Genomic DNA, 115262 nt, shown 5'->3' on the forward strand with positions numbered 1-115262 from the left:
ATATTCAATCAAGATCCCATGAAAATGCAATTTGGCGTGCGTATGCCTTGATGTAGTCGAAGAGCAAGTTGCACACTCCCTGTCGCGGCTCACATCGATGAGAACGTTATCGGCCGCCATTATCAAATAATGACTATGGTAAAAGGCATTATCGTTGAACTTGTCACTTCTGCAAGCTGAAGGTTATGAACATTATCGGATCTATCATAGTGAAGGAACAACCCTGTTGGAACGCTCTCCCCGAACAACTTCATCCATGGCACGAGCCACCCAGCCCAAGTTGCTCGGGTTTAGCCCAGAAACATTGATACGCCCATTCTTCGGTAAATGGATGTGATATTGTTCCACCAGCAACTCACATTGTGATTCAGGAAGTTTCAAATAACTGTGCTGGCGTTAGTCATGTTCAGACATACCAAGAGTGCGACCCTTACGAGAATAATCCTTTTTCCCGCACGATATGCGACCAATCACCGGGCGTCTGCGTTCTTCTGTGAGTATTTGTAGTATTCGCAAGCTCAAGTCGACTTACATGGAGAATCTTCGTGAGCTGTTCGAACAGCTGCAGCCTGAGACTTGCAAGTCTCTCCCTCATCGCCGAGAGCTCAGCTTTCCTAAACGCTGTCAGATGGTTCTATTGCCAATGAACGTGTGCGTGGCTTACCAGTCAGCTTTCAAGTGGTCATCCTGCAAGACAAATTTGATGAGGCGCGATCCGTATGCTGGGGTGGACGAGATCTCCCAGCGGATGAGGCAGCGCATTTGGTCGTGCACGTTTGCTGCCGCCCTGCTGTCGTTACAGACAACATGAAGAGTGCCGCACCGCTCGCCATAGAGGGCAAAGTTCTTGGAAAAGGACTGGCATACAAGTGACTCAAGTCCTCGTCTGGCGCAAAGACGGGCTGCGTAGGCATCTTCGTCTAGCCCTTGGCCGAGGCCCTGGTACGCGAGGTCGAACAAGGGGAGATGACTCCCGACCTTGAGGGCTTCTACAATCTCGGACCACTGTTCAGGGGTCGGATCGGCACCAGTTGGATTGTGGCAGCACCCTTGGAAGATGAAGACACTGCCTGCAGGCGCTTCTTCAATGGCTATCATGGTCGAATTGTGATCGTATGAACGAGTCGAGGGATTGTAATGACGATACTCTATAGTCTGGAGACCGACGAGGTCAAGGGCAGGCTTGTAGTTGCCCCATGTTGGAACACCAACGAACACCTTGATATGGGGAGATATGCACCGAGAAATGAATAGGGCGGCGAGATGAACCGCTCCAGTTCCGGAGATTGTCTGAACAGAGGCTATCTGGGAAGGCCACTTGGTTAGATTGGATGCTCTCAAGGACGTGCGACGATGGCAATTCACCTTGGCTGACGAGATGCCGCCCTGGCCAAAAATTACACCGGACGCTTCTTCGAGATACCCAGGATTCCCTGTTGTCAGCTCGTACTGTAACTCTTGGTTAGCCAGATTGCGGCCTATCACAAAAATGATACGCTTGTTTTACATCGTGACCGATATCCATCTTCGCTAGAACTTGCTTTGCCTAAATCGAAGCAATATATAATTAGCTAGAATTCCTGACTGTTGCCTTCTACCCTTTCCTTATGACTGACTTCTTTGACGCATTGGAGCTCTTGGTAAGCACCCTGCTCATTGCGGTAGATGCCGATACCAAGGTCAGCTTTTGACGGAGATAAGTCATTGTCAGCTTTCTTTTTTAAGTCGTACATGTGGTCTGGAACCCCAGGCTGGATTGACTCGAAAAACATCTTGAACGAACGTCTGGTGTCGAGAATGACTAGTGGCGATTTGGGGCATTCAGAAACTCACTGAAGCATCCTCACATTTTTAACGGCAAGTCACATATTTCTCCCTCCTTCGCACCCCGAGACCGAATGTCAACAACAATCCCTGGGTCTTGCACCGAGCCTCCTCAGCATTACCACACGTCGCTGCTGATGTGGAGCTCGGCGACAAAGGCCGAGCTTAAAACTTCCTAAACCGATCATATTGCTCGGCCATAACTACCGAAGGCCCACGCAGCATAGTGGCCGTCGGGCTGTGGTGCCGGTATCTCGACGATGAATTGATCCGGCAGCGAAATGGTTTCGCAATTACGATAACAAGCCTGCGAAGATTAGATTTTGGAACGGATCGGGGTGGCAAACTGTTGTCACACAATTGCTTTCTGCCCAACCAGCTTCGTACTTGGCCATGAGGGCTGCCGACCTGCTAAGTAAGTCTACTGCCACTGTACATCGGATCATGAATTGGTGTGAATATCAAGAATTTCCTTAGTCCTTGCTGTGACTACAAAACGAAGACTGTGGAGCCGTGATATATAAAGGCCCTGAGTGGTATTCAGAACTTCTGCGAACCCTTGGCAAGATCGGAAATTTGCGAGTTTTTGACACTGATAATTTGTACCTACTTTCCTGAATACGAGATCACACAGATTCAATTCAAAAATTACAACTGGGTGAATGTAAGATAGCGGGACGATTTTGACCGTGCGGTTTCTTGCAATCTTGTATGAGCCGAGTGTCATAAATGAGAGATGTATTCGCCGCCCTAGGTTTCAATCGCATTCGAGGATTAGGCTATCGGTCGTCACGCACAATGCTTCTGTTTTCAAGGGAAAGCCTCGACACTGATTTCTTCATTGCATATATCCAGGGCCTGGACTTTGCTTCCTACAATATCTTAATGACCTACTTCTTCAACCTGTGAAGCATCTTATGCCAGAAACCTTCCGTCCATTCTTTCTCCGAGGCAGTCTCCCTGTCCTGGTACTTCCTACTGCCCGTGACGAGATCCATGGTGCTTGCTGTCACCCTTTTTGTCCCCTTCCACCATTTCCAGATGACGGTGTTGGCGACGAAGATTACCACGCCCAGATATTTCAAGATGAACTTGCCAACATGGAAGGTCGGAGTAAAGGCGTCATACCCGCTGAACACAATGACGAGCAATGATATGGTCAGAGCGTAGTATGAACCCCAAGGTTGGCCAAAAGCTGTGTATGATAGGTCCTTGGCTGCGATGCCTTGCGCCTTCAACGCCCGGCGGAAAGAGATGTGGGATACCAGGATCGCCATCCAGTTGAGAACGGCGAAGATGGTGACGAGGCTAATGAGGTACTGGAAGACAGTGGCGGCAGACTTGGCGACGTTTAGGAAGCCTAGGCCTACAAAGAGGCACGTTATGCCCACAGCATAAACCGGGTTCCCGTTCTCCCGGGTCTTCCCAAAGATTCGTGGGGCCTGTCCGTCCCTTGCAAGACCATACAAAGACCTAGAGGCGCAGTAGATATCTAGAAGGATCTCAGGTCAGAAAGGTCTCTGTATCATGGCCACGAATATAGTGTCAGGACTCACCTGTGGATGCTGCGCTGAGGGTGAAGACCAGCAGCGAGGCGTTTACGAAGTCCGGGAAGACTGAAATGCCAGCTATACGAACAGCCACAACAAAGGGCGAAGCGTCTATTCAAGCAGTCAGCTGGTGGCGCTGCGGCTGCCGCGGTTGGAACGACTCACCAGCGCTGGTAGACTTTTTGGTAGCACCGATCAGCAACTCGTTGTCGCTTGGCACGGCCATGCCTAGGACAATGACGCCCAGGATGTAGAAGACAGCAATCCGCCAGAAAGTCTGCTTCACAGCTCTGGGGATGTTCTTCCTCGGGTTCGGCGTCTCGCCAAATGTCATTCCTACGACCTCCGTCCCAGTAAATGCGAAGCAGGCCTGGCAGAAGCAGGCCCAGACACCCAAGAAGCGCCCGAGACTTCCTTCAACGAGGTATTCTTTGAAGGCACCTGGGTCCCTCCAATATCGGAAGCCGCTTCTCGTGTGGTTGGGACCACCGCCGAGGGCCACCACCAGACAAGAGATTATCAATATGGTCATGATCAGAACCTTACATAGACCAAGCCAGAACTCCGTCTCACCGAGCTTTGAAACGTGCAGAAACTGTGAAGCCACGTGTCAGTCAGCGGACATACGGACCATGATCCAAAGATGATGTTTTACATTTATAAAAATGATGACGGCTCCGAAGATTGCAATCCAGATCCCGACGTTTAGATCAGGCCTCCAGTAGCGAACAACGAGACCTGCTGCTGTCAGATTTGACGGCATCGCGATGATGTACTTGAAGAAATACTTCCAGCCGGTTGCGAACCTGAACAGAGAACCATATCAGCATTCATGTCTCTTTGGAGCGGATGGATACACACCCAAACGCCGGATCAACCATACGGCTAGCATATCCTCCGAAGCCCTTGTTCATGGGGAGAAATGCAGCCATTTCTCCGAGCCCAGTCATGACGAAGAAGACAGCGCCGCCTACCATGAGGTATGCGATGAGAAGACTCCCTGGGCCCCCCTCCGATAGGGCCGCCCCTGAGCTGATAACGAGCCCTGTACCTATCGCGCAAGCAATGGAGAACATCAAGACTTGGCGCGGGTGAACTCGCGCTTCAGTTGGTTCAGCTCCGCGCCTTCTCCGGCTCGGGTCGATATGGTCTCTACGAGGCCATCTTGGTTCAGCTTTTCGACGTCTACGAGCGCTGCCATCTTTGCTATAGATCACATCAAGTGTGGAAATGCAAAATATGGACGGTAAAGGGGGGAAAGCAGTCGAAGCGAACTCCAGACACACTCAAGTTATAATACAAGTAGGAGAACGGCAATCTCATCTTGATTTTCTGGAGTGTGACTTATTGGTCGTCTTATATGGGTGCAACAAAACCGTTCTCTAATTGATAAGAAGATAAGACGATGTTTACATCAACCTGGAGTTTTCGGGAATGCAGGCCGAACTTGGTGCGCCACCCAAGAGCGCCACCCAAGAGCGCCATCTGTGCCTCAATCAATATTTGGTCTCGGGTTTACTTGCCGGGCTAGAGGACGCAATGGATAAGACGATCAAGAAAGCTGGACGCCTTGAGTATGGCTCTGATCTTGGCTTCCTCCAGCGCGCAGATGGTGCTGGTGTGATCTTGCGTCCAGGCCGGCTTCCAATCAAGCAATCAATATGATGAACATGATGGAGATTAGGAAAAAGGTTGGGTAGAAGGAAGGTGTTCAACGTCTCGTTCGGCATATTGGTGACTGCTCGTGATAATGGAACATTGATGTCTCATGGTCACTTGGATCAGCTCACGTCTTTTGGCTGCCAGATCCAAGCCTTTCTTCAACTTAAGTTGCTATTTCAAACCAATTGAGGCACGATAACCCCACACGACGCACCTGAGTTAGGGTATGGGCGTTAGTGGAACATGGAGAGCGTGGAGAACAAGTGGCTGTGTGAAAGGCCTGTTCCTAATAAATGAGATAATATGCCGGTAGTGCTCATCGGCCAAGTATCTTGGTAGAATCGATATATTCTCGAGGTCGTCGACTATTTAACAGATACTAAGCTTCAATCAGTCGGCCTACTAAACTGTTATCGCGCCACCAATCCAATATTTAATATAGGTTATTTCCATATTTCTATAGCACACGAGGTCTTTTGGGCAAAGAAAGATGCTTCTGAGCATCTTGTAAGACTGTTACTAATCGATTTCGTTTGTTCTCCAAGATACCTCAACTTACATCAGAGAAAACAAAAGAAAAGCTAAGTGATATAGATTAAGGATGCCTGCCATTCTTACACTATCGGCACCCACTTGCTAGCGTGGGGTTTCCTTGTGCTAGAAATGCTTCGGCTAAAGTCTCCGAGCTGAGCTCGGGTCAGCAAGCCGAGAGAGATGTAGAAGCATGCCCACGGCAATTTTCGTCAGACCGACGTTCTGGAGCAAGGCTAAGTCACTGTAAATGGGCATTCGCTGGTCCAGTAAGTTATGGGACAAAGGGGCTTCGGGCTTCTGAGCCGCGATCGATCCAAAGATATAATTGTCTAGAACTTGCCCACAAGCCTCTCAGTTTACTTACTTTATGAGGTTTGACCAAAGCGAATTGGAAGGAGTTTTCACACGCAACATGGGCACGATCGCGGCAAACAGCTTGCAGCTTTGTGCTGCTTCGAAGAGGTTATGCACAGTAGGTTTTTCTGATCGAAATGACTGGAGATCCATTCACTGATTCTCTATACATCATAAAACAGGCACTCGGTATTCGATTAGTGACTAATCCCCAAATCGTAAGACTTGCGAAAAATGCAGGCTTCGACTCCCTCTTCATCGAATTGGAACATTCCACTCTATCTCTAGACCAGGCCAGTGCGCTTTGTTCTGCAGGACTTCATATTGGAATTACACCGTTTGTTCGGGTTCCATATCAATGCGGAGATGGGTTTGTGCAGCGCGTCTTGGACGGAGGAGCCCTAGGGGTCATATTCCCCCATATACATAGCAAAAGTGAGCGTCTAGAAAATCCAGTATTTCCAGTCATCAGCTAATACCATGCTTCAGTCGATGCCCAGGCGGCCGTGTCAATATCCAAATACCCGCCAATGGGCAGACGATCGATGACCGGCCAGCTCCCTGCGTTTGGTCTGAATACCACCCCAATCAGCAAAATCATCGAAGAGACGAACGCCACGGGATCCTCGGTCGTGTTGATGATTGAAACAAGAGAAAGCATCGATAACATTGATGAGATCGCGGCGGTTCCGGGAGTTGAGGTGCTGTTGGTTGGATCTAATGATCTCTCCATAGAGTTGGAAGTTCCTGGTGAATTCAAGAGCGCCGAGTTCCGCGGGGCACTCGAGGCCATTAGCAAAGCCTGTAAGAAACATGGCAGAGTGATGGGACTTGCTGGAATATACGAAAATCCGGAGCTACAAAACTGGGCAATCCAGGAGCTCGGCGTGGGCTATATGTTAGGCCAGCAGGACTCGGGACTCTTAGCCAGATCGACGAAGGAGGTAGTGCATGATCTGGACAAGATCGCAGCGGGCCTATAAAACAGAGCCGTAGTCCAAACATACGATTAATCCAACTAGGCCTCAGAGTGGCTATAAGCCCCTATTGAGTGACATGAAGATATGCTATCTCTTAAGATATTCTGGATGCACCCAACTTCGATTTTAGACCCAAGCAAACTGAGGTGTACATATACCTGGTTCACGCCACGCGTAGTGGGCTGTATACATATAGGAGGCTCCAAGGCATTGTCGGGACATGTTTTAGGCGGCTTACTGTAGGTAGTCAAACCCCCACCAAATCTCGCATTACCCCATGGTTTGGGAACCCACTGATTTTGCGATTCCATGGGCCGAGATATACTTGAACACCGCTGACAACCTCACACCCGGCCATCAAAGTCTCGGCATTTGGAATGAGTTCCCCCGGAGAGGAACCCGAAACAGACGCAAGCTCCGCGCAGAGCAAGCGTAGGAACAATGCGTGAGCCATTTCTGCTTCTCTTGACAGTGGCCTTGCTGATCCCCGAGACAGCTGCAGCGCGTGTCGAGAGCGTAAAGTGAAGTGTGACGGGCGTCAGCCCTGCGCGACATGCGTCCGGCGCAAGACTCAGTGCATCTTGCCTAATGACCGGAAAGTCTTGGTTTCTGAAAGGCATGTGTCTATTTCTCTTTCCTTCTTGATGTAGGCGTGATGTTAACCGCACCCGTTTTCCAGATACTTGACTGAGCTGAAGAGGAGATCTATCGTCTCACGGGATGGAGACAGCCCGAAAGCTGCCAAGCGGCGCCGACGACAGCCATCGGACAACACCAACTCACTACGGCTCTCAGGAAACTCACCACAGCGAGCGGGAACTCCAGATGAAACTTGGCCGCCGTTCGCCAACAGAATTCCAGCAGCGGTGCCCGCGGCCAATGCTGAAGCAGTCAATGGTGAAGCGGCCTTGAGCGGTGGGCCGAGAAGAGAGAGCCTGATGACAATGCATAATGCCCTTGCAAGTGGCCAGTCGGAGGTCCTCCGTGATGTCAATGGGAGGAGGCGTTAGTGGCTTCTATCCCGTCATGACACTGCTATTGCTGACGCAATGATAGGGTTTCTTGGCCCGTCCTCAACGTGGGCCTACAGTCGCCAGGTCATGCGCTTGATCAAGGACCATCTGAAGCATTCGGAGTCTCCAGAAGTGCCTCTCAACCCGGATGGCCGATCTGTCGAATGGCCATCAGTGAGAGCGAGAGGCCCGCTGAACATGGACCAAATCCCCTCCCTCGATTATGCCATGTATTTGACCAACACGGTCAGGTTTCACTTGGGCCAGTTGTACCACTTGTTCCACGAGAAAACATTTATGGATGGGCTATATGAATTTTACGATCGAGGACCGCAGGCCGAGCCGCTCCCGGGCGGTCACTTGTGGTTCGTCCACTTTCTCTTGATCATGGGCTTTGGCCAAGCGCTGCTGTCCGGGAGCATGGGCAACAGACCTGGAGGGTTCGAGCTGATATCACGCGCTATCGAGCTTCTTCCAAATTCCTTTGGCCTTTACCAAGACCCTATTCTTTCTATTGAAATACTGTGCTGCCTCGCCTTATACTTGCAGTCAATTGATCATCGAAACAGCGCTTTCCTCTATGTAAGTGATTCTTTGAGCCTCCCCACAGCTCCGGATACTGATTTTACGCAATGGTATAGATTGGCCAGGCAATGCGCATGGCTCTGAGCCAGGGACTGCATCGGGAGCTTGTTGGAGACGATCTCACCGAGGAAGATGCCAAACGCCACCGGGCCGTTTGGTGGACGATATACATCCTGGACCGGAGATTTTCGTCCCTCATGGGAGCACCCAATATGATCCATGATGAAGATATAATGGTTTCATTACCCGACTTTGGGCACAACTCGATTTTTTCCAAATCCTTGACGCTGCACGTCGCGTTATCGCGCTTATTGGCCAATGTCTTAGAGAGTGAGTAACCCTCTCGGTATATACAGACAAACAGAATGGCTTATGGTCTCCACAGATGTATATGGCAAAAATGGAGAGCTTGGGCTTTCCTTTTTAGAAAACACCCAAGAAGTATTGAGAAATCTCGCAGGCCTCGCGAGTGACCTCGAGGAGTCATTTGAGTTCCGATTTGATCGCTCGGGGCCGACTTCTAGAGTTGCAGCCACGTTAAACTTATACTATCACCAGGTATGTATATTGTTATGTTATAGGCCGAACGCCAAACTATTCCCTTTGTGCTAACAATCGTCGCTCTTCCTTCACTGCAGTGTATAGTCCTCGCTACTCGCCCATTACTCATGTGCTTGATACGAGAGATGCTTGAGAATATCAGTGCAAAACGTGAGCACCGTCAACTAGCAGCACCAATCAAAGCTCTACTCAAGACCTCACAAGAATCTGCGACCAAATCACTGCGTATCCTTTTATCTCTCCAAACACAGCATCTATTAGGTAACTTATCAAGTCCCCGTTTTCTTATCCGGCTTTCACCCCGAGGCACACTACTTATGCGTTTTGCTTATCTAGAGTCTTTTCTTCCCTTCGACCTCGACAGCACATTCTCATCTGCCTTTATCCTTGCTTTGATGGCAATCATCCCCCATTGCCCCTTCAAAGATGTGACGGAGATTGATACCAGTTTTTACCTGTTGAATCAGATGATTGCTAGGGGCAGTTTTATCGCCGAGTTCCGGAAAGATGAGCTTGAGAGGCTTTTGGAATTCTTAAGATTGCTCAATGTGGAATTATCAGCAACGACTCCAGTGGAATCTCAGTTGGGATATCTTACCGCGACTGCCACGACGAATGCCGCTGAGCATTTTGCACAGAATTTCGATCAAACCAAACAAGCCTCTCATCTGCCACCCCACCTAGAAGAGACAAGCGCAGTGAGCGGACTTTCGCCCAACCAGATGTTGGGTTTGGCAGAGCTTCTTGACCAGGATACCGCGATTTCTCAGGAAGATTTGCATTGGCTATGGACCAGCTCTGGCGTTGCTGACAGGCAGGGGGCCATGTATCACGTCGGGGAGGTGACTGATACATGGGCAACTGGATGACCGATGCACCCGGGTGTTTTTGGGGATAGATCAGCATCACGAGCTCTCCGCTTGATGTTAGCCTCAGGAGCCTCCTTCTTGTTTACTCTACTTCTGAACAAAGCTCGGCCTCATTGTGTCCACTATGGCTTGGATATGCTTAGTGCCCAGAGGAGCCCGCATTTTGCGGATCAAGGGAGCCTCTATAAGGCCAGCAATAGTAAGTCTCCAGCGCGCTTGTGTGCCTTTTCTTCGCGAGTTGACTGGAGAAGGGATTCGGCTTCCTCGCTGCCAGGCTTTTGGCATCATTGTCGTTCACGAAGCACTACAACAAACGGAACCGACATCGTTCATAGCACTCGTCAGCGGTCGTCCAAAAGCGATCTTGGTTGGTGGGTATGTTCAGTTACGTTCTTCCGTACGAAACATCTCATTGGCTATCAACTTTGGCTTCTCTCGGTTTGAAGTACTGTACATGCGCAAAAGAGAAGCTCCTGGAATGCTGTCTTACAACACGAGTACTACAAGTGCTTCTGACAATGCATACTATCACATACGACCATATCCATTGGAATATACGGGATCCCGTCAAGCACTTGTCTTGAGTGTGGTGTCTTCTATTTGAGGTATTCAGATGATTCCGTTTTTGGCGGTTAGGCAAACCCGCGCTAAGATGCTTGTTACCGTTTAGTTTAGCCAAATCTTGCCTCTTGAGCAGGGGGAGGAAACGAAGCGCGGCCAGACCCCGCAGTATCGTTGTTGATGTAACCCAGACGTTCCATAGTGCTCCTCCCGACCTAAATGCGCTCATGTCTTATGCATGGGCGAGCCAGGGCCCTTTTCGTATAGCCAACTCGATAGAGATGGCGGGATTTCAAATTGAAGTTATATGCTGCTGGTTTGGTGGTTTTTCATCTGGAAGCCACATCCCATTTGCTTCTCCCGTCCGTGGTTTTCCAATCTCAGACTTGCGTGCATCCAGTAAAGCAACACTTTGGCAAATACAATGGCGCTGACTATCTCCTCAGGAGGAGCTTGGGTCGTGGGGATCGTTTGCGTGGCTTTGTACATGGCCTATCGACGGATCCTGCCGAAGCCGATTCCTGATATCCCACACAACAAAGATGCGGCAGCAAAGATGTTTGGGGATGTGCCCGAGATGATGGGCTATGTGATGCGTACACAACGCATATTTGTAAGACGCAGCCACTACTCACTCACAACATGAGCTGCCTGTTCATCAGTCCAGGCGGATGCAGATTGCTAACATGTAATCTTGGATGAGAGCAGTGCTGGTTAACGTCCCTTACAACTCGCCTCCAAAGCCCTATTGTGCAGGCCTTTATCAAGCCCGGGGGACTACCATGGGTCGTGGTGACCGACCCTTTCGAAAGCCAAGATATCCTGCTTCGGAGAATAAAAGTATTCGACCGCAGTGAAATCTTTGGCGAGCTTATCAATGGTATTTTGCCAGAGCAGCATATTCAATTCATCTCGACCGACTCTCGGTTCAAGAACAATCGCAGCTTGATCAATCACTTGATGGCCCCAACGTTCATCCGGGAGGTCAGCGCTCCGGAGGTGTACATGGCCGCAAACGCCCTTATGAAGTTGTGGAAGATAAAATGCACCATAGCCAAGGGCCGTCCCTTTTCGGCCCACCACGATGTCACCTTTTCTGCGTTGGACTCCATCTTTGCCTCTTCCTTTGGCCTGCTCGAGGACGAGACCAACACCATCCAGCGTATCAAGGCGTTGGACAACTTTGAGCCTGTGTTCCCCGATGATGTCGACGAGCCCTTCGCTTTCCCCGAAGGCCACACTCCGGACATCTTCTCGGCTGTGCTCACCCTGGCCAACTCGGTCACGGACACTCAGCTCTCTCCTGCCCCAGTGCTGACTTCATGGGTCATCCGCAAGTTCCCCTACATGAGAAAGGCCAAGAGTATCAAGGACAAGTACATCCGGGACAAGGTAGAAGAGTCCGTCCGATTGATCGAGAAGGACCCTACCATCAAGCCCAAGAGCGCGCTCCACTCCGTCCTCCTTCGCGAACGCGACGTGGCGACCAAAGAAGGCCGCCAGCCCGACTACCGCAAGGGCGCCATTGCCGACGAGTTCTTTGGCTTCATGATGGCTGGCCACGACACATCTGCTACCACCATCGCCTGGGGCGTCAAGATGCTGACGGACAACCCAGCCGCGCAGAGCCGCCTCCGTGACGCTCTCCGCTCCGCCTTCCCAGCTGCCGTCCAGGAGAAGCGCGACCTGACCTACGCGGAGCTTAGCAACGCACAGATCCCCTACCTGGATGCCACAGTGGAGGAGATTCTTCGCCACTCGAACACCATCGCCTTTGTTGTCCGCCAGGCTCAGCAGGATGCCACCGTCCTGGGCCGCCATATCCCCAAGGGAACCAATGTCTTCCTCATGGCCAATGGCCCAGGCTACCTCGAACCCAACATGAGGCTTGCGGACGAGGCACGCAGCCCGGGGGCCCGCCAGACAGCCAGGTCAGCGCTGACACGCGCCTGGTCAGACGATGACATTGACAGGTTTCTGCCCGAGCGCTGGCTCGAGACGGATCCGGACACCGGAGCCGAGGTGTTCAACACGATGGCTGGGCCGTCGCTGGCGTTCGGGTTGGGGCTCAGGGGATGTTTCGGGAGAAAGCTGGCGCTGCAAGTGCTCAAAATTCACTTCGCGCTAATCGTGTGGAATTTTGACATGTTGCCGATCCCGGAGAAGCTGGGCGGCTATGAGGCGGTGCAGAGGTTTGCGAGGGAGCCGACACAGTGCTACATCCGGTTGAAGGAGATTGATCTGTAGGGGGCTTGGGGATTACTTGCCGTGTATTTGTATGTATTGAAGCTCGTGGAACTAAGATCAAAATTCTTCTTTGCGTCAATAAGACTCAAGTCTACCAGGCCATGGATCCGCAGCCGCGACACTACCAGAAGGAGACTGTGAGTTGCATGTGGTATTGACATTCTCTGCTAGTCCTGACATATCCTACATGGCTCCCAACTAATACAACAATAACCGAACGATCAACTCTCGACTCCTTCAAGGGTCGTTGCCTCGGAAGAGCTATCGCGGTTGGACACCCCACTTCCCCGGCTTGTGCAGGGTCTGTAGCCGATGCTAATACATAGGCGTCAAGCTGTATCATATACAAGAATGGAACACACCGTGAATGAAACACCGAGAGGCATGGTGGAACGTGAGCAGGACTTTATCCGGGACTGAAGCGAGTGATGGACCCAGCCTGCTTAACTGCAGCTGCTCTCATGGCGAAGCCTACGTCCTTATCAGTTACAACATAGACCTCTTGAGGACCGCCTACGAAGATCTTGAGTTTGCGTGCTTGAAGGGATCTGTTCGAATTCAGGGTGATGAAATCAGCTTTTCTGTCGTGGAAGGCTCTGTGATTATATACGGAACCATTGCACCGTGCCAAACGCGGCCTAATCGGAGAACAAATTTGCAGTGTCAGTCGAGGAGCCATGGCTGCCCCTTGTGTTAGCTTCATAGTGAAGGCCGATTATAAATAGGAGGAAGTTCGTTTTGGAGACTGGCAAATATCGCCAACCACGTTGTGGAAGAAGCTATGAGCCGCCAAGTCAAATATATAAACATGCTTGCTCCATTTCCAAGCACATACGACCATATCCATTGGAATATACGGGATCCCGTCCGCTCTCCCAGAGTCAAGCCAATGAGAGGCAGATTAGTAGTTGAGTGGGTGACCATCAGCGAACACCGGCTGTTGTATGTTTTTTTTCTATTCTTTTTGGCAATCTTTCATGCTTCCTTGTTCTTGATAATTTTTGTCCTTTTCCCTAGCTAAAACAGTCTCGTATATCTTCTGCTTGTGGACAACCAAGCGACAAAGTTTCCAGAACTTGTTCCATTTCAAGACTTTGATGGTGGAGTTTCCGGGCTTGAAATAGTCGTCAAGGTACGTCACGGGTGGGGTGGTAGCATTAAAAATCCTCCCAACGGCCTTGTTCATAACGCATGCCATAGAACAAGTTTCTGGAGCAGTGGACGGCTTTTTGGGCAGAGTAAGGACGTTGGTCGATGGTTCAGAAGATTGTGGATCCGCATTCTCCATGCTGGTATTAAAGGATACCTCATCTCTCAATGTACCCGCTCTAAATTAGTCCCCATTTATGGCCGCTATGTTCTTAAACTCCAAGGCAGCAAATGCCCTCGGAAGTGTTTGAAGCTGATTTTGCCTGAAATAGATCTTTTCGATGCGTCCAGTTGGTGCAGCAGAGTAAACATAGCCATGTGTGACTGTTGAATATACTTTTTGAAGTGCCTGACGCACTGGGTGGCATAGTTGTAGTACCGTGGGCCGTATAAATGAGAACAACGAGATGGAGGTGTGAGACTTCTTGTGGATGCGTACCAAGGCATCTGAAGGAGAGTATGACGTATTTGTCGGTTGGTCGATTATCCTTTTGCATTGATTTCGACTACAAGTGGGTGCCTCGTGTATGTATCGTGAGGGTCGGATAGGCTGTCGCGAGCCAGATTCTGTCAAGCGCAATAGAGCAGCATCTGTATGTATAAGATAGCATCGCTACGTATGGTCAGTGAGTATGGAAGAAGGAGCTGAATTTCGATGGGTCTAAAACCAGAATGAATATCGCCTGCATTCGACCGGACAAGAGCTGACGCCTTAGTGAGTGTTCTAGGCTGAGGTTGGTATGCATTTATGAGGGATGCTGCAGATTTAAAAGGGGCTTGGGATTTGCACTTTCACGCGGCTCTGCAGAAACAGAAGATTGCAAAATATTGGCAGAGATCCAGCAAAATGATTGCTCAGAACCTATTTGGTGAGGAAACAGGGCAAATGCTGCTGGGCTGTGGCTTGAAGAGGATAGAGAAGAAATGAGGGCTGGAACGGGTTCAAGAGGCGCAACTCGAAAGCTTTCAGTCTCTGCTGAGACTTTTCGTTGAAAACGTCAATTTGGTGCAGTTAATAGCGCATTAGTAGTTATACACGAATGAGTATGCAACGCGTTGCGCGTCTACCAAGGTCTGGACGTGTTTCGACGCTTTTCTGACAGCTGCCATGCGGCGTGTCGTTTTTCGAGAACACACGTTCAATTCTTTCTTACCTCTCTTTGTCCCTTGTTTTCCAGATAGCATCAATTCATTTGTTTATTCCTCGGTCCATTTATCTGAGCACGAATATAATAAACAATGTCACGAAGAAGGCCCAGGACTGAGGAAGAGGTCGAAGCAGAGGTCCAGTCGTACGGGCTGACAAACGAGAGTGCCGCGGCAATTGTTCGCTTGGGAAACACGCTCAAGGGAGTCAGAAAGCTGCCACGAGAGCCCACTGAGCTTCTGGCCCCCGGTGAAAGACTTCGCCCACCATCCCCTCTCTCCCAGCCGGTCTGGAAACAGGCTGAAATCGAGGATAGCTCTCAGCCTGAGCTCGAGGCTGGCATTCGTCGCATGAGTTTGGACGATGCCGACGAAGAGCAGACAGAATATCCGGTTGGTTCTGGGCAATCTAGAGCAATCTATCTTCTCTTTGTATCAGTTAGCTAACAATGCACCTTTCCTTCAACAGGATTCGAGCGTTGGAGTGAATGAGAGTCTTCGCTCGCAAGAACCTGCCACCTCGCCATGGTCCCGAAGCAGGGCTCTCTCTCCAATTCAGGAGGAGGAGGAAGTGGATGAGGAGAAAAAAGGGGAGGGAGAGGGAGAGGGAGGAGGAGAGGAGGAGGAAGAGAGTGAGACGGAGGAAGAGGGAGGTCAGAATGCCGATTCGCCCGAGAATAATGCAGGATGTTGAGAAAGTGCGCCACGCACAATATAGTTGAACATCTTTCCGGTTATATTTGGTGCTTACCCCAAATTTAACTTTGATGCCACTGTCATAATAGATGGCTCACCTATCTCAACAAATAAGAATTGGTAAGTCATCTTGCAGATGCCCCGGCTACAACAAAGTGGGCTTTATCCATTTATTCAGCTTTCCCCTGGTCAACTGGGACATCAAACGTTAACATCCTTTTGTTAGATCATCATACTAGTACCATGATGTCTATATCAGGACATGAGTCTTCTCAGTACAGAATTGCACCGTTCGCTCCTATGTAGTTGGACAAGATCAATATTCTTTTTCGTAACAATGACTCTGAATACAAGACGTACTCGACTGGACAGGCGGGACACTAAGAAATGGACTAAGGCTAGCTCGATTTATGAACATTGGCAGAGAATATTCTTTTCTCTTCAGTATATGCCACGGATAAAGACGCTTCTAAGGCTGGCTATTGGAATCATCACAACATGGGTATTTATTCCTAAACATTGCAAACATTGCTGACGTTCTATCGTCACTCATGCCCTCCCAATTCCAACGCTTTATTAATGCAGCTGCGGAAATACCTTCTTGAAGGACTCCGTGGCGGTAATATTGGCCCACCACTCCCGTGTCTTCATACCAAACTTGAAGTCAGGGGCGGACTTTTGGATAAACTTCTCTAGGGTGTCGAAATTCTGAATCTGGGTCAAATCCGAGCCGACTCCCCACATTGCGTGCGACAGCCATGTTGTGACGTGGATATCAGCCTCCGTGACAGAATTGCCTACTGCGTATGGCAGTACCAGGAGAGAGTCCAGCCGCTCCAGCTCTCTGGCCCAGATTTTCATGGCCTCGTCGGTCTCCTTGTAGAACTGCTTGTGCTCCTCTCCAATGGGCTCAGTGTAGAATTTGGCGAGGGAGCCATTGTCAAGGATCTTGGGTCCGTAGAATGGATGACCTGGATTGGCCTCCTTCTCCTTAATGAGCCTGTTTTGGCGGTTCACCAGGTAATCCTTGAAGCCAGTGCCTCTCTTAGCATTCATCTCTTCATCGTTGCGGGCATTGAAGAGGACAGTGTCGGTTCTGCCATCGAATGAGTGGACAAGATCAATAATAGCCTGCGCCTTGCTCTTGGCAGCGGCATCCGCGGGCACCAAAGTGCGCTCTCCCTTTAGCCCATCAATCCACCTGACGACATCCACGCTTTCGATGATGTTCTTGTCCAGCGAAGGCGAAGTGATGCTTGGCACGGTGCCGTTGGGGTTCACCTTCAAGTATTCAGGGTTGAAATTGTCGGCGGCAACTAATGATTCCAAATGTTACTGAATTGCGCCTAGTCGGAAGGGCCTAGGTCTTACATAGATCAACCTCCTTGACATCATACTCATTTTCCGCGATGCCTTTTTCCGCCAATGCAAGATGGGACACCTGGGCCCACTGCGAGCCGCCACAAGTGTATACGGTAAACTGGAAAATAGGAAAACGATAGTTTGTTAGCGTGTGGTCTTCGTCTAAGTGAAATTAATGGCGGTCTATTAATAAAATTATGCATACTTTGGACGCCATGGCTCCGCAGAGATGTCAGGATAATGTGGGATGAGGTAGTCTAATTTGCCGGTTGTCGGCTTTTATTACCACTGCCGAAAGACTCGTTGAATATACTGAAGCTATTCGATTGAGCATCACACATCTTGGGTCGTTTACAGAGCTTTATATACACGTATTTGCTAGATTCTCGCTGACAAAAGCGCATACTCTCAATGTCGCGCGTTGATTACAAGCTATCCAGAAAGAGCTCAATCTATCTCCCAAAGCTGCATAAACTTGAGCGCTGCTTAGCAACTCTGGAGACTTTAAGGAAAATCGAAGATAGACTCTAGCTGGATCAAGGAAATTTAGCGTTACCGTTGCAGCCAAAAGGAGCCTTTTCCCGCTGAATAAGCTTGACACATAGAAATTGGAATCGTGGGGCGCTTTGCAGATCCCAGCACTACAATTTTATGCCATACAGCTCGTGCTGAGTGGCTTGTACGTACAACCAGCAATAGCTGTCTGGGTAGCATGAAACAGCCTCAGGTGGCTGGAAAACAAAATATCTTGAGCCATTGAGTGCTGATGGAGGCGCGTACGCGGACCATTCTTTGTTTACAAGCTTACTTGTGGTAATTAACCCAGGAACATGGCCCCTCGTCCGAGTTGGTGCGGGCAAAAGCACAGCGACAGATCCTAACAAGGAAATTCTAAAAGGGGCGCTCTTCCCAAAGTGAACATGCAGGGCATACCGCCAGCTTGGATCATGGAATCAAGATGTGCAATTAGGTAACGGTAACTCCACGATTCGCAGGCCTGGGGTCTCAGCCTCAGCCTTACTTGCTCAGGTACCTAGACTCCACTGGTGCTGACGATGACTTGGACGTTGGTAAGATGTTGATCTCAACAAGATGGAATTCAGTTAGATAAATGGGTTTTCGTGAGGGATTGCAAGAAGTTGTAAAGTATATAATAGTGACGATGATTCTCCTACGCTGCTCTCTTTTGCTTCATCATCACACAATCAACTCTCTCTCTCACATCCGCCTCTTTCACCACCTTCTACCATCTTTAATAATAATCCTTCAGCCCTTTTCACAACTTCTTCCTTTATAATCCATTCAAGATGAAGTTCTCTACTCTTGCTTCCATTGGCCTTACTGGCATCTCCACCGTCCTCGCTGCTCCAAGCAACGTTGACTCTCGAACCACCAAGGGCGCAGTCTTCGCCCTGACCAACGCCGTCAACAACGCAGTCATTGCTTTCAACCGCAACGCCGATGGCACATTAACCAAGACTGGCGAATACCCAACCGGCGGCCATGGCCAGGGTGTCGACTTTGACTCTCAGGGTGGCCTTCAGCTGAGTGCTGATCACAAGTTCCTCTATGCCGTGAACCCGGCCAGTGATGAGGTTACCGTGTATTCAGTCAACGGCTCCAGCCTGAAGAAGATCCAGAGCATCTATGCTGGTGACCAGCCCCTGTCCATCACCCTGAGCAGCAACGGATTTGCCTATGCCTTGGACGGCTCTGTTGCCTCAACAGGCATCTTTGGCTTCAAGGTCAACCAGAGGACCGGCACTCTTTCGCCCATCACCAACTCCACCATTGCTACCAGCACTCCCATTGGCGTTCCAGGCACCGTCACCTTTTCCCCTGACGGCCGCACCCTCATCGTCACCAACAAGGTCGGCAGTACCATCGACCAGTACTCAGTGGCAGCCAACGGCGATGCTGTCCTGGAAACAACTTATGCATCCACCGGCCTCCGTCCCTTCGGAGCCATCTTTGGCAAGTCAAACACACTCTATGTTGTGGAGTCTGGTCTGCCTGCCTTGGGCAACGCTGGTCTGTCAACATACCACCTTAACAAGGCCGAGACGAACCCGCTCTTGAAGCCCGTCACCAAGTCCGAGAAGAACCAGCAGACTGACGGCTGCTGGGTCATTGTGACTCCCGATGAGAAGTTTGCCTTCACAGCCAGCTTCATCACCAACGCCATCTCTAGCTACAAGGTTGCTGCCAACGGCACTGCCACTCTCATCAAGGAGGTTGCTGCCAGCCCCGGTGAGGGCACCGAGCCCGTCGATCTTGCTCTCAGCGCCGATGGCCAGTACCTGTACAACCTCCAGCGTGGCGGCGGTGCTATTTCCGGCTGGAAGATCCAGGCCGATGGTTCTCTCAAGACTCTTAGCAACTCTTTCGGCGCGGGACAGGGCATCCCTGTTGGTGATGGTGCTTCTGGCCTCGCTGCATACTAAGCGCGGAACGCATATCCAGGGGAGACCATTTGCCTTGGATGGTAAGGGGTACTAATGCAGGGGTGTTGCTATAAATGGAGGAGGGGGGTTGGCCAGCAAGTGTATTGTCTTTTTGCTAGAGTGTAATAGCGCGCTCTCTGTGCATAATTCTTCTTTAGATTAATGTTTATATACTATTTGGTCTGAAAAAGATAGAGTAGGAGTTAATATCAATATGTTTATCGAATACTGTGCCAAAAAAAAAAAAAATTATAACACGGATCTGTGATGTGGTTAACTTGAATATCTGTGTCATCAAATCACTTGGTTTAGATTCTTACTAATATTAAAGTCGTACGTAATGAATACTTTTGCCTCAAGCTTCATGCTCTTTCAATCCAACATCCTCGTGAAGCTCAAGCTCTATCTGTGTTACATCCACGGTCTTCCTGCCTGTCCGGATATCCTCGATATCGGGCACAGATGAATGCTTCTCTCCCTCGAAAATAGCGTCGATTTCCTCCAATGTTTTTCCTTTTGTTTCTACCCAATAGATATACTAACCAGATTAGCATCATATCCACTTTTATTGTTTCAACACTGTAAACGAGACTTACAATCAGGAAAAACGTGACGATATCCCACGATCCGTTGATAATGTACGTCTTCCATGTGATGTTTGTCAGCGCAATGGGCATGACAAATGTGAGAAGCAAGCTGAAGCAAATATATTAGCTTAGTCAGTCACTTCTGAGATACACGAGTACTCACGCTAATCCATTCAAAGCGAATCCTGATAATGCCAGTCCGTTGGCTCGGATGGGGTAGTTCATGATCTCGGGCGGATAGAGATACAACAAAGGTGTCCAGGCGATGGAGTAGATTCCCTGAAAGAGGAACATCACAGCGACGTCACCATAGACCAAGCTCTTAGAGGCGCCATCCGGATTGTCTTGGTACATCTTGGTCAGGCCGCCAATGATGAAGAGGCAGACGATGAGGAGGCCTTGTGAAAGCAGTGCGGTGGGCTTTCGACCCCAGACTGCTGCTAGGTGAGTCCCTCCAAATGCGCAGAGGAGACACCAGACGTTGAGAACAACATTCTATACAGATAGTTAGTTGGGCGCCTCTTCCAAGACATGAAGCAGCGTGCTTACAGCTTTGAGTTGCTGATTTGGGTCCGTGATGCCCGCCGTATCAAGCTCGTTTCCGAGATAGTAGGACGCGATGACATTTCCAGCAATGCATGAGAAGGGTCCGACCGAAGCGCCAATCAACGTTCTCTTGCGTGCTGTCGGAGATTTGATAATCTCCCGAGGACTCATGGTCATGTCGTTCTTCTTCTCCCACTCGAGAGTATCGACAATCTCTTTGTAGACAGCCACCACAACGGGGTTGGTGATGTCGCCATCGGCATTCGTTTGGGCGACAGATAGACGGGCATCCTCATAGCGTTCCTTGCTGACCAGCCAACGCGGCGATTCAGGAATAAATGGCAGCACGAGAATGCACGCAAGCGAAAAGACTCCTTGGAGAAGGGATGGCAGCCGCCAAGCCCAGGTGGATTGCCATTGGCCTGTGCCGAGAGTGACTCCGGCGGCAATTAACGCGCCGACATAGTAAAAGTTGTTTAGGATCTAATAAAAAGGGAAAATAGTCAGTTTCCAAAGACGCCTCTTCTCTCTCTCTCTCTCTCTCTCTCTCTCTCTCTCTCTCTCTCTCTGTATAAACGCGTCACAAAAGAGAATAGCACTTACTCCCACGCCCCATGCACGATATCTACTCGCAAACGTCTCGCTGAGATAGACGCCTCCAGCGACCGAAGAAATCGCGGCGCCCCAGCCCAGGATGATTCTCGCAATAACAAACATTGCAATATTCTGCGCCGCAGTTTGCAGAAGAATTCCCAGCAGCGTGACCATCGAGCCCCAGAAGATGGCGGGCCGGCGACCGAGGCGATCGGTCATGACACCAGCCCCGATGGGTCCAAAGAAGCCGCCGATGAATACAGAGGCGGTGTTGAGGCCGGTAAATGCGGGGTTGTCGAGATGGAAATAGTTTGTATACGAAGGCAAGATATTGAGGCCGTTGAGCATAGAGCCATCATAGCCACCGGTGGCAGACTGGACCATGGAGCAGACCAGCAGAAGGACCGAGACCGTGGCGGTGGATTCTGGGACCCAGGCTGGGATCCAAGTCCCAGTCGGAGTTTTGCGAAGCATGATTTCTGCTTCTGTTTGCCCTGTTCACACTTACACAAAATGCCCCGAATTGACGAAATCTGAGCGAAAGCTCGACAAGCAACGACGGTGAGACTATGAATGTCTCCTACCCTCCCTCGCTGTTACTAAACGAATCAATCCGCCTCTCTCTTACCCAACAAACAGCGGGTCGTCGGGAGATATATACTAAATGCTACTCTAAAGCTAATCTGCTGGATGTAACATTGATGCGAGACACCAACTTGCTGGCACCGCATGATAGCTCAGAATCTTTCCGAGCAAAAGTTCGCCGACAACGGTTCATCGGGTGCCGGCAGCATAGCGGATAACACTGCCAGAAAGAGAGCATTCTACGGCCGATCCCCAGATATCGTGAGAGCGGTCGACACTAGGTCTTTGATAACGGCTTCATATTGGTTCGGCTCAACTAGCCAAGACAAGGGCCGTCGGGTAAAAGTGGCAGACCTGCAGTCAGTTACCTTTTCTGGAAATGTTTTACTTATCTTCAACTCCAAGGGTTCGCCTCCTCGCGCTGGCGATACCCCGCGTTTGTTCCCCCACTGATCACCAGACTTCATATCAGCTTAGTCAAGTTCCATTGAGAAGAAACTTGTGCGGATAAACGGCTCCTTAGCTCTCGAAACCATTGATGACACGGAGAATACGACGATAACCATTGAACGCGACGTGATAGCAGTTATAACTGGCCTCGCCGCTCCGCATTTCCACACATCTGGAGATAGACTAATATTACGCTGGCAAAGGGCCAACCTATAAGAAGGGCGGAGGAGGTAGAGGAGGATAACAGCAACACAGCGCTAGCAATATAATCATACGGACCAGGCGTAAGCGTTATCGGCCCACCAGAGACAAAATGCAAATGTCTAAACGGCCTGTTATCGCGGTGGCCGGCCTTGCCTGCGAGACGTCGACCTTCTCCCCTGCCGTCACCCTTGCCCCGGCCTTTCACCCCAAGCGCGGCGACGAGATTGTCGAACGATACGAGTTTCTCCATGGCGATACGCCGCTGGGAATAGAGGCAGAATGGAAGGGCGCCCTCATCGGACATGCGCTTCCTGGAGGGATTGTGACTCGCGATGCGTTTGAGGCGCTCTCCAAGGAGATTATCGAGAGGCTGCAGGTGATTGTTTCGGAGAACAAGGTCGATGGCTTGTGGTTTGATATCCACGGCGCCATGTGCGTGCAAGAAGTGGACGACGTCGAAGCTGAGCTCCTGAGACGCGTCCGCGCTGTCATCGGACCAGATGTCATTGTATCGGCGTCAATGGATCTCCACGGCAACGTCTCGCGAGAACTGGCGCACATGTGCGATCTCATCACCTGCTACCGCATGGCACCGCACGAAGACGCCATGGACACCAAAGAGCGCGCATGTCGCAACCTTGTCAACGTGCTCAAGGGCACAGAGCCTGGCAGACGACCTCTCAAGGCCTGGATCCCCGTCCCCATTCTGCTTCCCGGAGAGCAGACCTCGACGCGAGACGAGCCGGCAAAACACATCTACGCTGCTGTGCCCGAAGTCGAGGCGGTGGATGGCGTGCTGGATGCGGCAATCTGGGTAGGATATGCTTGGGCTGATGAGCCGAGGAATCGCGCTGCCATTGTGGTTACGGGATGGGACGAAGGCGCGGTTTCTCAGGGAGCTGAGAAGCTGGCCAAGTTATTCTGGGATGCGCGAGCCGACTTTAAATTCGTTGCGCCTACTGGTAGCTTTGCAGAGTGTCTTGATGCGGCCGTCAAGTCGCCCCCTAACGAGCGTCCGTATTTCATCTCTGATTCTGGCGATAATCCGACGGCTGGAGGCTCGGGCGACATGACTTGGGGGCTGACGAAGTTGCTTGAGCGGCCAGAGTTCAAATCGCCTGATTCTGGATATACAGTTATATATGCCAGCGTTCCAGGGCCCAAGGCTATCGAAACGGCCGTTGCTGCGGGCATTGACGCCATTGTTACAGTGACTGCTGGCGCAGAAGTTGATGACATTCACGCGCCTCCACTCACAATGACTGGTCGCGTTCATTCGATCAAGCATGGCGATCGAGATGCTGAAACCGAAGTCGTACTGCAGGTCGGCTCAGTGTACGCCATTCTGACAAAGCTCCGCAAGCCATACCATAAGGAAAAGGACTTTACCGATCTCAATCTCCTTCCGAGGTCAGCTGATGTTGTTATCGTGAAGATTGGATATCTTGAGCCGCAGCTGTATGACATGGCAAAGGGTTGGATGCTGGGATTGACCCCGGGCGGTGTTGATCAGGATTTGAAGAGATTGGGACATCATCGGATAAGAAGGCCCATGTGGCCTTTTGATGAGGATTTTGACAAGATGCCGGATCTGAAAACGACATTGATTGATAAGTCGAATGAGCCGCTAAGGGGTCCGGATATTTAGGCATAGATAGATGCATCAAAAGCAAGCGTCAAGGTTGATCCCCCTCTATCTGATCAATTGAATCGTGCAGAGAGCGAAATGCATCTCATCACAGAGCAAACACAGTGCAGTCATGCCACAAGTATTGATGCTAACTTCATCATGATTATTAGCTAACAGGCTGTATCTTTCTCATTACTCCTTTGTTTGAACAAGACTGCTGAAAGCTACTGCTCTTGTCATCCATCTCAAATTAGCAAACGGGTGATCAATGCGATGACTAATCGCCGTTTCGATCCAACTCTCCGGCGAAATCTTACCGTCGAGCTTAACTCCGCGCAAGACAAAATAACCAACGACTCGATCAGCGAATGATTTTCTCTTGAACCAATGTTGAGAAATTAATAGACCTCTATACGCAAATAGCATACCGTAACAATGCCACCAAAGCTTTACTCGTCCCAAGCCTGCCGAGCTTGTCGGTATATGATCCACACCTCACCTCCAACGGCTATCTAAATCGTCTGAGGGCTGACATGACTCGTCGCAGGCGCTTGAAGAGAAAGTGCACGCGGGAAGTTCCTAAGTGCTCTCTGGTATGTCTAATTTGCGAGGAATACTCATGATCAATTGTCCAAAGCTAACGATGAACAAAGTGCCATCGTCTAGGAAAGGCCTGCGAGTACGCCGAGCCTATAGCAGCAGAAGCGGCTAGTCGCATTGATCAGGCTCTTCATGTTGGCACAATTCCATCTAGGATGCACTCGAACGGCAATTCTACCATGTGCCTCCCTAGACCTGCCCAAGAGTTTCCTTTAGCCTTTTTCTTAGACTCTGATGATTTAGCGTCCCAGGGAGTCAATGCTTTCTCATGGAGCCGCCAATTGGATATTCATGGGATAGTGGCCGAACATCTTGAAGATGATAGAGCCGCTCTATGCGAAGAATATCTCTCAACGGTGCACGAATGGATACCGATGGTCAGCCGGAAACGTCTATTCAATGAGCTGAATAACGGCTCGGATGACGCGGATGGCTGTCTCCCCATCTTACTGCTTTGCATGAAAGCATTCACCACGAGAGATGGCAATGGGGCTAGAGACTCTCCTTCATATTTGCTAGCCAGATCACTGTGTTCAGAAGCAGAGTCTGCGGGGTTCTTGTCTTTGAGATTAGCCCAGTCTCTCATCCTCTTAGCAGCCTATGAGTTGTCTCATGCCATCTATCCTGTTGCGTACTCGACTCTTGGTCGAGCGTCAAGATTAGGCCTTCTGCTGGGTCTCCATGATAGAAAGAACAACAAACTTTTTAAAAGCGCCGAGACTTGGACACTTCGGGAGGAACAGCGCCGGACGTGGTGGGCAATATTTTTGCTAGACAGGTGATTACTCTTTTGCCCTTATGCCCGCTAATGTCCACTACTGACTGTTGATTAGGCTCATGAATATTGAAACGAATCTGCCAATCACGGTGCCCGAACCCGCCCGGGATGAGTTGCTGCCGATTAACGACGATGACTGGGACGAAGGAAAGATTGTCCCCAGCGAGCCATTGTTCACCACGTCATTCAGCAGCTTAACGTCTGTTGGATCATTTGCCAAGATGTGCCAAGCTGCACATATGCTTAGTAGAGTCATGCACCATAAAGCAAGCAAAAAGGCTTTACAGGAAGTTGAGAATCTCCTCCCAGAAGCTCAAGCGCTTCATTCAGCACTTTCATCACTGCATAGCTCTATCGAAGGACACATCTCTGAAGGAGTCTTGCGCAAATCCGCCATAATTGCACTCGCTTTTTGCAGCTCTGCTCGTCTTCTCCTCTACAACCTTTACGGGTGCAATGAGCCAGGAACCTTCGTGGAGCAGAGCCGAATGGCCATGGAGACGGAGATGCAAAAGGCCAGTCTGGACGGGATCATATTCATCTCCTCCAATATCGTGCCGGCCATTGCGCGCGCCAATATCGAGTGCCCTCTCATAGCGCAATGCTTGTACCACTCGGCCACAGAGTGTGCCTGGTTTGTCCGAGAAGACCACGAACCGCAAATGTACAACGCCTTGGAAGATATTGTGCGAGACTTGAAGCTGATTGGCGAGAATTGGAACCTTGCAACGGAATATCTCGCGTTACTCAACCAGGCGGGTATTCTCAGTCTGATTAGCTCTGAGACCGCATCAAATACGCTAACGCCATCATCCGGATGATTTGGCGTTGTTCCACATCTCTTTTTCACTTCTTACTTCATTACAGATATTTCGAACATCTAGGTTTAATGAAGAGACTTCAACTACCTGCTTCTATCTAACTGAAGATAAAATGCGCTTCCACATTACTCATCTACATTTGCGGAATAAGCCACCTCAGCCATATCGATATATCCTTGCTGCAAATCCTCAACCCTTTCCTTGAACAAGCTATAACAGTCTGTTCCTAGCAAGATTCTCAAAGCTTTAGTTTTATCGTGCTTTGCCCAGATACTCTCAAATAAACCTTGGCTTTCAACAGCATCAACAACTCTGTCGCCAAATTTGATGGGATCTCCCGTCAGCATTGTATCATCCCTTTGCGCTGCATCCAAAACGCCAATCCAAGCTTGAATCTTGGATTCGTAATCCGCCGAGATACCGCCATCTGATTTGGAGTTGTTGCCTGCAAAGGGGGTCCTGAAGCCGCCAGGCTCCACAAACATAGTCCTGATGCCAAACGGCTCGAGCAGAGTAGCGTACGATTCGGTCAGAGACTCGGTAGTCGCTTTGACAGCGCTATAGAGCATGTGCTCTGGCTTTGGGACGAAACCAAAGATGGATGAAATGCTGACAACAGTGCCTGTGCGGTTGCGGCGTAGAGTCGGCAACAAAGCTTTCCATACACGAATGAAGCCCAACACATTGGTCTGTAAATACTGCTGGATCTGATTCTCGCTCATGTCTTCCACTGCGCCGATCAGAGTAGCTCCAGCGTTATTCACAGCAACCCAGTGGGGCTGCTCATTCCTGGTGCTGAAACGCTGCTCTTCCAGTTTTACGATGTCTTGTATAGTTCGTTCAGCGCCTGGCTGAGATACATCGAGCTGGAGCCATTGGCCGCCTAGTTGAGCAAACTCTGGATGTTGCGCTGCAGCCTTCTCAATGTTGCGGCCGGTTCCAATGACACGGTGACCGGCGCGGAGGGCAGACAGGGCCATGTTGAGGCCAAGGCCTGAGGATGCGCCGGTGATGAACCATATTTTCTTGGGCACAAGGGTGGATGCCATGATGATACTTTTCTGTGCGTATGTCGATTGATGGAGTAGATGAAGATGATTTTCCAAACAGACGATAATCAGATCAATTCATCTTTTTATAGTTGATTTCACTTGGTGCAATCTATCATGGCTTCTCTCCACAGCCCGCCCTTTGCCTCTTCGTCCGCTCTAGTGCCCGCCTCATAACTTGAGCAGCATCAACAAAAATCCAAGGCTGCATTGACAAGATCAAGACAAGCAAGGGAATAAGTTTCAAGATGTTTTAATTCCGATGGATTTAGCATCGCTAAGACCGGTATATAGAGAGAATATTCTCTGCCCCTGGATCTTGGTCGCGCATTCGTCATAGTCTAGAGCGGAGGCAGAGCGGACGCCAAGGCGGGCGCGAGCGGAAGCCTCCTTCGCCAAAGCGATTAATCACTATCGGCGAGCATTATTAACGGAATACTGTTCCAAGATAGTCGACTTTGATGTTCATACTAGTGTATGATGATGAAATAGATGGCATTTCGTCAGCGAGGTTACTTACTATGTTGTGCGAAGCTCTCACACGAATGTGTATTCTCGAAGCTTCAAGATCAATAAACATAAATTAAACATCATCTTTATTTTCGTGATATCTTCTATTCAATTCAAGTTCTTGTAGTAGTAGGAATCTTGATAATTGTATACTGAAATTGTCATTTTCAGTGCGACTGATCCCGTAGAGTCAAATTCAGCCTTTTGACTGTGACTTATCTCTCTTGTTCTCTAGAGTACTGCGTCATTCGCCTAATACTTAACTATCTCAATTATCTCATTATACATATCCATGTTTAGGATCAAGAATCACGATTTGATACAGTCATCCTCCAAATTTTGGTTCTATGATTAGACAGAGATTTAGGGGCAGGTGAATCCGTAGATGCATCATCGCTCAACTTATATACGTAGTCCCCAGGTATAAAGACATCAGCTGGCACAAGACAATATGAACAAAAATGCATCTGTGTGTAAAGTCCCAATGTCCATAGCCAAAAAGAGAGAGAGAGAATGTGCGCAAGGGCAACTAATGGCAAAAAAGTAATTTTAGTGACACCTGAGGGATTCGAACCCTCGCCTATTTCTAGACCGCGAATAGATCATCTGGTAGACCAGACAGAACCTGAACACGGCGCCTTAGACCACTCGGCCAAAGTGCCTATTTTAGATGGGAATACCAGAACGGCAATCGGCTTTTGAATGTGCGCTGCAGCGGAGTGGCGCAAATTAAGATTCTGCGAATACCCTAGAAGCTGAAGAATCGGGTTAATGACGCTGCAAACAGGACAAAGACCTAGGACAAATTAAGTAATTAGGTATTATACAATTGAAAGATCTTTCTAGGACACTCTGATAATTCATTCATTTTATTTTCAAACGTAGATTAATGAGAAACATGCAGAAGATAGATTTTTATTAGAAATAATAATGTTCCCAAAACGGCAACTGCACGAATGCGGTAACACTCAAGTAAGAGAGACAATAAATTGGAATTGTCAGCTATAGAATTTATAAGCCATCAACTATGCCTACAGAGTGCCAAATGCATATGGGGATGCTTCTAAAATAGTGCTCTCAATGAATGAATAGAGATATATATCGCATACATTCAGTAACATTTTCTAGACAGCACGGCGATAGGAAGCCCGACAGTGGTCTTACAGCGTGCCCAGTTCTATAGGAGTTCTATAGCAGTCGTTTACATAGCTCTACATATGCGTACACATTTCTTCTTAATTATTACCTCTCTCTTATAGTAACCTTGAACCTTGATTCCAAAGCTTCCATGTGGAATAAGAGCCTACCTCATTTACTGAAGAAAAAAAAGAAACTAACGGTTGGCTAAAAAGCAAAAATAAAGCTTGATTCTCCTCCGGGAAGGCTCGAACTTCCAACCTCCTGATTAACAGTCAGACGCGCTAGCCAATTGCGCCACAGAGGAGAGAGGATTCATTTGTTGATGTTTGCCACTGCGTAAAATATCTTTATAAAGCCTGCGAAATTCTAATCGAGCGTTCCGCATGCGTTTGTTAGAGTTTTGAGATGCAAGATCCTCTTCTGGTGACACTTGATACTTGTGATTGGACAAAAATACAGATAGAGTTTCGTGGCCACAGGAGTTATTGATGCCGTGTGCGCCTATACATGTGAAAGCGGCAAAGCATATCTATTTTACTGAGAAGGCTTCACTGCTAAAGTTGGCTTGAAGTAGAGTAAGAATGGAAATAACTACATGGAATTGTTACATTTTATGCTAAGCTAGAGATAACAAAATACCCTGACCTTGCGCTCCCTTACCTTCTTTGTTCAATAAGATACAGCTTAGTCTCTCATGGGCGTTTGATCAAGTCTCTAAACCATGCATCAACCTTCGCCCATAAACGCCTCAATAAAGCCATAATCCAATTCCTCCCGTTCCCTTTCAGAGGCGAATTACCTCCTGTACAGCGCAATATCCAGTCCCAATGGTTTTCTCAAAAAGCCCTCCTTTGTCTCCATGGGGCCCTGCAGAATCTTGGCACCATATCTTCTCGCCCAAGTAGATGCAATCAGCTTCATCTCCATCTCGGCCACATTTCGGCCGACACAAGCTCTGGGCCCGTAGCTGAAAGGGATAAAGGCATCCTTTTGGCGCTGCGTGGCGTTCTCCCATCGCTCTGGCTTAAAGTCGTCGGCGTCGGGGCCCCAGATCTCCTTGGAGTGGTGAATTGTGTAGGTAGGAACGCTGAGGACAGTGCCGGCAGTGAAAAATTCGCCGCAGATGGCAACACCTGGAGAGTCCGCGGGGATTTGACGAGGCAGACCAATGCCAGAAGGCGAGTGGTGGCGCAGAGTCTCGTTGATGACAGCGGCGAGGTAGGGCAGGTCGCGGACCATGTCGTAAGTTGGGACGTCGACACCGTGAGGAATGGCAGCATCTAGCTCGGCTTGCAGCTTCTCCATGACGCGCGGGTTGCGAGCTACAAAGTCCATCAAGGCGCATGACGAGTTGGAGGTGGTGTCGCTTCCAGCGATGAGCTGCGTCAGGGCCTCGGCGGTCAACTCCTGTCTTCCAAGTGGTTCGCCCTTGTCGTCACGGCCTTCCATCAATCGAGCGAGAAGATCCTTGCGTTCAACATCAGGGGGGTTGTCAAGGCGTCGCTTCACGCAGGCAACTGCAATCCCGGCCAGGTTTTCCACTGCGGCGAGACCTTGGCTAAAGAAAGGATCGGGCAGATACTTGGCATAAGGCTTGAGCGCTGGGAAGCAGCCAAGAGTCGCGCTCACTTCACCGCGACGGTTCAGGATCTCAATAGCAGGCGCATAAATGGGAGGGCTGTCCGGTGAGCCTCGAACTTCCGCAAGATCGACGCCCTTCTCGAGCATGCCGAATGGAGCACCGAAAGCAAGATCGCCAATGACATCGAAGGCAATGAAGTTGAACCACGGAAGACAATCGAAGCGGGCCTCCTTCTTCCCATCCTTGTCTTGGAACTGGCTCGTGTCTACCAGGCGATCCAGCTGCTTAACAAAGTTCTCCAAGTTTTGGTGGATATACGGTTCGAACTGAACGATGGACTTGGCAGAGAAAGTATGGGAAACCATCTTTCGCTTGCGCGTGTGCTGAATGCGGTCGCGCGTGTTGAACAGACCGCGCTGGATAGAGACAAAGGCATCGTAAAATTCACTGTGGCATGTAAGTGTCAAGTCCTACTCAGTTTGACTTATAAAGAGAGGTTCAACGGGGGTGCGCCATACGCTTTCAGAAAGCCGTTACCGTGGCCATAGACAGCATTGATCGCCTCGTCGTCGGCAATAGAGACATGGTTGGGCTGGATTCGCACGAATTTGCCCATCTTCTTGTGCATCTTGTCAACAGTCGCATAGCGATTACCCCGGCGACAGACACTCAAAAGCCATAGATTTGAAAATTGAGCTGGGAAGGGAGCTGGGAAGCGACGAAGTGGCGCATATGTGACAAGAAAGTCGTAGAGATATGACGCTACCAGCAATCCGCCGAGGGCTACAAGAGTCCACGGCGACAGGAGGTTTTCAATCAGCGCCATGGCTGCGTTGACGAGCTCTTGCTGGCTCGTTTCTCTTTTCTTAGAGCACAGGCCTCGCGACACTAAAATGTGAAGTTGCTTCGGTTGTCGGATGGTCGAAGCTCTCGGTTTTATGGAGCCCCGACTATTTAGCAGCTCCTGTGGATAAGTCGCCGTTTGATTCTTCCGTCAGCAACGCTGACCGGCAGCAAAAGTTTATGCTGGTATTTCGTGATGTGTATCAACACTTGGAAGTCTGATTTTTGGAGAAATGCATAAAGAAACAAAGAAGAGGAAAGATGAGGAGACAGATAAACTACACGTCAGACTCAGACAAATCTGCTGTGATTCCAAACGCAAATACCATCCCAGGCCAATTCGCTATATATACAAAACTCCCTGGACGGCTAACCCCGCAATCTGCCCCAGGCGTCAAGGGGTGCGAAATCGGTAGATGGTAGCGGCTTCTAGCCGCCCAGCCAAAGCACGACAAGCCTTCCGCATGTGGCGGTCTTTGACGCCGCAAAGATGGAGGAATACAGGCTAACAGCCTACAAGGCCTGCTGTTTCCAAGAGGGGCAAGGACTGGCCTGGGGCGAAGACCAATCCGAGACCCCGAGCTAGAACTTGTTACCGGCATAGGAGTCGGCAATCAGCATTTGCGGGCGATGGCTTGTGGCTTTATTTTCTCACCTTGTTTATTTTGGTAGCAGCCCGCCTCTCTGTGGGTTGAAATGACGGAGATACTGCAGTAATTCGATTTGCAAGGTGAGGCAAAAAAGTGGGCGAGTCGGGAAGAGGGAGCGGCAGTAGACGAATTGGATATGCGCTGAAACTGATTGGCTAGCAGTCTATTGCCAGAGTCGTGGAGCTGATTGATGATGCTTTTACCTTGGGTAAGATTAGAGGAAAGGGAATATTAAGTTCATGCATCATCACCCCATGATATATCCTATTACCAGTAGTATCAGGATAGAAATATGACTTTAACTTTGGTACTTTTTCTTCATAAAAATATTCTTATTTAGCAAACGTTTTATTCGATAAAAGGTAGCAAATAGAGAGAGTGGCATTTCCTAGAGCTGCATCTCGGATGTGACATGCTACGTGTAAGCTATTGTAGCTGGTGCTCCGATGCATTTTAGCGCAGCCTGGACAATAAGTACACGGACATGGATGCAATAGCTCATCATATTTATTTAACTAATATTACTCATAACTTGTCTTTACGGCCTTTACGGTCTGTACGGGCGACTAAAGTCGCCTTTACAATGCCCGACTCGTTCCGACTACGCCTCACGAGTCAAGTCAAAAGCTCATGTCCTGCAGCATCACCAAGCAAGTTACGCGAAAGATATTATAAATCACTTAATCAAAACAAAGTGAATTGATACATTCATCGGGTATGCCGCCAATTACTTCAAAAATCCAGCACAGAAGCGAATGTAGAAACAAAATAGAAACAGAAAAACACCGAATAGCCTGCCCTATCCCCAGATTTGCCTTGCCGAACTCAGCAGCCGCTTTATTGGAGAGGTGGAGTCTCCGCGGACTCGAGTCATCTAAAAATCTCCGCGCCTGGTTCACTCAAATTCTCCGTGAGCGAATACTCTTTTATGCAAGTCAACTGTTAGTTTTGATTCAGAATGGTTCCTGAATCTTATCGCTCGTCGATGACTGACCAGCTATCACCCCCATCTGTATCGGAATAGTCACTGATGCTTTCTAAATCCGAGTCGGAGTATTCTGGAGCCGAAATAGTTGGAACCTTGGAGCGGGCAGTGGTCATCATGGACTGAGCAGTGGGGGGCATACATCGACCCAGAGCCACGATGAGTCTGAGACAAGACTCTTCCAGATATTCCTCGCCACTTTCATATTCGTCATCCATGTTAATAACTTCAACGGCCTCGAAACTCTCACTTGCGTCACGGAACTCTCTCTCCTCTGATTCCCCTTCTTCGTCGCTTCCACTTCCCTCATCTTGCGGCAGGGGCATGTGCACATCACTAAGCGGCCTACATTCTTGACGAGATTCACCTTCCTCTTCTGTTTCGTCACTATTTACCGCAATAAGATTGAATAATGACCTGAAGACTGATGAGATGAGATCAAAGCCCGCCATTTTGGAGTTGTGCAATGAGAGTAGCTGTTCGGCGAAGAGTGAATCGAGGCTGTAGCTTTAGCTAGCTTTGAGGAGAAAGTCTGCTTAAGAAGAAAAGCATACCATCTCACGTGTTGAGACGAAGGATATTTGAGTTGCGAAAACGGCTGAAATGATGGGAGTTCTTAACTTGCCAATACCTGCTGTTACAGCTCTCAACTTGCGACACTATCTTGTTTAAACCTACTTAGTTATTGTGAGTTTTGATCTGACCTTCCATATTATATACAAAGACTTGCGCGTCTTTTACAACAAGGAACAATCATTAGCGGTATAAATCACTGTTTATGAGTGGCATTTCTAGACATCTTTTTGTTCTTTCGCCGCAATTCAGTGAGTGTTACGCCAAAGGCTCTGGAAACGTCAGATGTATATTTTACACTTGTTGCTGCACATCTTCATTTGAACACCATTGTTTGGCGCTTGGATTAAAGATCGTCGAAACGTTTCTACTTATGTGTGATAAAGATGCGATTCGTTTTCTAGAGCGAAGTCAATAGGGGGTGACAGAAATGAGTACATCAAGTGCTGACTTTGTAGTTCGAACAAAGAGAAGGAAAAGTAAAGGAGAGCTATTCAACACGATCAAAGGCTTCGCTCGGCATTTTTTGAAAATATATTTGTTCATGTATTGTTTCACAATAGTCCTTTTACTATAAGCCCATGTCTTTCATCACTATTATTGACTTGTTATATCTGCCTATCTAAATTTAGGCCTGTAGTCCCTTTCGCAGTTCTGAACTAATCTGTGCAATGCTCTCCTCTGTCGTTTTCTGCCCCGCCATCAGATACAGTACGTTTCCAAGCACTCTACAGTGCACATTCCATGACCCATTGGCGCCCTCCGAATCCCCCGCAATGAGGGTATCGCGAAGGTCCTGCGCGGCATTGCTAAAGTATCCCGTGCTTCCCGATGCGTCCTTGATGTGGATTGCAAGAACGCTGCCGAGAGCCCAGATGCCCGATACGCGATCTGTTTGGCGGGAAAGATCCTCTACCAGATCGCGAGGCCAGGTTGACCAGACGTTGGTAGAGGACTGGCCGCTTGTGAGAGACGCTTCGGAGGATTTCCAGCCTTGTGACTTTGCCCAATCCCATGACCCGTCTTGATCCATCTTCTGCAAATCATTCAGGGATTCCAAGGCGACCTGACAGCCCACAGGGTGTGCTGTGTAGCTATGGCCGTGGAGGAGTGCATCAGTCTTATCTTGAGAGCTAAATGACTGGAAGATATTCTCCGAAGCGAGCGTTGTACACAGCGGGACAAGGCCTCCTGTAAGAAGCTTCGCGTGGACGGAGATGTCGGCATATGTGTTGAGGAAGGAAGAAGAAGTAAAGCGACCGAGACGGTAGAGGCCAGTGAAGACCTCGTCAAAGATGATGGGAAGGCCAGTCCATGCGTTGGGGTCACTGGAGGTTTCCTCGACGGCGGCACCAGGTTTGCGGAAGAGATCTGGGGATTTTCGAACGACGTTGACGAGGGCGCGCTGGAAAAGAGGATCTCTGTGAATAGAGGGTTAGTAAGAGGTTTCTAAGAGCTGATGGGAAGGTAGATTCTTACACTAATGCCATGCCTCCAGCACCAAGAACAACAGGCTCGATGATGACCGAACCAAACCGACGGCCTTGTTTGACGAGTCGCTCCAAAGATTCTCTAATAAAGGCTTCATATCGAATATGGTGACCCTTCTGCTCTCGGCCTTGAACATTAAAAATTTCTGACAGCGAGCCGAAATCTGCGTCCTCGCCCAATGCCTGTCTCAGCTCTTCAGGAACATTGACGCGCCATTTGCCACCGATACACAGAACAGTCGGATAGTCAAACCAATGGCCCTTTCCATCGTACCACTCAACTTTCTCATTATATCCACTCGGCTCAGAGCAGTCCATAGCACCAATAGTATCACCATGGTACGAACCCTTGAGGCCTACAATCCCGAGTTTCTCCTCCTTGGCCCATCCGTATCGAAGTTTTGCTGCTCCAAGGCCCATCTTGAGAGCCACCTCGATACCTGTGCTGCCGTTGTCAGAGAAGAATACACGGTCGAGGCGAGGGCTGTTCATCCCCTTGAGAAGGGTCGAAGAGAGCTCTAGAGCTGGACGGTGGATGCCGCTGGCGAACATGACGTGACCGTAACGGCCGGCGGCGTAGGCGGCTGCTAGAGTGAGTCTGGGGTTGGCGTGGCCGAGGCCTTGAGTCCACCATGATGCTGAGCCATCGAATGAAGCGCGGAGGAGGCTGTCGTTTTGTGAAGATGACGATGAAGATGAGGGGGCGAGAGTCTGGAAGTAGTCGCCGTGGGCTGAGTCGATGACGTTGATGTCCTTGGGAGTGAGTAGACTATGCTGAGTGAAGGGATACCAGATTTTCTCGAGAGCCTGAGAAGCCATGGAATCCAAGGATGCGATGCGTTGCTCATGGCGCTTATCGAGATGTGAGATGACATCGCCCGTATTTTTAGCCTGGGATTGCTCCTCGTAGTACTTAGCCATTGCTCGGACATCGTCTTCAAGACTTGATTTTCTTTCAGGCGGCTCGATTACCCCAGCGACGGGCACATCGTGATGCTCTGCGAAGTACTCTGAAAGATAGTCAAAGTTCTGGTATTTGTCCTCTTTGAACAGCACCACCGACTCAACATCATAGCCCCGCATGCGAAGTGACTCAAAGGCTGATATCGTCTGAGAGATACCCCCTAGGCGAGAATCACCAACAAGAACAACAGGTAAACGGAGAGGCGCATACATATCCGCCTGAGTTGTCCCTGATGGACCAGGTGAGTGAACGCCTCCTGCAGTTTCAACAAAAAGCCATTTCCGGCCTATGTTGGCGCATTGAGCTGCGTAGTCTCTGCATTGGAAGAGGAGGGTATCGTTGGAAGGGATTGTCTAGGATGAGGAGGAGGCAATAGTGAGTTCGGATGCCTTGTTTCTGGAAAGGTTGGACACAGACTTACGGTGTTGGAGAGCTTGGCCGCGATGTGTGGGCTAACGGGGATTTTGTATTGGAAGAGAGTCTTGTTAGAGACATTTGGGGCGAATTTTGATATGTGACTACATAGATGATAGATGTGTTAATCAGCAATGCTATCACCATTAGCCTCAAGTGAGTTGTATCATTCTTCATCTGCATCTTCATCGTTAACCCCACTTCTGATAGCTACTTGCAATTTCTCTCTTTTCTTGTTTCTAGCTTCAAAAGGGCAATCACTTACACCGATCATCAGCCTCGCTATCCGGCCCCGTAGAAACAGGCTTCAAGAACGCTACGCCGCGACCTGTCGTCCTCGCAGCCGCAGCCTTGCAAAGCAGTGTTGAGAAGACCGTCTTCCCCACCTCGGTGTTGGCACCGAAGATTTGGTACGCGCGCAGGGAGCGCCAAAGCGGCGATGCGAGCGGCGGTGGCGGCTGTGGCATGACGACCAATTAAAAGAAGGTGATGAACAGAGCTTGATTGAGATTCTAGATCAGAGACATTAGGAGGAATTCCTTTGTTGTTCCCTCTTTGACTCTTTTTGTTGTCTTTGAGGCTGAGAGAGAGTTGAAAACCGATGAGTCCCTCTTGGGGCCGAATTAGGAATACAGAATTAGCCCAGAAGGGTAATGGCGGCCACTAAGCTGAAGCTTTCTTGGCAGTGCGAATTGCGAAATGCATTTGTTCTCTCCCTCTGTTTCGTTTTGTCATTTTTGTTGGGGGCCGTGCCGATCTCCGTTTGTCCAGGCCAAAGTGGGGGTTTCTGCAGCCCATGACAGCTCTTGGGTTGAATGGCCGGAGAACTCGATACCTACTAGTAACTGACACGGGCTGGGAACCTCGAAATCCCTCATTGCTATTAGAGCCGGACAACAAAGCTGTCTATTCGTTAGCATACCCGAGGCAATCTGTCAACGTTGCCCTAACATGTACAAGCGGGCTTTTTAATTGGTAGATGGGCTTTTTAAAGGCGTAGAGTTACAGTTGAGCTTGACAATTGGGTATAGCTAGGTGTAGTGGAGCAGATATTGCTACTATTTTTTTCTCTAAACCCATGTGATGAGCAACTACTGCGTGAGCGGGATTCCTTTGCGCAGACGCCGATACAGGCCGAATGTGACTGTATTCATGTGCATGGGTTGTTGTTTATGGCAAAGCGTGCATATGTCATATCAAACGGGATAGCAAAAGTTCGATTGACGAGACAAGCCTGATTGAGTCGACCAATTGAGCCAAACGAAGCCGGCAACGATGGCCTCCAATCTCGACAAGACTCTCGCCAATATCCTCTCATTACGCCTGTCTCAAGGCCGCCTTCGTCGCCTCACAATTCCTTCTTCCAACTCTGTCGACTTTTCTTCAAACAGCTATCTATCACTTTCGTCTAATCCGGCTGTCAAAGCTGCCTACCTGTCTTTCATCCAGCCCTACCTGCAGTCAGCAGATTCCGAAGCCGGCTTTGGTCTTGGATCTGGAGGCTCTCGGCTATTAGATGGCAACTCAGCATTTACAGAGGATCTAGAAGATCGAATCGCCAAGTTTCACGGCGCGGATGCAGGACTGTTGTTCAACTCTGGATTTGAAGCCAACACAGGATTATTTGCCTGCGTGCCGCAAAAGGGAGATGTCATTGCTTACGACGAGTTGATCCATGCCAGTGTTCATGATGGCATGAGACTCAGCAGAGCGCAAAGAATCCCTTTTGCACACAACCAGGTCTATGAATGTTCTGCAGCAGCATTGGAAACATCAATTGAGAAGAACAAGCTTCAATGCCTCGATTCTTTATTGAGAAGCCTATCAGAGGGCGCAGAAGGGGCTGATGTGCGGAATGGGAAGAAAAACATCTTCATAGCAGTTGAAGGAGTGTATAGTATGGATGGAGATGCAGCACCGCTAAAACACATTGTTGAGTGCGTGGAAAAAAGACTGCCTCTCGGAAACGGCTACATCATTGTCGATGAGGCGCACTCCACGGGAATATTTGGTTCTCAGGGAAGAGGACTCGTATGCCATCTTGGGCTTGAAAGCAGGATATGGGGCCGTGTGCACACCTTTGGCAAAGCCATGGGATGCTCTGGAGGTGAGTTTTGTCTTATTCCTTCATTTTCTTTCCAACATACTAATTGAATGAAAATAGCCATTGTGCTATGTTCTTCAGTAACGAGATCATATCTCATCAACTATGCCCGGAGCTTCATCTATACAACTGCCATGGCCTTCCCTTCTCTCGCCAGCATACGCACAACCTACGACTTCCTAGCACAGGGCCACGCCGATCCTCTTCTTGAGCATCTCCAGTCACTTATCTTCCATATGCACAATCTCCTCGCTGGTCTCATTGAGCAGCATCATCCTTCACCAGAATTATTTCGCATAAACTCAGAGACGCCACAGTCGCCAATCCTACCACTGTTTACAAGCAGAGCAAGAAATCTGGCGCAGTACTGCCAAGAGAGGGGCTTTACTGTGAGACCAATTGTAGCACCAACAGTTCCAGCTGGGCAGGACAGAGTAAGAGTATGCCTGCATGCTGGAAACACCGTGGAAGAGGTGGAAGGGCTATGCAAGGCGATAGAAGAATGGATAAAAGGAGCCATAAAGAGCAAGTTATAGAAATTGATATAAAACAATTGTGCTTATATATGTGTAATAATCTCACTAGTGCCATCCTGTGACACTCTTTGCGAGATGTCCTTTTCTTTATATCCTTTCTTGCATTTCCTATCTCTCATAACAAAACAAAATCGCTAAAAACTAGCTCGTGAACGCTCATCTATGCGCTTGAGGGGTCCACCGGCTTCTTGTCAAAGCTCTGCATGGGCTCCAACCCCCATCGGCCAAACATGGCGCTGTCCTCGTCCCAGCCATTGCACTCCGTCGTCAACATCTTCTCACCAGTGAAGATGGCGTTGGCACCAGCCATGAAGCAGAGCGCCTGCTTCTCCTCCGACATGGTCTTGCGGCCAGCAGCAATACGGATAATAGTCGCAGGCATCAGCAGACGTGCTGTGGCAATGGTGCGCAGCATGCTTGTGAAGGCAATGGGCTCGCGATCACCCAATGGAGTTCCCTTGATCGGCACAAGGGCGTTGACTGGGAAGCTCTCCGGGTGCTTGGGGAGCGTGGAAACAGTGTGCAGCAGACCAACTCGGTCCTCTGATGATTCACCGAGACCCAGGATACCGCCAGAGCAGACGTTGATGCCAGCATCGCGGACATGGCTCAGCGTAGTAAGACGCTCATCGTACGAGCGGGTTGAGATGATGGAAGGGTAGAACTCGCGGCTGGTGTCGACGTTGTGGTTGTAGGCAGTCAGTCCAGCGTCCTTCAGCTGGCGCGCCTGCTCGGCATCGATCATGCCCAGCGTCACACACGCCTCCATGCCCATGGCCTTGACGCCCTTGACCATCTCGACGACGTTCTTCAGGCCAGACTTGCGGCCGCGCATGTCTCTCCACGCCGCGCCCATGCAGAAGCGCGTGCTGCCGTTGGCTCGAGCCTGGCGCGCGGCCTCCAGCACAGACTCGACCGACTCCATCTTCTTAGCCTCGAGGCCCGTGTCCTTGGAGTATCGCGATGATTGGGCGCAGTACGAGCAGTCCTCGGAGCAGCCGCCCGTCTTGATGTTCATCAGCGTGCATAGCTGGACCTCGCCGGGGCTGTGGAAGCGGCGATGGAGCGATCCCTGGATCAAGTCGAGTTAGTTTCAACGTCTTTGATTTATACGTAGACCATCAATTGATGACTTACGGCCTGGTAGGCCAGTTCCAGCAGAGGCTGGTAGTAAATGGCCGAAATCTCCTCCTTGGTCCAGTTGTTGCGCGGCTGCGTTGCTGCCACAGCGTCTGCCACCAGCTTCTTGCCATCCAGGCCCGATTTCTGCTGCTGCGGGGGAGGGGGAGGGGCAGCTCCAAAGTTGACGGGAGAGTCGACGGCGGTGCTGTTGGCTCGGCTGCTGATTCGCACCACGGCTGGAGTTTGTCTGAAAGAAGGTGAAAAGGACTGGGCCAATCGGCCAGCCCTAAGAGTTGTTGTTGAGACTCTCATTGTTGTGGTTGTTGTTGTGTGTGTCTCTGCTGTTGTTGCGAGGGCTGAATAGTGTTGACTGATTGATAAACGGAGAACAGCTCTGACTCGTTACTATCCAGCAGCTGAAAAGAGTGGGCAGATCGGGGTTTGGCTCGATGTGATTGATTCAACGGCGCAGTGCGTGCAATCCTAGGCTCTGAGTTTACAGTGCATGCATGTGGCACTACAGTTGCGAACCAACTCGATTAGGGGCTTCAGCGCAACTCCTTAGGATTAGTCGAATTCCCTCAACCTTTCTCTTCTATTCCCGTCTTCTTAGTCTATTTGGCTGTCTTGTCTAGCTGCGGCTTACTTTCTCGGCCCTCCGCATTGGCGGATCTTCGGCAGCGGGGCACACTCTTGACTCCATCCAGATCCGGTTTCGGTTTTTGTTGAGCTGTGCTATCTAACGGCAATCTAATCTGCTGTCATTTAGATGCGTAACGCGGCTGTCTCCTGCCGCGTGTTGTGTTATGGGGTAGCGAGAAAAAAAACGCCTCGGTTATCGAGTCAATGCTGAAAGGATAACGCGGGTGGCTTCGGTTCAGCTTGACAGCGGCTCGGCAGCCTTTTCTCTTTCTCCATTGCGCCGAGGGACGAAAACGAAATGAGTGACATGAGTCAAATCAATTAAGACGTTTGAGCAGGATATAACTCTACTCCATTGTGTCTGTAAATGTGGCTCATACGGATATGCGTCTGTAGAACCACAATGATGATAACTCTGCCTTGGCCAGATATGGAGATAATTGTTCCTTATACCTAGTGTTCTAGACTCTATAATTCTTCTGGCGGAGATATTTCTTCAAATACTCTTTCTATCATTGTACAGTACGTTTCGACTGCAGAAGCATTCTTCCTTTGAAACCGCTAATTGATAGTTTTCTTCTTTGTTGGTCTTGTAGCAAAGCACACCTATAGTGCCCGTGTCGGGTTTGAGCCTTATGGAACTGGTAATCTAGACCCACCATCGTGTAAGGAATCTCACTACATTTTTGATATGTAGTTTCTGATATTAGCATTATGATGCGATGAGAAGCGAAAATACTATATCCTAAAACTACATTATAGGCACTATGATGGACCCACCTACGTTGCATTAAAACATTTTTTACGTTGCAGGTGGCAGAATGCATACTGTTGAGGGCGTCAAGAAGGTGCGTGAGTAAATCTTGCATCAGAGAGTGTGATACCACGGCGTTCCTCAAGCGACAGTCAACGAGTCTCGCTTATTGGAGGGAGCAACATAGAACTTCGCCCATAGATTGAGTCTAAACAGGTGGTTTTCTATTGCTGTCCGTTCTTCAGGGGTGGATGTAACGGATACAAGACGTCTAATGAAGAGCTCCTTGCACTCCTCTGATAGGGCTGAGATAGGCATGGCGCTGCACTATCTCGGTTGTTGATGTGCTTGAGCTATTCAAATTGGGTATTGAGGTAAGGAGAAGACGTTGATCGCCGTTGTTAGAAAGTCGGTAAATAGCTTGATCGTATCATGAGGATCTCGGAGAGAGAATAATAGAAAGTTCAAGTTCTAAGTGACGGTGCCACCACAAAACTTTACTGTAGGACACGTGTGTTGAACTCGTGAGTTGAGAGGTAGCTCAGGTACATATTTGTTGAGGCAATCAGGAATAAGCTGCACGGCGAAGCCGCTCAGTAGAAAGACAGAGGATCCTTCATTTTCTTTGTCGATTACTTAGTAGGTGGTCGAACCACCTAGTTTCTAACAAAGAAAAAATCCTTTTGCTGTCTTCAGCCTGCCCAGCCACAATATGGCGGCAGCATTGAATTTTGTTTTGCAGTTGGAACAGTGGTACATGCTATTGCAAAACGATTGCTAAAACGATTGCTTTCTCTGTCCTCGAGCAAGTTAAAGTCTCTGTCTTGTTCTCTCAATTAACGCTACTCAGGGAACTGAACGCTTTCTTGACCCAGTAATGATTGGAGAACAGCAAATTTCACTCTTTGTTTTCTTGTTCGACCGAACTTGATGGATACCTTGATCGCACAGCACAGATCCTGGACCGAATGCTCGCTGAGAGCTGCATAAGCAGCGCCACCAGTGATATCCAGCGTAGCGTCGAAGCTCCCCAGCAATTGAGTTTGCGGAAGCCTGCGAATGTTCTCAAGAAGCTACCATAGACTTCCAAGTGGAAAGTGGGATTCGAGAAGGCGCCCGGCAAACGTCGCGCGATCTTCTATCACTGCTTGAAGCTTGGAACTGTCTCTTGACGGGCAGGTCTCGATAATGCATATGTCACTGATGCGCAGGACGAGTCCCAGTCCAAAAAGCATCCGAAGCCCCGAATCAAAATGGATGCTTTCCTAGCCCCGTCGGCATCTTTACATTGGTCAAATGTTTGCACAAACGCTATTCAGCAATGGCTATGCCGGCTTAAAGGTCTTTGCCCTATCGGTACCCTCCGACAATGCGTAGAGGCCGAATCGTTTTTAGCATCACAGCAAATCATGAACGAAAATTGACACGGTTCCTTATCCTTCTTTCTCCTCGCAGGTTCAAAAGTTCCCTAGGGATGCAGAGTATACCTCTCGTATGCATCCAAGTACGCGCCATGTCATCTCTCTCGGTTACGGCCTGGCAGCTTGTTGGCTCAAGGGCCGCAACCAAAGTTTTCGAGCTAGTGGTCTTACGCCAATAAAGCGTTGCTCGCCAGACGTTAGTTTTGAATTCCCTTCAGGCTCATCAGTATATCATATACGTTGCCTTGTAGTTTTTACAAATGTTGCATTTTCATGTATCTGTTACTTCTCTAAAATGATTTAGATTTGTCGTACATACACACAGTAGACATAAGTCATAGCACTCCTTGGCTACCTTAATAATTCCACCATTTCTCCTCGCTACCTACACTACCAACGTGAGTGAGAACAACATTTTCATAGGTAATTTACTGTATAACATGAGAGGTTACACGCAATCGTGCCAGTGTCCTCTGTCTCTCGCTCCCTCTTCAACCTTAACCAATATAGTGCAGGCTTAGTGTACATCGAGCCTGGGCAACCAGTCTCTGCCGCCAGGATCAACGATATGGGGTTACCCCAGAATAAGCCACAGCGCTAAATCAATCACATTTGCCGCCACGGGCATCCTATTACATCTGGTATGAAACAAGCGGGCGTGTAAAATCTATATCATCATAGGTAGTTAATGATAAGCTCGTTGATCCGATCGCAGTTGTATGTGTCGTAACCTTGGCCATTCTCCAGTAGCACTCACAAGTGCGTCCCACGTTTCTCTAATTAATCAGAGCCCAGGGCCACAATGGAGCCCATAGCGACAGGGAATTATGCATGTTGGTTGGAACACATCATGAAGTCGGCTTGCCCGAGAACCCCTCCCATCCAACAAGGATTCTCACAGTTTGCGTGACCAAGTGAGAGAATCTAGATGAGAAGGAAAACGGTGCAATTCCCGGAGCCGTTGTGGTGATTGAGCGCCTCCTTATCAATTATTCGCGAATGCTCTCCTCTGGCTCTTTTTGATGTTAGTTTAATCTCGTCGTTTAGCCCGCGGGCCGTATCCGTTGACGGGTCTCGCGGGGCTCTACGATGGTTACAAGCCCCACCAATGCGAATCTCTGCATGAAGCGGAGTTCAATTTTATTGTTTTTACATGGACCAATCTAAAATTCTCTCTTGCCGCTGGCTCATACCCAGTTGGTTAGTTTCGGACTACCACATAAGCTGAGATTGACCTTTGTTTTTCCTTTACAAGACCAGGACCAATGTGCACACCTGACGCATCGGCCCTCCTTCCAATACCTTTTGATACGACACACAAGTTATCGCGTTACGAGCACAGTTGTGCATAGTATTGCAAATATGGCTTCAGTAGAAAAGGCAGAGGAGATTGTACGCCGACTAACTAGGAAGTATGGGTACTTGAATGAAGAAATGATGAGCGATATCGAAAAGTGGAAGCCGGAATATCGTCGCGAGATTGATGAAAACTGGCTTGCGATGGAGAATACCGCGGCGCATTCTATCAAGACGTCTGTATTGCACAAAGTCCCCAAGGTCTACAAACATGCTAATAAGCCCTAGTCTGGCCAAGCAAATTTATGGCAGTGGCGCTCGTTTTGTGTTTGAACTGCTTCAAAACGCAGAAGATAACAGCTTTTCCAAGACCACTGACAAACCCTACATCTCTTTCAACGTCTATGAAGATCGTATTGTTGTGGAATGTAATGAAGATGGCTTTACCGAGCGGGACTTGGTGGCTATTTGTGCGGTTGGGCAGAGCACCAAATCCACCTCCTATGGCTACATTGGCGCAAAGGGTATCGGCTTCAAGTCTGTGTTCATTGCTGCTTGGAAGGTACATATCCAATCTGGGAACTTCTCATTCGAATTCAGACATAAAAGGGATGATCCAGGACTGGGCATGGTCCGACCCGTTTGGACGCCGACTGATGAGAAGCTAGAGGGGCCTTTAACGCGCATGACTCTCTATTTTCATGATGAAGGAGACCCAGACGAACTTCAACGCCTCAAGGCAATCATATTGAAACAGTTGGACGACCTGCAACAAACATCCTTACTATTTCTAAAAAAGCTTCAGAGAGTAAAAATTGTATTCTACGGCAAGCATGGCAAAATTGAAACATCGAAAGAGTTCCGGAAGCGCCAGGTCGATAAATACCGAGTGGCTTTGGACACAGACTCTATCAAAGATAATGAGACGAGGAAAGAAAGTCAAATTTACCATACCACGACATTAAAAGCGCACGGACTAGCAAGAAGCGATAACCGCGACCTCCCTAATACGGATGATACTCAAACTCTCTCGACCTCTGCTGAAGTAGTTCTAGCATTCCCTCTCACAGCAGAATTCAAGCCACTTGTTAGTACAAAGAAGAAGCAAGAAATATTTGCATTTCTGCCCGTGAGAGAATCGGATTACAAGGTAAGATCACATATAGCCTCACTATATCCTAAGCTCCCTACACAAGATGATCCAAGACTCACGCCATTCAGTTTCTCATTCATTCCGATTTCGACACCAGCGCCAATCGCCAAGACATCATCACCACTTCCACACGAAATGAGAATCTCCTTGATTGGATAGCAAAGGCATTCCTTAACGCCATCAAACAGTTTTGTGAACACTCCTCTTTATGCTATGAGTGGCCGCTGTTTCTTCCAAGCACTGAAGGTGCATCGGATACGTTTTGGGCCGAATTAAATGTTAAAATCCGAAGACTTGTAATGACGAATCCTATTCTTAGGTCACGTCATCGACAAGACCTGCGAGTCATCACTGATGTGTTTAACCTTGAGAAAGATGCGACGTATGGGGAGAGTGAACCTATATTTGATGACCCGGTCAAGGATCCATTCATCTCACCAAAATATTCTGGGTTAACAATGACAGCTTTGTTTACCTATGGACTTCAGAACTTTTCAGCGAATAATTTTTTGGCATTGCTGGAAACTGATCTTCGCAGTCCTACTCCGAAAATGCACGAAACGAAGATGACTGAAGGCTGGCATTCCGCCCTGGCAAATCTTCTTTGTTCGTGGTTTGATCGAGGTCTTCCTGAGGCTGATCAATTAAAGAAATTACCCATGATTCCTCTAAGAAATGGGAAGTGGACTTCTGCTGTGTCGGGTCGAGTGTATCTCCCAATGACAAAAGGCGTAGTTATTCCTGAAACACTAGATATCTGGGTGATACAGTCTACCGCGACATCCAGTATCGCCCGTCAAAGGCTATATGGGCTTCTGGGTGTTTCAGAGGCGGAAGTCAATACAGTCAGGGTATTGATACTACAGGATTTCAGTCGGCTAGTTGATTTCCGTCTACCGAACCACTTTCAGGCTTGTCTGCATTATCTATATCTTACACATCAGCCTAAGATATCTACCACATCGGAGCTTAGAGAGGTTGCGGTTGTGGATGGCAAGGGATATCGTCGTCGGCCACATGAGGTCGACATTTACCTTCCCGGAAAAAATCGCGCTTTCAGTCCAGAGTCTCTTCTTGCACCAAATGGGCCAGCTCCTGGTTTCTCTGTTCAATTCATTCATAATATATATATGGAAAACGCCCCAGAGAAGCCTGTTCCAGACCATCCATCTTGGGAGAGGTGGCTCTTGGAATTTGTAGGCATACGTGAGCAGCTACGGCTTGTCAGTGACAGTGGAGAATCTTTGTCGGAAGCTGTAATGTATGTTTACCGACACCGCCCAGAGCTGTTCCTTGGGCTTCTTCGGCATCTCTGGGGGGGCGCGAGTTCAGAAATCAGAGCAAACCAGATACTACAGCGAACCATTAAGGCCCTTCCCGCGAGAGATCTTTGTGGAGTGAGCTATGTCATCTCACTCGCAGATACGTGGCTCCCATCTGAGAGCCTTCGCAGCCGCGTATCACAGTATATGGATCTTTCAGAGAATTTTCCATTTCTCAAAATCGAGAGTACCGGCCCAGCTGACCAATTCAGCGCCGGATGGAGCTTTCTCGCTGAGTGTTTCGATGTCAAAAGAGAGGAAAACATGGCCTTCTATATAGACATTTTACGCTATATTCAGATTTCGCACCCAAAAGCCGTACTAGTTCGCCAAGGCCAAAAAATAATAGATTTATACGATGCCATCTATGCGAAATTGACCTTGGCCAGAAACCAACCTCAGGATCAACACGCAATCAAGTAAGCGCCAATGAGTCCCAAGTGTGGTATAATTGCTGATAGCTCTATTTAGAAAATTCTTCACAGGAGCGAGAATATTTGTCCCTGGTGCTAAGAACTCCATATGGACATCTTCTTCCGATTGCTTGTGGCTCGCACCACCGGACATGCTGTCCAAGCATTCTCTCAGAAGCATTTACTCGAGGAATGCCGTTGGTGGCGACCAGTTACACAATATAGAACGCCTCTTTCACAAGATTGTTGAGATACCTTCTGCCTCTTGGTCCGACATCGTCAAGGAGTTAGAAACGTTGAAGGCCACATTCTGTAATGAGTTCGAACGGATCGAACAGTTGTACATGTACCTCAAAAAGTTGAAACCTCCTCAAATACAGTTGAGGTAAGTTGGACGGTCTTACGCGAGATCAGCGACTTTCGAAAATAGGCTGATAGAAACACAGAGACGTCTTTGCAAAGAAACCACTTATATATGCGAGAAGTCGGGGCAAATGGAGATGGTGCAAGACTTCTGATTGCCTGTGGTCTAGTCCAGTTGAGATTCGTATCAGCAACGCCACTTCCGATATCGACACAGGCTTTGGTAGCCTTGGTGCGACTGCTACTTTGGGTCCAGGCACTGCCGTCGCCTCCTTTCAAGCATATACAGCAGATGAACCTTTTAGCTTGGACGATCTTCCCAGAGCCTACCAGAATATCTCGTTCCAAGATCCTTACAAGAAATGGTCTGCTGATGAGCTGAGATTAGCAGATTACGTTCAAGGTAGACGACCACCTGGTAAGTACAGGGGTGCTGGCGCATTTGGCATGGACTCAGGTTCTTCTGAGGGTGGGTTAGGCACTGCCGATCGAACAAACACTACAAGTGGTGCATTATTTAAAGTCACATTGGATTCGGATTACGAAACTCTCAAAGACTTCTTCGTTGGAATGCTAGGCGTTACATCACTTACCGTTCAAATGCTATATGATGAATTGAAGCAGCCATCCCAGAAGCGCGACATCAATGACTTGAAAAATGCCATCTTATCCTTGAGCAGCCAACTGCAAACAAGCCCGATACCCTTGGATCCGCAACCAATTTTGCATAACAACGTTTTTCCTTTAAGACATTGCAATGGAGAAATCTCAATCCAATCAGCGAAGGTGGATTTTGCTATCCCGGATACAGATCATCTAAATTCTATGTTCAAAGAGAAGATCACGATGCTAGATTTTGACTTGGAAAGCATTCATCGTCTGAAACCATTTTTTGAATGGACTAAGCTTCAAGGAAGATATCTCTCTGCCTGTGTCACAGAAGATACCTCTGTCTCCGAGACAGGACGACCAATTTCGACGAAAAGTAGAGATTTGAGGCGCAAAGCTTATCCTATTCTTCGGTATGTAACGCATGATTGTGAATATGTGATTGAGAACGCTGAATATCTAACTCCCACAATCTAGTATTGCGGCAACCTTCAGCAGCCCCCGTTATCGAGCAGATCCGCCCAGATTTTACCAACTTTTACGGGCAATGCAGACCATGGAAGTAGCTCACATATCTTCTACCCGCGCTGTATCTCAAGATAATAAGAAAATCTGCGTTGAGAACGTTATCGGAGATGAGCATATTGAGTACACCTCATCAGGGCTCACCATTTATGTGCCTCGAAAGAGAAAACCCCAGGCGGTCTGCTTCAGCTCGGTACTACCGAGAAAATTTGCAGAGTGGATAATGCGAGATCCTACGACGCAAATACTAGACACAGTTGAGAGCGGAATGGTTAATACTCTGGCTGCTATCTTAGCATGTGATGTCTGTGATCGCTCTGTTCTTGGCGAAATTTGCAACCGTAATGGAATCGTTCCAGTTGAAGTTCCAAACGAGGACATTGAGGATGATTATGAGGAAGACGATAGTGATTTGGAAGAGAAAAAAGATCAAAGTCAAGAACAACTACATGGGAAAGAGCAGAAGCAGAGGCCGGAGTCGTCAATACGGCTGAACAACCTCACTCCAAGCGAAGGGACGCCATTAGATCAACAGTCCACCCCGAGTCGTCCGTCCACAGATACGGATTCTGCTCAAACCTCAGAAACACCATATTCAGGAATCCAAGGAAGAGACTCAGAGACAATAGTTGAGACTGTCAATCGGCAAAGTCGTCTTTCAAGTCACTCGCCGCGGGTTGGTCAAGGGCAAGAAGATATACCTGCTTATCGGCGTCGTCCAATTATTTACTCGGGCCATTCGAGCACTCCTGATTCACCTTTGGCTTCAATAGAGAGTCGCGAGGACTTGGCATCTTCGGGGCCGTCCGACGATACGCAATATGGTATGCTTTTGGATAGGGCGGTTGCCGCAGCTCAGAGTGCATCATTTCCCGCTCAAGGCTCTTTTGATATGAGTGAATTGCGCAATAATTTGCCTGTATCGCACAGAGATGACACATATGAAAGTTTTGATGGATTGGATATCGTCACTCGTTTTCGACCAGCGAATCAGCTGGAGCGCGACAAGAAAGTTGGGGCCGCGGGCGAGCTGTTCGTGAGTATTGCAAATAGCGAAACATGAGTTATGGAGGCTAACTAGTTTTCTTATCATAGGTGTTTGAGTTGTTATCGACCCTTGAATTGCCCCGTTGGAGCATTGAGAACTGGCAAAGCACAATCAGAGGTTACGTTCGGGCGCATCCCAACTATCGCAGCTTAGCGAGTTGGCGTGGTAGAGAAACCGCGGACCTGGTTTACGATGATATCGAGGGCCAGTTCACCAATACTCTTATCGGCTGCGGTTATCTCAATCATGATGAATGGCATACTGCTCGGCCAAAGTACTATATAGAGGTGAAAACTACTACAGGGCCACGCGAAACTCCGTTTTACATGAGCAACAGCCAATACGAGCGTGTAAGTATAATTCCAATGGTCTTATCCTTGCGAAGACTAATGCGGTGCATACAGATGAGGCGCACACACGCGACACCAAATCGTTCAGAGATATATATGGTCCTACGTGTATTTTGGCTGAACAGCGAAAACATTGGCATGTGTGTTTACTTTGACCCTGAGCAACTGAGGCAAGACGGGCGGTTGTTCTTCACAGCGCAAACATGGTCTGTCACGCCTACTGCAGAATCTGAGGATTAATGACTCTGTCGGGTAATCGTACGCAAAAGGTCATCTTAAACCCAAAGCGCCACTGTATGTATGATACGCTTGTTGAATCCAGTGACGCCTCAATGACTGATGAAGGCATTATTTTGTGTTTTGCCTCCAGGCTCTCTGCAATTTGGCTTGGCTGACGACTCTATATATAGAGTAGTGGACACTTTTATGCACGATATGCTGGCTTTTAGCTTCCGCAAACGAGTCTTGAGTAGATTGACTGATGTCGTTCAAAATCTGTCGTGCTTTCTAAGATATTTAGGCATGGGCTGTAGTGGTGCCGCAATTTTCTCGTTTTACTTGTATTACACGGAGATAAGGAGTAAAGTTATTTATATACGCTCTCGTCTTCTCTCTACCTCTCTACTACTGTTTGACTCTATTAATGCTACATTGGCCAAATCTTGATACAAATATTTCGAGCTTACGGAGCCTTATCACAAAATGTCTTCCATCTCCATTCTGTCGAGTTTGAAACGAAATTTCTTGCGGAGAGACCGTGCGAATCCGAAGATAGTAGTATGAGTGAAGGAATACTCTCAACGGTGCCTGCTAGTCTCCCTGTTGTTCTAGGCGCCTTTGGAGCATGGCTTTTCCGTGCACTTAGTCGAGCCCGTGTCAAAAGAGAGAATAACAAGGTCAATCAAGGAGTACTCTTGACACTGCCTATCGCTCTCGTCACCATCAACATATGGTCTCATGGTATTCCTATTCAACCCCTGGACTCTCAAAAACCCCTCTGGTTCTCAAAACTAATCTACCCATGTTCTTTACCCTAGCCAACCCCAAGCTAGAACGGAGCCTGATACTGGCTCGATTGGAAACTTTTCTTTGAAACAATCAACGAAAGAAGAAGAAGTTAAGCCTGGTATGGGTAAGTTCAACGGCACCTATAACAATGATCTATGCGGCAATGATGACAGCCTGCTCAAAACAAGCCCAACTTCTTCTCCATCAAGACTTCTACAGCAATTTTAGAAGCAGACAACACACCTCTCATTGGCATTTTCACCCGATTACACTCTACTGGTAGTAGAATTATTTGAGACGGTCTTATCGAGGAGCGTGAAAACTGGCCGACGAATGTTTTCGCTGACGAATTGTGAGAAGCAGGCTGTACGACGTATGTCATTCTCAGCCAATTCTAAGCTGTTAGCATTTTCCGGAATAAATCTCGACGAATATGTTACTGATATCGAGATTTGGAACTTAGCAAATCAATTCATTTGGCATACCAAAAAAACTACAATAACTGTCGATATATTCTTCGATATATTCATCGGTAACCTAACGCTACATATGGATACTGACCAGGGCTATACTGAATTTGACGCACCGACCATCGAGCTATCGGGCTCTTCTAATCTGAGATTGGACAATGAGAAGCTACATGAGCTCAGCCACTCAGAGCCTGTAACATCGAGGTTATGTAACGAACGTTATGTTGCTTCGTACGGCCATGATGATCTCCTCGGGGGCATTTACTGGAACTCCAAAAACTAATTTGGGTTCCCCCAGAGTATCACCCAGTATTTTTCCGATTATCAGCACATTTCATCAACACCATTCGCTGCTTCTTTGTCTGTAATAAAGCTAAGAGCCCCAAATCGAGACATATTCACCATTAGATTTCAGAGACCCCGTCCAAATAAACTAGGTGACTGGACTCCGTGGCAGTCATCTCTGCTCTCTCAAGGGAATAAGACTAACAAAGGGGAAATAGGAAACGATAGCGAAAATACACAGGAGTAGGCGAAAATGAGCAATAGCTAGTTCACAACACCCAAGCATGAAATAATTGTTTCTTTGATTGATACAAGCTCGGTCTTGTCGGCGCTACCTGCAAGCCCAAGAAATACTCTTGTCAACAACCGCCAGACTAACTGCCAACCCGGCTTTCCTCATTCTCGAGTATTAAGAACCTGAGTAACGCCCGGTTATCTCTGTATTGTCATCAATAGCCTCAGATAGTTTTCGTAACTGTTTGGTATAAACTTCCAAATTCGGGCATTGGCCAACACTAGCTTGCATACAGCTACCGCCACTCCACCCACAATTCTTACAAATCGCACCGTTCAATGCAAGCCGCCAATTAGACGTCCGCTTCCCCCTCCTCTCTTCAAAAAGATCTGTCAGCTCCCTAGCTCTCCAGCCTTCCTCATTGCGTCATGCGCGTCTAAACCACGAGCTTGCGGGGTCTTACACGCCTTCACGCTGGGAAACTTACAAAGCCGGAAGCAGAAAAATGATGCGTAACGGAAGCGCTGCAAGCTCCTGATTTATAAGATCGGTTTCGTAGAATTTAAATAAAGCTTCACACCATTGTTCTATGTCTTTATTTTTACAACCACTTTTCGGTGTCTGCCAGTTCTGTATATCATTTGCAAGTTGAATTAACGATTAACTGTCACCAAAATGGGATCCAAGTACGTTCACTACTCTCGCTCGAAAATTGCGTCTCTCATAACTGCATTTTCCCATCATCTCATCTATAACATTGGCTAATACAATCATCACCAACAGCCTCGTCGAGCTCGCAGACCGTCTCCTCAAGAATGGCGCCAACAAAGTTCTCCCCACGGCTCGCCGAGTTCGCGTCGTCTTCAACCAGACCACCATTGTAGATACCACTAAAGCAGTCTGGGTTTGGGAACACGAATGGTACCCTCAGTTTTACATCCCTTCTTCTGAGATCAAGGACAGCACTCTCAGCGACAATCAATCCATCAAGAGTGAAGGCGCGAAGACCGCGGCCATTGTTAAACTCACTGTCCCAGCAAAGGCGGGCGTTCCGGAGAAGACCACAGATCGAGTATTGAGGTTTGACAATGATCCTAGCTTGGGAGACTTGGCAGGCCTTGTGAGATTAGAGTTCGGTGCGATGGGTAAGATCAACTTCATCTCAATCTAAAGCGACAGCTTTCGTCACCTGCATGCTAACTTCGTGATACAGATACATGGCTTGAGGAAGATGTCCGTATCATCGGCCACCCCAAGGATCCGTTCAAGCGCCTCGACTTCCTCCACTCCACTCGTGCTTTCGAAGTCCGCGTCGACGGCAAGACTATCGCCAAATCCTCCTACGCCATCCACCTTCACGAGACTGGCCTCAAAACTCGCTACTATGTTCCCCTCGCGTCCATTGACCCGTCTCTGCTTCGACCTAGCACTACTACCTCAGTCTGCCCTTATAAGGGCATTGCAGAGTACTATAATGTCGTCATAGATGGAAAGGAGCATAAGGATATCATCTGGTATTATAACTACCCGATTCAAGAGAGCATTGCCATTGCAGGCTTGATTTCGTTTTACAACGAGAAAGTGGAAATTCTGTTGGACGGCAAGGCGGTATAGATGCAAATGCCCGGCTTCATATGGAACGAACATTAATGGAGATTGAGGAAGTCGGTTAAGCATGATTCACGATATGTTGTATTACGCAACACGGTAACAAGGCTGATGCTTCAATGTGAAGATTTCAGATTTTTGATATGAAACAAAAAAACAAGATTGCATACTATCTATCTACTGCCTTCCCAATAACCCGTATACTTCATGTGTATAGACCATTGCCTTCGTATATATCCAATACCCATATCCCATCACTAGCCCAAAACCCAAATGATAAATACATATTCTAATCTATGATTGAGAAACAAACTTGCCTTATGATCCAATTACTCACAACCCACTGCATCCATATCATTTTTACCATCGCTTACTCACAGGCGTCTTCCTCACATATAGCTGGAGTATGTTGCCAGTACCGCAATATTCTGTGGCATTTCCAGGACACACCATATTACACTGGGAGCTTGATACATTTTTCCCCGGCGTAGCACCGGACCAGCCCGCAAGATTAAGCGTATTGCCGCACCAGCACTCTTGGCCGTATTCAACACCGGCGTACTTGTACTGTTCGCAATAAGATAAGCAGACTTGCGGCGTCATAGTCGTGGCATTGTTGTAAACTTGGTTGTCCATCAGTTTACCCGCCGAAGGCTCTGACACACATCCGTAGTAGGTATAGTTTTTGTCGCCTTGGAAGATAATGGGGCCAGTCGGAGATGGTGATGCAGACGTTGCTGCTGAAGTGGCTGTTCCTGAAGTAATAGCTGCTTTTGAAGTAGTAGCTGCTCCTGATGAGGTAGATGCTCCTGATGAAGTGGCCACTCCTGAAGTAGTAGCTGCTTTTGAAGTAGAAGCTGCTCCTGGTGAAGTACCCGCCCCTAAAATAGTAGATGCTCCTGATGAAGTGGCTGCTCCTGATGAAGTGGCTGCTCCTGATGAAGTGGCTGCTCCTGATGAAGTGGCTGCTCCTGATGAAGTGGCTGCTCCTGATGAAGTGGCTGCTCCTGATGAAGTGGCTGCTCCTAAAGTGGCTGCTCCTGAAGCAGTAGATGCGCCGGAACTCTTGGGGGCTGCCGAGGTACTAGATGCTGACGCAGCGGTGGCAGCGGTGGTATTAGGTGAGAGCATGTACAGCTCCAGTCTAGATCCCGCGCCGCAGTATTCTGTGCCGTCTCCAGCGCAAGGGAACGAGCAATCATCTTGATTGGTAGCTTTGACAGCGCCTTGCTTCAAAACATTGCCACAGTAGCACTCTCGTCCATATTCGGTTCCAAAATATGTAAAGCCTTTGCAGAAAGTAGCGCAGGATTCGAGCGTCATTGTGTCGTTTGCATACATCTGGTCAATGATAGCACGATCATTAGGCGGCTCAGCCCAGCAGCCTTGGAACTTGTAGTTATTTACTACTTTTTTGATTGCAGGTCCTGTGGGAGTGGCAATAGAAGTAGTTGTCACCGAGCTTGTGGTCGAAGGGACTGTAGTCGGAGGGACAGTGGTTGAAGGGACAGTGGCTGAGGAGCCAGTACTTGAAGAGCCAGTAGTCGCGGGAGTAGAGCTTGTAACTGATGTTTTCTTAAGCTGATAAACGTTGAGTCGATTCGGACCGCCGCAGAACTCAGTCGAGTTGCCATTACAAGTCATGCTGCAATCCCCAATCGGAGCTGGAATAGATCCCTTTGCGAACGAATTGTCACACCAGCATTCTCCGCCGTACTCAAGACCCGCGTAGATGTAGCTATTTGACTTGCATGCCTCAATGCAATTTGCAACAGTCTGGTTGGTAGTGTCCATGAAGTTGGCCAGAGCCCGCGCATCTGTAGCTTCGGTATAGCAGCCAATACTGGAATAGCCATCAAAGCCAGGGTTGACTGATGGTCCGGTAGGAGTTGGGCTACTTGACGAGATGCTCGAGCTAGTGCTAGTAGCGACCACAGTCGTGCTTCCATCGGTAGGAGGAACAGTGGTAGCTATGCTAGAAGCGGCTGCAGTTGATGTGGAAATGGCACTGGTGCCGAGTTTGTAGACATTGAGACGATTAGGGCCACCGCAATACTCAGTGGAGTTATCATTGCAAGTCATTCCGCAATCTGCAATGGGGGCAGAAACTGCACCGTCGCCAAATGAATTACCGCACCAGCACTACACCCAAAGTTAGTAACAAGATCTTCTCCGGTAAATGGGATGCATAAACGACATGACTTACCTCTCCGCCGTATTCGACACCAGCATAGGTGTAGGAGCCAGTCTTGCAAGCATCTACACATTGTTTCACAGTTCGTTTATCCGTATCAAATTCATAGGGCAGAGCGCGTGTGTTAGTAGCTTCGGTATAACATCCAATGCTGATGTAGCCGTCGACACCGGGATTTACCACCGGGCCGCCACTTGGAGGAGGAGGAGGATCCGTTGAATTAGTAGCCAGAGAGTCGGCGAACAGAGAGATAAAGGCCTCAGTACCGTCACCGTTTCCACCACAGACCTGGTTGATATCTCCGTTGCAGTAGTAGTTGCAATTAGAGTCATCAACCTTGAGACTAGGTATCGTGTTTCCTGCCCAGCACTCCGTATGATACTGTGTCCCGCAGTATTTGAAGTTCTGCTGGGCACATGCTGAAATGCACATGGGATTGGTGTTATTGTCGTCTCCATAAAGCTGAGTGGACAGTTGACGGCCTGGGTTATTCTCTTTGTAACATCCGACATAGCGGTATCGGCCCTGATCACTATTAGGCAACAGAGGGGGAGCTTGCTCTGAGACAGCTTTGCAAAAGAACTGTATAAACTGCTTTCCGAACGTTGGGTCGTTGGTGTTCATTGTCCAAGGTGCAGTGCCGTTGTAAGGATCGACGTTCCATTGGGATTTGGGGACAGTGCATGTAAGCGTAGCATTTGCGCTCTCACCCGGAGCCAGATTGGTTCCTTCTGCAAGATCTACTTGGTTGACAGCTCGAATGAGACCGGTGAGGCCAAAAGGAGGCTTGGAGACGGTAAGGGAAAGGCTGACGCCGCCTGGCGGTGCCTTGTTAGTAACGCGGAATTTGAGTGAGCGATCGTTGTTCTCAGTAACGTTTCCAAACGTAAAGGGGGTGCCATTAACATATGGCACCCAGCCCGAGGCATCGGGGGTCTGAAACTCTAGCAGCGCGACTGCAGCAGGTCCAGAAGAGCCGGCAATAGAGATCGTCTGGTTGCCACCATTAGACGCAAACATTACAAAGCCGGAAAAGGTGCCGCTTTTAGAGCCACTGAACGTAATTGTTATAGTAGCGCTTGCTGCCGCTGCAAGGGAAGACGGGATACTCTGCACAACAAATTCACCGACTATCAGGTTACCCGAGCCATTCCATGTTTGCCACGGGCCAGTAGAGCTAACATTGGAATACAGGATACTTTGGAAAGTAAGGGGCCCATTGCCTAGATTGGTGAGGATCATGGTCTCTGTGACGCCATCTGGGTTCTGTCCTGTAACAACACCTTGGAAGGTAAGTGTAGTTGGCGCAACTGATAGCAGTGGTCCAGCGCTCTGTCCAGTGCCGGTTAATCGAGCGTGAGTATTGGGACTGTAGCCAGCGACGCTGTTTGTGGTATTGACGACAACGTCATTTGAGATGAGGCCAACGGTGGTAGGGCTGAACGTGGCATTGATGGTAAAAGAATCACCAGCATTCAACTGAAGCGGCGTGGTAGGAAGGCTTGAGATGCTGTAGTCTTTCTTGGAATCAAGCGCAACGCCAGTAACGGTGAGGCCGATCAAGGCTGTGCACTTAACCGACTGCGGGCTGCTGGTTGCTTTAAGATTGACATTGCCAAAGGCAACAGGCGAGGTGCAGTTGAGAGGCGCGTTAACGGGCGATCCAAAGCCATAGAACAGGCCTTGATTGGTGCCGACGTATACAATACCATCGCCAAACACAGGTCGGGTGAACTTCATGACACCGGGGATGTTGAACGAGTTGATCATGGTAAGCTTGCCATTTGTGGGAATAGCATTATAAATGCGGAGATTCAGGCCCTGTACATCAGTCACCCAAAAGAGGCCTGTACCTGGCTGGCCGTTGAGAGAAGTTGTTGTTCCGTGACTAACACCGAGAACGTATGCGTTGGTCTCAGGGCTCTCGGCGACCTTGGTAAATGAAGGGACGCCAGCATTGCAGGAGAATTTGAAGACGTTGGATGGATGCTGAATAACGTTGATGTAAATGTAGCCACCTTCCAGAGGATAGACACCAGCACCGGCGTAGACGGAGTTGTCGTTCTGATAGACTTGAATAGCGGCGTCCAAGTTGTTGGGGCCGTTTCTGTAGCCTCCGAGATTGTCCATGTTGAGCCAATACGTCTTGCCACTCTTGCCAGTGACAACACCGATGCGCGTTATGTCGCCACAGGCAAATTGACTCGGGAGAATCTCAAGAGGACTCGTACCCAGATCTCTATCAGCACCGTCTAAAGCTTGCTTCTCCCATGGCATAAAGAAATCAATCAGATTTAAGCTGCCGTCGGTGTTGATTGTCATGTGCACAGCGGCTTCCTCCAAGGAAGTAGGGGGGTTGAATCCCTTGACAGGGACATTGGACAACTGTGACGCGTAGCCATTGCCGGTGGCATACCAAATAGAGCCGGCGTCATCAGATGCAATACCTCCACCAGACATCCACACTCCTGCGCCTCGAATATCATTGGGCACGCCTTTGCCTTCCATGGCATAGTATTCAACCAGCTTTCCACTGGTCTTGTCCCAGCCGATGATCCAGCCAGTAAAGTTATACTGAACACAGTGCGATGCAAATCCAGCGTAGATGAACTGGCCGGTGTGCAGCAATGCAGTGCGCTGATGGTGAATGCCTCCATTGAACATTCGCACGTCACTGTTGCGAGCAATGACTCCTTCCAGGGGAACTGGGAAGTTGGGCCTCTCAGTGAGGTCATTGGCATTTAGTGCGTGAATAAAGTATCGGCCAGCAGCCAGGCCCTGCGGTGTGTTTATCGCAGCTTGATTGGCATATGTCTTTGAGGTGTAGTAGATGGTATCAGTGTCAGGATCAATGACACCAGTAGCAGTAACACCAATATTGGGGTTGATATCGACGCATCCATCGAGATCGGCAGCCAAGAATGGAATGTGTAGGTTTCTCGAAGCCACAATCGCGCCAGTCTTTGCATCGAGCTTGTAGACATTGTTTTGCGTTGTAGCCACATACACGTACTGCTTAGTTCCACCACTGGGAGTGTAAACGAGAGGCTGAGAGAAGATTTGCTCGGCTGAACCACCGTAGGTGCCAGGAAGGAGAGTCTGGAACAGTTGGCCAAATGAAGAGCTCCCCACGACAGAGGGGTCCATATTATGGTTCCTATTTGCAATTAGCCACTCGTTGAGAGAAACGAAAAGTATCAGGCATTCTTACGTTTGGTACCCAGTCCTAGAGTTGTCACCGCCCCAGGTTATGGTATCCGTCGACGCCAGCCCTTTGGCCAGGCCGACAAAGGCCGTGAACAGCAGCACGGCTAAGCCCATGATTGCAATTATCAATGATGGATACGGAGCTTAGTTGTGATCAACGGCAAGCAAAACGGCGGAAGAGTGCCCATCTTTAAGGAAAACGAGGCGATAAGACTCTGAGCTAGTCCGCCAAGAGAACTCATGCATACAAGGCGGATATCGCTCGTACTCGATATCAGCACCCATGTCTGAGAGTTGAGAGCTGAACAATCCTGGCCGGGCCACGGAACAGCACAAAGCAGCTGTCATGCCATGCTCACCCACTCGGAACCCTTTAGGACCCGTATCTTGCCACTTGGCTCTCTACAAATTTGCCCTCGCCGGCAGACTGGTGGAGACACGGGCTGATGGTGCATCGAAAAACTGCAGCCGCACAGCCGGTACGACGTGGACGGTGGGAGCAGCGAAGCCCGCAGGCCTGATCTCACTCACCATATTTCCAAGTGAGAGCAATAGCAATCAACCGGGGGGCTCGGCAGGCTTCCGTAGCTACGACGTAGGGAAACAAGTCTAGAGCTGGCGGCTTAAAGGGTTGAACAAGCGTCTCACGCGGCTTGGTCGACCGAGTCTAGCGCAAAGCCATCACCGCTCAGCCAGGGCCTAATCAGATCTAGCCGCGGCCTCTAATTCCGGGTGCCTGACGGGAAGCCGTCCCTGCCAGGTTGGTGGCGCATAGCGGCATTAAGCGTGGTAGCAGCACATGTAGCCTGCAGTAGATGTGACTGATAGCCATCGATCTCAGCGAGATCCAAGATGGCGCAGCATTAGAGCTGCATACGAATTGGTAACCTTATGGTAGTACTGTAGGCCTTTGTGAACCGGCAGTGGAGTTGCTGTAGAATATACGTTGAGATAACACGTCTTACATGTACACACGCCACCGCCATGGACTCATAGCACAAATACAGCATAAAGATCCGGCTTTGTGCTACCGTGGAAGAATCCAGGCGCAACGGCAGCCCGCTTTGGGCTAAAAAGAAGCATGTTAAGATGCATCATTTGAGGCTAGTAAGCAAACCAATACGAATCCTGGTCGTAATAAGTAATGGTAGCAATTCTAACGCGCTTGTGTTACTACATGCTGAGCAAAACGGAACTGCAATATTCAGCTGCCTTCTCCCTTGCTTCACGATCAAAGCTGCGTCTATTATTATCCGCTTGGCAGCTCATCTCCACCGTCTGCAGGGAGCCTGCAGGCGAACCAATAATTTATGGAATATTTGGCGCCCTGAACAATAGCTAGCGGCATCTCGCTGCGGCTGTAATGCACAGACTGCACCATCTGATGTAAAATTTGCGCTCTCTTCTCCGTAGTGGTGGTGTATATTAGCCGATGGCCTTGTCTTAGATACGGTAATACATGCACCCTGTCTTTGGCATATCTCACAGGGCAAGACACCACCACGTTCTATGTACGCCACCAGAAGCTGAGCCTTGCACACCGGTTTGGACTATGCTCTATACCTTGCAGCTCATTTACCAGCTGGAGGCCTATATACTTTCCACATACGGGCAGAAGCGCCCCAAATGCTACCGCTACCTATTAGGAAGCCAAAGGTCTAGATGCGATATTACAAACATGTATACCACCACATGTGCAAAAATAGCTCTTCCAGTCCAATCTATGTATAAAAAAAAGTTGTCATCATTTGGCAGAAGTAAAGAGATAGTTCCCATATTCACCGCATGATCGGAGGATTGATACCACCCGCATTATTGGTGGCGCAAGAGTGCCCGGGATGTCGGCTGTAAAAGAAAACCCATGGACAATATTTGCTCCCTCTAGCGTGAGGCAGAAGGTTCTATATTCGGAATTGTACGACGGCTACGGTAATTCTCCTTACGTACTAGGCAGAGCCCTGCCGTCAATTAGGTATAGTTCCACGGTTACCTTCTTACCGGTTTTCTGTTAGCTGCAGCAGCTGAGCTTGAAAGAAAAGCAGATGGATGACCATACAAAATGAAAGGAATAAAGGCGTCTTGGCTTTAATGAGGACTCAACTAATAAAGGAATATTCAAGTCAGGCAACTGCTAGGAGCAGCTACTAACAGCCATCCCTGGTCTCACCCTATCATCTCCAATTTTTCTGGTGGCGATGACACCTCTTGGCTGCAGCAAGCGGTAATACCGCTCTGCAATACTAAGTAGAATTTAAAAATTTGAAGTGGCATTTATACTATGTTTCAAAAGTAGTAAGTATATCAGCGAGTAAAAAATACAGTGCCTACCTGGCTATTTCTACTCATCCTGTGCCTCCAATCAATACTAAATTCTTGTCTACTCTATCGCATTGCGACGCTATTTAGCGTAATCCAAATTGTCTAAGGTTCATTATAGTCCATTGATAAACAATGTAAGAGATGCAATAAATCTAAGGAGATAGATATATACAGACCAAAAAAAGGAAGGAAGCCTGAATAACGGTGATTCCAGACTGAATGCAATAGATACGTAGAGATATATCAAATAACAACAAAGAGACAAAAGAATTGCCGAGCAATTAATCAGCTCACGTCAAATCAACGGAATATTAGAGAATCTATGATCAAACAAAGATAAGTCAAAAGTGAATGCATGCCCAAATTAACTGATCCCGAACGAACTGATGTGTTTTTCACAATTATTCAAGTACAAACAAGTCGCCCATCTCCAATAGTCCTTCAGCTGTTCTATCCCTTCTCTTACCAAATCCCAATTCATTCGTTCTTATAGTTGTTATCGTTCCAACTGTTTGTCTCTTTACAGGATTTCTGGCTAAGCTGATGTCCTCAATGCTGGACATCCGGTGCAACAGGCCCTGCTTCTCAATACAGGTTCAGAAACCCCATCTTCAGGCACGTCAAGAGTGAACTTGTTGTATGCAAAGCCGTCGGAGAGCCTTACAATTTGGCATCCAGGGCACTTGAATGGCCATTGAAGAAAATCCAAGATCTTCTTCTGATCAAATAACCACTTATCATCCCTTCCTACACAAGCCTCAAGCCACTTTCCCACAAGTAGTCTCTTATCTGAAGTCGTTACCTTGTTGTAAAAGTTTCGCGTCTCCAAGAGGGTAAAGGTTCCGAAACTAAGGCTAATCTTGGTTTTGAGATGTTTAGTCAAGTCCTTTTCCACTTTGCCTAAGATGCTTTCTCTTTCTGCGTCATCCTTTGGGTCTGGTCGGGGATCTTCGTAGATAACGAAATTGTGTCTGTCGCCCATCATGTCGTTTGGGTGGAAATACGCTTCTTTGATAGTATATCTTTCCATAATGATGATAATCTGGTGAAAGTTGGTCCTATTTTGTCTTTAATAATTGATGGCTGGAGGTGGATTTGTGCGAGACGTTTGGCTGGAAGATGATTGCTGACTCTGCTGGCTGTTGACTCTGTTGGCGGGTTTTAGGGAAAACATCGCCCATTTCTCATAATCTATATAGTTTCTCTAAGTAGCCTTATTTAATCTCGCACATACAAATTACCATTGTTTTTTCAACTTCGGCTAGATCCTTTGCCGCTGGATTTGGACTTTGGCGGTGCACGAGGTGTCGTTCTTCACTGTTCAGAGATATTAGGCGTCAAACAACTATTTGTTTTAAATCTGTGCATACTTATACATTTAACACAGCCAAATAGTTCATGTGCTGTCTTTGTATTGAATAACAAGTACGATTGTCATGGTGGTAGACATCTATGGGGCCCTTAATCGCCTTGCTGTTCCATTGGTCAAACTTCTTTGACTCGATGACTTTCATACAAAATTGTATAGACAGTAATTACTCTTCTTTTACTTTTCGAGAAGTTCATTAGAACAAATTCCTTTGTGATAGGCATTGGACGTTGAATTCGTATCAATGAACATCTCAATGGACATTTGGCTAACCGAAGCAACAAAGCCGACAGAGCTATTTATAGGATGTCAATCCGTACGATAAAATCCTCAATGTATCGGAAAGAAAGAAGGATGCAACAAAAACATCAAGAACAAAGATGTGTATGTATACGTCTACGGTGGTAGTGGATAACATGGCGCTAGATTTATTGTCATATCTGTTAAGCGGAACTTAGGCCATGGGCCTAAATCAACCTGTTTCTATTGATCTATCTCTAAAATTGTTTGACATGCCACTATCTATCTTTCTGCCGTTGTTATTTCAGTTCGTACTATTGTCCAGAGAAGCTGCTTCTGGCTGGGACATCTGAACAGACTTAGTAGCTGTATCTCTCTGATGAAAGAGAGTAATTATAGTCATTCTCATCGAAATGCCGATCATCGCAGTCTTTACAACAGCCCACGCTCACCAGCTTGACTTTCCCATCACTAGCTTCGATATCGAAAGCATTTGCCGCTACATATTTCGAAACAGCTTTGACAACTTGACATTCGCGGCATTCAAATTTCCAGCCGAGCTTGCCGAAGAGCAACCCCTTCTGGAGCTCGTCCAGCCCTTGATCCCTTATGACGTCTTTGATAGCCATTATAATATCGTATCCGTCTTCAGTACGCAGGTTGCTAGCTCTGCCTTTGTCACGGACTAACGACAATCTGCCCCCAACTCTAATTTGGGTATCGAGAGCTCTATTGACAATCCGCACACTCTCCCGTGGAGTATAGTCGCTTATACAGGATATTGACATTGTGAAGATATGATTTTTTTTTTTTAGTAGGTGCCTTGGTCAATAGCTGATTGTTTGGATATAGCTGCGTGAAAATTGGTATGGAAGATGGTGTTTGAATCTGGTTATTTTTGTTTTGCGTCAGCAACAGCGCGTAGTTCCATCGATTATATAGTTTTCCTAGAATCGCTTTGTTACACAGATTCACTTATGTTGCGACTGTTTTGAGCAGACCGTATGAATTCTAGAGCCGTGAATGATAGCTCATGGCGTCGCTATATCGCCTCTGCGCAATATCTATGTGATGTATGGCGTATATTGTACCACTGAAACACTGCTCATTACGCCACAAATCACAGTGGAAGCCAGTTGGATTTTCTTTCCATCTCATCTGAGACTGTTAAATTTCTTGTTCACAGAAAACTTTACGTCATACTTGCGAACGTGATCGATATCATCTATGAAATACTCTTCTGTTAAATCAACATGCGTATATCAATGTGACCCTCCCTGAAAACCCTTTACATGCCAATTATTGTCCTTCCACCGTTGATGCCTCATTTCCCACTACCCTCCAAAGACCCTATTGCTACCTGAATTATCTGGAAATTGTAATCAATGTATCTCTGCTGAAAGTTGATAATTCCATCATTCTTCTCATTATGCCTAACCACGCCTGCATTTTTTACAAGCATCCAAGCTCTCAAGGCTAATGAAATCTTTTTGAACCTTGATATCGAAAGGGTTCGGCGATTTGAATCTCGAAGCTTCTTTGCCCACGTTGCATGTTTTGCACATAAATAGCCACTTGAGTTCGTCGAAGACTATTCTCTTCTGGAAATCATCCAGCTCGAAATCGTTCATGGCATCACAAATAAATTTGACGGATTCGTATCCGTATGGGTTGCGTCGGTCTACAGCTTCCTTGCCTGCGACCCGGATTGGCTGGCGTGTCTCGCCAACCCAAAGCTCGGTGTCGAGGAATTTATTGACTTTCCGCTCATTCTTTCGTCTAGTAAGCCCGTTCTCGTCTAGTTGATCCATTATGATGATGTTATTCTTTCTTGAAAGATGCCCGCTTTGATAGCAAGTGAGATGATTGCGTGCAAAATGTTGTGAGATGGTTGCGTGAGGATTGTTGTGAATGGTTGCGTGAGAAATGTTGCTTAGAAGATGAGTTCCAGTCTGTTGATTTTTTTTGCAAGCAACGGTTAGTTCTAGTTCTTATATATTTTTTCCAAATATCTTTATTACACAAATTCACTCACGTTGCGACTGTTTCAAGCAGTTCATATGGCTTCTAGAGCTGTACATAGGTAGCAGCTCAAGGCATCGCTATACCAGTTTTGCACCATATCTATGTGAGGCTTTGTCCTTTTCTTGTTCACAATAACTAACATTTCGCATCCGTCGACACGATTGACAAAAGCTATGAATTGTGCTTGGTTATTATTATTTAGTATTGAACTCTTCATCTTTGATGCTCCTGTCTTTGAAGCGGCAGAGACGATGAGTTTGTGGACAATCACAGCTACTACACAAGACATGATCTACCGATGATGCATCATGAAAACTGACTTTTATTTATAAATAGACTAAGTTGCATTATTCCTTTAGTACAGTAACAATGGGATCCGGGCATGAATGCGAGAACAGGAGAGGATGTTCTCATTAGCTCTAAGTCAGCGATGTTTGGTACAATTCAGTTTCTGAATCATATTTGAACTTGATGAGTTTCACCAGAACAAACTATAATGGTGAATCAATGTGCAAACCACCCATATATTGATTGTCTCAACGGCCACAAAGATGTAGTCATGAATCACATATATGCTGCTTTGCTTTCTACTTTGGGGATGTTCACAGCGCCGTGGACAAAGGTATAGGAGATCAATACAATTCAGAAAATCAAAAACTGGCCACAAGAATACAATGCCATATTCGAAACTCTTTGTTTTTCTTTATTCCTACATTTTTTCCATTCTTTTGTAACGCTATCCACAGATGACCTGCGCCGTGACGCATGATCGCCAATAGCGAGTTAGTCCAGCGCAGTGTTAGCGAATGAGAAAAGAGTACCTCGCTCCAGCTGCCCAGCGCTAGTAGCTAGAGGTACCGCCTGAGTCAGAGACAACAGCTGCTCTAAGATCGACGGCGGCCGATTGCCGGTCCGAAAATTTTCACCCCACCACGACTGATAAGAGAGGGGCATATTTTCTATCATCGCAACTTTTCTGCTTTGCCTGGGGCTGCATCGTCGCCTCCGGAGCAAAAGCCTTTGTTTGTCCAATCGTCGCATGGCATCAGTGTGATTCTTCTCAGCAGCACAAGTCTCCAAAATGCCGTACGAGGTCCTTGTTGGCGGCTCGTGCTACACGGCCCCGGATGCCCAGAAGCTGCGGGAGCTCATCAACAAATCCAGCCCCTCCAAGGTCAAGGACGTCCGCGGCCAATGGATCTACTATGTGAACCTGCAGGTGTCGTCTCACGACACGCTGGAGCAGGTCGAAGAGCTGCTGCACGACGTCAAGGGCTGGGGGCTGGCTTCCGAGGCTGCCGGCAACGCCGTCACCATCTACGCAACGCCTCGCTACATCTCACCATGGAGCTCCAAGGCCACCAGCATCGCTCACGTGTGCGGCCTGAGGGAGCGAGTCCTGCGGATTGAGCGAGGCCGTCGCATCTCCATTGAGTTTGAGAATGCCCTGCCCGAAGGCGGAGATGCCGCATTCCGCGATGTGCTTCACGACCGCATGACGGAGCTCTTCACTCCCCAGGCACCGTCTCTGGTGCAGATGTTCGAGTCCAAGTCTTCATCTCCCCTGGTTGCCGTCGACATCTTCGCGGATAAGGAGGATCCGATGCGGATTCTCAGAGAGTACAATCTCAAGATGGGTCTGAGCCTCGACGACTCTGAGATGCAGTACCTCGTCGACACTTTCACCAAACTTGGACGCCCGCCTCACGATGTCGAGCTGTTCATGTTTGCCCAGGTTAACTCAGAGTATGAGTGTATCCCTGTCTGACTCTCACGAGTGGGCTGCTCACTGTTATATGCAGGCATTGCCGACACAAGGTCTTCAACTCGTCGTGGATCATCGACGGCGTCGCTCAAGACCAGAGCTTGTTTGGAATGATCAGGGCGACTCATAACAAGACGCCGCAATTCACTGTTTCTGCTTACAGTGACAACGCGGCGGTCATTGAGGGCGATCATGCCAATGTTTGGGCGCCGGATTATTCCACCGGCTCTTGGAAGCTAATTCCGGAAGTCGTCCATATCCTGACCAAGGTTGAGGTATGATTTGCATTGCTGCTTTTTCTTACCTGTAGGCGGTTCTAACAAAGGTTTCGTAATAGACGCACAACCACCCAACGGCTATCTCGTAGGTTTCTCTCAGTCTCTTTTCACTTCATACCGGCACAATTGCAGTCCTTGTAATCCGTCGCTGGTTGCAGGGCGTGCAAGAAACGGCAAATGGCTGGCTTTGGATATATCTGCAGACGATAGAAGCTAACATTTCTTCCTAGTCCTTTCCCTGGAGCAGCCACCGGCTCAGGTGGAGAAATCCGAGATGAAGGCGCCGTCGGACGAGGTTCTACCACCAAGGCCGGCCTAAGCGGCTTCTGGGTCTCAGACCTACTTATCCCTGACAACAAAGCGCCCTGGGAGGCTGACATTGGCCGGCCTAGCCACTATGCCAGCAGTTTAGACATTATGCTGGAGGCACCAATTGGTAGTGCGCGATTCAACAACGAGTTTGGCCGTCCCGCTCTCGCAGGTTGCTTCAGGACACTCCTCACACCCGAGGATGCCAATACTAGCTCCGATCTATCAGGCGTCACAAATTGGCGGGGCTACCACAAGCCCATCATGATTGCTGGTGGTATGGGAACTGTTCGGCCCCAGCATGCTATCAAGGAGCAGCAACATGTTCGAGAGGGCGCCCACGTTATTGTTCTTGGAGGCCCTGCAATGCTCATTGGCCTAGGTGGCGGTGCCGCATCTAGCAGCGACGCTTCAGAAAGCAACGCGGATCTCGATTTTGCCAGTGTTCAGCGTGGCAATCCTGAAGTAAGCAGACATCTTACTAAATAATGATTCACACACATGAAAAACAGCTACTCATAATAGTACAGATGGAACGACGCGCTCAAATGGTCATCAACACTTGCACTGCCCTGGGTGACCAGAATCCGATAGGCATGATCCACGATGTTGGTGCTGGTGGACTATCCAATGCTCTTCCTGAGCGTGAGTTGATGCGCCCCCTATTATTGATCCTTTGCCGTTCTAACTTTTACCAGTTGTGAAGGATGCTGGATACGGAGGAAAGTTTGAGCTTCGCCAAGTGGAGAGTATGGACCAGAGTATGAGTCCGTTGGAGATTTGGTGCAACGAGGCTCAGGAGCGATATGTCCTGCTTGTTAACGCTGATGGCATGAACCGCTTCACAAGCATCTGCCGACGTGAGCGATGTGGATTTTCTGACGTTGGAACTGTGGTCTCCAAAGATGAGCATGGAGAGACCAGTCTGATCCTGACCGACAGAGAGTCCAAGGAGTACCCCAGGCCGATTGACTTGCCCATGGACGCCCTGTTCCCCCCTAAGCGCCTGCTGGAGAGGGATGTTGCCTCCAAGAAGCCCAACGTGCTTCCTTTCCATACACTGGCCAGCCTACAAAAGGCGTACGGAGAATTGAGCGGAGCTGAGCTGTTTAAGAAGGCTGTTGAGCGCGTCTTCCTGATGCCAGCGGTCGGTTCCAAGTCCTTCTTGATTACCATTGGTGATCGATCTGTCGGCGGTCTCACTGTGCGCGATCAAATGGTTGGACCTTGGCAAACCCCAGTTGCCGACGTTGCGGTAACAGCTACGTCGTTCCACCTGGATACCAAGCAAAAGACTGGTGAGGCCATGGCAATGGGAGAGAAGCCTACACTTGCGATGATCGATCCCGCCGCTTCTGCTAGAATGGCCATTGCCGAGAGTTTGCTGAACATTGGCGCTGCCGACGTCGGACCTGATATGCGCCGCATTAAGCTCTCTGCCAACTGGATGGCTGCTGTGAATCACGCTGGCCAAGGAGCTGCTCTTTATGAAGCAGTCCAAGCAGCTATGGAGATGTGCACCAAGATCAACGTCAGCATTCCTGTTGGCAAAGACTCAACATCAATGAAGGCATCTTGGAAGGATGGAGAGCACTCGAAGAACGTCACGGCACCAGTCTCTGTGGTCATTTCCGCATTTTCTACGGTGCGAGAGATTCGCAGCACTTGGACTCCCCAGCTTCGCAGGGTGGAAGATGTTGGCGAGACTTCTCTCATGTTTGTCGATCTTGCAGAAGGACGCAGGGCTATGGGTGGCTCGGCGCTCGCACAGTCTCTCGGCGCTATTGGAGACACGGCGCCTGACATGAAGAACTTTGACCTCATCACAGACTACTTTGATGCCCTTTCCCAGCTTCACAAGAGTGGCGTTGTCCTTGCCTACCACGACAGGTCTGACGGTGGTCTGATGGCGACCGTGGCTGAAATGATGTTTGCTGGTCGCTGTGGTGTTGACATGATGTTGGATGGAATTTCCAAGTCGGGCAGCCCCGAAGACATTATCGAGGCCATGTTCAACGAAGAGCTTGGTGCTGTGTTCCAGATCCGCACTGACGACGAAATCAACTTCAAGCGATGCTTCGCTACCTGCGGACCCCCGCCCGGATTGATCCGCAAGTTTGGTGTTGTTCGAACTACCGGCAAGCAAAACCTCAACATTCGTTACGGAGGCACCACTTTCACCACCCTTGACCGAACCGAAATGCAGCAGTGGTGGTCCAAGACCTCTTTCGAGATGCAGAAGATCAGAGACAACTCTGCTTGTGCCGAGTCTGAATTCTCGACCATTGCCGACTCTGCAGACCCCGGCATTACCTACAAGCTGTCATTCAACCCTGCCGAGAAGATTGAGTCTCTGATGTCTCCCATCACCGGCCTCTTTAAGAAGACCCCCCGCGTTGCTATTCTCAGAGAGCAGGGAGTCAATGGCTACGCAGAGCTCGCCTACGCTTTCAGGGCTGCCAACTTTGAGCCCATTGATGTCCATATGACGGACATTCTGGATGGCCGGTCACTTGCCGACTTCACCGGTCTGGCCGCCCCTGGAGGCTTCTCGTATGGTGACGTCCTCGGCGCTGGCCAGGGCTGGGCCAAGTCGATTCTGATGCACGACAATACGCGCAGAGAGTTTGCCGCCTTCTTCAAGCGTCCCGACACCTTTGCGCTGGGTGTATGCAACGGTTGCCAGATGCTCACGAGAATCAAGGAGCTGATCCCTGGCGCCAAGGACTGGCCCACTTTCGTGGACAACACCAGCGAGCAGTTCGAGGCCCGCTACAGCATGGTCAAGGTGCAGGTCGACAAGTCCAAGCCGTCCGTCTTCTTCCACGGCATGGACAGCTCCGAGCTGCCCATTGTCGTGTCCCACGGAGAAGGTCGCGCCTCGTTCTCCTCGCCCAACTCCCTCCAGAGCTTGACGGAGTCTGGCATGGTGCCCCTCCGATACGTTGACAACCGCGGCAACGTGACGGAGCAGTACCCGTATAACCCCAACGGCAGCCCGATGGGTGTTGCCGGTGTGTCCAGCCCCGATGGCCGTGTGGTCGCCATGATGCCTCACCCCGAGCGTACCATCATGGCGGACATTACCAGCTATGCGCCTCCGGAGGATCTTGAGCAATGGGGCGAGTTTGGTCCCTGGCTGAGGATGTTCCGCAGTGCCCGCAGATGGGTTGGTTAGAGAGAGTGATCCGTGACTTTTACTTACAATTTGTTTCCATTTATATGTATAGTAAAAAAAATTCGAAACTTTTAGAAAATATTCAACACTGTGGAAGGCGTAGGGTGGATTGATTGATAACGGACCGGTTTTACAAGGATAGGGGAATTTTTCCATACCACAAATCAAGATTGAACATTGCATTAACTGTGGCTTGAGTTGTGTAACTCTTTTCTTGTGTGACGTTAGATGTTTTTATGTATCGTGCGTATCACTTGTACATTTCCTACTTGTAGGTTAAACAGTCATTCTGATTCGGCCGAGTATCTTGACTTATACAGGCCCAGCTCGCTCAGGGGTATTTCCAGCCCTCCTTGATGCTATTGAATTATATAAAAAGAAAACATGCCAAATTATCATCAGCTGCGCCTATTCGCCCATTTCATTTTACTTTTCTTCCAAATCGTTTACAATGCTGGTCCTTCCCATGCATCCCTCCACAGCCTGACATGCCACGACTGTTTATGCGGAAAGGAAATCTGCCTTTCTTTTCCAAAACCCGCTTCGTCTAGATGTCGCAACATTCTATCCAAGTATTAGTAAAAAGCAACATTTAAACAGAAGAAGGCAAATCTGAGCTTACCTCCCATTATCAATCCTCGGCTCCAGCGACACGCTCATCGTCCTGTTATCCGCAATAAAGCACCAATGCACAAGACTCGTCAGCCACGAAGGCACTTTTCCCCTCGCCCACTCCTCGCCAATAAAGACATGAACCCCCCGATCAAAGTCGCTAGCGCCCGCGGCCAGGTGTCGACCGAGAATGTCCTCCTTCACCCAGTATATCTCAAAGTAGCCAAAGGGAATGCCATCCCACGCAGCAATGACCGGAAAAGAGTGCCGCTTCTCGAGCACACCCTCGAGGAAGCCGGGCTTGTATTCGCCCCAGAACTCGCTGACTCGGGGTTTCGCCATCCACGTGTGGAGGAGCTGCATGTCTGTTAAAGAGGTCAAGTGTGCGTGTTCCTGGGGCTTGGATCCAATGGGGCCCAGGTAGGGCACTGGCTTCGTCGACGTCGAGGCAACCCGCAGAGACAGGTATCGTCCAACACTAGGTACGAAACGCGAATAGAAAATCTCCCCCATCCTATGGGGTTTCGGCCGCACCGGGTGTCGAACGCCGTCTGTGAAGGTGTACTGTAGCGGCGGCGGAGGAAAATACGTCGGCAGATGCGAAGACGAGTAGAAGGGCCCCAGGGGCACGGTATGTGCCGTCGGGACGCTTGTCGGCATTGGTGCGCCGGGAAGGTCGTTGTCCATGCGCGCAAGGCTATCCAAGGACGGGTACTGGCTCGACTCGCTATGGATGGGAGAGTTGGGACGACTAGTCACCGGCGACCCAGGCACGGACGAGAACGCCCGGTTGTTGGGCTGCAGCGTGAAGAGGAACAGGTGACCCGGGATCTGCCAGAACATGCGCTGCGAGACAAACATGCGCGCCCACTCGTCGCCGCCATCGTCAAGGCTTGTTCCGCACGAACTGTCTGCCGCTGCAATCAGGCCCATGCGCTCCAGCTTCGGGATCAGGTTGCGGCCGCGCAGCACACCGTCGCGCTTGATGTTGATGCGCCACTCGCCTCTCGGCTTTGCATCGTCGGGCGTGTCTCTGGCGGCGGCCACGTCGAGCTGGGCGCTGGGCTTGGGCTGGTGGAAGTACCAGTACAGCGTCACCCACAGCATCATGGCGATCTGGCGCGTGGGGCTGGCGGCGGGCTTGAAGTCGGAGTTGGACGGATTCGAGATGGACGAGATGAAGAGCGTGTCATTGTGCAGCGTCGGGCGCACAAAGGGGTGCACGCGGGTCTTTATGCGCGACGACGACGGCCGCGACGACCTGCTGCGGTTGCTGTAGTCGTCGTTGTCGTCCTCGTTTGGGGCGTCCTTGTCGTCAGCCTCGTCAGCCTCGTCGGCATCGCTGCGGCGGCGGCGCTCGTAGGGCTCAAAGGGCGACTCGACCTCCTCCTCGGTGTGCAGCACGACGTTCCAGCCGACGGGGAAGGCGTTGGGGTGCATGTTCATCTCGTGGCTCTTGAAGCCGAGGCCGGCGAAGACGGGCGTGACGGTGAAGGTCTGGCCATCGGGCAGATGCAGCAGCTGCGGCGCCATGGCCGTGGATGCTAGGAGCTAGACAGAGGTATAATGCAGACAAGTAAAGAAGGGGAAGTGGTCAATGGTAGCATCAGCGGTAGAGGATGGTGTCTGGTGTCTGATATGATATGATGATGGTGTGGGGAGAGCAAAACGCAGCCAGCGGGGGCGGGGTAACTGCAGCAGCTGAAGAGGAGCTGTTTGCAGCAGAGCAGCCCTGGAGAGCTTATGCAGCCATGGCTGTGCCCCAGGTTTATATCCCCAGTGGCTGCAGCTACAATTACTACTAGTAGTAGTTACTTATGTACAGCTACCATGCGATAGAGAGATGGAGTTTGTTTGTCAGATGCCGCCCAACAGCAGCATCGTCTCCATCACATGTCTTCATTACCCATACAATCATCCTTCTCTCACCCGCTGCATGCCACAGCTGAGACAAACTTTGTACAAACAAACACCACCCAATGGCTACTGTGGTCTGACCAGCCCAAATAGTCTTTGCGCCACTGCCTCTTTATATTGCTTTCAAAGCTCCCCAGACAGCTGATGGTGGCACACTAGGCAAATAGGCCCATTTCGGCTGGACGGACCGCGTCGTTGATCCGGCAAATGTCGCCGAGCCAAGGTCGCCCGCTGGAAGTTGTCTTAGGTAATAGAATTGATGCTCTTCTCGTTGCTTGCTTTGCTCCTCTTACCTCTATGCTACCTATAGACTACCAGTATAATTCCAGCTCGCATGTACATCCACAAACGCCGTGATATATATACGATGCAACATATGTAAAACAACAAAAAAAAAAACCTCGTCTCTCATCAAAAAATAACAAGCCGCTTGCACAAACTCTACTTGTCCTCTCTCTTCTTCGGCTGCTCCATCGTGTCATCATCACCCACAATATCATCCTCATCCTTATCCTTCTTCCTCCCATTCTTCTCCTTCTCCAGAATCTCCTTGACTTCCTCTCCTCCAAGATCCTTCATCTCATCCCAGTCATACCCGTACTCCACCGCCGCCGCCTTGATTTCTCGCCGCAGCGTATTCGCTTCATGCACCAGGTGCTCCCACTTCTGCGGATCAAACCCTCGCTCCTGGTACAACGCGTGCTGCCGCCGCGACACCGTGATATTCATCGCCGCCTTGTAGCTCAGGTCTCGGCTGATGAAGAGGAACCACAGGTAACCGCCCATGATAGTTGCGAGCCCAGCCAGGTACGTGACCGGCTCGACCAGATCCCATCCAAACTCGGTGTGAAACGTCACGTAGTAAACCACTCCCCACCAGGCGGCAAGCGCTGCAAATCCTCCTTGGGCCAAACGATGCGCTCCCTTGTGCGCCAAGAGATCGCACTCCGACTTGATCTTGCTCATTTGATCAATGTCCTTCGACATCCGCCGGAGCTGCAGCCGCATGTAATACGTCCGATCCTTGAAACTGGGCACCGCCACCCGCAGTTCTTTGTCAAACCCTTCAATCTTCATCGCAAACTCGCGTCCACGAGCCGCATCTCGGATGAAGTCTCCAACCTCCGTGCTACCACTCCATGAGACCCAATTCGCCTCCTTATCCGTTGTGGGACCCTCGCGGCCCAGTCCAGAGTACGAAGCAACATTGCTTTTGCCGCGCTCGCTTGACTTACCAGGAAACTCTTGATGGTCGGCTTCGGCGCGAAACTTGATGTCGGGTAGCTTTTCGCGGCCTCGGACAACCAGCGGGGGAATCTCTGCCTGTATCAGCCGCTCGAGATAGGAAAGTGGCTGCTGAGGATGTACCAGCAGTGCCAGCGGCTCTACTCTTTTTCCGTTCTCCTTGTAGTTTTCGTCTTTTGATTCATTGATCGTGTCTTGTCCGGCGTGGAAAGGGATGGGGAGTATAATCTTTAGCAAGCGGGTAGGCGTCGTGAGGACTCGTCCTGCAGATCAACATGTCAGTTTTCAATAAGATCAATTGTTTGGCGTGTGTATTTTGGAATTACCTTTTGACTCGTCTCCGCCTGAGGGATCCGGCGACGTCTCTTTGTACTGCTTGCTCCCACTCAACCGGTGCCACGGCCTATCATCAGCCTTTTTCTGCTGCCCATGGCGTCTGGCGTCTTTCTCATCCGCCTCCTCGCCCTTTTCGGGCAGTTCCTTGGACTTGTTCTTCGATCCATCCTCATATACCGCTCTCGAAGTCGAAAAAGCTCTTGTAGGCACGCGAAAATGCTGCTGGATGCTTGGTTGGAGCCATTGATGCGGTCTCGTGCAGTTTGCGCCTCGCAGCAGTGCCCGCGGCCTGGAAATCAGCGGCAAGACGCCGAGGCTCGATCGCGCACTAGCCGCAAACATTGCATATTAGAGCTTTGGCAGTCATAAAAGGTCAAACTGGGTGTGATTGATGGGGATAATTCAGGGTCAGAGTCTTGGCAGAGTATAAATACAATGGAGGCCGAGAAGCTGCACCGTGAAGCTGGTTCCTTGGAAGACCAATAATCATGACGTCACGGACCGCGTCGGCGATCAATTGTGGCTCCCCTGCAGCCAATCCGTGTTAGTGCTCTCACTATTGAAATTGCCAGTTTCAGCTTCGAATTGGAACAGAAGGACACAGTACTATTGGCAGCACACTGAAGCCCATATTATTTGAATCACCGGGCTTTGTTGGCATGTCTAAGTTCTATAGAGGCTTGTAAATAAACTCAACCTCATCCGTGGTGGCTTGTGTTAGTGCACTGCGAGAAACTCACTTTACCTATCATAAGCCTCTGCCTATCTCAAAGCTAAACTTTTCAGTTCCACTCAGAACTTTCTGTGGAAACTGCTAGACAGCTGGCTGTGAGAATAGAAAACGGCGTACCGTCCGGGCAGCGCCCCAAGAATTGCTGTGCGACAAGTAGAAGATGATGAGGAAAAGAGATGATGGTGTGATGATGATCTATCTACAAAGGAAGAAAGTCCTCAGGGCTTTCCGAACGAAATACAGGTCCTTGATGTTTCAAACGAATAGGCTTGCTGCATCAGGTCGCCAGGGCTCTCACGCGCAACACTACCTTTGCAATTCAACTACGCCCGCAGATAATAAACTTCATCTACTTTACTATCGAAATGAATCCTATATGCGCGTCCAACAGTACAATTTGTAAAATGTAAGATCTAGCAGCACTAGGCATTGAACATGCACAACAGTCTATAGATGATCCTGCTCGTCTCGCATACAAGGAGGAGAGCCAGGATGACAGGATGGCTTGTTAAGAGTTCAGAAATACGTGTAAGATGCACATACACAGCGCCGTTTGATGCCTGTTTCGAGTATCGAAAGATAGGTCTTGTCGTATTTGGGCCGTTGGCGCTGGAATAGCTCGTGAATGGTGGAGCATGCTGTGGTCGATTACTCCCATATGAAGTCAACTTGGCTGGAAATGAAGCCTAGAACAACGCGAGATTTGCAAATGCTGCTGAAGTCTTCTTCAAAATCTGAGATGTTTCAAGAGGATTTGGCCGAAGGCTGCTTTCTTCACAGCATGAAGTTATATATAAAAATATATGCATAAAAAAAGAGACTGTTGACACGGCAGCGTAACAAAAAGAAGCTGCAAGGCAGTATTGGCTGTGAACGCCTCTTCGATTAAATGCCTTGGATACCCACATCTTTTATGAATTCTGGCTCTGATTACGTTCTATGGCACTTCTAAGTGAGCATTTTTCGAATCCAAGGCCAAAGCCTATTCTACAGTTCACTCAGCCATTAGAGTCCCAGGGGCTGTATATTGTGCCCCTTTTACCCAAATGTCTGCTTCTTTCTTTCCTTTTACATAGCATCTCTATCGAGTCAGTCTTCAAAGTCCATACTGGTTCTTGCTTGCCGTATGCCACCTTGTGCCTTTAATATACTAGACCTTCGCTCCCAGATACATGTACACACACGCACACCTACTTTCTATTGATATAGTATGTATACACAAACCCCCTGTCAGCTTATTTGTCTACTATCCTTACTAACATGTACCAGCTGGTGTTCTATTGTGACATCTGGCATTTATAGTATGTACGCAGGCCAGTACTAGACGTTGTATCTTCTGCCACGCGAGCGACATCTCATCTTCTCGCTACACAATGAACGTCAACTTTGCCAACACCGTCCCAACCACCAGGGCGGACGGTCGCAACAACGGAAACAGCTCTCGCCCCGTAAACGCCCTCCCACGTTCTGACAACCCCCAACGACAACCCGTGGCATCAGCCGCATACCAACTCGGTCCTCGGATCCGACAGACCAAGCAAGATCTCGACTTTGCCATATACGAAGACGAGACGGCCCACGAAATCCCCCAGCCCCGCCGTGAATACTACGGCAGCAACCTCCCAGCCCTCGCCGACATCTCTAGCGGGGAAGAATACAGTTACGCCCAGCATCATGTCTGGTATCGCAGCTGCGACAGACACATCAGGGCAGCGGCCAGGAGGGGGAATGACATCCTCAAAAACGCATTGATAGCCCTCAAAAGGGACTACGACGCTGTGCCTCTAGTACAACGAGCCACCGGGTGCTACGAGTGGGTTATCGCGTGCGATCCTCAGGACGTCTGGCTGTGGGTCCAAGACAAAGGATATCACCGACGTTGGAACAAGATCCAGAAGAGACTCTTCGTGGTACTCCTGGAGTGGATGGCACTTATTATGAGGGAGGTCCAGAACAGCGAGGATGACCACCTGATGATGGCCACAGTGAGAGCCAAGGCCCAGCTCATTAAGCAGACGTTTGAGAGCTTGGGCCTTCAGAACCTGACCGTGGAGAAGGATGGGCTGAAGGTCCTTTTCATCCCTTGTGGAGAAGACAAGCACGTCATTTATAGACGTGACTTTACGAGGGAAGAGCAGCGCTACATTGACGTCCTCTGGCCGGAGCAATGGGCGCCTGGGAATGAGAGGCATCTCGATGAGCTATTAAGAGCGGCAGATTATGTGGTATAAATGGGGGACAATATGACTGTGACTACGGCATGGCGTTTTAAAGACGTTGCGTTGTGAATGAGTTTTGTGGCGATGGGCGTTTATATAGGATTGATACCCAATTATTTGATATTGATTTAGCTTGGGGTGATAGATGCAAGTCTCAATACCTTTTATCTGTCTCTCGGGTTTTTCTTTGTGAGAATAATCCTAAATGCTATTTTGGAAAAATTTGGGACATTTTTGTTTCAATGAAATATGATACAGAATTTTTTGTAATGGCGTCTATTTCTGATTCTGACACGGATTTATCGAAAATCTATAAAGCGCAATTTTTCCGAATTTGTCGATCAGAGGCCCTCTTGTAGGTAGGTGGGAGCTGATAGTACTATTTCGAGCTTCTTCAGGTCGTTTTGGATAACAGAGTCTATCTCTGCCCATACATTCATTGCGTGGTGGAGTGATTTTGACTATGAAATTTGGGATCTCCAGTTTCTTTCGAGTATAGAGCATCTTAAATACACCAAATGCTCCAAGTATTGTTGTGCTTGCTTCTTGTCGCCTCACGATGTAGGTACCCAAGGAGTGGATGCCCCATTCCTACATCACAACTTGGATTAATCATGAAATATCTTTCTCGAATCATCAGTCCTAGACTCGTCCTTCCTCTTGCGTTTATGCCAAAGAGGACATACTCGCGCTGGACACCTCCAATATCCCCATCTCCGCGTACTCAGTCAGCTAGATTGACTGGTGAGCTGATACGGCTCCTATAGGACATTGTTCCGGGAATCCTCTCAAAATCATCCTCAGACGGATGCCTTTGGTTCCAATCGCTGACGGAAGAGACACGGCGTCGTCTGGCATACGATCTCCAGGCGTGTAAGACGGTGCTTTGTCTACGCTTCCAGCGTGCAAAGGAGCAATTCTGATTCGAAATCAATCCCAACTTCCATCCGGCTGAGGATGTCTGGGTTGGATCGGCGTTCATCAAAGCGATATCTTACACAGTCATAAGTCGTATTTATAGTACCGAGCTGAGCCTGAGAAAGCCGTGCGCATTTCAGCACATCTCTCGTACTCGTATTCCCCCAATCTTGGACCCTGCAAATTAGCGGCCACTTGCGTGGTGGGGGTTGCAGCAGGCCCCGCGCAACGAAAATCGCTTCAAAGCCGCCAATGGTTTGGCTCCAAAGGAACAAGAAAGGAGATGAATCGAGCAATTAGCGGCGCAAATACAGAGCAGGGCGCTATCATTTAGCGCCTAATCAGAGAAAACATGTGGATGGTGCCTGAGCTGGGCGGTGTGAAAGTGATCAGTTAGCCGTGCTAGTCGCTTTGCGCCCAACACCATCCATTCTCGCCAACTTCTCCTAATCGTCCCCGAGCATCTCGTCCCCATTGTTCTCTCTTGCAGCAGTCGTTGGAATTCCGGTTGCACGAGAAACAGGACAGTTCCACGCAGCCACCGATTCTACCACTTGTCGTCGCATTTCACAGCATCAGCCTTCGCCATGTCGGACACAAAGGTCTACCGCGCGAGCACTACCGCTCCCGTCAACATCGCCGTTGTCAAGTACGTCTAGGCATCGAGTCTTGAGAATTACAAGGAGGAATAGGAGATTCAGAGAAGAATAGACTGCTAACATCAATGTCAGATACTGGGGCAAGCGCGATGCCAAGCTCAACCTCCCCACCAACAGCTCCCTCTCCGTGACGCTCTCGCAAAACGACCTGCGCACCCTCACCACCGCCTCCTGCTCCTCCACCTACTCGGGCGACGACAGCCTCCTCCTCAATGGCGAGCCCTCTGATATCTCCGGCGCGCGAACCCAGGCCTGCTTCCGCGAGCTGCGCGCCCGCCGAGCCGCTCTCGAGGCTGCCGACGCCTCTCTGCCCAAGCTGTCGACCTTCCCCCTGAAGATTGTCTCCGAGAACAACTTCCCCACAGCTGCTGGCCTGGCTTCGTCCGCTGCTGGCTTCGCCGCTCTCGTCCAGGCCATTGCCAACCTCTACGAGCTCCCCGACTCGCCCGCGGAGCTCTCCATCATTGCTCGCCAGGGCTCTGGCTCTGCCTGCCGCAGTCTGTTCGGCGGCTACGTCGCCTGGAGAATGGGCGACAACAAGGACGGCAGCGACTCCAAGGCCGACCTCGTCGCCCCCGCATCGCACTGGCCCTCCATGCGAGCCCTGATTCTGGTCGTCAGCGCCGCCAAGAAGGGCGTCTCCTCCACCTCCGGCATGCAGCAGACCGTCGCCACTTCTGGCCTCTTCAAGTCGAGAATAGAAACCGTCGTGCCCGCCAACATGGCCCTCATGGAGGACGCCATCAAGAATCGCGATTTCGCCAAGTTCGCCGAGGTCACCATGCGCGACTCCAACTCGTTCCACTCCACCTGCGCCGATACCTACCCCCCCATCTTCTACATGAACGACGTCTCCAGGGCCGCAATCCGCGCCGTCGAGGCCATCAACGCTCAGGCGGGCAAGACCGTCGCTGCCTATACTTTTGATGCCGGCCCAAATGCCGTCATCTACTATCTGGAGGAGGATGCGGCCACAGTGCTGGGTGCTTTTGCGCCGTTCGTCGCCGCCACAGAAGGCTGGAAGGAGGGAAGCGCCGCAAACTCCACCGTCAAGCTGGACGAGGGCATTGCAAGCACAATCAAGGAGGGCGTCAGCAGAGTGATTATGACGGGCGTTGGCGAGGGCCCGCAGAAGACGGAGGAGTTTTTGGTTGCTGAGGATGGCACACCTGTGAAGCGATAGACGGGCAGGCAATTCAATACGGCGTTTTGATGGGATGTAATGAGCTGTGCATAAGTCTCCAGCGAACAAAAGTTGATACACATCCATAGATGCATTAGAGACGGAAATAATTGATTTCGAATAATTATCATGTTAAGAATTTGCTGATTGGCTGTTGTGTGGCTCAGGCAGCTGCTGGAACTTTTACTTTCTGCCACTTCTGATTCACCTGCCATGCGCGCAACCTCACCCCTGCAACTGACAACTTTCCTTCTGCACCATTCACGCCAAACCTGGCACACGCTTCACACTTCACTCTCTTGTTCCTCTCACCTAATTTGGGTCTTTCTTTTCTCTCATCATATCGTCGTGAGCTCTTTTTTACTTTTCGAGACAGCCTTCCAGCGCGCATTTCTCTTCCTGAATCTACAAGCTCGGCATCCATTCCAAGCTTACTGCTACGCCTGCAAGCTTCAGGTGAATAAAACAGCCATGTTGCCAGACGAGGACGATCCGATGGAGAAGATTACAGATCTGCTGGCCTGGGGTAACGACGTCGAGATTGTAGAGCTGGACAAATCGGGCCACCCGCAGCAGCAATGGCTTCATGCCCACGACGGCCACATCTTGCCAGTGAGCTTCTTCCCTCTCTCTTTCTTCCCTCTTCCACCCTGCGAATCCGATAAGCACTTCATATTCTAATCCTCAATCCAGATTCAGCTCAAGAAAACGTCCAACGGCCTGTTCTCTCGCTCTCTCCGAGAATGGCGCAAGGCAGTCATGGACTCGTTCCTCCCCGTGGGATTCCCGCACTCCGTCTCAAAGGACTACCTCGCATATCAAATGTTTGATTCTCTCCAGGCCTTCTTTTCAACCATCAGCTCGCTCCTTGCCAACCGCGCTCTGCTTCAAGGCCTCGGAGTTGGCGATGCCTCGTCGTCCGCTACGTTTGCCCTCCTTCTCACAATCATGAAGGATGCCATGTCTCGCATTGCCACCATCGTGTTTGCCCACCGCTTCGGCCTTCGCATCGAGCCAGATGCCAAGCGATACCGTTTCCTGGCCGATGTTTTCAACGACAGCGCCTTCTTCTTGGAGCTGTACAGTCCGTATCTGGGCTCGTGGGGCAAAGTCATTGCGCTCAGTACAGGTCAAGCGCTTAGGGCTTTATGCGGTGTTGCTGCTGGTGCCAGCAAGGCAGCGCTGAGCGTTCACTTTGCGAAACATGACAATCTAGCAGAGCTCAACGCAAAGGAAGCTAGCCAGGAGACAGCCGTGGGATTGGTCGGTTTGCTTGTGGGAACGCTGGTGGTCAAGATGATTGAGGATCACTCCAGTGTTGTTATTCTGATGATTCTCCTCGTTATTGCTCATCTCGCGACGAATTATCTTGGCGTCCGCAGTGTTTGTATGGCAACACTGAACCGCCAACGAGCTACAATCGTTTTTGAAGAGTATCTCAGGAGCGGCAAAGTCTTGACTCCCGAGCAAGTGGCCGAAAGAGAAAACATCATCTTCTGGAATCCCATAATGCGCAATCTCCATGGAAAGAAAGTAGCCCAAGTCGAATTTGCCGAGAGTTATAGCCACGCTTTGAGCTGCTCCGATCCCCATGACAAGCTTATCATTGTCGATGGCATCAACCATACACGTTTCATCTGCTCTCGCGTCCCTGGTCGCGTCACTCCCATTAAGTTACTTCTCTGGGCCGGAGCTCAACCTATCGACGCCATCCGAGCTTGGTTTGCCGCCATGGAAGTCGCATGGCTGATGGGCGACAATGGCGCATACACGCAGAAATTGGACCAAATGTTCTGCGACGCCGGCGTCGAGGGCAATGGCAGGAAGTTTAGCATCGCGGGCAGGGACAGGGATAGTGACTTTGAGCCAAAGTTCAACAGTCCCGGTCTCTGGGCCAAGCTGGCAGCGCAAGGCTGGGATGTTGAGACGCAGTCTTTGGAGACGAAGGCTCCTGTGCGGCTGCAAATCCGGCGTGCGCGTGCGAAGAACGCCTAAATTATTTCTGCTTCTAGGAATATGCAATGATGGATGAGTGGAAGAGAGCTTTTCGCTTGCTTTTCGCCAGATGTGGCTAGCACTGTATTATACAAGTTCAACGAAGATAGGAGCATAACGATGGAATGACAGGACGCAACTACTCGTACGAGCAAACCTCTTAAATTGTACAGGGAGATTGTATTATACAAAGAGCACTACCAGCTCTGTTTATATCTGTCTAATGCAGCATGCTTTTTATACCCATCCCAAAACGCCCCATTTTATACATCTCAAACATGAATCATATCGAGAAAGAGCAATATCACCTCGTTCTGTTCAAGTCTCCTTTCTGTCTCATGCAAGCCCAGTCCACCTCGCAGCCCGCATCTTCACCCCCTCCCACGTATTCAGCTTCGGCCGCACATCGAGGTAGAAACTCGGCCCTCCAGCAGTACCTCCAGGCCGACCGGCGTAGAAATCAATCACGTAGTCGACGCGGGTGCCGCAGCGGTCAATGACCCAGTCGTGGCGGTCAAAGGGCGCGGTGTAGCCGAGGATGGTGTTTATGCGGGCGGTTGGTGTCATGCGTTCGCTTTTGTTGGCGAAGGAGGTGAGTTTGGGGCCGCCGCATCTGCTCAATCACTTTGTTAGACATACATGTCCAAAGGGGAGGATAAGGGAGGGAAGTTACACACTTTGATTCAATCAGATAGGGAGCCTCCCACTCCTTAATCTTCTCCCACGCCCGCTCGTTGACGGCATTGTGAATCGGCACAACCGTCTTCATGTCCACCTCGCGAGCGTCATAGCCCTTGCGCTTCATGGCGTCGAAGAACATCTTCTCGGAGGGGTAGACCCAGTTGCCCGAAGCGTCGCGGCCAGACTCAATCTCCGCATTGGACGGGTTCGCAGAGGCGCCGTGATCGACGGGGCAATCCTCTGCGTCTGCTGAGAAGGATCGCGGGATGGTCGAGGTTACGCGGCCGTTGTCGAGGCCGGGATGTGAAGGTATCGTGGGGTGATTGGCGGGGATGGTTGGCGTCTCGGAGGAGGGAGTGGACCAGATGAGGGAGGAGATTTTCTGGGTCCATGATGATGAGGGTTTGGAGGAGTGGTCGACTGGGCATGTGGCCGGTGGGCTTTGGTTTGGGGTTTGGCTCTGCTTGGAGGCTTCGGCGGCGCGGGCGGCTTGGAGCCAAGCATCGCGGGTTTTGTGGTCGACCGGACAGGCCGATTCGGCGTCGTCTGCCATGCTTGATGCTGTGTTGTTGTTTTTTTTTCTATTATTTGGCGTCGATGTATGTTACTGTGCTTGAGCTAGATGCTTAGATAGCGCAATGGGACGCTGAAGAAAGGTCTGTGGTTGATCGAATGGGAATTCGTAGATTAATAATTTTTTCTGGATACCGGCGCAAATCGATATGGGACGTTTTTGCGATCGCGACATTCTTGGCGGTTTGAGCCGACAATTTGCCGGGTGTATATGATATCAAAAGAATCGGAAATTCTACCTAACTATTACGACAACGATATTACAATTGGTTTCTATAATAGATATACACAAATACTTAGGTTTTTCTAAGTCAAAAGTTCGAAGTCAAAGAAAAGAAAATCGAGCGGGTTGATTGAACGGTTGCCAGCAATTAAGTTGCAACTTGTAGGGTGAGGCCCCAGTGCAAGTTGACGATCATACCATATGATCAACTCTGGCGTCAACCTTCTCAAGCCATAGTGTCTGCATCATCATAGATTCGTCTCTAATAAAATTCATACTAAAATAATATGATTTAAACACTTTTTTTCAAAGCCATCGGCGGTCAGATATGTTATCGTGGTCCACATTTCGCCTCCGTGGTGGGTATCATGAAATCATACTGCTCTACTCTGAAGTCATGCAGATGACATCGCTGAGTTTCTGCTAGATATAAATACTGTGAGATTCACTGCTTAACAGCCATTATTCCTTGAATCTCACAACAGCAAATACTTATACTTCTTGATAAAATCACTAGCAGATTATTCGGTGATATTTCTCAAAATGCCCAACTACGAGGAAATCTCCCGTCGTGCCGAGGAAGACCTCAACACCTATCAATCCAAGACTGGCAACGCTCGTCCCCAAGGCTTGGACGACGCCGGTGTCAACTCTTATGCGGAAAAGAAATTCGATTCTGCTAAAGTCACTTACGGAGATGAATTGAGCACAAACAGAGGCTACAACAAGCGTATTCCTCCAAGTGAGGGAGGAGATCTCGATGCCCGCGGCAGGTGAGTCAGCTTGACTGCGTTGTACGTTAACATCAAATATTAATATATATACTATTTCAACAGACAAGCTAGAGGTCATCTCTACGAAGGCAAAGGAGGACCTGAGGACAAAGTTGCCGAATCATACCGTCAGCAACCCGGCCAAAACGACAACGATGTTGAAGACACACCAGTGCCCGACATTGAAGGCCTTGGAAGCCGCGACGATATTGCGACTAAGGGAGAGATTGCGTCCAAGGCAAATGTTGGAAGCAATCCGCCGGGACCTGGAGGATCGCAATTCAAGGGCAGCGAGTATTACACACCTGAGAGCGTGCCCGATAGCATGTCTGCGGAGGGATGGGTACCGCCGGAGAGTGTGACGGAGGCGAGTCGCGAGGCGGAGGGGTATTGGAAGTGATGGATTGGTAGTACATAAAAGAGAAAAATTGAATGAATGAATGAATGAATGAATATGAATTGAACAGCTATTTCTTCTTTTCCAGGCGTATCATATGGTGTTTGTGAGCGTGTAAGTGCCGGCTGCTAGTGCGTCATAGTCTGTCACTGCTTATCCAACTCCTTATCGCTAGCCGCGAGCGCAGGCATGTTGTAGCGTGACCTGCCCAGCCGCTACTCTACAGCTTCCTCCCCCAAGCTTCTTCAGAGCTCATCAACCCAATGATGCTCTTCTCTTTATGATGAATCACTACTGGCGCTTTGATATTTTAACATGTCTAGTCGGTCCCCGTCTGCGTCGGGGCTTCTCCCCATGCCGGGATCTCCGTCATCATCGTGGGCAATATACAGCTCTCGGTTTACGAGCTTGGTGAAGCACCCCAGCACGAGAGTTGTCGTTGCCTTTTGGTTACTTGGTGCGCACTCCAATCCGATTATTAGCCATGCATATTCGGTGTGACATGCAACTGAGCTAACAATTTGTCTTCCCATAGGTCTGATCAACAATGTGCTCTATGTCATCATCCTCTCCGCCGCCCAAGACCTCGTCGGCTCGCTGCCAAAAGGCGTCGTCCTCCTCGCCGATGTCGTGCCCTCGTTCTTCACAAAGCTCATCGCTCCCTACTTTATCCATCGCGTGCCGTACCCGATACGAGTCATCGTCTTCATCGCGCTATCTGCTGGCGGCATGCTGATGATTGCGCTTACGCCTCCGTCAAAGTCGGTGCCGGTCAAGATGGTGGGCGTTGTCCTGGCCAGCCTGAGCAGCGGCGGAGGGGAGCTCAGTTTCTTGGGACTCTCTCATTATTATGGACATGTGAGCTTGGCGGGATGGGGATCTGGCACGGGCGCGGCAGGCTTGGTCGGCGCTGGGCTTTACGTGCTGTTGACAGATTGGTGGGGATTCACTGTCCAGCAGAGTCTGCTCTTCTCGGCGTGTCTCCCTGTCATCATGTTCATCAGCTTCTTCTTCGTCCTCCCGCTAGAGCCGCTACGGCAGGGCAGTGCGCTAAAGGAATACGATGCTGTTCCCGGGAGAGACGAAGACGAAGTGGATGGAGAGCCGACGGAGCAGGAATTGGCAGCCAGTACTTCTGCCCTGCTTGCGCCAGAGCCTTCTGTCCTTTCAGCGAATACTGCCTACGCGATGAACAAGGGCGACGGGAACTCGCTCAAGGACAATCTGCGAAAAGCCAAATCGCTGGTGATTCCTTACATGGCTCCCCTGTGTATGGTATACGTCGCTGAGTACACCATCAACCAGGGCGTCTCTCCAACGCTGCTCTTCCCACTCGAATCGTCGCCATTTAAAGAGTACCGCGAGTTCTATCCATTTTATGGATTTCTATACCAGCTCGGCGTCTTCATCTCGCGATCCTCTACGGCCTTTATCCGTATCCACCACTTATACATTCCATCCCTGCTCCAAGTGGGCAATCTTATTCTGCTGACGCTGCATGCCATGTTCTTCTTCATCCCCTCCGTCTACATTGTGTTCATCATCATCTTCTGGGAAGGCCTCCTCGGCGGCGCTGTTTACGTGAACTGCTTTGCTGAAATTATGGAGAAGGTACCCGCTGAAGAACGAGAGTTTAGCCTCAGCGCCACAACAGTGAGTGACAGCGGGGGAATATGCATCGCGGGATTGATTAGCATCGTGATGGAGACGAGTCTTTGCGAGTACCAGGTCTCGCATGGGCGGGATTGGTGCCATAGGATTGGACCTGCGCATAGCTAAGGAGTATAGGAGCAAATAGACGAGATACAAACATCAAATAGCAGCGTGAATGGTTTAGTGGTAAAATTCTCCGTTGCCATCCGCAACGTCGGGGAGCCCTGGGTTCGATTCCCAGTTCACGCATTAGATTTTCTTTTTGCCGCTTTTGTAGATATAATGCAATGAATAACACCATACAGGATAATCATCTTTTTGAGTCACCGAAAGGAGAGGTTGAGAACACTAACTTTCCATATTCAGCTGCAGGCGCCAAGGCATTCACACCCCGAAAGCGGAGTCAATTCGTTTGCTGCTTAACCTTTCTTACTCCTCAAAGGGTGGCGAAAGTTCACGCTTTAAGCTATCGCTCAGGGCGTTTTCGTCTTCCCAATGTGTTTATACCAGAATATTAAAACGATTATATCTACGGCCGTCATCCAAAACAGTTGTATAGATGATTACACAGGCCATGTCGGAATGAATTGTGGGCTTAATGTTGCGCTACTCCGAATAGCTTCCTTAGGTACCTTTGTGCCACGAGATATAAACGCGACAGACAGCTTGCTAGGCCCTGTTGTAGGGAGCTCGCGGCATGTGTAAGTGGTCTTTGGATCCCACGACTTTATGTGTTGTAACCACAATTAGGCTTCATTAAGCTCCATAATGGCTGCTAATTTCGATTCGCGTCTTTTGCTATTACTCTTATCTTTTGTATTCATTTTATTTCCTTTTCGCTTGATCGTATATCTCTGCGTAGAGATGTAGTTTTACAGATCTTAGTGGGGTCTCGGCCTCTTGGGTTCAATTAGCCACTGCGTGTTTGCAGTATGAGATATGTAATTTCTCAAGACTCAACAGATATTCTCAACAGTAGCAATAATTGACAAACTCCGGGTAGATGAGAGAGCGAATAGTGTATTTTGTGCTAATCTTGTAATCACGACATCAAATCCGGAGACGTAGATCGGCCCGGGGCGCCTAGATGGCTTCCGGCATGAAAGCACAGACGCAGCGTGACGACACGAATAAAAGTCCTGAAGCAGCCTGACATTACGCGGCGTGCGAAACCCCGAAGCGGCCGGAAAAGGGAGCCTGAAGCGGCGATCTGGGAGGATGGACGTGCATGATGCGGGATGCCGGATTTTGACTGCTGGCAGGCTAGAGTTGGTAGTTAAGACAATACGAGGGATGAGTCTTGGCGCATGTGGTGATTGGTTGTTGATGGGAGGATCCCTTTGCAAAGCCTACTGTTAACTGATAACTACAATTGATTGTGTGCTCCTTTGTGTACGTTGTTATAACAGCAGCAAGCATTGAAAGCTGAAACAATAACCCAGCACCCCTTGCATCCGTCCAACGTAGAAGCCATTCTTACTCATCAACAATACTTAGTCTATTGGCAAAAACCTTGCAAGTGAAAAAGCAATAAAATACGTACCCAATAGCATCGCCCCTTGCCTCAGGCGCGTCCATCGCTCCAAAGTTAGCGACCAACCGCCCCCAAACGCCGCTGCAAATGCGCCGCTCCCCATCATCGCCAAGACGCCAAGCCCAGCGCCTGGTGCCCGCGAGAAGCCGCGCCAGCTGGGAGCAGCCAGGCCAGGCCAGAGACGCCAGGCGCTAGGATAAGGTGCCGAGCCCCTTTTCCACTGAGTGCAAGTGTTTCTCTTTTCCTCGTGCGGGTGCTTCGCCACGCTTTCGTCGCCCAAACCTTGCGCTGTCTGTCTGTGCCGCGAGTCACTCACTGGCTCTTGCTACTGCTACTCCGTACACTAGTAGTTTTCCTTTCTTCTCCCCTGCTTTTTGGGTTGTCGCAGTCTCTTTTCCAACCTTCTTTTCTTGCTAACCAGTTGTCCTCCTCTTTCCTTCGTTTCCCTTTCGCCGGTGGACACGCGGATCGTCGTTCGCTACCAAAAGCCCAGGCTCCACTCTCGTGATCCCTCTTTTTCCCCTGCCTACGCTACTAGGCACTCTCAACCTCTTTTCGCGCCGCGACACAGGCACAAAGAGCCTCTCTCCAATTCCGTCCCGACAGAGCATGCAGCGATAATGTTTGTCGGCGGCGTTCGATCCTCCAAGCTGTCGGCCCTGCTGGCCGGCACAATCATCTTCATCATCGTCTTCGCCGGCCTGGCCTGGAACCAGATGGACGCCATTGAGCTGCCCAATAGGTGCGTCTGCGTCGTACAGATCGCATCGTATTCCCTGCTCGCATATCCAAGGCTAACCTTATCTCGCCTGCAGAACGCAGCCAAACCAGAACCAAGGCTCCAGCGCGCCCTCTGAGCACAAGAAGCCCGACCAGCCATCATCGCCGTCGTCGCCCTCCGAGCCCGTCAAGCCCGTCACGGCCGACTCTACCCTCCGCGATGTGTGGTTCGAGGTGCACAAGCCCTCCATCAAGCCTGATGCGAAATTCTACCAGCCCTTTGGCGCCTTCAAGTTTGAGCAGAAGCACGAGACTCACTTCCCGGAGCCCCTGGGCGAAGATCTCTGCATCATCGACCTCGACAACCGCCCCTTTGATGTCGCCGGACAGGTCTTTGGACCTACTGTTATGAGCTGGGAGAAGGATGCCGAAAAGGTCCACGGCCTGTCTGTCGGCGTGCTCAACCACTGGCTCTATGGTATGTTGCCTTTTGACTCTGTCGCGCGCTGCCAGAATTGCAGCAGCAGCAGCAGCAGCATTGACAAAATAGTCGGCTAATCTGATCATCTGCAGCCAAAATCCACGGATACAAGTACTACTTTGTCGCCATCGAAAAGCCCGAGGACCGTCGCGCGTCATGGAAAAAGGCCCCCGTCATCTCCACCATCCTCAAGAAGCACAAGACGTGCCTGTACCTCGATTCCGACGCCATCTTCCAGAACCTCGACCTCCCCTTCGAGTGGCTCTTGAACTACTGGGACATCAGCCCCACCAACAACTCGCTCGCCCTTGCTGTCGACCCTGATCGCGAGTACAACAAGGACAAGTTTGGAAAGCTCATGCTCAACACCGGCTTCATCATCACGCAGAACAATGCCAAGACCTACGAGATTATGGACGCATGGGCGGGATGTCCCGAGGAGAACGGCAAGCACCCCGAATGCGTCGAGTTCCGCACCAACTCTCCCGGCCGACCTACTGACCAGGGCGGTTTCGGCACTTTCATCCGCTACGACTACCCCGACGACATCAAGCAGCTCGCCTGCACTGACGCCAACGGTTTCCCTAACAGTGATTCCGAGTGCGAAGGCCGCTTCATCCGCCATCTGTGGACCGGAAAGGACAGCTGGATCAAGATCTTTGTCGGCCAGCAGGTTCCCGGCCACTATCTCGAAATGTTCCACAAGGAGTTTCTCGAGACCAAGTCTGAATTTTACATTACCGAGAAGGATCTCATGGCCAAAGCTGCGGCGGAGGAGCCCAAGGCCTCGACTGAGGAGAAGAAGGACAAATTATAAATGTTTTATACGCTACTATACTAGAGACGGATCCTTTATCACGAAACGACACGACAGGATTGAGAAGCATTTATATCGGCATATAACAAAGCACCTATAATACGGCCAGCCATTTCCACTGGGTCATTTTTCGAATCGAGTTTCTTGGCTTCCTTTGCCAGTGTCTTAATTTCCTTCTTCTTTTTTCCATATACGATATGTAGGCATTAAAAGACACAAAGAAAAGAGGACTCGTTGATTTTTTTATAAGAGAGGGCGGAAGGCATGGAAACTGTCAAAACAGGAAACGCGGGATTTGTATATATAATAAGGATGTTATCTTTTGGGATCTTTCATTAGCTTAACAAAGCTCTTTTGGGGCGTGGATAAATAGCGAATGGTGATGTAACTGCATCATGGCTTAGTGAATGGGCGGCAGATGGGTAATGTGCTGCTGAATGAAATATTTACAATGACTTGATGATCAGTTCTTGCTGTTCTATGTGAGTTCTTTGATGTATCAGTAGATGGAGTTTATGTGCCCGCGTATTAGGTTATGTGTGATTGTAGTCTAACATTGAGCTCGGCAAGTTCTTCTACAAGCCCTGAGCTACCTAAAAAGGCGTCTTATCTAATAAGGCAACGATTCTATTTATGGATATGATATGAGGCTGTGCCGTTTTGTTTGTGTGTGAGTTGAAAAGGCAAAGTTATCGGGTGAGCGCGCACATGACCACTTTGAAGCAGCACGAGATAATCATATTTCAAATAAGAAAAGAGGCAATCTGGTGGGTACATAGATAGATAGACACCGAACATTATTTTATTTTTCATTGCAAAAATGCACCATCGTTTAGAGAAAATACAATGGCAGTTGCATGAACCCAAGCCCCCCTTTTATAAAGCTTTTATAAAGCCTCACAAGCACCACATCACTAAGAGAAAGAAGAGAAGAGATTCCAATGACAAGAAATAAAAGGGAAAAGAAAGGGGGGGATTATGCTCACCGCCTTAATCATTAGGTCCATCTCTGTGTAATCTCTCCTGCGAGGACCCGCGATTCTGTGACACGGCGAGGTCGAGTTGGACAGGAGGCCGCGCATGAGATGAGGCTTATTCGAAAACATGCGGCAGGGGTAGTGCTACGAGGGTGTTGTTGATTCACTCTTGACGATGGGATCTTTGAAAAGATGGAATAAAATTAGACGATGTGTTTGGGAATTGTTTATTTGAGATTTGTTGCTCTAGGAAAATCGAATTGTTGTTAATAGAGAGTATTTGCTAGTATCTCAGCATCCATATCCTGCCTCGAGTATGGCCCCTCTCCCCCTTTTTATGCCTATACACACTTTCTCGTCCACACAACACCTTCTTCAACGCCCAGCACCGCATCAGCATCTTCTTCACATCTGTAGCTCTCCTCGTCGTCGCAGCCACAAGCCGACCAACCCTCTTCCCCCTCAAACCTAAACTCAACATCGTCATCGTCGTCTCGCTAGTAGCCGCCTCTGTCGTGCCCGACTTCATGTTCTTGTCTGCTGCTGCCCTTTTGGCGGCCTCCAGGCTACATTTCCCGCAGCACCTATGCGTGTAAATCTCATCTGGGGCGCGCTCGTACAGGCCGTTGCGGCAGGAGAGGCCGTGGTGGTGGATTCGCCAGCGGGAGAGGGAGCCGTTCCAGCAAGGGACGCGGTTGAGGCGGCGGTTGAATGTGAGGAGGCAGGAGGAGCAGCGGTTCCAGGACTGGAAGTGGACGCACATTGCGTTATTTTTTGAGAATGAGAATTGTGTGTGAGTGTTTGTTTGGGGTTGGAGGATGATGGTTGAGTTGTGAATAGTTGTGTGGTAAATCGTTTAGCCGCAGAGCTCTTTGTTTTACTTCCTCCGGATATGTGAGGTGAACAAAGGATGTTTTGCGTTTATATCCATTCCAGTAGCGAAAACTCAAGTCTAGTGAGGCAGCACCGTCTATATTTGAAATCTAGTCAACAGATACAGCGCCCTTTTCTTGTTATTTTCGGTACGTGTTACAAGATAGTCTCGTCTGAGTGGGCTCCCCAGGTGGACGTGACCGAACCTTGCCCCTTTCTTAAATCGTACTTTTGCATCATTGCTCGAACGCTCGGACAATAAATCTGGAGCTTGGAAGTAAAAGTTTGTTTGCTCTTCTTGTTCATGAGATTTTGCCTTTTATAGATGCGCTTGTGAGACGCGGCGTGGTGTTGCCGTAGAGGCTAGGGCGGACAGTCCTCTCTTCTCATGTCTTCCCTTCGATTGTGACTTTGTTTTAGAGGCGGAGTCCCGATGAACTGGAACTAGGATGGCGTGGTGCTTTTTATAGCTATTTTCGTCCCCTTTTGTGTAAAGCGAGGAGAGGGCTGTGAATAGCTTCAGGCATGTTCCATACACAATCAAATAAACAATCACTGTTGATTTTCATTTCTTCCAGCAATCACAGCTGCTGTATCTCTCACTCTCTCTCCTTCTTATCCATCCGATGTATGTCCGCGCACCACACCCACAGCCCCTGACATTTCATCTCAGAGCATCATCTGTGGTAGCACCACCATCTTTCTTGTTACAATGCACCTGAAATGCGCATACATACGGTAACACGAGTGACAGCTCATCAAAGGCGGTGCATCTGGCGGTGAAGCTCTCCCGGCTTGCAAACTTTAGCCACAGAATTCCGCTGCTGGTGGTGTTGCTGGAATAGAGTCTCTCGTCTCCTCCCTCATAACTCCAAATCTGCCCACACAACCATATTCTCCGGCGGATCAGGCATCTCCCTGAAAAACTTGGCAACCTCCGCATCAGCATACCGCATGCTGAAGTGCGTCAGGATAAACGTCGTCCGCGGCCACTTGCGGATAACGGGCTCCAGGTCGCTCCACAGCGTGTGCTTCGTCTTCTCCGCCTGCGCCCTGTGCTCCTCATACAGGAAGCTGCACTCGTGAATCACCACGGGGATGCCCTCCTGCAGCCAGACGGGTTCTTCAGCGAGCGTCTTGGCCGTGGTGTCGCCCATAAAGGCAAAGATGGACGCAGTGTGAGGCGCTGTGAGGTCCTCGCCGGCCTTGCGCTTTGCTTGCAGCTCCGGGCCCGATAGGGAGGCGAACTCGGGCTTGAGGCGCTGCGTGGTCTTGCTGAAGACGTAGCCGAGGCAGGGCACCTGGTGATGGCAGCGAAAGGCCGTGGCGGTGATGCCCTGGGCGCGCCGCAGAGGCACCGAGTCGCCGGGCCGCAGCGCAAGCGTCCGATGCGTGCCCAGAAAGGCCGTCGACGATGGCGACCGTCCCAGCTCCTCGCTGCGCGCAACCACCGCCTCGTCGTCCACCGCCAGGCCAACCGCCTCGGCATCCTCAGCGCCAATCTCGCCGCCGCGGTTGAGCATCGTCTTGGCCAGCACAAAGTCGTCAAAGGCGTCGCGCATCTCGGCCGGGCAAAAGACGTCCGGCGGGTCGTCGCGCTTGACAAAGGCCGGCGCCAGCAGCGTGTGGTCGCTGTGGCCGTGCGTCAGGAAGATGTGCTTGGGGCGCTGGTTGTTGACCACCAGGCCGGCGTCCAGCAGCAGGTTCAGCGACGGGATCACAAACGACGTGTGCCAGGCGGCGCGGGACCGGCCGGTGAGCACGAGCTGGCTGTGCGGCTTGGGGAACTTCCATTCGAGGGTGCTGGAGCGCGTGGATTGCGGCAGGGGGGCGGCGAACCGCGGGTTTGACGGGGCGGCCATGGATGCAGAGGTTCTGTGAGCTTTGGGCAGTGGTGTTGAGTTGTTTGGTGTTGGAGCTACAGTCGTGTGTTGAAGATGCTGATATGGTGTTTTGAGGCCGCTTGGTGGATCAGATGTTTCGCCACTTTTTTAGAGTATCCTCCGCATCACACTGACATGAAAACATTATAGCCACAAAGCAAAGCGATACCACATCATTTGTAGATATACAAACCCCCGACTGAGTTTGTATGTTTATAGGACATGCGTATAGTTTACAGGATTTATGGGAGGTGGCATAAGTACTTGTTGGAGAGATGTATATTCAGCACTAAGCACATGCAGAGGGAGACATGGAGAGCTAGCTTGTCTGCACAAAGTTTTCATACCACAATACAAACAACTACCTATTCATTCAGCTGTTTTTGTAATATCAGAGTATTGCGGTGTATATAGCAGCATATTTTCAGCGGCAACATGCTGTGATCCTGCCTCGCATGAGCTCGATGGATTCAGAAGACTCAGCCCTTTGACCAAGTCTCGCTTGAGTTAAAACTGTAGTCACCATTCTCGCGCGTCGTCTTTTGAATCCGCTTTAAAATTAGCTTTCAAGGAGACTCATGCTTTGTTGCATTTTTTTATTTGATATACGTTCGGTGTCATGGCGACTGAGATTCGACTCATTTGCGACATGCACCGATGAGCTTGCTTAATCATAGAATGGAGTGGAAAGGCTTAATCATCATCTTCATTCTCAAGGCGTAGCTGGTACAGAAGTTTTGGAAGTTCAGAGGCTTGTTTTTCAACTTGGTTCATTGCGACTTGTGCTGCAACTTTTTGTGAAATGGGGTCTTTGTGAAATGAGGTCTCATTGGCTTTACTTGGAATCTAAAGCTCATTGTATGCAGCATACAACCTCGAAAGAGTGACGTGCAAGTTCTAGTCTCTTGAGAAGCAAGATAATGAATCAAGCAAGCAATTCAAAAGCGACTATATCTCTTTCTATTCATAGGTAGAGTACTTGAATTGAACTACTGCTACTTGTGATCGAATTGCTCAAGGGCTCAAAGAGACAAAGGCTTATTTTTTTTGTTGTGAAACAGCACCATTTCTTCAAAATACGTGTACCGGCTATGATATAATCAGGCTCTGAACAGGCAACAAGCCGAATTTTCATTTTTCCATTGTATAGCTCACGCTGTTGGTCTTGTTCATTCATGTAACAAAATCCTCTAAATTGTGTCTTTTAAAAGTCACAAAAAATAGATAGCCCCAAAGAAGACCATTGGGGTATATAGATTGACAGTTTCACTTTCATCTCTCATTGTATAGTCTGGTAATGCTCACCTCAACAGCTTTGGAAGATTCGCGCCTAAAACTGCGCCACCCGCCGATGACTGCATGCATAGAGCGAAAGTAACTTATGAGCGATAGAAAATGGCGACTACCAAGGACGAAGATGCCACTGCCAAAGCAAATACTATTAGCGTCTGCGAAGTTGCGAGCAACTGATTATCCATGTTTAGTAATTCGTGGCATCTGTCAGTACTTGGACTCTGACTCTGATTCTGAGAAGACTTGGAAGATATGGCAAGACTACGCAGCTATAACCGCGGCGACTTATGCGAATGAGGGTTTGAAAGCACTTCCTCCTCTCGGTATTGGAGATAGTGAAGATCTTGATACATACACTCTCTGATTGGTCAAATCGCACGAATCTCTGGGGCTCAGGGCATATTATCCAATACCTCGGATGGTTAGAATTAACCGCCACTATTTGGAGAGTAAGCAGACCGCGACAAATCTGTGATTCATGATAGTATGGCAAGATTACTAGGCTGTTTGATGTTGAGGCCATTAGCGCAAATAGAACAAGGAAGACATCGTATTCAATCTACTCAAACACAAGAACAGGCTATTATCTAGCTAGCTGCAAATGACATTTAAACATTGATTTTGTTGAAAATAATTCCTTATTATTTTGACACAATACGCTTTAGAACGCTCTTAGGTGTTGGGCCCTAACTGCGCGCAGCGTATACAGATTGATAGCATAGATTATGAGTCGAGCGCACACGCCTGTGAAAGGTAGAGATACAGGTGTTAACTGCAGACCAAGATTCAATACCTCCTTAGTGTTGAGGAGACGGAAGATAATAAACGTGGCTCTAATTGGTCATGAAACCGTCCAAGCTGTTTTGAATGCAAGTACAATAAATCACCATGACTACCTCACACGATAAAGGCTAATGGCTACATCGAGAGAAAAAGCCAGTGAGTTTGCTGTATGAAGAGTATCGGAGGAACGTGGCAACAGCCAACATTCCCAGTGGAATCTCCTGGTAACTGGACAAACGGGCCAAGATCAGGCTAATATAGAATGCATATTTACTCTCAGGACTACATTCTTGATACAGAGGGTCATATACATGAGTTTGCGCTCCTCGGGGCTTCATGTGTCCCCTAATAAAGAACGCCCATTGAATCGCCTTTTGGGCATCTAAGTGACGGCAAAATTCAATTAATATGAAAGCCAAGATTTAACAACTTCTTCACTCGATTCCAAGCCCAACTTCTTTTTTTTCTTTGCTTACACTTTCGTAACTTTTGCTACTGACACTACGGCCCGGCTCTTATGCATGCCCGGCAGCCGTTAGCTATGACTTTAGTCTTTACCTCTCGGGAAAATGAAGTAATCGAGAAATCGGCTTTTCCATTTACGCAACGCTCTAAGCTCAATGAATGTCTAGCACACTATAGGATTTACCAGACATTTCTCAATGATTTCTAAGCTCCACTTGGTCGCATATGAGATCAGATTAAGTTTTAGTGTTATCAGACTGACTCGGCCGTCGCTTTTCTTCTCAGATGCCTCGCTTCCAGCTGCATGGCCGACGATTACTGAACCTCGGCCAATATATCGCTGAAGCCAAGAAGTACGCCATATATATCAGTCACAAGTTTGATGGTATTATGGAACAAATGCGTCAGTGAAGCTGACTTCTGGATTTGGCGTTCTTATTCCAGAGGCCAAGAATACGCGGCTGATGGGAAATTGTTCGCCGACAAGGCTGATCGGGATTTGAAGAATAGAGATGCTCAAACCCGACTATGGTACCTAGAGCGCCGAATAATCTACGGCAGGCGCATGACTTAGGAGATAAACACATGATTTTGATGCACGAAATCGTAGCTCGACTTTGTACTACGCAAAAATAGAAGTGATATGCATCCCTCTTAAAGAGAGCTGCTAGTCAAACATCTTTCCCATCTCCGCAAGCACGTTTACCGGTTTTATAGAATCCTAGCCTATTAATGCATACCCTAACAGTAAAAAGCTAAGATCCCGGGCAACATTGTGGCGACGCCTTGTTTTCTTATCGAGTCGTTAAGCCATGTATCGCTCGCACTCGGATCGGCCACGTTTTTTTGTTCCCTCCGTTGAAGCCAAATTAATATTTTTCGCAAAGGCCGGTGCCAAGCTTCCGGAATTTGCTACTCCATTTGGAAATTAGCCCCTACGTTATTACAAACACCGTCCCCGATAGAATCCTGCAGGCAGAAAATTGAAGTCACCAGCTAATCAGATACCTATCTTGTGATGTCTAATCAACATTGACAATATTGAATAGTAATCATCAACCTCCAAAGCGGCATAGTGCTGCTGTTGCACGCAATGCTATTCGCTAGAATCTACCTTCTCTGCTCCCTACCTCGGCAATTGTCGTGTTCAGTAATCGTAAAATGCCCACTTTTTCGGAGCCGGGCCGTCGCCGTTGATCTTGGGCTTTGCCCCATTCGGCCGGCGTTTATTGTGCCATGGTGCATGATTAGCAATGAAAAGATGAAGAAGGAAGCTGAGCAGGGCGAGTGCGATTGCTTTTATAGGAGGTGTGTCCCATCTTCTGGGTCAAGGCTTGATTTGATGATATGGACCACAAGCATCCTTGCTACTGAAAGATCGCCGCACAACCCACTCGCCGAAAGACATCAATAACACAGCATAACAAGAGTTATTACAGAAAAGGGAAAAGAAACAGAAAGGAAAAGGAGAAAATAGAGAACACGGATTCAGGCTCTACGACTTGTTTGGCGAATCATCCAAGGGGCTGGGACAAGGAGAAGTCCTCCAGCAGCTAACTCAGCTCACTCAATATCCTCGACTACACCAGTCGCCTCTGTCGGAGACAAAATAGGCGAAATGGCGTCTCCAGAAGGAGTGCCGAATGGCTCCTCTTCAGATATCCAAACAGACGACAAAACGTTGGTAGTAAAGCCGGAAGACCAGTTCGTCAACAGCGACAACAACAGCAACAGCGATGCCGAGAAGGGCCAGGTTTCGCAAGAAGTACTCGACTGGGACAATGACCCCCACAACCCGTATAACTGGCCTGCGTGGAGGAAAGGCATGATGGTGTTTACTATTTCTACAATGGGTCTCACAATGTGAGTTTCACTATGCCTCGCTGCTTGTAATGGCTGCAAGAAAGTGCTCTCATGAAGCGATACTAACATGGCAAACGCGCAGATCAATAGCCACATCCATCTCTAGTTCGTCCGTTGGCCTTTTGCAACAGGAATTCGGTGTGAGCAGAACCGTCGCCTTGCTACCTCTTACTCTCTATGTCGTCGCCCTTGGCCTTGGCCCTGTCATTGGAGGCCCCCTTTCCGAAACGATTGGCCGATATCCTGTTATTATGGGCGGCATGCTTCTCGGCTCCTTCTTCACCATTGGAGCAGGATTCGTCCACAACTTTGGCGCCTTGTGTTTCTTTCGATTTCTAACTGGGTTCCTGTGGGCTCCTGTGTTGGCCAATGCCCCAGGATCTCTTTCAGAGACGTTTATGCCAAAGACAAGAGGGCCTGTGAGCGCCCTTTTCATTCTAACTCCCTTCTTGGGCCCTGGTCTTGGGTAAGTCTTCATTTCTTCTCTGGATCCCTGAATAGGGTTGAAATTAAGATTCTAAACGGTCTTTATAGCCCCGTTATTGGCTCTTTCGTTTCCGTCGACAAGGGCTGGCGGTGGACCGAGTGGACAATGCTCTTCTTCGCCGCCTTCACCATCACCCTGGGTTGCTTCATTGGAGAGACTTTCCACCCAGTCCTCAAGCGCCGTTTGGCTAAGAAGCGTGGCCTCGAGGTCCCTCCACTTCCTCCTGTGAGCGAGCGCATCAAGACTTTCGCCGTCGTGGCCGCCATTCGACCTCTTCTCATGCTCTTCACCGAACCCATCGTTTCGTTCATCTGCCTCTATGTCGCCGTCAACTTTGGTACCCTTTTCAGCTTCTTTGGCGGCGTTCCGTATTCATTTGGCCTGGTATATAACTTTGATACGGAGCAGTCCGGCTTGGTTTTCCTCGCTATTGTCATCGGTTGCTTCCTTGGCCTTGCGACTATCATGGCCTGCGAGATATTCTTTTATCGAAAGCAGGCCCCCAATTACCCTCCTCATAAGATTCCTCCCGAGCACCGACTTTATCCCGCCATGTTGGGCTGCTTTGGGCTGCCCATCGGCCTCTTCTGGTTCGCTTGGACGGCGCGAAAGGACATCTCCTGGGCAAGCCCTGCGGTAGCCATCATTCCTTTCGCTTGGGGCAACTTGTGCGTCTTTGTCAGCACTATCCAGTATATTTCAGATACATATACTGGCAACGTCGTTGCGAGTGCTTCCAGTGCCAACAGTTTGGCGCGATACGGTTTCGCCGGCGTGTTTCCTCTTTTCACTATTCAAAGTAAGTACATGAGTTGCATTCGGGAAACTTTTGGTGAGAATAGATTGCTAATGATATGCCTAGTGTATGAAACTCTTGGAATTCACTGGGCTACCAGCTTGCTGGGATTCATTGCCCTGGCTCTGATTCCAATCCCCTTTGTTCTTTACAAATTCGGTCCTACTATCCGAGCGAAAAGCAAGTTTGAGACTCACAAGTACGAGTAAAAAAGGGCCACCGACGAAGACGAAGATAGGGTCTCTATTAATGGCCCTTATATTTTCCCTACCCTCATTTCTCCTTGGGTAATCATTGCATTTAGACGAATAACTAGCATCTGGAGTAGTTTTGACTTACAAGATCTATGGTAATACGGGACGCATGAATAACAGCTAGATCATCATGAATAGAATAATAGACTGGGGCAAAACTTGTATATAGTAGGCCCGTAACTTTTTTATAAATGCTAAATCTCTTCGCTTAACAACTTAACTTCTCTTTGTATCTTGATTCTTTTGCTCTTAGTCTACATCAATAACCTGCTCCGGCAGTATCCGAAAATTCTCATCTATATAATACCACTTATCATGCTTTGCGGGCCTCTGTGCCGCGGGTTCAATCTTGGACTTCTTCGGCAGGTCAAACTCCTTGGTTGCATCTTTACTCGCGATATAGCTGTTGCAAACGCTTGCCTGCGAAGTCTGCGAAATGCTAATCTGCCCGGGATCTTCCTTACCACTAATGAGATATTTCCAGAAACCGTGGCTTTCGCCAACAATGCCGCGTGCCGTGTTGGAATCTTGGTATTTGTTTTCGAATATAGTGTTGAGGCTGCCACTTCGAAAAAGTTTGTAGTACTAGATTTTTCGAATCAACACGTTTGCCCAGCTTGTACAAAGTGAAGGCTTTTCTTCAAAGGTACTACTTACAACGAACCAGTCATAAAAGGTTTGCTTGAGGCCAGGTCGATATTTCTCGAGATCGTCGATGGCTTAAATACAATTAGTTTTTGGTACTTGCTAGTAATTGAGGGAGTGCCTTACTATCGACCGCTTTGGATAGAGGATCGTTAACGTTAATGCCAATGATCTTCCAATCCGTGGTTTTGTCCTGCGAGAGCGATTAGTCCATGACTCAAATGGCAGATGGAGTGAGAAATCACATCAATCATAGGTATTCCACCCAAAATCTTGACCGTTCTGACTTGACCGACGTATCCGGGGCTTGGAGTGAACTCGTTAGCTGATCAATTCTTCATTCAAGTTTCTCCTGCACTGACTCAATTGCGCTTATATCCACCACGTCCATCGGATCATTATCGCCAGGGTACCCAGTAAAATTATGCTTAATGTTAGAGTTCTCCCAGGTCTGGGGAAGTGAGCCGTAAAGAAAAGGGTAGGATTTATGTGGCCAAACGCTGGCTACATATCGAGGAACATCATCTTTGTCATCGTGATAAATAGGGTCTATGAAGTATCACATGTGAGCACATCGTATGCTGACTAGCAAATTACACAGAAAACAGCTTGGTAGGTACTGCTCACTCAAAGGTTTGTTACGCTTTGTCTCAATCTTGGCGTCTGTCCATCGCGGGATCTCTACGTAGATATTGACGATGTTGTTGTTCTTCTCGTCAGGATAGAGAGGAACGTCGTGCCAGAAGGAAATCGGATTGCCGTCCTGCTCAAGCCAAACACGCCAATCCTGCTTGCCGTTAGTCAAGTTATTCCCTACCTTTGCTCTTCATGAATTGGTGACTCCAACAACTAACCACTGTATTGCGGGCTCCAACTTCTCTGAGTGTAAGCGACTTCGGGTCAAACGCTTTCTTTGCCGCTTTACTATCGTCGCATTTGGCAGCTGCGAATGCAGAGAAAACAGGCAAAATCGAAAGATAGTATATTGAGCGCATGATTGACGTCAAATATTGTGAACAAAGGATTCGAACACATTCGTGGATTTGTAGCTTCCCACTGTTTATATATACGCATGCTGATGGCCAAGAAATCGTGTGGGACCCTTATGCGACACGGATCACACCGTAGCATTCGTAACAGTAAACGAGATGTTTGCATTGTGAAGCTAATACTACTGCAAATCGCTGTTCCTTGTAGCACAGATGCACGGCATCACCAACTCAGGAAACTTAAGCGAATGGACGAGTCTTGGCTACCATTCAAGATCTTGGCTACCATTATAGATCTTTTAGACAAAGAAATTCCAAATAGCTCATTAATCGGCAGCACAACCATTCATGTCGAATATCGATCCCACGTGGATACGTTGAACAGATGCGAAATGCGATAACATTCCTAATTGAGAGCAGACTTACGCGCAAACTACCTGCGTTGAGTGAGCTTTATTTTAAGCATATGTGCCGGCGCTGCCTTGATTAGGCGTCCATTAACAATGGAAAGTCAGATAGGACTAGCTTCGGTATCCAAAAGGGCAATCTGCAGAGTTTTTACACGGGGCAGAAATGCCAAGGTGTGAAGACAGGTTTAGCCGCCATTGGCATACAGTCACATTCACGGCCGAGTGAGGGGGCAGTCTGGAGGGCACAGGTGAGAGGATCAAGACTCCATGGGCAAAGAGTAAGATCAGACCAGTGAAAGAAGAAGAGAAGAGGGAAAGGGAAAGCCATATGGACTCATCCTGGAGCCACAAAAGAATACAGAAGGCCATGCGCGTCCAAAGTGATATACCAGTGGGTCTATACAATGTTAAAAGAGAGGAACACTCTAAGAATTGGTAAACGAATATTGCCAGTCAAAGGTTTAGTTCTGCCGCCGTCGGCAACTAAGGTATATCTCTAATAGAACATGTAGCAACAGGTTTGGTAAGGAAGATGTAAAGAGGAAGATGAGCAGACCAGAACATGCTGTAAATTAAACATTCAAGAGAGAAGCCGTCAATATGTTGGCTCAAGAATAAGCCACATAGAACGGATGTTCGCCGGATCTAGCTATTTGTGATGATACTAGTGGTGGCCTTTGCACGATAATATGACGGAGATGATCGGCCGGTCTCCAATTTAATGGTTCTTCCGTATGTAGGAACCCTCCACGATATCTGGTCATCTCCGGAGGCTGATCACTCGTTCATCATTGGTAATTGAAAATAGGGTAAATTTATATAATCCCAAATGAAAATGATAGATATTGAGAAAGAAACTTCATTTCGATGCAAGTAATCGCCATGATGCGTTTAAAGCTCCTCACTCTCATACTCACCGCAGCCAGCTTTCCCAATAATTAATTTCTGTTTCATGTCAAGATGCACATGTAAATAAAACGTGGGGGAGAATGAGGGGTGAGTGGAGGACAAATGTTGGAGAAGGCGCGCGCGCCAAGCCTGGACTATGTGGGATGAGGATTCGGAGATCGTCAGTGTGGCTTGTATAAGTCTGGTTCAGCTTTGAGCTAACAGAGCAATAACAGTGAGGGGAAAGGATAGCGCTCTGGATGTATCTCCGCAGCCTAGTAGAAGAGGACTTGAGCGGAATAAGACGGATTCCAATGTTGGTTGAGGTGAAATCCTTTTGCGACATATTTTTTTCCATAATAGGTAACTGGTAGCGATTGCCGAGGGTGATAGCAGTTCGATATCTAGGGCGGTTGTTTCGACAATATAGATATGGACCAATAACAAGAGGAGGGTCGGAAGAAGTCGCAACTACGAAGAACAATAGGAACGCAATGGATCTGCATTTTGTTCGGCCGCGCTGGTTCGTCAGCCATTGGAGATAAATGGAATATCACGATCATGGTATTCCAGGAAGTGTCAAGAGTAGTAGCAGTAGTCGTAGTATTTTCATAATCATTCATCATTGTAGCTAGATAGTCCAGTTGCTATCATGTTTTTTTTTTTTCTTTTTTAGCTATGCCAAGTAGTTTTGTAAGAACCAGCTTCAAATCCATCTACACCTTCTCAATCTGCTGCACGTTGCCAAACTCTTCCTCGGCAGCCCTCTGCTTTTCATCAACAGCCATGTCCTTCTCATCAGCATCCTTGTTACCATACAGACCAATCTTGTACCACGGAAGGTCGAACAGGCGGTCCATGCTCTCAAGTGAGCGACCACCGGTTTCGGGGACAGAGAACCACACCCAAGCGCCGCCTAACATAGTAACAGCCGCGAAACACCAGAAAGTGCCCTTGGGCGTGATTCCTCCTTCCGAAGTGTTAAGCAGCATGACAGGCAAGGCGCGCGAATTGCCATATTGGTTGGCAAAGTGGAGCGTCATGGCCCACGACGTAGCAAGGGCACGAACACGAAGGGGATACAATTCAGCCGTGAGCAGGTATTGCATGGAATTCCAACCAAGTGCCCAACCGACACCTGAAAGGTAAATCATGGCAACTGCGCCTCGGCTGGGTCCCTTCATCGAATCAGGCAGGACAAAGTCGCTGACAGTTCCGAGTTGAGGCACGGCAGTAAGGAAGGCAGCAACATAGATCATGGAGATGCTCTGCAGTGTAATACCGCATAACAGTGCACGCTTGCGGCCGATAACATCGACGAGGAAGAGAGCGCAGATCATGGCCGCCACGAATTTGACAATGCCGAAGACACCAGTAACAAGAAGAGACTCGCTGTTTCCGGTAATGCCCAGAATTTTGAACAGATCCGGCGCATACAATGTGATGGATCCAGCGCCAGACCACTGACCCAGCAGCTGAACCATGGATGACAGATACACTCGGTACAGGTTGCTCTTGTTGAAAAGTAGCTCTTTGACTTTTCCAAGCCAACCAACACCCTGGCTAGCTTCCAGCTCGCGGTCAAGGCCAATCTGAATCAGGGCTATTTCGTGATTGACATACTCGCTGTCAGGAGACTGCTGGCGCAAGCGAGCAAAGTTGTAGACAGCCTGGTCGATTTTCCCCTCTTTTACGAGGAATCGTGGCGATTCAAACTGGAAAAAGGAAAGAATGAAAATGATTCCACTCATCATGATGTGTAAACTGGTGGGGACAAGCCATTGATCCGGGCTGCCACTGGTGATATGAAGCTGAGCTCCATAGTTGGCAAAATAAGCAAGCAATATGCCAAGGTAGACAGCACCGGTAAAGAAGCAGGTGCAGAGGCCACGAATTGACGCAGGCGCAATTTCAGCGATGTAAATGGGACTGCAGAGCGATGCATCGTGTTAGTCGTACACAACAACTATGCACAAGTAAAGGCAATAGCGGGGCGAAATGTTACTCACCCTACGACCGGCGTCTGTCCCACACCAAGGCCGGCGATAAATCTACCGGCATAGATGGCGCCCAAGTTGCCCTTCACTCCGCCAGCCATAAAAATAGCAATGCCAACAGCCCAGATGAGGCACAGCACACGCGTGGCATTCAACCGGCCAATACGATCACAAATCAGGAAGGCACTATAGCAAAAATGCAAGTGGTCACTCGTTAGCCATCGATCGTGGCAGCGATAGTGGAGAGAGAGGGCTGGAGCATGCATGAAATGAAAGAAGCGGTGACGTGACTTACAACAACGCTCCGCCGACGGACCCAATCTGGACCATGGCAGAGACATTGGCCTTGATGTTGGCCTGGTCAACCTTGTCGTACGAGGCATAATGAATGGATTCTTTGAAGTTGGCCGAGTTGAAGGCGCCAGAGATCAGTCCTTCGTCGATGCCTCGCGCAGCACCGAGCAGGCCAAAAGCTAGGACGGCAAACCAGAGGCGCCAGTTAAGAGCTCCCTCCGGCTCTCCCAAGTCTTTCAACCTGAAGATGTTGACGGGTTTCTTGCCCCCGACACCCATGGCGGCGGTCTTGATGCAAGTAATTTAAAAAGAAGCTGACACCGCTGCAAAGACGAGGGCGGTAAGCATCTGGTAGCTGTAAAGGCCAAAGACTATACCTGAGATGCGCACGAGGAGAGAGAGCTGGCCTCGGAATCTCACAGCGGAGAAGCAGCATCCTATTATATATTCGCCCACATTCACATCGTTTGCGGAAATCCTTAGCCCAAGAGAAGCCCCAGATGGTCACACGAAGAGCCTTTTCCTCAGCTAAAGGTGTCCACCCTTGCAAGAAGTCGGAGTGTCTCGGACGGCTGTGTTGCCATACCCGATTTAGCCTCCAATAGTTCAAGGCCACTCAGCGCCTGCAGCCAAGCCTCGAGTTACATCCAACTCGTGGCCGAATGCTGGCCGATGCCTCGAACAACGCACCGCCATGTCAATCCCTGGCGTATAGACCAGCAAGACTGGTCCAGCCCCGCATATCGTCCTTCTAAAACCGTTCAGTCTTGCGCATCGCTTGCTAGCCGCCAGAGTGTGCTCCACCGCAGCTCCACGACATCGTATGCTGTTCATGCCGGATTCCCAGCAGCCTGGCCTGTCTTACATAGGACGAAACGCCCAATAGGTGCCTAGCTGTGCGGCTTGTTGGTTGTAGATCCGTTTTGGCTAGCAAGACTTAGCAAGACTAGTCAGCAGGCTGGCGGCCCGCCAAGAGTCTAAATCTAATTAATCCGGGGGCGTAAATAGTGAGGGGAAGCCACGAGTTGGAGAGCGCGGGGAATCGGACAACCTCCGTTATATGTTCGGTGAAGGCGTGTTTCTTGACTTATAATTCATATCCGTATCATCTTCTAGCGATTACCGCTATCCTGGCTGACGTGCAAACGCAAGTATGTAGCACTCACGTATTATGCGACTGGGGTGAACCTGGCCGGGCGCAACCCCAGATCTTTGGTTACATCAGCCCATGTCACATTGAGCTGGTTTGGGAATCGGACATATCGTCATCAATGGCGTGGCGGATAGAGAACCCAAATGCCGCTTTTCCTCGTCTAAAAGAAGCCGGTTGATTATCGTGTAACTAATGTGAAAAAAGTGGCTCTTAGTTCCTATATCGCTGTTTCGCTCAAATGTGTGGTGTTCTCATTTGTCGCTAAGCCTAAGAGTTTCACAAACATTTACTCATGACCAAGTGCAGCGAGTCGGTCATAGTCCAGGGAAGTATCCAGTGGTGGGCTGTTCTTTTTCAATCCTGTGATGGCGACTATAGATTCATGTGACTTTGGTGCTGATATCTAGAAAGCTGCGAATGTCGCGTCTATAAAGATTCGCCAGTAGTCTTGTGGCGATTGGTAGGCACCAATACGTCGGCTTGGCCGACCGGATGGCCACACAGCACATAGCAGGTCTGCCAGTTCTGGGCATGGGTGTGTGTAGCAGCAGCTGTGCTAAAGATTATCCGCTCAGATCCAGTACTGGCCCCAAAGCACATACTCCTCTTTGGTGCCTCGGAACTTGAACTTGACTTCTGTGACGTCTTGAAAGCCCTCTTTTTCCTTCGGCTCCCTAAATCTTGATTGAAATCCGGTAAAGGCCAGTTTGGGAAGACTCTGTCGAGCCTCTGGGTTCAATACGGCGTTGTGCGCTCGGACAGCGTCATTATGCTCACACACTATAACAGGCGTTGAAAACCAGACGCACCGGATTGGGACGCCGCCCTTTTTAGCTACGTCAATCCATAGAGCTCGCGTGTCGGGATCTGCATTGGTATTGTCTATTCCCTCGTATTAGCCTTACATCAGCTGCAAGTGACAGCATGGGAGTATGATAGCACGCACCGACAGCTACAGATTTGCCGTCTTTGAGCAACTCTCTGGCAACTTGAATGCACTTGTCGCGAGACTTTAGTGTATCTTGGTTCACGCGCTCATACCCGAGGGGCTTGAGGACATTGAAGTAAAATGTGCTCTTTCCGGCTCCAGGAGGGCCGCAAAACAAGACGACGTCTTGTTTATTTTTCCGCTCATAAATGTCTTCGGCAGTTTTGACAGTCCCGTCCTCCTCCGGGAATATATAACTCCCTAGGTCAAACTCACGGTTAAAATCTCTGGGCTTCTCTCCCCTGAAGAACTCTTCGGGTGTCAAGTAGTCAATGCCGATATTATGTGCCAGATTTCGATCAGAGCAGCTGAAGTCTTTTGCAACCGCTACTGCGCCTCCATTGGCTCCTTTACCAAGAGCTGCGATTCGGCCACCTGCATCGCCAACGAAAAAACTGTCTTTCAGATTCACTTCGTCCTCGGAAATTTCGAGATCGTCACAAACTTCTTTCCACATACCCCTCCTAGGTTTCCGATAAATGTCTTTCGCTGTGGCCGCATAGACCGTCATTGGGAGATCAAGGCTGGTTAATACAGCGCTACACTTTTGTTTAAATTCAGTAACGCGTTTCTGAGCATTAGCTTTTGGACCTTTGTAGTTTGCGTCAAAATGTAATGTTAATCCGGCCTGATTCGAAAGGATCACCACGTGGTATTCCTCTTTCTCATACAGCTCCCGCAGTCGATCTGGGACTGTGATATCCCACCACTTCCAATCTGCCGCGTTGGACGCATGCTTCTTTCCCGATGAGGTAGTAATGAGAGTCGAGTCGAGATCGAATGCAGCTATCTTTCTTCGCTTGGATGGGGATTTTTTGTCATTACTTTCTGGTTGATATCTGCCAACTAGCAGTGTCGCAGGAACATCCTCTGCAGGGCTCCGTTCTGACCACACCGTTCGATCTTTCGGCTTTTGAGAAGCTGGCATAAAAAATCCTGCAACGGCTGATTCTAGAAATGGACGTTAGCCACTGGCTAGAGGTCATTCATACAACAATGCCCGGCCATACTTGTAGTAGTGCTCTTCACGGTTTTTTTGAGGGGAGGTGGGGAGATTGGTGCGCCGGGATCCTTGCGCTTCTTTGGTGGATTCTGTGTAGCCATTTTGCGTCTCAAGAGCAAGCTGCAGAGGTTTCTGTAGGGGCTGATACCGCGTGTTAGAGGCGTTCTGCGCAATAAAAGCATTGGTGGCCGCTTTCGCGAGATTCTGGTTGATTTGACTCGAGCCAGAGAAGCCCAGACGCGGCGCAATGCGACTGTGGCGCGAGGTCACGTGCAGCTCCAAAACCTCTTTAGCTAAGCTATCACCAGCACGCCTAGACTGAAGCATGAAGCCTTGAAGCTTAAAGTGCTACAGCATCTCACGATTAGCCCCGACAAATCGACATTCCGTGCTTTTTACGCCAACAATCTCACTGAGTTCCTCATTCTATATCTTATTCAATTGAGATTCTTGCAGTACTTGAGACGACTTGATCCTTCAATTTGTGGCTCACCATGTACGAGCTATTCCTCACCGCACTGGTCGAGGACAGCGACATCAACACAGCCCTCGCTGTTCTGAGCGGCTTCTGTTCCATGCAGCCATGGGAGTCTGTCAGCCGCGTTCTTTATTTTCAAGGCCCTCCTCGACCCTCTGGGTTCGCCAACCAGCGCTCCTTTGAGAAACCTATGCGCAAAGACGCAGCCCTGCTCTGGAAGGAGTTACATCAGAATCTCTCTCGCCAGTCATTTGTCCTTCAAGCTCGCTATGAAATACTTAAAGACCGAGACTTGGGTCCCCAAGCCGAATCAGTCGACCTCAACCTCGTCCCTGGGATACTGAGATGGACGGATTTTCCAGATCCTCCTCGTGGTCAGCCGATTCTCGCTCAGCGCAAGAAAGTCGAGCTCTGGGAACAGAGAAAGCTGCCGTCTATACTCCAGGAAAACAACTACCAGTCAGTTGCCAGTCTTTTCAGCTCTTTTCTGCCATGTTCTAACAAACCCTAGATTCAAGACAGAAACAGTGGAGGAGACGTATCGGTTCTTCCGTGATGAGGTCGAGTTCTGTCTCACTAGGCACTATTTTGTCGGCCCAATCGACGACTATGTTCCTCTTGCAAACATGCCGGCAGCTCCTAAGGGACCCAAATCGAGCCTGCCGGCCTGGGATTCCCTAACACGGGTTGATATGCAGAGTCGGTGGATACTGCAGGTCAAGGCGCATGTCGTGCAGGACAACAAACCAGATGAGATCAAGAAAGCACAAGACCAGCTTCTAAAGTTTCGCGCAGATCTCGACGGAGTATTTGACTTCAAAGTGATTGACCGCAAGGTACACGACACTCGAGTAGCGATGCAACAGCAGGGCGTCCAAGCGCTTCCACAAAAAGTACTTTTGGGGAAGTCATGATTTCAGAGCTATATTCTCGAAAATATATTCTCAGAGCTAGTATACATTATGCTGCTGGACATGAATAATCCACATGCTTCCGACGTCAACTCCAACACCGGAATCTGGCCGTTGAGCGATAGCTCTTCACGTTTAGCATTCCTCATATGGAACCACACAACACCAATGGGAGCATGAGCAGTCAAAGCGACATACCAGATCTTGAAAGCAGCTCACTTATCTTTTTACGGAGTCTACAACACTAAGGATTCTGCCAATTCAATACATTGTCCCATGATAGCGATTAGGATACGAATCACCGGGGGTCTAAATGAGACCGTAAGACACGAAGAAACTGGAATCACGATGTGGAAAAGAATTTTTAAGAAAACGGGTATCTTCAATCGCCAGACACCTCCAAAATGTCGTATATTGCAAGTAAGGCTAGGTAACAAGAATCGTAACTGCAAATACTATCCCCAAAAACCGATGTCGGTTTTTGCATCCCCAAAATTGGCCCCATATTGCATTTAGAGGCCGAGAACCTGAGTGAGGTTGTTGATGCCAAGAGCAGCCTCGAGGCTGACAATGGTACCGCCGGTGGCAGCGTTGAGGTAGGCGTTGACAGCGTCCAGGTGAACGCCCTGGGAAACCATGGCGATGGCCTCACCAACGATCTGGACGACGTTGTTCAGGCCAAGGGCATCGGTAGCCTCAGCGCCGACGCCGTCAACAAGGCTGACGAGCTTGGAGGCCAGGGTAGTGGCGGCGGGAAGAGCACCCTCGATCTAGAAATAAACTGTTAGCTTTGTGTACCATGGAATGAGTGACTAGTCGGCTTCTATTTACCGTCTGGACGATGGGTCCGAGCAGAGAGACCAGCTGGGTCTCAAGGAGAACAACGTCGACAACGACGCCCTGGGTGATACCGCCGAGCAGGTTGCCAACGTCACCAACGAGGGAGCGGGAAGCGAGAGGGGCAGCGAGGCCAGTGCCGACAAGAGTGGCAAGGAAAACAGCGGTGATGTTGAAACGCATTTTGGCGGTATTGGAAGTAGAAAAGTACTAAATGAGTGACTGAAGTTGAAACTTCTGAAGTTGTAGGCTTGCTGTGCAAAAGAGTGACTGAGAGCTGGTTGCTTGTTGATGAGGAAAGGCAATCAGAAGTTGCGGGCGAAGCAGTCCTCTTTATATCTCTCAACCTCTCTATTCTACGATACACCGCTACAGTCTACTCCTATATCATCTTGTTCGATCGGCAGTGATAACATTAAGCTTGGCCATATCTGGGCCCAAGAATTTTAGACTTACTAGGTATTGAGATCTTCCTTGACGAGGTCGCTTAGGTATCACGACTCATATCACTTCGATGTACAGTAAACCCACGGCCGGCCTCTTGACAGTAGCAGCATGGTATCAAAACAACAGGGATGGCACGATATTTCGTGGGTTAGTCTCACAATCTGCCGATCTAAGCAGCTCACGAGTCGTCCACCAGAGAGTATGACATAGTGCCCAAGGCCTCCGGTGAAGATCGCAACTTCTGTTCCTGGCAGGATGTGTGGGGAGCTTGGTGGGTAGCTTAATCTAATTTCCCAGCTGTCAAGGATAAGGACGATCGCTGGGCCTGCAGATGGAAGCAAGAACAATTTGCTCTCTTACTACGCAATATGCGCATGAGAAGAGTGATGGAAATTAAGACTGCGAAATCAAATTTACAACCACAAAGCGCGAGAGTTGGGAGTCATATGGTGTACGATGAAATATCTCTTCAAGCACGGTTTGTGGTGAGAGCTTCATACCCCAGAACATGCCCCGCGATCAACAAGCCCGTAGTGCTGGGCGCTAAAGAATCAAAGCCAACAGCATGAGGCTAGCCTAAGCCAAAGAGGTAATGGAATCGATACGATGAGCGAATTGGAAACGCCCTTTCAAATGCCATACCAGGATTATATTGAGTCATGCTCGATTGACTGTTCAAGTTGATGAAAGGCCACCATTCTTCGGCCACTGCGATGGACCCACAGGAGATGGCTAGCTATCTCACGAAACGAGCCATCAATATGAAATGTCATATTCTGCTTCACATACAAGCATAAATTCTAGTGAGATCAGAAAGAATTCCAAGGCATTCTTGGCTTTGCAAGCATATTAACGCTAGGCATGATGCAAAAAAAAAAAAAGACTCCTCAACTTCCCAGCAACCGGAGGGAAGCTCCTATTCCATCACAGCTCTCCACCTGATCGACATGTGTGTATGGGGCCAGACACAACCCAACATAAATAGTGCTAAACAGCAACTCCTACGAGCGAATGACGACGTCAGAGAAAGCAGAGAAAAGGGGGTTGACACTTAACCGGCCCAAACATCCGGTTCCTGAATATCTCTGACCAGTTACGGAATACTCTATCCGTCTACACACTCTTTGAAGCTGCAATTTACAATCCGTCTCTTTTTTGGATCAATTTGACTATGGCTAGTATGCATTGCGATCTGCGGAGTAGCTCTCAGCTCATGGGCTTCGCATTAGGTCTTGTTAGTGGTGGCTGTTGACGATTTGGGCATTCTTCACGCTTGTTTTATTATTAACCTTCTTAACGCTTGAGGCTGGCGACCGGTTATCCCGGAGATGAAATTCACTTAAGACTGAGACACGAATAATCGGCGGTTCCGTCAAGCAATCAGATTCTTTATACTAGAAATGGTGCAATCATATCTTACGAATCAGCAACATTTGCGCTAACTCAGTGAGCTCAGGTCTTAGAGAGTCTCAACTGCAGAACAAATGTCCGCGTCTATCACATCAATGGCCTCAGCACATTCACACGCGGTAGCATAAGAGTAATAAGACGTAGTTGGTCATTGAAATAATCCATTCAAGAGGGCTACTCAGAAGATGCATCGTTCCTCCGCATTTCAGATCTCCAGGGTAAAAGGCTGTAGTTTTTGAGTTAGTCCGTGTTAGTGATAACAATATCACGCCGTTACTTGTTTCCTGACGTTCACGTCGGGTGGCGCCGATAGAGGCGCAACGGCTCCAAAGCCAAGAAATGCAGGGCAGATCATCCCGCTTTCAGCATCTTGGCATCTTTACCAATTGCCGAGTTGCATGACAACTCAGATCGGGCGATTGGATATGTAAAAAGAGGACTCCAGTATATTCTCTTTTGTGAAACTGTCTTTGGCCATGCTATTGTATTGATAGCTACATACAAGCGGCACTTACTACTAGTATTATAGCAATGGCTTTACACAAGCGACAGCCTTATTGTACTTTAGCATAGGTGCATAGGGTAACCTACAACGAGATATGCTCGCGACAAAATTCATCCCCACCTTGAAGATGGTAGTTGAGTCACTCACGCAGGCGAAGTAAATAACTCTAATATGAGCTTATATGATTTCAAAGGTTTCTCTTCAAACTCAATCTCGCCTGATAAATAGGAAACGGATCCCTGACAACACCTGCGCCTTAGCCATGTCGTGTTGGCTTAAAGGCTTCCTCATGCCCAGAATGATGGAAAAGCATTGATACGGGCAGAAAGCGGTTGTCGTAAGTGATTGCAGTTTAAGCCAAGAGAATAAACAGAGATGTTGAAAAGAAAAATTAGCTAATCCAGGGATAACTGAAACACTTTTAGACCATGCCGCCTCTGCCTCCTGTTAGCTCCAGCTCGAGATAGGCAGCAGCGCTACTTTGGGACGCCAGACCTCTGCCAAGTCAATTAGAGCAAGGTTGCATTTATTCATCGTGAACTCTATAAAAACGAAAGAAAATACATATTTTGCTCCTTGTTTCTCATCTAAATTGCTACCGCTCATCAATTGACCGAAATCAGTTTGGGTCAATCTTCAAGTCAGCACGTCAAACGACATGGCAAACCGCACTTGCAAACACACATCCCTCTACTTGGATGTCTCGCCGCACGCGTCTAAAGCCGGATTCAAACGTCCAAATAGGAGACAGCGCATCTCAGCGGCAACTCAAGAAGGACGCGCTCTCAAAGAGTTGGAGCTCCTAACCAGCAAAGAGCTTCTCGAAGATGAAATGGCCTTTCCTGGACCGCTGGTTCTTCCTGGTGACGATCTAGCTGAAGACCCAGAGTATCCGCCACAAGATTTCAACGAGTGGAGAGATGAAGAGGAAAGGAACCCGGTGACTAAAGAGAGGAAAACAATCTATATTGTGCCTAGTCCTTTCATTGAGAAAAGCGTCTCCAAGATGCAGACATGGTCGGTCTGTACTGCAGCAAAGGAACAAGACGCACAAGTGGCCAGCCCTCCAGATATCCAAGACATCGTGGAATATCTATCGGCATTTTTCTACGGCATGGACGTCAAGATCTTCGACCAGCCCTTTCACTGGCATAAATGGGAAAGCTACGACGGCACCGTCTTGAAGAACTCAAACACAGAGAAGCGAATTGGCCTCAAGTCTCCGAGCAAAGAGCTCTTTGGAATTCGATGCCGCGCCTCACCAGATGGAGTATCTCCCATGCAAGTCAATCTGAACGACGTCCTGGACGCTCTGGCGGAGAATATCCCCTCTGACGCCCATTCAATTATGATACTGCTAGACCAAGACATGTACGAAGGCGACGGCGACGGCGACATCTTCTGCGCAGGACGAGCATATGGAGGCAGCCGCATCGCAGCCGTCTCCACGTTCCGGGACCAGCCCTCCTGTACGCCAAAAGATAATGGCCACGCATGGCCATCCTCACACTGCGCAGCATACATCAACCAGCTCTGCCATCTTCAGACCTATACAACTAAGCCACAGCCCGTCCAACGCAAACCCAACAGCGGGCCTCTACACGCGGCCATAAAAGCCACTACTACCTCCGCCCGTCACGAAAGCAGCAGCATCCCGTCGGAAGCCCCTACCGCCCAGTGGCTCGGAAGAATAGCCGTCACCATGGCGCACGAGCTGTGTCACTGTTTGGGACTGGACCACTGCGTGTACTTTGCGTGCGCGATGCAGGGGTGCGGCAGTGTGGAGGAGGCACAGCGGCAGCCTCCGTATGTGTGCCCCGTTTGTCTGGAGAAGCTGGCCGCTGCGATAGGAGAGGAGGTTGTTTCTGGATGGAATGATGAGATATGGAGTATGGCAGTCAGAGAGAAGTATGTGAGGGATCGGTATGAGGCGTTGAGGAAGGCCTGTGAGAGATGGAGCAATCCAAGCATTTCGAGGATGTTTGCTGGGTATAGGGCTTGGCTGGATGTAGTGATTGAGCGAAGTCTGTGAATTCGTTTGTTAGGCTTAATTTATTGGAGAATATAGAGGTTAATTGAGAGTACAGAGTCCATGCTGAAACTTGTAATACGATGTAAGAGCTTGGAGGCAGTTGAAGTTGAAACTTGGGAGTACTAACATCTCATGTTGCTGATGTACTATCCTGATACTTTATGTGAGACTGCAAAGAATCCAAGAGTTGCCTTCTACTACATCTCGCTACTGCAGTCAATATACAAGCACAGCATAATTGTAGATGCATTG

The 115262-nt window shown here is 49.1% G+C and overlaps 40 protein-coding genes across 40 annotated transcripts; 19 read left to right on the forward strand and 21 right to left on the reverse strand.

Annotated features, from left to right (window-relative positions):
* Positions 1-470: 470 nt before the first annotated feature.
* On the reverse strand, positions 471-1772 carry TGAM01_v204520 (hypothetical protein; the record flags this gene model as incomplete). Its single annotated transcript, XM_018810620.1, has 4 exons — positions 471-491; positions 533-614; positions 665-1449; positions 1617-1772. 4 exons carry the CDS (start codon positions 1770-1772, stop codon positions 471-473), a joined length of 1044 nt encoding a protein of 347 aa, XP_018656185.1.
* A 942-nt stretch (positions 1773-2714) lies between these two features.
* Positions 2715-4579, reverse strand: TGAM01_v204521 (dicarboxylic amino acid permease; the record flags this gene model as incomplete). Its single annotated transcript, XM_018810619.1, has 5 exons — positions 2715-3316; positions 3381-3485; positions 3540-3969; positions 4030-4180; positions 4236-4579. Coding segments are annotated over 5 exons (1632 nt in total), but the record flags the coding sequence as incomplete, so codon positions are not given.
* Positions 4580-6454: 1875 nt separating this feature from the next.
* TGAM01_v204522 (hypothetical protein) lies at positions 6455-9932 on the forward strand (the record flags this gene model as incomplete). The annotated part of the gene is made up of 7 exons (XM_018810618.2): positions 6455-6822; positions 7584-7909; positions 7961-8499; positions 8559-8832; positions 8888-9060; positions 9141-9324; positions 9400-9932. 7 exons carry the CDS (start codon positions 6455-6457, stop codon positions 9930-9932), a joined length of 2397 nt encoding a protein of 798 aa, XP_018656183.2.
* Positions 9933-15128: 5196 nt separating this feature from the next.
* Positions 15129-15729, forward strand: TGAM01_v204523 (hypothetical protein; the record flags this gene model as incomplete). Its single annotated transcript, XM_018810616.1, has 2 exons — positions 15129-15428; positions 15475-15729. 2 exons carry the CDS (start codon positions 15129-15131, stop codon positions 15727-15729), a joined length of 555 nt encoding a protein of 184 aa, XP_018656181.1.
* A 578-nt stretch (positions 15730-16307) lies between these two features.
* TGAM01_v204524 (hypothetical protein) lies at positions 16308-17310 on the reverse strand (the record flags this gene model as incomplete). The annotated part of the gene is made up of 3 exons (XM_018810615.1): positions 16308-17047; positions 17103-17211; positions 17299-17310. 3 exons carry the CDS (start codon positions 17308-17310, stop codon positions 16308-16310), a joined length of 861 nt encoding a protein of 286 aa, XP_018656180.1.
* A 1090-nt stretch (positions 17311-18400) lies between these two features.
* Positions 18401-19537, forward strand: TGAM01_v204525 (hypothetical protein; the record flags this gene model as incomplete). Its single annotated transcript, XM_018810614.1, has 1 exon — positions 18401-19537. One exon carries the CDS (start codon positions 18401-18403, stop codon positions 19535-19537), a length of 1137 nt encoding a protein of 378 aa, XP_018656179.1.
* A 355-nt stretch (positions 19538-19892) lies between these two features.
* On the reverse strand, positions 19893-21738 carry TGAM01_v204526 (hypothetical protein; the record flags this gene model as incomplete). The annotated part of the gene is made up of 5 exons (XM_018810613.1): positions 19893-20075; positions 20134-20233; positions 20288-20619; positions 20674-21153; positions 21274-21738. 5 exons carry the CDS (start codon positions 21736-21738, stop codon positions 19893-19895), a joined length of 1560 nt encoding a protein of 519 aa, XP_018656178.1.
* An 874-nt stretch (positions 21739-22612) lies between these two features.
* On the forward strand, positions 22613-24151 carry TGAM01_v204527 (hypothetical protein; the record flags this gene model as incomplete). The annotated part of the gene is made up of 1 exon (XM_018810612.1): positions 22613-24151. One exon carries the CDS (start codon positions 22613-22615, stop codon positions 24149-24151), a length of 1539 nt encoding a protein of 512 aa, XP_018656177.1.
* Positions 24152-24666: 515 nt separating this feature from the next.
* On the forward strand, positions 24667-26332 carry TGAM01_v204528 (hypothetical protein; the record flags this gene model as incomplete). Its single annotated transcript, XM_018810611.1, has 3 exons — positions 24667-24726; positions 24787-25511; positions 25567-26332. The coding sequence occupies 3 exons, from the start codon at positions 24667-24669 to the stop codon at positions 26330-26332; spliced, it is 1551 nt and encodes a 516-aa protein (XP_018656176.1).
* A 125-nt stretch (positions 26333-26457) lies between these two features.
* On the reverse strand, positions 26458-27381 carry TGAM01_v204529 (hypothetical protein; the record flags this gene model as incomplete). The annotated part of the gene is made up of 1 exon (XM_018810610.1): positions 26458-27381. The coding sequence occupies one exon, from the start codon at positions 27379-27381 to the stop codon at positions 26458-26460; it is 924 nt and encodes a 307-aa protein (XP_018656175.1).
* Positions 27382-29826: 2445 nt separating this feature from the next.
* Positions 29827-31439, reverse strand: TGAM01_v204530 (benzoate 4-monooxygenase; the record flags this gene model as incomplete). The annotated part of the gene is made up of 2 exons (XM_018810609.1): positions 29827-31060; positions 31132-31439. 2 exons carry the CDS (start codon positions 31437-31439, stop codon positions 29827-29829), a joined length of 1542 nt encoding a protein of 513 aa, XP_018656174.1.
* Positions 31440-33078: 1639 nt separating this feature from the next.
* On the reverse strand, positions 33079-33543 carry TGAM01_v204531 (hypothetical protein; the record flags this gene model as incomplete). The annotated part of the gene is made up of 1 exon (XM_018810608.1): positions 33079-33543. The coding sequence occupies one exon, from the start codon at positions 33541-33543 to the stop codon at positions 33079-33081; it is 465 nt and encodes a 154-aa protein (XP_018656173.1).
* A 749-nt stretch (positions 33544-34292) lies between these two features.
* Positions 34293-36999, reverse strand: TGAM01_v204532 (hypothetical protein; the record flags this gene model as incomplete). Its single annotated transcript, XM_024549441.1, has 3 exons — positions 34293-35085; positions 35144-36347; positions 36798-36999. 3 exons carry the CDS (start codon positions 36997-36999, stop codon positions 34293-34295), a joined length of 2199 nt encoding a protein of 732 aa, XP_024405781.1.
* An 808-nt stretch (positions 37000-37807) lies between these two features.
* On the forward strand, positions 37808-39172 carry TGAM01_v204533 (aminotransferase class I and II; the record flags this gene model as incomplete). Its single annotated transcript, XM_018810606.1, has 2 exons — positions 37808-38639; positions 38697-39172. 2 exons carry the CDS (start codon positions 37808-37810, stop codon positions 39170-39172), a joined length of 1308 nt encoding a protein of 435 aa, XP_018656171.1.
* A 160-nt stretch (positions 39173-39332) lies between these two features.
* Positions 39333-40606, reverse strand: TGAM01_v204534 (biotin synthase; the record flags this gene model as incomplete). The annotated part of the gene is made up of 2 exons (XM_018810605.1): positions 39333-40244; positions 40310-40606. 2 exons carry the CDS (start codon positions 40604-40606, stop codon positions 39333-39335), a joined length of 1209 nt encoding a protein of 402 aa, XP_018656170.1.
* An 821-nt stretch (positions 40607-41427) lies between these two features.
* Positions 41428-41730, forward strand: TGAM01_v204535 (hypothetical protein; the record flags this gene model as incomplete). Its single annotated transcript, XM_024549442.1, has 3 exons — positions 41428-41458; positions 41533-41601; positions 41699-41730. Coding segments are annotated over 3 exons (132 nt in total), but the record flags the coding sequence as incomplete, so codon positions are not given.
* A 2743-nt stretch (positions 41731-44473) lies between these two features.
* Positions 44474-50430, forward strand: TGAM01_v204536 (hypothetical protein; the record flags this gene model as incomplete). Its single annotated transcript, XM_024549443.1, has 8 exons — positions 44474-44643; positions 44696-45557; positions 45629-47301; positions 47354-47680; positions 47742-48680; positions 48745-49828; positions 49888-50190; positions 50245-50430. The coding sequence occupies 8 exons, from the start codon at positions 44474-44476 to the stop codon at positions 50428-50430; spliced, it is 5544 nt and encodes a 1847-aa protein (XP_024405783.1).
* A 2433-nt stretch (positions 50431-52863) lies between these two features.
* On the forward strand, positions 52864-53802 carry TGAM01_v204537 (hypothetical protein; the record flags this gene model as incomplete). Its single annotated transcript, XM_018810603.1, has 3 exons — positions 52864-52874; positions 52972-53333; positions 53402-53802. 3 exons carry the CDS (start codon positions 52864-52866, stop codon positions 53800-53802), a joined length of 774 nt encoding a protein of 257 aa, XP_018656168.1.
* A 634-nt stretch (positions 53803-54436) lies between these two features.
* Positions 54437-59311, reverse strand: TGAM01_v204538 (WSC domain-containing protein; the record flags this gene model as incomplete). The annotated part of the gene is made up of 4 exons (XM_024549444.1): positions 54437-54452; positions 54932-55938; positions 56003-59147; positions 59202-59311. The coding sequence occupies 4 exons, from the start codon at positions 59309-59311 to the stop codon at positions 54437-54439; spliced, it is 4278 nt and encodes a 1425-aa protein (XP_024405784.1).
* Positions 59312-62051: 2740 nt separating this feature from the next.
* Positions 62052-62546, reverse strand: TGAM01_v204539 (hypothetical protein; the record flags this gene model as incomplete). Its single annotated transcript, XM_024549445.1, has 1 exon — positions 62052-62546. The coding sequence occupies one exon, from the start codon at positions 62544-62546 to the stop codon at positions 62052-62054; it is 495 nt and encodes a 164-aa protein (XP_024405785.1).
* Positions 62547-63538: 992 nt separating this feature from the next.
* On the forward strand, positions 63539-63814 carry TGAM01_v204540 (hypothetical protein; the record flags this gene model as incomplete). Its single annotated transcript, XM_024549446.1, has 1 exon — positions 63539-63814. The coding sequence occupies one exon, from the start codon at positions 63539-63541 to the stop codon at positions 63812-63814; it is 276 nt and encodes a 91-aa protein (XP_024405786.1).
* A 744-nt stretch (positions 63815-64558) lies between these two features.
* Positions 64559-64936, reverse strand: TGAM01_v204541 (hypothetical protein; the record flags this gene model as incomplete). The annotated part of the gene is made up of 1 exon (XM_018804559.1): positions 64559-64936. The coding sequence occupies one exon, from the start codon at positions 64934-64936 to the stop codon at positions 64559-64561; it is 378 nt and encodes a 125-aa protein (XP_018662372.1).
* A 1295-nt stretch (positions 64937-66231) lies between these two features.
* On the forward strand, positions 66232-70680 carry TGAM01_v204542 (phosphoribosylformylglycinamidine synthase; the record flags this gene model as incomplete). Its single annotated transcript, XM_024549447.1, has 6 exons — positions 66232-66896; positions 66953-67190; positions 67253-67278; positions 67424-67967; positions 68033-68147; positions 68201-70680. The coding sequence occupies 6 exons, from the start codon at positions 66232-66234 to the stop codon at positions 70678-70680; spliced, it is 4068 nt and encodes a 1355-aa protein (XP_024405787.1).
* A 618-nt stretch (positions 70681-71298) lies between these two features.
* TGAM01_v204543 (hypothetical protein) lies at positions 71299-72825 on the reverse strand (the record flags this gene model as incomplete). The annotated part of the gene is made up of 1 exon (XM_018804557.1): positions 71299-72825. One exon carries the CDS (start codon positions 72823-72825, stop codon positions 71299-71301), a length of 1527 nt encoding a protein of 508 aa, XP_018662370.1.
* Positions 72826-73650: 825 nt separating this feature from the next.
* TGAM01_v204544 (hypothetical protein) lies at positions 73651-75132 on the reverse strand (the record flags this gene model as incomplete). The annotated part of the gene is made up of 2 exons (XM_018804556.1): positions 73651-74717; positions 74781-75132. 2 exons carry the CDS (start codon positions 75130-75132, stop codon positions 73651-73653), a joined length of 1419 nt encoding a protein of 472 aa, XP_018662369.1.
* Positions 75133-76896: 1764 nt separating this feature from the next.
* Positions 76897-77754, forward strand: TGAM01_v204545 (hypothetical protein; the record flags this gene model as incomplete). The annotated part of the gene is made up of 1 exon (XM_018804555.1): positions 76897-77754. One exon carries the CDS (start codon positions 76897-76899, stop codon positions 77752-77754), a length of 858 nt encoding a protein of 285 aa, XP_018662368.1.
* A 712-nt stretch (positions 77755-78466) lies between these two features.
* Positions 78467-78724, reverse strand: TGAM01_v204546 (hypothetical protein; the record flags this gene model as incomplete). The annotated part of the gene is made up of 1 exon (XM_024549448.1): positions 78467-78724. The coding sequence occupies one exon, from the start codon at positions 78722-78724 to the stop codon at positions 78467-78469; it is 258 nt and encodes an 85-aa protein (XP_024405788.1).
* A 1991-nt stretch (positions 78725-80715) lies between these two features.
* On the forward strand, positions 80716-82497 carry TGAM01_v204547 (hypothetical protein; the record flags this gene model as incomplete). The annotated part of the gene is made up of 2 exons (XM_018804553.2): positions 80716-81114; positions 81196-82497. 2 exons carry the CDS (start codon positions 80716-80718, stop codon positions 82495-82497), a joined length of 1701 nt encoding a protein of 566 aa, XP_018662366.2.
* Positions 82498-82833: 336 nt separating this feature from the next.
* TGAM01_v204548 (cytochrome c heme-lyase) lies at positions 82834-83731 on the reverse strand (the record flags this gene model as incomplete). The annotated part of the gene is made up of 2 exons (XM_018804552.1): positions 82834-83110; positions 83175-83731. The coding sequence occupies 2 exons, from the start codon at positions 83729-83731 to the stop codon at positions 82834-82836; spliced, it is 834 nt and encodes a 277-aa protein (XP_018662365.1).
* Positions 83732-84517: 786 nt separating this feature from the next.
* On the forward strand, positions 84518-85147 carry TGAM01_v204549 (hypothetical protein; the record flags this gene model as incomplete). The annotated part of the gene is made up of 2 exons (XM_024549449.1): positions 84518-84747; positions 84811-85147. The coding sequence occupies 2 exons, from the start codon at positions 84518-84520 to the stop codon at positions 85145-85147; spliced, it is 567 nt and encodes a 188-aa protein (XP_024405789.1).
* A 312-nt stretch (positions 85148-85459) lies between these two features.
* TGAM01_v204550 (hypothetical protein) lies at positions 85460-86923 on the forward strand (the record flags this gene model as incomplete). Its single annotated transcript, XM_018804551.2, has 2 exons — positions 85460-85601; positions 85680-86923. The coding sequence occupies 2 exons, from the start codon at positions 85460-85462 to the stop codon at positions 86921-86923; spliced, it is 1386 nt and encodes a 461-aa protein (XP_018662364.1).
* Positions 86924-88951: 2028 nt separating this feature from the next.
* On the forward strand, positions 88952-90349 carry TGAM01_v204551 (hypothetical protein; the record flags this gene model as incomplete). Its single annotated transcript, XM_018804550.1, has 3 exons — positions 88952-89073; positions 89147-89529; positions 89625-90349. The coding sequence occupies 3 exons, from the start codon at positions 88952-88954 to the stop codon at positions 90347-90349; spliced, it is 1230 nt and encodes a 409-aa protein (XP_018662363.1).
* A 2713-nt stretch (positions 90350-93062) lies between these two features.
* Positions 93063-94061, reverse strand: TGAM01_v204552 (RNase Z; the record flags this gene model as incomplete). The annotated part of the gene is made up of 1 exon (XM_018804549.1): positions 93063-94061. The coding sequence occupies one exon, from the start codon at positions 94059-94061 to the stop codon at positions 93063-93065; it is 999 nt and encodes a 332-aa protein (XP_018662362.1).
* Positions 94062-98241: 4180 nt separating this feature from the next.
* TGAM01_v204553 (hypothetical protein) lies at positions 98242-99978 on the forward strand (the record flags this gene model as incomplete). The annotated part of the gene is made up of 4 exons (XM_024549450.1): positions 98242-98486; positions 98569-98952; positions 99021-99772; positions 99836-99978. The coding sequence occupies 4 exons, from the start codon at positions 98242-98244 to the stop codon at positions 99976-99978; spliced, it is 1524 nt and encodes a 507-aa protein (XP_024405790.1).
* Positions 99979-100272: 294 nt separating this feature from the next.
* TGAM01_v204554 (inorganic pyrophosphatase) lies at positions 100273-101663 on the reverse strand (the record flags this gene model as incomplete). The annotated part of the gene is made up of 7 exons (XM_024549451.1): positions 100273-100608; positions 100681-100742; positions 100795-100861; positions 100914-100974; positions 101031-101217; positions 101296-101455; positions 101523-101663. 7 exons carry the CDS (start codon positions 101661-101663, stop codon positions 100273-100275), a joined length of 1014 nt encoding a protein of 337 aa, XP_024405791.1.
* Positions 101664-103671: 2008 nt separating this feature from the next.
* On the reverse strand, positions 103672-105525 carry TGAM01_v204555 (hypothetical protein; the record flags this gene model as incomplete). The annotated part of the gene is made up of 3 exons (XM_018804546.1): positions 103672-104884; positions 104965-105138; positions 105248-105525. 3 exons carry the CDS (start codon positions 105523-105525, stop codon positions 103672-103674), a joined length of 1665 nt encoding a protein of 554 aa, XP_018662359.1.
* A 1300-nt stretch (positions 105526-106825) lies between these two features.
* Positions 106826-108491, reverse strand: TGAM01_v204556 (hypothetical protein; the record flags this gene model as incomplete). The annotated part of the gene is made up of 4 exons (XM_018804545.2): positions 106826-106955; positions 107002-107281; positions 107346-108338; positions 108398-108491. The coding sequence occupies 4 exons, from the start codon at positions 108489-108491 to the stop codon at positions 106826-106828; spliced, it is 1497 nt and encodes a 498-aa protein (XP_018662358.2).
* Positions 108492-108884: 393 nt separating this feature from the next.
* Positions 108885-109782, forward strand: TGAM01_v204557 (hypothetical protein; the record flags this gene model as incomplete). Its single annotated transcript, XM_018804544.1, has 2 exons — positions 108885-109327; positions 109380-109782. 2 exons carry the CDS (start codon positions 108885-108887, stop codon positions 109780-109782), a joined length of 846 nt encoding a protein of 281 aa, XP_018662357.1.
* Positions 109783-110291: 509 nt separating this feature from the next.
* TGAM01_v204558 (hypothetical protein) lies at positions 110292-110799 on the reverse strand (the record flags this gene model as incomplete). Its single annotated transcript, XM_018804543.1, has 2 exons — positions 110292-110549; positions 110611-110799. The coding sequence occupies 2 exons, from the start codon at positions 110797-110799 to the stop codon at positions 110292-110294; spliced, it is 447 nt and encodes a 148-aa protein (XP_018662356.1).
* Positions 110800-113636: 2837 nt separating this feature from the next.
* Positions 113637-115010, forward strand: TGAM01_v204559 (hypothetical protein; the record flags this gene model as incomplete). The annotated part of the gene is made up of 1 exon (XM_018804542.1): positions 113637-115010. One exon carries the CDS (start codon positions 113637-113639, stop codon positions 115008-115010), a length of 1374 nt encoding a protein of 457 aa, XP_018662355.1.
* Between the last annotated feature and the right edge of the window lie 252 nt (positions 115011-115262).

This window comes from Trichoderma gamsii, assembly GCF_001481775.2.
Source record: "Trichoderma gamsii strain T6085 chromosome Unknown Scaffold_13.2, whole genome shotgun sequence".
Classification (NCBI taxonomy): Eukaryota; Fungi; Ascomycota; class Sordariomycetes; order Hypocreales; family Hypocreaceae; genus Trichoderma; species Trichoderma gamsii.